The sequence below is a fragment of the Somniosus microcephalus genome, chromosome 8, assembly GCF_052327205.1.
Source record: "Somniosus microcephalus isolate GS21.2 chromosome 8, FLI_Smic_1.0, whole genome shotgun sequence".
In the NCBI taxonomy this organism is placed as follows: Eukaryota; Metazoa; Chordata; class Chondrichthyes; order Squaliformes; family Somniosidae; genus Somniosus; species Somniosus microcephalus.
In genome coordinates, this window is record NC_140994.1 from 158,556,292 (window position 1) to 158,700,470 (window position 144,179).

Genomic DNA, 144,179 nt, shown 5'->3' on the forward strand with positions numbered 1-144,179 from the left:
CCTATTGTGGTGGTAAACATCTTATTTCCAACTTTTTTTTAAAGTAAACAAAATATAAGATTAATTACTGACATGAACTTCAAATATGGGAGGATTGTAGACAATGTGCCAGGCTGTGGGAATTATCGAGGCACATTTCCATCAAGCTTCAGAGAAAGACATGGAAGTTGTTGGAAGAAAATTAAAGTAATGGGGGGTGAGGAGGAAAAGGCTTTGTGATGGGCAAAGGGATGATCTCATATAATGGCATTGATGTCATCACTTGGGCATTGATGTCATAAATCACTCTGACATATAGCGATGACCAGCTTTTGAAGTTATGCAAGTGGTTGTGTTGATGTCACAAAGCTTAGTGGTGGTGCAGCATATGGTGGACTAAAGTTTAAGGGAGGAAACCTTTTAAACATCAAAATGAAGTGAATGAAAAGACTGATTGGGCCTATCAATGTTCTGGGTACTAATATGCTTATTTTAGCATAGCCTGAAGATTAAACACTTAACAGAATTGTCCATATTCATGTAAATTTAAGCAGGGATTGATAATTGCAGATCCATCAATAGAAATTGAGTTGTACTTGTGTAATCTGTTAATGCAGGAGTCAAATGGTCCAAATGACAGTTATGCAGCAATAGCTCGAGCGGACCGCTTGAGCCAGGAACCTGAGAGCATTCGAAAGTGGAGAGAAGAGCAGATAACCCGTCTAGAAGATCTTGGTAAGATGAATTTTGTGTACAAAATTGTGCACTGACTTAGTCTTTTTGTAACCAATAGCATGAAATAAAAATGTGGTCTCCACCTGTAATTTCTACTTTAAGGCAGAGCATCTTGAAGTGTAAACATGTTTTGTGTAAAATGACCATGAAAGAGGTAAATTGTTAATTTGCTGTGAAAACATTAAAGCTTGTTGAATGAGGTGTAACTGAGGTTTTAATAGCATATTAAGTCATAATTACTGCTTAAATTAGTTTTTTGGGATTTTTTTTTAGAAGTGTGTGGATTGTCATTAACTAAAATTTGGATGATTTTTAAAATTTTATTATTTAGTTATAATCCCATGTATATGTTCAATCTTGCTTTCTGTAAGATTTTTAAAAAAATTAATTGTAATCTGTGCTTTTTACTTCCTGGTTTGCTGTCTGAGAATTATTCATTCAATCTGATTGGCCTGCTTGATGGTGTACTATATCTGGATGCCACAGATCACCTATAGATGGAGCCAGATTGAAAAGTCACATCAGAATAGGGGAAATCGACATTTTAGAGCCTGCTAAATATTTGTGGACAGCTTTTTTGGTCAGTGGCGAGCACTGTCCCTTCGCCGCTGACCACAAAATCTGGGCCATTGTGAATTGGCTTTGTCTAGTGTATTTGGCAACCTCCACTTTCCAAAATGATCATGTCCAACTTAATTTATCTACATTCTACAAAAATAAGTTCCTATAGGGAAAAACTAAAGAATTTGGGAGACTTGTGAATTCAGTTTTTTTTGCTTGACTTGGCTAAGTAGGACAATTGGCTTATTAGAACCAAGAAAAGGTGTTCATCTAGAATATAACTAATTTATGCCATGCCTTGGAAGCTTCTGCCAGTATCTGAATATGGCTGTAAAAATTACTTGAGTATTCAAGTAGAATTTGACATTTATTGTGATGGCCAGGTGTTTCATCTTACAGAAGCTTGTAGATGTGTAACTTGTAATGCAGATGCAAGTAGGTGGCTTATTTACAGTAAACCATTGTCCCATTATGCACTTGTGCCATCTTTATGGGTTTGTCATGAAAGTGGGCATAGTTGTTTGTGCTTTGTATTCCCTGGAACTTCGGCTTTGTATTCCCTGGGTGCAACTTGTGCAGGTCATTGTTCAGAGTGCACTCTCTATTGAAGACCACTGAGAATAAAGCCTATGCATTTATCAACTTGGGCCCAAGAAATGGGGAGAGAAACAATCTGGGAATCGAGTGGTAGGAAGTACAGTCATTGGTTGTCAAACTTGTCTAATGTTTCCAATGTCCATTTTTATAAGTAAAAATGGAGTACTTTTATTACTGCTCTTCAGCTATAGAATTGTTTCATCTCCTTAGATGCTGCTTCTCGAAAAGCAGAAATGGAATGGAAAGAGAAGGCAAGAAAGGAACTGGAAGAGTGGTATGTTCGACAGAATGAGCAGTTGGAGAAAATAAAGAAGAATAACAGGTATGGCTAAAAATATTTGCTTTTTTTTTTGTCAGTTTGGCTGTAGAAAATACATAATCTTAAACCTGGTGCTGCAATTGCAAAAGGCTGCAGAATACCTGATAACTTCAAAATTAGCAAGTTGTTGTCCGTGAAAAGTAGCTTGTAAAACATTGGCAACTTAGATGTGTTGCCCATTGAGTATACCAAACTTGTGAATAACTGCAGAATAAAATGATTTCATTCTTACCAAGCCAGTTATAGGTACAAGTTGAGTGAAGCTTAATTGAGTGGATTTGTTTTCAAATGTTAGTGATTTATTACAGCAATAATCTGAACTAACCAAAAAGAATGTTGGATATCTGATAAATACTTCAAGCTATACTGAATCTAGAGTATATGTGGAAGTTAATAATTACAGGCTGTATTAAAGTAAGTGGAAGTTTATAACTTAAAACAAAATTGCGTTCAGTTCCTCAACTTGAGCTTACAATCACATTATATGCATGTACATTTGTATTTTATGAAGCTGTGCAAAAATGAATGCAGAAATACACATTTATGAAGCCATTGTATAATTAAGGGTACATTGGCATATTGAGAATTATAAAATCATTTTGGATTTGGGTGTATATTCATGCATTTTATGATGGTGTTCATTTGCATACATATAATGACATGGTGTATGTTCAGGAGGAATACATTGATATGACTAGGCTTGGCACAACTGCACTTGGAGCGATTAAGCTTAGTGGGGGGGTAAAGCAGCTTGTATTATCTTGGGTTCTGATGGTTAGTTTGGTGGTTGGGGTGGGGATATTTGAGGGAAGTTGGTGCGAAAAATACTAATACTGCTTAGGTCATTCATCCTTCCTCTTCCCTCCATCTTGCCTGCTCCAGAGCATCTAACTATCATCGAGTCAGGAGAGAAGCACTTTATTTTTTTTAAAAACTCTTAATGACTAGCTTTTCCAGTTTCCATGTGTTTTGCTTTTAGTCAAACTTGGGTTTATTTTTAGTCAGACTGTTTGTTTTATTTTTAGCTGTTTTCATGGATTGAGTTTTTTAAACCCTTCAGCATAATGTGTTTCTCCTGTTTGCCATGTGCTGGTCAAGCATCTGCTCTAGTGGGAAGAGAATTCAATCCCAAAAATGCAGGTGTTGCTCTGAGTAACAGCTACACAATCCATGCAAGTTTTAAATTCTTGCTTTGTGCTGGTGATTGTTATTACATAACCCTTGCCAGTCTCTACACTGAATGTTCTTAATTGAATTATTCCTTTCTGCACAACAGTAGAATAAAACTAAGATTAAAAACTTGATACTTTGCAGGTATGATCTTTAAGCAACTAACAAATTACTTGGTAAGCAATGTAAGTACTTAAACATTGTTTATTCCTGTAGCCAATCAAATACTGACATTTAGCAATTGGATCCTTTCATAACAGTGGACCTTGTAGATGTGTTCTGAGCTCAGCAAACCAATTTTATACCCTTGCATACTAACTGAACATTTGAACTTTTTTTCCATTTATGGATATTTGCAGAACCAGATACACATCTTTGAAAGTGGCAAGACACATGCACAAATCTTTGAAGGTGGCAGGACAAGTTGATAAGGCTGTTAAAGCACATGGCGTCCTTCTCTTTATAGAGAGGCAAAGAAGTTATGCTGAACCTTTAATAAATCACTGGGTTAGGCTTCAGCTGGCGTGTTGTCCAATTCTGGGCACCACACTTTAGAAAGGATATCAAGACATTAGAGGATTCAAAGGTGATTTGCTTGAATAGTACCTGGGATAATGAACTTCAGTTATGTGGAGAAACTAGGGAAGCTGGGATTGTTCTCCCTTCGAGTGGAGAAGGTTAAAGGGAGATTTGATAGAGGTGTTAAATTATGAAGGGCTTTGATGGGGGAAACTCTTTCTATTGGAACTGGGGGTTGGTAACCAGAGGACGTAGATGACTTTAATTGTGGCAGAAGAACCAGAGGGGAGATTAGAAGTTCAACGCAATGAGTTGTGATCTGGACTGCACTGCCTGAGGGTGGAAGCAGATTCAATAGTAGCTTTCAAAAGGGAACAGGCTATGTACTTGAAAAGGAAGAATTGCAGGGCTATGGAGAAAGAGCAGGCAAGTAGGATTAATTGGATACATATGTCCAAAGCTGGCACTATAGTCCTCCTGTGCTGTGATTCTATAATTTGCAGAAATGCTTGTTTTTGAAATGGAGCTTTACTTGCAATATTGGAATATACTACAGTAGTAACATTTGGGTAAAATTTGTAATAGAATTCAGTTTTTTTTATTGGATGTCTTGACAATTTTGTTTATGTAAGCATGCTTATAAGACAGTGTTTTATAAATAACTAGGTGCAGTGTCATTTCTGAAACTATGCAATGACAGTGGATTCATTGAAAATGGAGTCAATAAATGCTACTTTAGTGACTTGTAAAATTGCTTTTGCTTAGAGCTACTAGCAGTATAGATATTGCTCTAATAATACTCTTGCTTATTTTCAACTGCAGATTTCCAATAGAGGTTTCTTTCAACTTCTAACTACTTTCCTAGTTTTATTCCAGGCAAAGGTGAAATACTTGCTACTGCAAACTTTTACTAAAAATATTAACACTGTCCTTCCTCTTTTTTCTTTATCCTTTCTCTACCCACCTGTTGCAACTACTGTGCTCCTTTCCCATTGGTCCGCCGGTTCACTCTTTCTGGACTAACATGCATGTGCACTAGGATCGCTGACGAAGCTTTCTACAAACAGTCCTTCGCTGATGTGATAGGCTACGTGTATGTTGGCTACTTATTTTTCTTCATTTTTAATTGTTAGTGCTATAACATTTTAGAATTTCTTCATTTTGCTGTTTGAGTTAAAGGTACTGCTTTAAAACATGTTTTACATAGTCTGCACTTAGATTTGCACACTGTTGGGCTGATCAATAATATTTGCACAACCAACTTTTTAATACAATTATTTTGGTAACTGCTAGGTTTTTCAATGTAGCAAGATTTTGGTTCCTTCCCTCTTGAAGGGGAAATCATTTAAGACATGGTTTCATGTCTTTACTGACTACTGCCCCCAGTGCACAAGTGGGCTGCTCTTCAGGTGAGACTAGATGTGCTGGAGCTAATTTACTGTCAAACCGCATCTGTTCTGAAAAGTATGTACATGTCTATTGAGAAGAAGTCATTGAATCATCAATAGCAGTTACTAGCTAACCTCCCCTTGGTATTGAGGCCAATTGCAACATCTGCTACTAGTCTGGTTAAAATCAGCTCGTTTAGTACGGACTAGGGATTGAATGTGGTGGTACTTGCATGCTTTTTCTAATTCCAATGTTCAAACTTCATAGTGATTATCGCATTTATTTGCAATCAAAAGTTCAATGATGTATTATCTTGTCCAAGTGCACATGTCCATTTAATAAAGTGCATGGATTAAATGCTGATATGGTGAATATGTAAATCCTGGGAAATAGTGTTCCTAGATGGAGAATTTTTCATAATTTTTAGTAACACTGCTCATCTAGTTGACTAACATTTTCCAGTTTTTAACTTTCACTGGCACCTGCACTCCTAGAAGTGCTGTACAAGCTGGAAGGTATAACTATAGTCATCGATTCTGCAAATATTCCTAGATTGGGGAAATGCTTACGCCCAAAAGTTGGCGGAGTACTTGGGTAGTTTTTTCCCCATGCAGCGCACATGCTATAAATGAACTTCTGTTGAGTTAATAGTGCACTTTCAGCTGTCTGTGCTTTTAGTATCATAGTTCCACCACCATTTCAAATTCACTGCATTTACAACCTTAATTCACTTTTTAATTTTTTTTTTAACAAACTGCTTTTTCTGCCACATTTAAATTAAGGAGAGATAACTATCTTATTCAGGTTTGCCATGCCCTTTGATCTGGTTTCCTCAACAGACTTTGTTCCTCTTGTGCTTATGTTTAAATCATTGTGTAAAGGTCTGTGTGGATCCCTGGGGCCTAACCAATCTGGAAACATCCCGTTACTTCTCTAACCATGCTGCTATAATTCCTTAATACCACATGTCTTAGTTTACACAGCAAGTCTCCATAAAGCCTCGGTAAAACCACTGTTTGAGCACTGCAGTTTTGGGGTCCCTGCTATAGGAAGGATGTTGAGGCAATGTAAAAGCTTGCAGTGCAGATTCACTGGCATGCATGTTATCATTCCCTCATGAGAAGAAAGGTGTGAAATTTGGGTTATTTTCATTGGAACAGAGATTAAAGGTCATTAAAAGAATGAGACAGGATAGATAGAAACAGTTTCCAGTGATTGAGGGATATAGAATAAGGAGACATGGATACAACACTAAGATTATACATTTGGGACAGAGCATGAGAAACACCTCTACACTGGGTTGTGAGGCTGTATCATACTACTGGAGTTAGTGATTGAAGCAGAAACCATGGCAACTTTTAAAGGTTAAAGGTGGTTGAGGGAGAAGGGAATGAAGGTATGAGCAGTGGCCACATGGGATTAGGACTACTGATCATGTACAGGATAAACACCACCGCTGGCTGTCCTATTTGTATTTTCTATTGTATCCTTTCCAGCAGTATTGTTGCCTATGGTTTGTTAACTTGACTGAATACAATAGACATTTAAGTCTTCATGTAAAGTGATAGTGTCCTTAGTTTGAATTTTACAGTGTATTTGTCCATCTTGGGTGAAGTAGAAATCAGCAAGACCAGTTATGCACACTGAAGTGGATAGTGTTGGTGTTTGAGCACACCACTCTTAACATCTAGACTGAAGGATAGAACGTGCTGTTGGCAACAATATAAAGCTGAAGAAATAATTTTAAAAGCCTGCTGCAAAAGGGCTGAAAGAATGCACAGAACTGAAAGCATTTACTTGGTGTTCCCAAAATACTGAGTCCAGATTGAAGTAATAACGAATGGCGATGGTGTTGCTTGGAACTGGCCTTTTGTATGCAGGAGTTTTCGAGCAGAGCCAAGTCATGTGATGAACCAAGAGCATACAGTGAGCTACATGAAATCTAACATCCAAATAAGTTCAGTTTGGCTTCAAGTTGCCAGTAACCACCAAGTCAAATTCTGGGACACTGGCTCTGATACTGTTCTAACTAATAGTTTTAAATGCTTTTGCGGTAAAGGTACTATAATTTCTTTTTTTTTAGATCTCGACGACTCGTGTCTGCATTTCATCTCTTAATTTCTTCATGATCCATATTGTAACTGGTCCAATGACTACAGTGTAAGTCAAGATGTACTTGACCTGTTTGAAGATATTTCGATCAAACTCCACCCACTCATTTGGTTCTCACGCTGTAGCCCCAAAATGTCTAACCTTTCAATAATCTGCTTTCAGACACATCTGTCCAAGTTGATCTTCACCCTCCTGGTAATGACACAAAGGATATTTAGCTTTGTTTTTAGTTCTGTGGAGTAACAAAACTAAATTAATTCCATACAGCATTTGTGTTTATACTCTTGGTTGTCTACAAACCAGAGCTATGGAGTTGCTATATTTTTTTTATAGCTTTTTATTTTTGAATCCTGATTGAATAATGTTTTGGCCAGTCCTTGTCCAAATCGGTAGGTATTGTGGCCTGAGTACTCCATCTAGGGAAACACAAATTCTGCCTTGCAAAGTCTTGCTCCCTTGGGTAAAGGAAAACTGTGAAAGTGGAATTTCTGACTGCAGAAAAAGTATTATGTATTCCTGAGTTGAAAGAATGGGTACAGATGTTAGTGGTTGATACTGGACTAGAAACTGAATCAGGAGTTTAAATCTCTCCATGACAAGCTGTGACATTGAATTCAATAAATGCTGCATGAAGTGTTGCGAAAAGTCACTTGCTTCAGCTGTAGCTCTGAAAATTATTCAAACTCCATGTAACCTCAAGAAGGAACAAACATGATTTTAATAATGCACTGTTTGCTTTTTCATTATGTTGCCAGGCTGTGAAAAGTGACCATGTCACTTCAGTTTTCCATCAAATTACATGATTGGCATGTTAGTTTGCATTTCTTCAACAATCCATCCTTTCATTCACTTTAACAAATTTGCATATTGACATGAGTTGCAGTTCAGTAGGGAAAGTGGTAGTTTTATATCAATGGAAAGCTTGATGTATGTATTGGTGACAAGACTTGTAGTTTGCACATGCAGAAAAACAAAAATGCTGCAGCAGAACTGTTCAGGCTGAGAGTTCTGTCCATGAACATGCTTGCTAACTTTCCTATTAGAACAACAATTGACTATGAATAGTTTATTTGGAAAATCAATGTGAAGCCTTGGACACTGATGCACACTTTGACCATTTTGATGCACACTTTGACCATTTTGATGCACACTTTGACCATTTGATGGTTTAAGGAAGAGCAAGCTGAATTTCTATCTCCAAAGTCTATGTGTAATGGCTGTGGCTAAATGTCATACATGGTTTGGTACTAAACCATAGACATGAAGGTTCTAGATTCAATCCCTGGTCTTTACTAATGTAACTAGTCTTGCTGGAGTAGTAATAGGGGTATGACAAATGGCCTCCATCCCTCAAGTTAAAGGGGTGGAATCAACCAGAGTTTCTGCTCCTGATTGCTATGGGCAAGCCTTGCTGGAACATACTATTGAGCATCAAGTGGAATGTTTTTTTTGGGGGGGTGGAAGAATGGTAGGCTCAGCTGTCATGCTCATGAGTAGCCTGTCTAACCTCATCTGTTGAATAGCTGCTTAAGTAAGGTACTGCAGAGCATAGTTGCTGCTGCCTGTGCAACTGTACCTAAGGAGGATTCATTGTCATCAGAAGGTGGGGCAAATGTTTGTAATCTTCAGCTGAGAAGTTGCCAGCAGTAGGGAGTAAACATATCCACATCAGCATGTAGCCAAGTCCTGTTTGAAAACATTGTCTGACATACATTGTGAACTATCTGTGATGCTTATTGACTATCTTGCTGCATCTGTGGCTTATCATTTCAGAGCTGCTGAAGAGGCCTTTGTCCAGGATTGTAATGAAGATACACCTGGAACAGAATGGGAGCGAGTAGCACGCCTTTGTGATTTCAATCCCAAAACCAGCAAGCAGTCGAAGGATGTATCACGTATGCGTTCTGTACTGATATCACTTAAGCAGTCACCTTTAGTCCGCTAGACATGCTACATAACACTGGGCTTTCTTACTAGCTCTAGTTGCATCCCACAAAATTGACGGCCATTAGAATAAAAGGATGAGTGTTAGTCATTTCTGTTTGGACCAAACCAGTGTAAATTACAAGATCTGATGTGTTTAAGTGATTTTTTTTTTCAACTGTGTGGTTTCTGCCAATTCCTTGGGTTATTGGGCAGGCTGGTAAAACAGTTGCCCTTGTACACTCCTGAATCTCATTAATGTTTAACTTTCTCAATTATTGATATCCCCACACTGTCCTTGTGCTGCATCACATGACTATTTATGCATGAATTATGAGTGCAATCTATTGGCCCTTGTTTAAAAATCATGTTGACTACACTTATGCATTAAAAGTTAAATATTAAAACCTTGTTTTGCTTATTCAATGTCTGTTTAAAACATTACAAATATTGAACTGCATGAAGTTGATTCATATGAATGTCCAAAAGACTTACCAAGACTGTTTCTGTGGCCAATTTTTGGTGGGTTGGGGATTTCTTGGAGATATTCTCCAACTCTTGGCCTAAGGCAATCTCCAGAAAACTTTGGCTATCCATTTCAGTACCAGTGTACTTAACTGACTTTCTTTTCCACCCTCCATATGTTCTAATGTCCTGTACTGTCCTTAGCAATACAAGACTGTACAAGATTAAAAGACCACATTCATCTATGGGGTCAGTTGCAATCAAAATTCTACACCACTTTCATACCTTTCTGCTGAGAAGAAATCTATTGCCCTTAGTGCAAACAGACAATGCTCTAAATTTCTATCATTCTAGCTATTTGGTATATTCATCACTATCTGGATAAAGTTGCATCTTAAATGTGTTTAGCACCTTTTTTCTAATCCATCCTGTTCTAGACTGTATGTTAACTTGATCCCAGAGTTCAAGGTTTAAAACCTTAAGTCTTAATACCTCCTAAGCTGCCTCCCCACTGCAAGTGTAGAAATCCCTAGTATTTATAGTCTTTCCCAACACAAGCGACCAATCCCACTTATCAACCTAGTTACACTTCCTTATGCTGCCTCTGAGGCCAGGATGTCCTTTCTTTCTCTCTCGACCTTCCTTCAATAGTATGATGCAGAATACTTGGTGGCAGGATGAACTAGTACTTTGTACAAACTCTGGGTTCTGAATGCACTTCCTGGGAATTTACATCCTGGAACCCAGTTTGCCTTTTCAAGTGTTGCACATTATGCAAATCTTCAGTGTTCTTGCTGTTTCCACTAATTATCATAGAATGATTGTATAATAGAATTATTACAGCATAGAAGGTGGCCATTTGGCCTGTCCAGCCCATGCTGGTTCTCTGCAAGAGCACATCAGCTAGTCTCACTCCCCTTTCCCCATAACCTTGCAATTTTTTCCCTTCAGGTACTTGTCCAACTCCCTTCTGAAAGCCACAATTTGAGTCTGCCTCAATTGCCCTTTCAGGCAGTGCATTCCAGATCCTAACCACTTGCTGAGTAAAGTTTTTCCTCATGTCACCTTTGGTTCTTCTGCCAATCACCTTAAATCTGTCCTCTGGTTCTCAACCCTTCTGCCAATGGGAACAGTTTCTATCCACTCTGTCCAGACCCCTCATGATTTTGAACACTTATCAAATCTCCTCTCAATCTTCTCTGCTCTAAGGAAAACTTCTCCAGTCTATCCATGTAACTGAAGTCCCTCATCCCTGGAATCATTCCTGTAAATCTTTTCTGCACCCTCCAAGGCCTTGACATCTTAGTGTGGTGCCCAGAATTGGACACTACCCCAGTTGAGGTCAAACCTGTGTTTTATACAGGTTCTTAATTTCCACACATTTGTACTTTACCTCTATTTATGAAGCCAAGGATCTTGTAAGCTTTTTTAACTGCTTTCTCAACCTGCCCCCCTTCAACAATTTGTGCATATACCCCTAGGTCTCTGTTCATGTACCACCTTTAGGATTGTACCATTTAGTTTATATTTCCTTTCTATCAAAATATTTACCTTCGCACTTGTGTTAAATTTCATCTGCCACTTGTCTGCCCATTCCACCAGCCTGTATGTCCTCTTGAAGTCTATCACTATCCTCCTCACTGTTCACTAATTCCAAGTTTTGTGTCCTCCACAAATTTTTGAAATCCACATCAGGTCATTATCAAGAAAAGCAGTGGTCCTCAAACCGACCCCTGGGGAACACCACTGTATACCTTTCTCCTGTATTCCTGTAATTTCCCTTCCTCCACTTCATGCATTTTAAATTACATCTGAGCTTGTCCAGATCCCTTTTCAACTGGCTAAATGGCTAGTAACAGTGCTTTAAGATAGCCCAAGATGTATTTACCCTTTTGACATTGAGTATTCACATTTTAGTGCCATAGTTGGCCCATGCAAAAATCCACTGTTGCTACGGTCTGACTCCTAGTTCAGGCCCACAGGTGTACTGAATTCAGTCAGTCATCAGCAGTGACTGACAAGTTTGCCCTTGCATTGTTTGGAGTCAACAGATGTTCAGGTAAAGCATATGAGGTAATATGCTGGCCTTATTGCTTGTTTTATACCCTCTATTCTATAGCTGACTTGGTGTGAAACAAGCTGGATGGCTATACTCCACAATTGGGCAGATGTGTAGATCAGTACAAAGAAGGTTCACTCGGTTAATCCCGGGGATGGACATATGAGGAGAGGTTGAGTAGATTGGGACTCTACTCATTGGAGTTCAGAAGAATGAGGCGATCTTATTGAAACATATGATTGTGAAGGGGTTGGATGCGGGGAGGATGTTCCCGATGGGTGAAACTAGAACTAGGGGGCTGCTCTTTCAAAACTGATGAGGAGGAACTACTTCACTCGGTGGTAGGTCCATGGAATATGCTGTCCCAAAAAGCTGTAGAAGCTACATCATTACATAAATTTAAAACAGAAATAGTTTCCTAGAAGTAAAGGGAATTAAGGGTTACGGGGAGCAGGCAGGAATTTGGACATGAGTCTAGGTTCGGATCGGTCATGGTCCTGTGGGTAGCGGAGCGGGCCCAGGGGCCGTGTAGCCTGATCCTGCTCCTATTTCGTGTCTAATTCTTAGATTCAGGAGATGGTTCTGTGATAGTAGATTGGCGGTTAGGATCAGATCAGCCATGATCTTATTAAATGGCGGAGCAGGCTCGAGGGGCCGATTGGCCTGCTCCTGCTCCTATTTCTTATGTTCTTATGTTGGCTTTGTACAGTCCAAGTAAAGTTCTGTTGTTGAATGCTCTTTCACAAAGGACTTACAATTTGCCCAGCCTGGCTGATGCCCTAGTGGTGCCATTGATGTGATGTGTCCAAACCATATTCCACTAAAGTTATGAACCTCTGCAACTGGCCTGTTTGTTCGCTATTTATAATTCTGGCAAATTTGGAGTGCTTTTAGTGCTCCTTCCTCCTAGATCCTCTTGATATAACCACCATGGTCTCAACCAATCCCTGCAGTGGCCAGCTGTTTCAATCCTCATGCTGCTTCATTAACTAGCCTTTGCGGCTTCTTACTCTACCAGATTGTTACACACTTCAGATTATTTTCTTCAATGATCCCACCCCATTCTATGCCTTTTTCTATCTTGTAATTTGTGGTACTGTCAAGCATTTTGCTCAAGTCTTGTTAATTGTCACATCAAAAGAACTCTAGTAAATTTTTCAAACAAGATCGATCTGTAAATCCATGTTTCTCCTGCTACACAGCTTCCTTCAGTGGGGAAGCTTGAATTCTCCATCAGACATGATCAACCCAGATACTGTAACTCAGGCTGTGCAAATCATTTAGTTTGTAGATGTACCTAGTCTTGTACTTGATTAGTTCAGTGTACATTACATAATCTTTCTGATGCAAGTGTAGACATTAATAGAGCTTTGAATCATAGGGCTTGAACATTTTTTTAATACCATAATTGTGCTACCATAAATTGAACTCTAGCCATCTGAATTAACTTCTACCTTTTTTTATTCTAGTAACTTGTGAAATGCTGACATTAGTTGCTTCACTTCAGATCTGATTATATCTGAATGTGCTATGAAGTAATTTAATGTGTAACATTCTAGTGATATGGGATAGGTTTGTTGGTGTTGGGGGAGAGGCATTAGTTTGATTGAAGAATACACTTTTTGGGAGTCAGGTGGTAGAACAGATTTTGTCCTTGGTACTGGCCTTTTTTTCCCCTCTGACATTGCAATTTGTTTTAATTTCAGACCTGCACTTTTTTTCCCCAAATGCCTCCATTTTCCTTTGTGTCCTTTGTTGGTGACCTGGCTAGGTTATACACTTTGTTCACCTGTTGTGTGCTTATTCCAGATAAATGAATTACTGGTCATAATCGTGGTTAAAAAGATTAAGATAATTCAACCTATTCCATTTCTATGCTTGAATTCTCTCTCCCTCATTCTATTGAAATGTGTGCCTATCTTTCAGTGCTGGCGAAGGATCCTTCCCAAAGTGCGAACCTGCCCATTCTCCACATGCTGGCTGATTTGCTATGTATTTCCAACAGTTCCTTGCATAAATCTAGTTTTAGATTGTCAAACCACTTATTAAAATAACAAGTTTACAACCCAGGTGGAATATTAAATCTCAGACTTCACTTGTCCACCACCTGTTTGGATAGACTCCAGCATTGTGTAGTTAATTGTACAATGGCTCTTCTGTCAAATTTCAACCAGTTGAAATTTGATATTCTTGGTGTGGAGGAGAATGCATGTGACTTATGCCAGGGAGTGTTCTGTATGCAAAGGCAGGTTAAATTCTTCCCCAGCCAGTTGTGAGTCACTTGGGCGCTCAAACTATTTACTGCTGAATATTCACAAAGGAATTTGGTGTAATAACTGGTTCATCTTGTGCTGCAATATTAACTGCACCACACCTTAACTAGCAGTTCATAGTTGTCTCAAATGCAGGGAAAGGCAAAACACCTATCGAGCCTGATCTTGATCTGGTGTCAATTGAGTCCCCAGTAAATACCAAACTTCAGTTGTAAGCTACCAATATTACTGTAGCCAGTGTTTCACCAGGCAAGTTGAAGCAAACTGGACTGTGATTGGGACACATACCCTTAAGATTTTCAGACATTGGTTTTCTTTATTGGGTGGGAATTTATCAATTTCAAGTTTTACTCATGCACTGTTGGACTGGGTTTCAAATTCTGTAAAGCTGATATTTAATGGCATTGCTTATTCAAAAGTTGCAAAAGTATCAGGTAGTATCCAAAGACTAAAGGAGGCCAAAACTGAATGTGACCTTTTTTTAATTCAATGCTGACTGTCATTACTTTTCAGGGGTAACCAGAGGTGGTGAAATAGCTCTCCCATCTATTTAATGCTTTTTTCCTAGATACTGCCTCAATAGGTGCAAGAAACTTGGAAAATCCAAATCAATGAGCCCAGCACTAACCTTATATTGGATATAAACAGATTGATTACTTTTTCCTGCTCTGAAATGAGCCAAGTACTGTACCACCCAGCCCATTTTAATAGATTTATTTATAAATACAGCAGTAAGTACAAAAAAAATCAGGTTAAAATATCTCTGTACACATTTCTTGTGTAGCTTGCCAATGGGTGTGACATTTACCTGAACCATTTTTGTAGAGCTTTTAGAGAGACATGTATTATGAATCCTAGGGAGCCTTGCTGTCCTATGAACATTTCAGTTAAGGCTTTTGCTGTATCCTAAAGTGGAGTCTTTTCTGGCAGCAGTTGAAGATCAAACATAGGGATGTTACTGGACTAGCAGTCCAGCAGCCTGGACTAATGATCTGGTGATGTCTTCAAATACCACCATGGCAGCTAGGGAGGTTTAAACTCAGTTAATTAAATAAAAATCTGGAAAAAGCTAGTATCATTAATGGTGACCATGACACTAGTGGATTGTTGTAAAAACCCATCTGGGTCACTAATGTCCTTTTTTTTTTTAGGGAAGGAAATCTGCCATCCTTGTCTGGCCTGTGATTCCAGACCCACAGCAATGTAGTTGATTCTTAAGTGCCTAGCAAGCCACTCTATATCAAACAGCAAGGAAGATAATAAAACTGGCCACCCACCAATGCCCTAAGTGGCAGATAGGGACTGGCCAGAAGCACACCCACCCTGTCAACCCTGCAAAGTTCTCCTCCCTAATATCTGGGGACTTGTGCCATTGGAAGAGCTGTCCCACAGACTAATCAAGCCTGACCTAGTCATACTCACAGAATCATACCCTTAGCCAACATTCCAGACTGTTCATTAACATCTCTGGGTATGTCTCACAGATTCAGGACAAGCTTAGGCAAGGAAACCTCCCTGCTGATTCATCAGCTGAGGAAGGGCCATAGGTGGTAATCAGTACTCCTCCATGTTGATCACCACTTGGAAGAAGCATTGAGGGCAGCAAGGGTATAAAATATACTCTGCATAGGGAATATCAATGTCCATCACCAGGAGTGGCTTGGTAGTACCACTGCTGGCAGAGTCCTGAAGGATATAATTGCCAGATTGGACCTATGCCAGGTGGTGAGAGAACCAACATGAGTGGGGAAAACCTACTTGACCTCATCCTCACCAATCTACATCTTGCAGGTACATCTGTCCATAATAGTATTAGTAGGAGTGACCACGGCCCAGTCCTTGTGGAGAGAATGTCTTGTCTTCACAGTGAAAACACTCCATTGTGTTGTGTGGCACTACCACTGTGCTAAATGGGATAGATTCAGAACAGATCTAGCAGCTCAAAACTAGGCATCCATTAGGCACTGTAGGCCTACAGCAGCAGAATTGTATTCCACCACAATGTGTAACCTCATGGCCTGGCATATTTATCACTGCCATTACCATCAAGCCACAGAACCAACCCTGCTTTAATGAGTATAGAAGAGCATACCAGATGTACCTAAAAATGATATGCCAATCTGGTGAAGCTGCAACACTGGACTACATGCATGCTAAACAACAAACAGCATGCTATAGACCAAGCTAAGCGATCCCACAACCAATGGATCAGATCAAAGCCCTGCAATCCTTCCACATCCGGTTGTGAATGGTGATGGACAATGAAACAACTAATGGGAGGAGGAGGCTCCATGAACATCCCCATGTTCAATGATGGTAGAGCCTTGTACATGAGTGCAAAAAACAAGGCTGAAGCATTTGCAACCATCTTCAGCCAGAAGTGCTGAGTGGATGACCCATCTCTTCCTCCTCCTGAGGTCTCCACCATCATAGAAGAATGTCTTCAGCCAATTAAATTCACTCCATGGGATATCAAGAACTGGTTGGATACAGCAAAGGCTATGGGCCCTGACCACATCCCAGCTTATGTTCCAGAACTAGCTGTGCCTCCCAGCCAGGCTGTTCCAGTACAGCTACAACACTAGCATCTACAACATAGTGGGAAATTGTCTAGGTATGTCCTGTCCACAAATAGCAGGACAAATACAATTACCGCCTCATCAATCTACTCTCAATCATCAGCAGCATGATGAAAGGTGTCGTCGACAGTGCTATCAAACGGCACTCACCAATAACCTGCACATCAATGCTCAGTTTGGGTTTCAGCAAGACCACTCGGCTCCAGACCTCATTACAGCCTTGGTCCAAACATGGACAAGAGATGAATTCCAGAAGTGAGGTGAGAGTGACTGCCTGTGGCATCAAGGAGCCCTAGTAAAACTAAGTCAAGGGGAATCGGGGGGGGGGGGGGGGGGGGGGGAAACTCTCCACGGGCTGGAGTCATGCCAAGCACAAAAAGATGGTTGTGGTGGTTGGAGGTCAATCATCTTGGCCCTTGGACATTGCTGCCGGAGTGTCCTCAGCCCAACCATCTTCAGCTGCTTCATCAATTACCTTCCTTCCATCATAAGGTCAGAAGTGGGGATAGTCCCTGATGATTGCAGTGTTCAATTACGTTTGCAACTCCTCAGATAATGAAGCAGTCCGTACCCGCATGCAGCAAGACCTGGACAACATTCAGGCTTGGGCTGATAAGTGGCAAGTAACATTCTCACCACACAAGTGACAGCAATGACTATCTCCGACAAGAGAAAGTCTAACCACCTCCCCATGACTTTCAATGGCATTACCATTGTTGAATCCCCCACCATTTACATCCTGGGACTGTTACCATTGACCAGAAACTTAATTGGACCAACCACAAATACTGTGGCAACAACAGCAGGTCAGAGGCTGGGTATTCTGTGGCGAGTGATTCACTTCCTATCTCCCCAAAGCTTTTCCACCATCTACAAGCCACAAGTCAGCAGTGTGATGGAATATTCTCCACTTGCCTGGATGAGTGCAGCTCCCACAACACAAGTTCAACACCATCCAGGACAAAGCAGCCTGCTTGTTTGGCACCCCATCCACCACCTTAAACATTCATTTCCTCCACCATCAGCGCAGCATGTCTGCAGTGTGTACCATCTACACGATACGCTGCAGCAACACTCCAAGGCTTCTTCAGCAGCACCTCCCACACCCACGACCTCGACCACCTAGAAGGACAAGGTGATCTGGCACATGGGAACACCACCACCTCCAAGTTCCCCTCCAGTCACACACCATCCTGACTTGGAAATATATCGCTGTTCTTTCATAGCCGCTGGGTCAAATTCCCAGAACTCCCTATCAAACAGTACTGTGTATCTTCACCACATGGACTGTAGCGGTTCAAGAAGGCAGCTCACCTTCTCGAGGGCAATTAGGGATGGGCAATAAATGCTGGTCTTGCCAGTGACGCCCACATCCCATGAATGAATTTTAAAGTTCCACAAATTCACCCCTCAAAGTTGTTAATGTTGAGACATTCCTGTCTTCTCAAACATTCCCCTTGATGGTTCAATCATCAGAAATAATAGATACATTTATTTCTCTAAATCTGTTCATCTGCATATGTTAGCATTTCAAGAGACGGCCTTTACTACTAAGTGGTCTTTGACCTAATTAATTTCTGAATATGGGCAATGGCCCCTACACAAAGCCAAGCAATTATCATTTTTTAATTCATTAATGGGATGTGGGTGTCGCTGGCAAGGCCAGTATTTATTACCCATCCCTAGTTGTCCTTGAGAAGGTGGTGGTGAGTCACCATCTTGAACCGCTGCAGTCTGTGTGGTGAAGGTACTCCCATAGTGTTAAGGAGGGAGATCCAGGATTTTGACCCAGTAACGACAAAGGAATGGTGATATGTTTTCAAGTCCGGATGGTGTGTGACTTGGAGGGGAACTTGGAGGCAGTAGTGTTCCCATGCGCCTGCTGCCCTTGTCTTTCTAGGTGGTAGAGGTGCTGCCGAAGAAGCCTTGATGAGTTGCTGCAGTGCATCTTGTAGATGGTACACACTGCAGCCACGGTACGCCGGTGATGGAGTGAATGTTTAAGGTGGTGGATAGGGTGCCAATCAAGCGGACTGCTTTGTCTTTGCTGGTGTCAAGCTTCTTGAGTGTTGTTGGAGCTGCACTCATCCAGGCAAGTGGAGAGTATTCCATCACACTCCTTGTGCCTTGTAGATGGTGGAAAGGCTTTGGGGAGTCAGGAGGTGAGACACTTGCTGCAGAATACCCAGCCTCTGACCTGCTCTTGATGCCACTATTTATGTGGCTGGTCCAGTTAAGTTTCTGGTCATATGCTGACCCCCAGGATATTGATGGGGAATTCAGCAATGGTAATGCCGTCGAATGTCAACGGGCAGGGGTTAGACACTCACTTGTTGGAGATAATCATTGTCACTTGTTTGGTGTGAATGTTACCTGTCACTTATCAGCCCAAGCCTGAATGGCGTCCAGGTCTTGCTGCATGCAGGCATGGACTGCTTCATTATCTGAGGAGTTGCGAATGGCACTGAACACTGCAGTCATCAGCGAACATCCCCACTTTTGACCTTATGATGGAGGGAAGGTCATTGATGAAGCAGTTCAAGATGGTTGGGACTAGGACACTTCCCTGAGGAACTCCTGCAGCAATGTCCTTGGCTGTGATGATTGACCTCGAACCACCACAACCATCTTCCTTTGTGCTAGGTATGACTCCAGCCAGTGGCGTGCTTTCTCCACCCCCCCCCCCCCCCCCCCGATTCCCCTTGACTTCAGTTTTACTAGGGTTTCTTGATGCCACACTCGGTCAAATGCTGCCTTGATGTCAAGGGTAATCACTCTCATTTCACCTCTGGAATTCATTTCTTTTGTCCATGTTTGGACCAAGGCTGTAATGAGGTCGGGAGTCGAGTGGTTCTGGCGGAACCCAAAGTGGACATCAGTGAGCAGGTTATTAGTAAGTGCTGCTTGATAGCATTGTTGACGACACCTTCCATCAGTTTGCTGATGGGGTGGTAATTGGCCGTGTTGGATTTGTCCTGCTTTTTGTGAACAGGACATACCTGGGCAGTTTTGCACATTGTTGGATAGATGCCTGTGTTATAGATATATATACTGGAACAGCTTGGCTAGAGGCATGACTAGTTCTGGAGCACAAGTCTTCAGCATAACAGCCGGGATGTTGTCAGGATCCACAGCCTTTGCTGTGTCCAGTGCGCTCAGCCATTTCTTGATATCACGGAGTGAATCGAATTGGCTTCTGTGGTGGTGGGGAGCTGAGGAGGAGACCGATATGGATCATCCACTCTGCCCTTCTGGTTGAAAATGGTTGCAAACGCTTCAGCTTTAACTTACACTCACCTGCTGGGCTCCATCATCATTGAGGATGGGGATATTCTTGGAGCCTCCTCCTCCCGTTAGTTGTTCAATGGTCCACCACCATTCATGACTGGATGTGGCAGGACTGCAGAGCTTTGATCTGATCCGTTGATTGTGGGATCGCTTAGCTCTCTACAGCATGCTGCTTCTGCTGTTTAGCATGCATGTAGTCCTGTGTTGCAGCTTCCCCAGGTTGGCACTGCATTTTTAGGTATGCCTGGTGCTGCCCCTGGCATGCTCTTCTACACTCCTTGTTGAACCAGGGTTGGTCCCCTGGCTTTATGGTAATGGTAGAGTGAGGGATATGCCAGGCCGTGAGGTTACAGATTGTGGTGGAATACAATTCTGCTGCTGGCCCACAGCGCCTAATGAATGCTGAGTTTTGAGCTGCTAGATCTGTTCTGAATCTATCCCATTTAGCATGGTGGTAGTGCCACAGAACACGATGGGGAGTGTCCTCAGTGTGAAGACGGGACTTTGTCTCCAAGGACTGGGCGGTGGTCACTGCTACCAATGCTGTCATGGACAGATGCATCTGCGACTGGTAGATTGGTGAGGATGAGGTCAAGTAGGTTTTTCCCCTCGTGTTGGTTCTCTCACTGCTTGTCGCAGGCCCAGACTGGCAGTTATATCCTTCAGGACTCAGCCAGCTTGGTCAGTGGTGGTGCTACCAGCCATTCTTGGCGATGGACATTGAAGTCCCACCCAGAGTACATGCTGTGCCCTTGCTACTCAGTGCTTCTTCCAAGTGGTGTTCAGCATGGAGGAGTACTGATTCATCAGCTGAGAGAAGGCAGTAGGTGGTAAGCAGCAGCAGGAGGTTTCCTTGCCAATGCTTGACCTGAAGACATGAGACTTCCTGGGGTCAACATTGAGGACTCCCAGGGTCACTCCCTCCCCACTATACCACTGTGCGGTCTGTCCTGCTACTCGGACAGGAGTTTAGGACATTGGCTGAAAGGTATGATTCTGTGAATATGACTGTGTCGGGCTGTTGTTTGACTAGTCTGTGGACAGCTCTCCCAATTTTGGCACAAGTCCCCAGATGTTGGTGAGGAGGACTTTGCAGGGTTGACTGGGCTGATTGTGCCGGTGCCAGGTGGTCCATCTGGTTTTATTCTTGTTGTTCGTAGCTTTTTTTTACAACTGAGTGGCTTGCTCAGCCATTTCAGAGGGCAGTTAAGAATCAACCACATTGCTGTGGGTCTGGAGTCACTTTTAGGTGACCAGGTTTCCTTCCGTACAGGACATTAGTGAACCAGATGGGTTTTTACAACAACCCGATAGTTTGATATTTATTCCAAATTTATTTATTTAATTTAAATTCCCCAGCTGCCGTGGTAGGATTTGAACTCGCGTCTCTGGATTATTAGTCCAGGCCTCTGGCTTACTAGTCCAGCAACATAAGCACTCTGCTACCTTTCCCACAATTGAATGTGTTGATTTGGTTTGTAATGTTCATTGGCCACCCCCTGTCTGAGACAAAGGTATTCTAAAATAGTTAATTTTAAATCTTTTAAAGGCTGGATTTATCCAATCTCTAAAATTGGGATAATAAAGAAATGTTATTGAGAACAAAAACTCCCATCACCCCTTTTAGTGAGAAAATGTCCATGCAATGAGTGTAAAAAGACTGCTTTGGTGGTATTGTGCAGGAGGTTGCAATTGTTTCAGTTGTGACTTTGAAGAGGTAGTTTTAGGGTGAGATGTTTGCTCTGGCTGTGCTGGGAGTGGGCATAGTCATGTGCTCCTGAGGATGATTGTGATGAATAAATCTCTAGGAAGTGGTCAAGATTGCCTGTTATTTGCAGAGTTCCAAGTGGAGGCTGTACATTTATTTACATTGATGATTGACAATGTATATCCAATTGGTATTTTGTCTGCACATGGGAGCAGTTGTGTTTCACCAGAGATGGCAATTATTCTTTCGTTATGCCTGATTATTCCCTCTGCTTTTGTTTTTGATTTTTCCCTTTCCTTGAGCCATATTTTTTTAATCCATCGTACACAATCTTGCCACTTGTGTCTATTATCCATCTACTTCTAATTTATGCAGATTTTGTTCATACTCAAACAATATAATTTGTTTTTTAAATTTATTTAGCAACTGCTCTTCAATTAAAAAAAATAATAATTTCTGCTGAAATTAGTATTACTCAATGCTGCAGCATATACAAGATCTAGTCGTGATATGACCACTGTCACTTGAGCTCTCTCCAGCCTCCACATTTTCCATGGTTTCAGTTTGCTACTAAATACTGCAGCGACTATCACTCCTTGCATCAACTGTTAATCCTTGTCTCAAAGCAGTCCAAGGAATTGAGCCCTTCCCCTAACCAATTTGAAAGATCCCACCCTCATGGTTAATTCCTGTTTTTTTTTTTTAAATCACCTGTCATGTTAATAAGTAAATCTTTAGTACAAAGCCAGTCCTGTGGCTGGGTATATGTAATGCCCTCCCTTTTTCTTTTCTCGTTACCTCTCCAAGTGTATATGGTCTAGTACAGTTACATTAGTCTTTTGTAAATAAAGGTTATGTTTCATATTGGTCTAAGTATCACTGTTCATACAAGCAAACAGCTCGTGCTTCTACTATCATACTTTGTGCCTATACCGCCCCTCCCATTTGGCTTATACTGCAAGCAGTACTCGATCACCAGAAATATTGATACGAGTGCTGAACAGTGAACACAAATGTCGTCTACGTGCATGATGGGGACAGCTACAGGTTGTGCAGATCCAATCACAAGCTCAATGAAATATAGGCAGTTACTAATTAAACAATAAGTCACAACTATCAAAAATTTCTACAATTAATTCAGGCCACTATTAGGCACTTGTATGTTGTAAAGTGCCAGTCTATATTGATGCATGTAAGATTGCTAAGCTAGGTACCAAACTAAGCCATTCCCTGTCACTAAATTGATTTAATAATTACCTCTCACTTGTAATTATGAATGATCCAGGTAGTGTGGTAATGAATGGGACTTTTTTTTAAATCATAAGGTTACCAACTTTTAAGATATTATATACTTTAATGCAAAATTGTAAATATGCTCAATTTAATTAAACTTTCATAAGGTAATGAAATGGAACAGATTGAAGGATAATAATGTTAATTTACACGTGGCATAATTTTGACTTTCAAGTCACCAGTTCACATTGCTTTTTTTTTAGGAAAAACGCACATGAAAACTGAAATACTAGACGTTTTTCCACTATAATCACTGCCTTGTATGTTGATTCTATTTGATAAAGTGTCACCTTAGTGCAGTTGGTAATATTCCTGCCTCTACAAAAGGTTATGGGTTTAAGCCCCACTGCAGGTCTTGAGCACCTAATCTAGACTGGCACTTTAGTGCAGTAGTGAAAGGCCATGTACTCTTGGTTAAATACCCCATTGCACTATTTTAAGTGAAAGAAGTTCTTGTGCACAAAAAACAAAATACTTCAGATGCTGGAAATCAAACAAAAACAAAAAACATTGGAGACACTTGGCAGGAAGGATTTATACCTAAAATGTCAACTTAAGTTTTTTCAAATGGATGCTGCCGAACCTGTGGAGTTCTAATGGTGTCCTGGCCAATATTTATCCCTCAACCAGCACTACCTAAAAAGATTAGCAGTTTGTAGTGCTTTGCGGTGTGCAAAATGACTGAATTTGTTTAGTTTAAAGCAGCAACTTCCCTTCAAAAAGTAATTTACTGGATGCAAATTGCTTTGGGATGTTGTGAATGACATTAAAAGGTGTAAAATATAACCTGGGAAAACCCAAGTTGTTTTGAGTCAATTTGCAGATGCAGTGTATGTGGTTCATAGAAGTGTAAACAAAGGAGCTATTAGGATGGGTGATTTAGAAGCTAAAAGAGGTTTTAAGGATGTCCTTAGAGGTGGAATGGCTTAAGGCACAGCCACAGATTGGCTAAAGGAGTGAGGGTAACTGACTTTTCTGAGGGTTATAGGGCTGGAGCAGGTTGGAGATGAGGAGAGATGAGGCCATGTAGGAGTTGAACACCAGGATTAGAATTTTAAATTAGAATTTTAAATTAGAATTGTTGGGGACTGGGTGCCAATATAGGTCAGCGAGCACGGAGTGATGGGCGAGCAGCTGTTGGTGGAGGTTAGGATATAGACAGCAGAGTTCTGGATGAGCTGACATTTATGGAGGATGGAAGGCCAGCCAGGAGAGTATTGGAATAATCGAGACTGGAGGTGACAAATCCTTGGATGAGTGTATCGGCAGCAAATGGGCTGAGGCAAGGGAGGAGATGGACAATGTTAGAGGTGGAAGTCTTTGTGATGGAGAGGCTAAGCGGTCAGAAACTCAACTCAGTGTCAAATAGGATGCTCAGGTTGCAGTTGGCTTGAACCTGAGACAGTACCCAGGGAGGGGATGGAGTTTGTGACGGGGCCAAAGATCTTCAGTCTTCCCAATATTTAACTAGAAGAAATTGCAACTCTTCCAGGACTGGATGTTGGACAAAGCAGTCTGCCAAAACTGGCAATGAAGGAGTTGAGAGAGAGTGGAGAGGTAAAACTGGTGTGAGTGGATATGTGGAACCTGATGCCAAGTCTTTGGATGATGTTGCAGAGGGGCAGCATGTAGTTGAGGAAGAATAGGGGACTCCAGAGGTAATGGTACAGGAGTGGAAAGAGAAGACATTCCTGGAGATGTTCTGCTATGATTGGATAGGTAAAAGTGGAACCAAGCGAGGGCAGTCCTTCACAGCTGGACAGCAGAGGAGAGACCTTAGAGGAGGATAATGTGGTTGACCATGTCGAAAGCTGCGGTGAGGTCAAGAATGAATCGCACACCAATAGTGGATGTTATGTGACTTTGATCAGCAATAAGTATAAAAGATGCCAACAGGCTTGAAACTGAGGTTAAGCACCCAATAGTTGATATTCTGAATGAATACTTCCTCCATGTATTCACAAGGGAAGATAAGCAACTTGTGCTCTCCAACCAGATATGCTGAACAAAAAAAAATTACTTTTGCTATAAAATGAGATGGAAGTCCTAGACAGGCTAAGCGAGAGCAAAACAAATTCCCAGGGATGGATGTTATTTGTCCTGGAGTGTTGAGAGATTTGTGAAGCACTGACAATCATGGAGACATTGGGCACTGAGGAGATGTCAGAAGATTGGAAATCGGCTAATGTGTTCATATTCAAAAAGGGTGACAAAATGGACACCGGCAACTACAAATGCTTTCGTACTAATTTCATTGCATGTAAAATATAGAATGATAAGGAGTTAACATGAGGACCAACTGTACATTAGCACTCTAGTAAACACCAGTTAACATTACTTCATAAAAGGAAGATCCTGCTTGACCAACCATTCGACGAAGTGAGAACCTAAATGGACTGTGATGAGCCCTATGACATGGTGCATCTTGAAATTCAAAAGGCTTTTGACAAAATTCCACACAGGCTATTAATTAAATTCAAAGTTGTGGGAATTCAGGGTAAACCTAGGAATGGAAAAGAAGCAGGATTAGAGAGGGGATTGGTTATGACATCAAATTTAATTGCCATTATAAATTGCCCTATCTAGAGTCATAAATCAACACGAAGAAAGGGATAGATCTCCTGGTAGTTGACTCCTGACCCAAATTCAAAGTCAGCTGTCTTTTTCCTCCCCCTCCGGCCAGCAGTATGCTGCATTGCTTGCTACCATGTTATATGTAAAAATAAAATGTAAGAAGTCACACAACACCAGGTTATAGTCCAACAGCTTTATTTGAAATCACAAGCTTTTGGAGCGCTGCTCCTTCGTCAGGTGAAGTGGTGAAAAACATCTTTTCTCCACTTCACCTGACGAAGGAGCAGCGCTCCGAAAGCTTGTGATTTCAAATAAAGCTGTTGGACTATAACCTGGTGTTGTGTGACTTCTTACATTTGTCCAACTCCGGCATCTCCACACCGTAAAAATAAAATCACATTTTCAAAATGTTTATACCTGCACATTACTTTTTAAATTTAAAAATATTTGGTGTTGATGCCTGCTAGTTATAAAATGAAAATGATACTAAATCCACCAATGAATAAAAATATTCAACATTACACATCAGGCCTCAATATAAACTAAGCTTTAGCGTGGGTGAAGGCTGGCCGCAAATATGCAATGATGCCATCTAGCGGTGATATACATGACAATCGAAGCCTCTTGGAAAAAGTGTAACATCCCCACCGACCTGGAAATCCCTAGCCCAAAACCTCACAAAGTGGAGGAGAAGCATCCGGGAAGGTGCCGAACACCTCAAGTCTATTCGCCGGGAGCCAAGCGCAAGAAGCACATGTCAACCCAAGCACCCCACCCACCCCTTCAACCACCATCTGCCCCACCTGTGACAAAGACTGTAGGTCCTGCATTGGACTCATCAGTCACCTGAGAACTCATTTTTAATGTGGAAGCAAGTCATCCTCGGTTCCGAGGGACTGCCTAAGAAGATAACATGACAATCATAATTGTAACAGCAAAATGGTACAACTACAGTCCCATGTGTTTGGCTTATTGCCCCTCTTTAAATTAGAGATCAGGGCAAGTAAAAAATCAAATTATGATAGATTGAAACACAATTTAATGACCATCCAACTGTAATCTGTGCAAGTCCAAGCTCTTCCTAATGGATAAAGCTATCACCTGATATAGCATTGACAGACAGACCTGGCTCATGACACACATATCCAGATCAACCCATTAGTGATGCTTTCCACAGAAAAAACATCTTCAGTTTATCTGACCTTGAGTTGTAGATTAGCCCCAGAAAGGTTGCCCTCATTCCGGTAACACTTCTATTCTAGTTGTCATGGATTGGCAAAGAAGATCTGGTCAACCAGCACCTCTTGGGGTAATTGAGGCATGTCCAAAATACAATAATGATGTTGGAGGTAATAGATCAACATTAATCTGCTGAATGACAGCTGGTGACATTTGAGCAATCAACATGTCTCACACTTATTGATGCACAGCATTAACACTGTATAGCAAAGGCTCATGGTCACTATAGTTGGGCCCTAACCAGAGTCCAATTTTCAGTGAAAGTCTTGATTGGTTCACACTGAACCAATCAAAGCAGTGTGTACAGATTACCAGTTCTACTCCATCACAGATGCTGAAGCCTGCATGTGACTTGCTGCATCCAGCAAGACCCATTCTTTGAATCATGGCACTTCTGAGGTAGATGAACTGTTGAGTATAGCCACAGCACGGTGGCATAGTGGTTAGCACTGTTGCCTCACAGCGCCAGGGACCCGGGTTCGAATCCGGCCTCGGGTGACTTGTCTGTGTGGAGTTTGCACATTCTCCCCGTGTTTGCGTGGGTTTCCTCCGGGTGCTCCGGTTTCCTCCCACAGTCCAAAGATGTGCGGGTTAGGTTGATTGGCTATGATAAAAATTGACCCTTAGTGTTAGGGGGATTAAATACGTGGGGTTACGGGGATCGGGTGGGATAAGTGTCGGTGCAGGCTTGATGGGCCGAAATGGCCTCTATCTGCACTGTGGGGTTTCTGTGAAACAGGGCTGCCCTGGTAGACCCATCGTTTCAGCCTGTTCTTGCCCCACGGAACTGATTTCTTCCTATCCTGACTCTTATTTTTTCTCCCCTTGTCCAGTCTCTTCCCACCTACATTCGCAACTCTTTCGATGCCCTCCGCCACTTCCTGGCCCCAACCGTCTCCTTTTCACTATGGACGTCCAATCCCTCTACACCGCCATCCCCCACCAGGATGGCCTGAGGGTGCTCCGCTTCTTCCTTGAACTGAGGCCCAACCAGTTCCCATCCACCACCACGCTCCTGAAATTGCTACTTTTAACTCCTACTTTTAACAATTACGTAACTAAACTATCTATTTTCTACCTAATGAATTTATTGTACCCATTTAGTCCCGCTCACAAAGAACCTCCAAAAATCTAGTATACCATCTGTACTCGCTGCCCGAGAACAGTTGTAATTCCTGACAGAGTGGATAGAACAAGGGTGACTGAAATCAGTATAGAACAAAGCAGTGCATTAAAGTCAAGACAGTAAACTCTCAACATTAGTCATTTTATTTCCACTGCAATATCTTAAATATCAATTTCTATAGAATTTCTGAAGCACCTATTCAACATATTGAAGATTAAATGAACACCTCACAGAATACATTTTTATGAGATCTACTACAATACACAGATTATGTCATCTTAAAAATGTACACAGGCATTCTGGTTGAGCACAAGCTGTTTCCAACAGTGCTAGATTAAAGCAGTTTTGTCAGGTTGCTACTCATAACAGATTTTTTTAAATTATAATAGCTTTTATACATAGTACTATTCATTTTTCTTTTAAATATAAAGTGGAACATGTTGGCAATAGGAAGCCTATAATTCTTGACAAAACAAAACCTCAGCTGTGCAAAGGTGAAAGAGTGGGGGACTAGGCACTTCTCCACAGCGTGAATCAGAAAACAGCAAGTCATCTAGGGCACTGATTAGCAATGGTGAGGTGCCAAAAGTTTACCTGCTCAACATCAAGGTCTGTGAATTGTGCATGGCAAGAGAAAGTGCAAAGGGGGGGGGTGAATGTGAAATAATAACTTGAATTCCCAGCCTTGTTTCAAATCCACCATTTTTGTTAGCAAGGGTTTCCTTTTCAACAGAAACTTCCAGTGATAATGGAGCCAACAATGCTCATAGAAGAAATAGGTTTGGTAATGGAAACTCACTAAATTTAAAAAGATACCACCAGAAAGTTGAATGCTGAAATTGTATTTCTAGTGTGAGTTTCAATCACTTTCATACTTCAGTTGTTAGAAAGGATGCATGAAGAAACTTTGTACATTTTGCATTTGCCAGTTTCAGATGTTCCTGCACAAACACCGCCAGAGTAGAAAAATCACTTATTCCTTTCGCTTCATTGCAGTAGCTACCACACCCACCAGGATAGCAGCAACAGTGAAACCTTGGGCAAAGATACGCGCTCGCATTAACAGCTGAGATTGCCGCGTCTTTCCATGTTTAAAAGCGATCAAACCATAGGTAAGAGCACCTGCTGTACCCAACATTCCTATAAGAGAAAACATTTAATTATTCATCTTAACACATTTAAAAATAACTATATACAGTAGTCTAGGGGCATTCAAGCTTGGTAATTACATACAAAGTTAAAATTGTGTTCCCATTAATTTGCAAAAAACAAGTTGTTATTAATAGAATGTTCCGATTTAGGCCTGGACACCAATGAGGCAGCAGTGCTAAAAGTCACCCTTTCTAAATCTCCAGGCCCAAACAGAAAGTTGTTTAACCAGCAAATCACAAATATAAGCACAAATAGGACAGAGTGGTCTGGACTTTGAAGTTCATATGTGGCCCTCGGTTTTGACACCTTGGTTTTAGACAATATTATTTCAGCAACTCAAAGCACTTTCACCATTTAAACCAATGGCCACTTAACTCAGAAACTGTTATTCAAGTTTGGAATATAACCTGACCAATTCAACTGCCTTCACTAGTTAAGTTTTGGCAGATTGGGCACCGTGTGGCAGTAGAACAATAAAAACGGACTTTCATCTCTACAAATTATGATGTGTTATAATTTTCCTTATTGCTCAACAGCATACAGAGGTATGCAAGTTTTAGAATGATTATTAAAAATCTGGTTATCTAAAGGCCATCACAAAACAAATTCTATAGCATCTAGATGTACAGCAACACTGAACATGACCATTCATCACTACAGTTAAGCTGACCAATGTAATGTACAAGATGGAGCCTTATATTTGGCCAAATTTTCCAGTCATATCTGTAGGATATTAGTTTTGATTCTCAGAGTAGCACAAGCCATATTTTTGACCCGCATAAACTTGTGGGTTTGGAGATAAATTTGCATTTGAACAGCATAAAGAAACATCTTACAGTAGTTTTCATTTGAGACTCGCCAATATATTTAAAAAGTTGCAACAGTTATGACTTTGTTCTTCTCATTCTATTTTTGTTTTACAATTGGAACAGCGAGTGGCAATGATCACTTAAAGAAAAGTTAATAAAACTCAACACCTAAAGATCAGTAGTCATCTTTGTACTTCAGATGAATACGTGGCTAGAGGAATGGTGCCAGGGGGAGGGATTCAAGTTCCTGGGACATTGGAACCGGTTCTGGGGGAGGTGGGACCAGTTCAAACCGGACGGTCTGCACCTGGGCAGGGCTGGAACCGATGTCCTAGGGGGAGTGTTTGCTAGTGCTGTGGGGGAGGGTTTAAACTAAAATGGAAGGGGGTTGGGAACCTGAGCAGGGAGACAGAGGAAAGGGAAACAAGGATAAAAGCAAAAGATAGGAAGGAGAAAAACAAAAGTGGCAGTCAGAGAAATCAACGGTTTAAATCAAACGTGGCCACAGTAAATAATAATTCTAATAGGTCTAAGAGCGTTAAAAAAAACCAAGCCTGAAGGCTTTGTGTCTTAATGCGAGGAGCATTTGTAATAAGGTGGATGAATTGGCTGCGCAAATGGAGGTAAATGAATATGATTTGGTTGGGATTACGGAAACGTGGCTCAAGGATGGCCAAGACGGGAAACTCAACATCCAGGGGTATTCGATAGTCAGGAAAGATAGGCAAAAAGGAAAGGGAGGAGGGGTAGCATTACTGTTTAAAGAAGGGATTAACACAATTGTAATGAAGGATATTAGCTCTGATGATGTGGAATCTGTATGGGTAGAATTGAGAAATACTAAGGGGAAAAAAACATTAGTGGGAGTGGTATATAGACCTCCAAACAGTAAGGCGGAGGTTGGGGATGGCATTAAAAAGGAAATTAAAGAAGCGTGCAATAAGGGCACAGCAGTCATCATGGGTGACTTTAATCTACAGACAGATTGGGCTAACAAATTAATAACAATACTGTTGTAAGATTCGAAATTTTCAGCAAAAATCACGCAAGAAAACCGGATAAAATAAGACTGTTTATTGACCAAAGTAAGCTTGCACAGAAAAACCTTTGATAAAAGGGCATACAAAATGGCCGCCGGGCCCCGTGATCAGTTTCTGAACCATTTTATTTCTGTTACTGCAAGCCAGACAGGCTTGTGGATTGAAGACAGTAAGCCCGCGAAAGCCAGTATCTGGGAACTGAAACTCAGAGAAACAGCATACATATTCAATGAATTCTAAGTACAGGATGGGGCCCATCAAGATATGGGCGGACAATGCAAAAACACTTATACCCATTTATTGTACAAAGGAGAAACCGTTTAGCAGCCATCAAGGAAAATCTCCGGACCGATCAATATGCGAACCGAGTCGCGGTGACAATGAAAAAGACATTAAAAGACATTATCGGCCAGGAAGGCCAGTTTAAGTTATCATCGGCTCCGTTACAAGACAAAGCGCCCCTGCAGAGATTTCTGCCCGCCAAAATTAATACAAAGACAGGACTATGATTTGGCGGGAGATAAGACTGTCCCAAAAGGGTATAACTATGGATTGAAAGTCCATCTAAGTTACTTGAACAACTTCGGACTTCTTCTTCGACTTCTGCTACGCTGGGCGACTTCAGACTTCTACTTCTTCAAGGACTTCTTCTACAAGGAACGAACGAAGGACGGACGGACGGTGCCAGGCTAGGCGCCTCTTCCACTTCGGCAGATGCGGAATCGATGAAGACGTTTTCGTCTTTTTAAAGACGGACGACTTCGGTGAAAAGACAACGTGGTCGGTGTTCAGCCGAACAAGGCTCGGCCACGACGAGAAGACGACGAGGGTGGCCCGGGTACTGGGGTCGGGAGATCATCGACGACCCAGGCCGACGGAGAAGAAACCCTCTGGAGAACCGGCGATCCAGGCCGGAAAGATTCTTACATGTACATGCACTTCTTCAACAGCCTGCATCTGAGGTCTGCTCCATGAACCCAAATCCACGATAGTGGATCTCAACCTTGACGAGCGCTCATCGAGGCTGTGTCTACCCCACCGCCTCGAGGGAGAGAGAATATCGACTGCGCCAGAAGCTTCCAAATCCACGTGACGACGGAAAGCGGTGCCAAAAGGCTGCGAACCCCCCCTTTTTCGCGATTACAAGAGTGGTGAGCATGATCCCAAGTTCCCCAGGTCGAAACTTAGTTTAGGTATAGGGGAGGGAGTTAAGGGTAATCGTAATGTGTTTCCCCTTTTACGATGTGCCGTGTGTTCCCCATTTCCATAGTTAAGTTCATAAATTTGTGTATGATTGTAGTAACTTTAATCTGTGCCTATGACATGTATTTTGTAATGCTTCAAACTGTTTAAAAATAAAAGCATCCATTTCGTACTATTCAACCTGGTCTACTGAGTTCTTTCTCTGCACTACTGTTCTCTGCATCTAAGTCCAAGGTCTAGAACCGTAGGGGGAGTGGGTCGAACCACTCAAGGGTAATTATTGCACGAAGCCTGGCAGGAGACCAGAACGAGCAAGAGAAACCCCCCTACACTGTGGAGGAGGAATTCCTGGAGTGTTTACAGGATGGTTTCCTGGACCAATATGTCGAGGAACCAACCAGAGATCAGGCCATCTTAGACTGGGTATTATGTAACGAGAAAGGATTAATTAGCAATCTTGTTGTACGAGGCCCCTTGGGTCGGAGCGATCATAATATGATCCAATTCTTCATTAAGATGGAGAATGAAGTAGTTGACTCAGAAACTAGGGTCCTCAATTTAAATAAAGGAAACTACGATGGTCTGAGGAGCGAGTTGGGTAGGATTGATTGGGGAATGGCACTCAAAGGGTTGACGGTGGATAGGCAATGGCAAACATTCAAAGACCGAATGAATGAACTACAGAAGTTGTTCATCCCAGTTTGGCATAAAAATAAAACAAAAAAGGTGACTCAACCGTGGCTAACAAGGGAAATTAGGGATAGCATAAGATCCAAGGAGAGGACATACAAATTGGCCAGAAAAAGCAATAATCCTGAGGATTGGGAGCAGTTTAGGATTCAACAAAGGAGGACAAAGGGATTAATTAAGAAAGGGAAAATAGAATATGAGAGTAAGCTTGCAGGGAACATAAAAACTGACTGTAAAAGCTTTTATAGATATGTAAAGAGAAAAAGATTGGTGAAGTCAAGCGTAGGTCCCTTGCAGTCAGAATCGGGGGAATTTATAATGGGGAGCAAAGAAATGGCAGACCAACTAAATACATATTTTGGTTCTGTCTTCACAAAGGAGGACACAAATAACCTCCCAGAGGTGCCAGGGAACATAGGGTCTGATGAAAGGGTGGAACTAAAAGAAATCAGTATTTGTAGGGAAATGGTGTTAGGAAAATTGATGGGACTGAAGGCCGATAAATCCCCAGGGCCTGATAATCTACATCCCAGGGTACTTAAGGAAGTGGCCCTAGAAATAGTAGATGCATTGCTGGTCATCTTCCAGAACTCGATAGACTCTGGAACGGTACACCCATGGATTGGAGGGTAGCTAATGTTACCCCACTATTCAAAAAAGGTGGCAAAGAAAAAGCGGGGAATTATAGACCGGTAAGCCTGACATCGGTAGTGGGGAAAATGCTGGAGTCCATTATTAAAGATGTAATAGCAGAACACTTGGAAAGCAGTGACAGGATCGGACAAAGTCAACATGGATTTACAAAAGGTAAATCATGCTTGACTAATCTACTGGAATTTCTTGAGGATGTAACTGGTAAAATAGATAAAGGAGAACCAGTGGATGTGGTGTATTTGGACTTTCAGAAGGCTTTCGATAAGGTCCCGCATAAGAGGTTAGCGTGCAAAATTAAGGCACATGGGATTGGGGGCAAGGTATTGACTTGGATAGAGAACTGGTTGGCGGACAGAAAGCAAAGAGTTGGAATAAACGGGTCGTTTTCCGAGTGGCAGGCAGTGACTAGTGGGGTACCGCAAGGATCGGTCCTAGGACCCCAGCTGTTCACAATATATATTAATGATCTGGACGAGGGAATTGGATGGAATATCTCCAAATTTGCAGACGACACAAAGCTGGGTGGGAGGGTATGCTGTGAGGAGGATGTCGTGAAACTCCAGTACGATTTGGACAGGTTGGGTGATTGGGCAGAAACATGGCAAATGCACTATAATGTGGATAAATGTGAGGTTATCCACTTTGGTGGCAAAAACAGGAAGGCAGATTATTATTTGAAGGGCAATAGATTGGGAGAAGGGGACGTGCAAAGAGACCTGGGTGTTCTTGTGCACCAGTCGCTGAAGGTAAGCATGCAGGTGCAGCAGGCGGTTAAGGAGGCAAAATGGTATGTTGGCCTTCGTAGCAAGAGGGTTCAAGTACAAGAACAAGGATGTCTTGCTGCAGTTGTACAGGGCCTTGGTGAGACCGCACCTTGAGTATTGTGTGCAGTTTTGGTCACCTTACCTGAGGAAGGACGTTCTTGCCATGGAGGGAGTGCAGCGAAGATTCACCAGGCTGATACCTGGGATGGCAGGAATGACGTACGAGGAGAGATTGTGTCCATTGGGCTTATACTCACTGGAGTTTAGAAGATTGAGAGGGGATCTCATCGAAACCTATAAAATTCTGTCAGGTCTGGACAGACTAGATGCAGAAAGGATGTTCCTGATGGCCAGGGAGTCCAGTACCAGGGGTCATAGTCTAAGGATAAGGGGTAAGCCATTTAGGACTGAAATGAGGAGGAATTTCTTCACCCAGAGAGTGGTGAACCTGTGGAATTCTCTGCCACAGAGGGCGGTGGAGGCCAGTTCATTAAATATATTCAAGAAAGAGTTGGATATATTTCTTGAGGCTAAAGGGATCAAGGGATATGGGGAGAAGGCAGGGACAGGGTACTGAATTTGGATGATCAGCCATGATCACATTGAATGGCGAAGCAGGCTCGAAGGGCCGAATGGCCTACTCCTGCTCCTATCTTCTATGTAACAACCAATTTCAGCTGTGTCAATTGTACGCAATGGGTGGTAGAAGTTTGGAACTCTCCTGCAAATTGATGCAAGGTCAATTGCTAATTCTAAATCTGAGATTGATAGATGTTTATTAACCAAACGTTTTAAGGGATATGGAGTTAGGTCACAGATCAGCCATGATCTCATTGAATGGTGGAACAGGCTTGAGGGACTAAATAGCCTACTCCTGTTATTATAATTAATTCAACTGCAAACCATGGTTCAATTTAAAAATGCAGAATCGATATTGACAAACTGAATTCTAACCCCTTGGATTATTGGAGTCCTTCCTTTTGCTCTAAGATTAATTATAGTTTAATAGGCCCTTTTTCCAAAGTCATGACCCGATTACTTTCACTTAGTCCCTGTAATCTAAACTCTTTCACTGCATGTAAATAGGTGCTTCCTATTTCTCATCAACACGCTGTCCCTTGGCGACATCATCCGAAAACACACCAGTTTCCACATGTACGCCGACAACACCCAGCTCTACTTCACCACCACTTCTCTCGATCCCTCCACTGTCTCTAAATTGTCACACTGCTTGTCAGACATTCAGTACTGGATGAGCAGAGATTTCTTCCAACTACATATTGGGAAGACCGAAGCCATTGTCTTCGATCGCAGCCACAAACTCCGTTCCCTAGCCACCGACTGCATTCCTCTCCCTGGCAACTGCTTGAGGCCCAATCAGACTGTTTGCAACCTTGGGGTCATATTTGACTGATGAGATTCTGACCACATATCTGTGCCATCACTAAGGACCCTATTTCCACCTCTAACATCACCTGTCTCCACCCCTGCCTCAGCTCATCTGCTGCTGAAACCCTCATCCATGCCTTTGTTACCTTTAGACTTGACTATTCCAATGCACTCCTGGCCGGCCTCCCACGTTCTACCCTCCATAAACCTGAGGTCATCCAAATCTCTGCTGCCCATGTCGTACTCGCACCAAGTTCTGTTCACCCATCACCCCTGTGCTCGCTGACCTTCACTGGTTCCCAGTTAAGCAACGCCTCAATCTTAAAATTCTCATCCTTGTTTTCAAATCCCTCAATGGCTTCGGCCCTCCCTATCTCTATAACCTCCCCCAGTCCTACAACCCCCACCCCCAGATATCAATGCTCGGACACTCTGCTAATTCTGACCTGTTGAGCATCCCTGATTTTAATCGCTCAACCATTGGTGGCCGTACCTTCAGCTGCCAAGGCCCGAAGCTCTGGAATGCCCTCCCTAAACCTCTCCACCAAGACGCTCCTTAAAACCTACCTCTTTGACCAAGCTTTTGGCCATCTGCCCTAATTTCTGCTTATGTGGCTCGGTGTCAAATTTTGCTTGATAACGCTCCTGCGAAGCGCCTTGAGACATTTTACTTAAGGGGACGTTATAAATAAAAGTTGTTGTTGGGCAGCACGGTGGCATAGTGGTTAGCACTGTTGCCTCACAGCGCCAGGGACCCGGGTTCAAATCCGGCCTCGGGTGACTGTGTGGAGTTTGCACATTCTCCCCGTGTTTGCGTGGGTTTCCTCCGGGTGCTCCGGTTTCCTCCCACAGTCCAAAGATGTGCGGGTTAGGTTGATTGGCCATGATAAAAATTGGCCCTTAGTGTTAGGGGGGATTAAATACGTAGGGTTACGGGGATAGGGCTTGGGTGGGATGGCTGTCGGTGTAGGGACCGGGTGCTAGGGTTTGGATGATCAGCCATGATCTCATTGAATGGCGGAGCAGGCTCGAAGGGCCGAATGGCCTACTCCTGCTCCTATCTTCCATGTTTCTATGTTAAACCTCCAGCCGCTGACCCTGCAAGGACCCGGTCACTATGACGCACTCACCGATTGGCACGAATGGATTCTCCTTCACTTTCCTGATGAACTTATCCTGAAAGCCTTCCTCCCTGGGTTTGGGCACGGGGGTAAAACCCTCGATGATTGGAGGCTTCGTTAAATCGAGCACCGAAGCTGCAGCCGCCGGCTTCGCCATCTTCTTCCGCTAACCCAGGAAACGAGGAGCCAGGGCACGTGACACGAATCACAATGGGGCGGGGCCTCGGCCTGTGATTGACAGCCACCAACAGGCAGTCTTCAACTACCGATAATAACGAAGGGCGGGGCTTATGTTAACATTGTATTCTATCATAACTGAATTATTTAAGTAATCAAAAAAAAGTATTCGGAAGATTGCTCGTTATATATTATCCTATTGGTAGCATAAATCTGATTTATTTTGGTAATAATGTGCAATTGTGGACCTGACCCGCCGTGAAGGTCAGAGGTTAGAGTTGAGGGGTGAGACACGCTGCTGAGCTCGAGCAGCGCGGGCTTGGAACTTGCTGGAAGATGCCGAAAGCCAAAGGAAAAACCAGGAGGAAGAAGTTTGATTACAAGTCTGATCGGAAAAAGCTGAAGCGGAAGATGTTGAAGAAAGCGGCCCCGCGGATCGAGTGGTGAGTGGAAGCGGGGGGCGGTGAAGGCCCTCAAGTGCCGCCGCCTCCATTTGTTTCAACACGAGCTTCTCCTCCGCAGGAATATTCACTGCCCCAACCCTTGATGGAAAATGGAAACCATAATCAGGCATTGCTCCAGCGGAAAATGACGATGGCAGCGGTTTATTTATTTAAAGTAATCCCCGGGTAGCAGTTTCCCTTTGACTCTTTCCTCCTCCTCCCTTCGTGCTGTTTTTTTTTGGGGGGGGAAAGCCTGTAATCCATCTCTTTGGGCTCCGAAGAGTTTCTGTTTCCTTCTCGGGCTTTGTCAGTCGGCAGCACCTTCGCCTCTGAGTCAGAAGAGTGAGTTCAAGAACCCTAACCCACAGTTCAAGCCCCAGTGCAGACTTTTTTGGGGGGGGGGGGGTGCTCTCGGTGCACTATTGAGGGAGTGCTGCGTTGTCGGAGGTGCCCTATTTGAATCAGATGTTAAAGTAAAGCAGGATGTTCTGACCTACCCAACATTCATTTTACAGCAAACACTACCAAAACATTTAAGGAGAAACTACATATATAATGAGGGAGAAAGAAATAGAAGGATATGTTGATCAAGTGAGATAAGTAAACAGAGTGGGAGGGGGCTCATGTGGAGCATAAACGAATGGTCTATTACTATGATGTAAATTGTATGTAAAACAGATTAATTGGCCATTAATGTCATTGCTGTTTTTGGGCAGAGTGTCTATTGACACCACTGTGTCAGCCAATGAGTTGGAGGCAGGACGGGACTTATGGCAGGACTCACGGCAGTCCATTTTACAGCAAACAAAATATTCTCAGCAAATAGTCTATTTAAACAGCACACTACAGCAAACAGTCTACAGAGTCTATTTAAAAAGAATCTCTACAAACTACAGCAAACAACTCATGACCGGAGCAGGGTGATTTCTTCAGCAAAATGCAGTGAGGGGAGGATAGTTGCATAGAAGTTATGTGTGTAAAATCAATCCCAGTCACTTACAGCAGTGATTGATGGGGGAATGATCCAATCATCTGCATTCTGGCCAGGAATAGTGGTGTTACTATATGCAACCATGCTCTATGCAAATTGGCTATTGTATTGCCTACAAAACAACAGTGACTATGCTTTAAAAAGTAATTGTTTATGGAGTAGTTTGGAACCCCCTGAGGGCATGAAAGGTACTGTATAAATGCCAATCTATTTCTTTTTCTTTCCATTTGTCCACAAGATAGGAAGGCATGAAATAAGAGATAGACTTCTGAGGGGTTTTGAAAATTAGTTAAACCAAAGAAAGAAGAGGGCAGTTGTGAAAGCACTTCTTTGACATGGCAAGTGACCAAGAGTAGTGTGCCACATGGATAATTTCTAAGGCCATTGCTGTTTTACAGTATATATGAATGGTTAAAGGCTGGGGACAGAAACAAAGCTGCCTTAACTTTGCAGATGACATCAGTAGGTAAACCAAATATAGAGGGTTCTAGATAGGTTAGGAAGGTGCACTGATGATTGGCAAATAGCATTTAATGTGGATAAGGCAATGACTCTAGAGAAGGGAAATAAATGATGGTAAGATAAGATAAATGGTTCTAGGCTAGAGGACAAGAGAGGGTCCAGGGATATTGATAGATTGCCTACCAGAACCTACAACACAGTATGAGGTACTAGTAAGGACAGCTAAATGGATTGTGGTTTGTATAGCCAGAGGGAGAGTGCAAATGCCAAGAGGTAATATAAGACACTGGTGTGTTTGCACTTGGGGTAAAGAAGGAAAGAACTTGTATTTATATAGCTCCTTTCACAACCTCCGAGACCCAAAGTGCTTTACAGCCAATTAAATATTTTTGAAGTGTAATCACTGTTGTACTGTAGGAAACAGCAAGGTCATACAAACAGCAATGAGATAATGACCAGATAATCTGTTTAAGTGATGTTGGATGAGCGATAAATATTGGCCAGGACACCAGGGATAACTTCCCCTGCTCGTCTTCGAAATAGTGCCATGGGATCTTTTACATCCACCTGAGAGGGAAGACAGGACCTCGGTTTAATGTGTCATCTGAAAAAAGCACCTCCGACAGTGCAACACTCCCTCAAAAGTGCAGTGGCGTGTCGGCCTAGATTTTGTGCTCAAGTCTCTGGAGTGGGACTTGTGCGATCTTGTCACCGTTTTACAGCAAGGATATCGAGGCACTTGAGGCAGTGCAGAATTGGGCAACTAAACTGATATAATTTGATACATTTGAGCGATGAGGGGAGGTTGAAGAGCTCGGGGTTGCTTACTTTGGAGAAAAGGCTTAGGTGAGGTTTTATTCAAGATTCCTAAGGGAACAGAAAAATTGTATAACGATGTGTTCAATATTGCCACAAATTCCAGGGGACACAGACTAAAGCTTAAAAGAGGGAAGATGCACAAACAGTTTAGATTTAACTACCTAATGCAGAAGGTGGTAAATGTGTGGAATCGACTAACAAGGGAAGTTGTGTAGGCAAAATTTAAGGAAGAATTGATTTGATATTTGAGGGAGTGGTCAATTTGTTTTTGGAAGTGTCCAGATGGACTGCAGAGTACTTTCTGGTCCTGTACTTTCCTAGTAGGGTTGGGAAATATTTTGTTTTAAATAAAAACATTTTGTTCCCTCTTGGATAAGCTATCCTGTTGTAATGTTTATTTGCAGTAGTCACAAAATTATTCTTCTAGGATGTTCCAGATAATATTTTTTGTGACAAGTTATACAAATATTGACTTTGAAAAGAGTTTAATAACTGAGCAAAGTGTTTAATTTTTTTTCTTTTAGTGCACATATAAGAAAAGCATGGAACATCAAGAAATCAGCTGCTCAGAATCTAGCTGATATGGGTTTGGCATCTGACCCAAACTCTACAGTTCCCATTATGAAGAGCAAGGTATGTTCTACTGTGATTATGTATTCATGCGAAAAGAACTTGTCTGTTCACTGACAAAGTCCTGAAACCCGCGTAGTGTGTGTGACATACAACCATAGAATATGGACAGTATTCCATGATGACTTGACTGCATAACCTATATTTTGATTTATTGCTTGTGCCTAAAATTAAGAGAATTATCTCGCCCACTGCTTATAAGAACATTAGAAATAGGAGCAGGAATAGGCCACTTGGCCCCTCAAGCCATTCAATAAGATCATGGCTGATCTAGGGCTCAAAGCCACTTCCCAGCCCGCTCCCCATAACCCTTCACACCCTTATCTTGCAAAAATTTGCCTATCTCCACTTTAAATGTATTTAATGACCCAGCCTCCACAGCTCTCTGGGGTAGAGAATTCCACAAATTTACAACCCTCTGAGAGAAGAGGTTCCTCCTCATCTCAGTTCTAAAAGGGCAACCCTTTATTCTGAGACTGTGCCCCTGAGTTCTAGATTTCCCCACGAGGGGAAACATCCTCTCTGCATCTACCCTGTTGAGCCCCCTCAGTATCTTATGTTTCAATAAGATCACCTCTCATTCTTCTAAATTCCAATGAGTATAGGCCCAGCCTGCTCAACCTTTCCTCGTAAGTCAAACTCCTCATCTCTGGAATTAACCTAGTGAATCGTCTCTGAACTGCCTCCAATGCAAGTATATCCTTCCTCAAAACTGTACGCAGTACTCAAGGTGTGATCTCACCAATACCTTGTACAGTTGTAGCAGGACTTCCCTGCTTTTATACTCCAACCCCCTTGAAATAAAGGCCAACATTCCATTTGCCTTTTTGATTACTTGCTGTACCTGTATTCTAACTTTTTGTGTTTCATGCACAAGGACCCCCAGGTCCCTCTGAACTGTAGCATTTTGTAATCTCTCTCCATTTAAATAATAGTTTGCTTTTTTATTTTTTATGCCAAAGTGGATAACCTCGCATTTTCCCACAGTATACTCCATCTGCCAAATGTTTGCCCACTCACCTAGCCTGTCTATATCCCTTTGCAGATTCTTTGAGTCCTCTGCACAACTTGCTTTCCCTCTCATCTTTGTATCATCCGGTAACTTGGCTACATTACACTCGATCCCTTCATCCAAGTCATTAATGTAGATTGTAAATAGTTGGGGCCCCAGCACCGATCCTTGTGGCACCCCACTAGTTACTGTTTGCCAACCAGAAAATGACCCATTTATCCCGACTCTCTGCTTTCTGTTAGTTAGCCAATTCTCTATCCATGCTAATATATTATGTTGTTAATTTGCAAAATAATGGAATTGATTGTTAGAACAAACTTGAAGATCACCTACATGAAAATGACTGGTAAATGACAGTCAGCATAGCTTCATGCTGCTTGACTTTTTTGATGAAATGACATCTCAAGTGGACATTGGAAAACCCTATCATAGTTTTGTACTTGTTCCGGGATGTGGAAGACACTGCCAAAGCTGTATTTATTACCCATGGCTAGTTGTCCTGAGAAACTGGTGGTTGGTCGTCTCCTTGAGCAGCTGCATTCTTGTGGCAATGTTATTATGTGGGGAATCCTAGGACTTTCACACAGTGAAGATGGAGGAACGGTATATGTCTAAGTCAAGTTAGTGTATGACTTGGAGGTGCTGTTCCCATTATCTTGCTGGTCTTGTCCTTCTCGGTGGCAGAGGTTGTGTGGGGGGGGGGGGGGGGAAGCGCGGTGCTGTGCTGTTAAGGTAAGTTTGGTGAGTTGTTGCAGTGAATCCAGAAAATATGACACGCTCAAGTCACAGTGCGTTGGTGGTAGAGGGGATAGATTTTGAGTTCAGTAGCAAAGGCACCAATCAGGCAGGCTGCTTTGTCCTGGATTGTGTTGATTGTGTTGTGGCTGCACCTATACAGGAAATTGGTGAGAATTCCATCAAATTCCTGACTTGAACTGTGCACATGGTGGAGAGGCTTTGAGAGTCAGGAGGTAAGCCACCTTTCACAGAGTACTTGGCCTCTGTCCTGCACTTCTAGCCAAAAGTGTTAATGTGGCTGATCCAGGTGACCCCAGGAATATTGATGGTGTGGAACTTGGCAATGGTAGTACCGTTGAAAGTAAGGGGGAAGTGGTTTGGCCTTTTTATTTGTTCTTCGGATTTGGGTGACACTGCCAAGGCAGCATTTATTGCCTATCCCTAGTTAACCTGAAGGCATTGAGTCAACCATGTAATATGGGCCTGGAGTCACATGTAGGTCAGACCAAGTAGGGATGGCAGTTCCCTTCCCTGAATGACATTAATGAACCAATTGGGTTTTTAACGACGATCCAGTAGCTATTGTGGCCATTTTTTCTGGTACTCGCCTAATAATTACCAGATTTATTGAATTCATTATCACAGCTTGCATGATAAGATTTGAACTCGTGACCTCTGGGCTGGTAGTCCAGTACTATAATTACTAGAGCGAGCCTTTGGTTTAGCGGTAGTATTCCCACCTGAGTCAGAAGATGCAGGGTTTGAACCCCGCTCCAGACAGTCAGCATGGATTTGTGACGGGTAGAATGATGTTTAACTAGTAGTCTAGATGAATTTGTTGAGGAGGTCAATTAGCATGGTGGTTAGGGGAGTGTCTATGGATGTTATCTTAATGGACTTCCAGAAGACATTTGATAAGATTATGGACATTGGCCTTGGAGGGGTTACAAGGCAGATTGACCAAAATGGTACCTGGGCTTAAAGAGTTAAACTATGAGGCCAGGTTGCATAAATCTAGTTTGTATTCCCTTTAGTTTAGACGAGGGGTAATCTAATCGGGGGTCTTTAAAATGATAAAAGGGAACTAATAGGGTAGATACAGGAAAACGATTTCTTCTAGTGGAGAATCCAGAATAGGAAAGCATACTCTTAAACTTAGAGCCATGCCATTTAGGAGTGAAATCTCTCTTTCACACAAAGGGTAGTGGGAATCTGGAACTCTTCCCCCAAAAGACTCTGGATTCTGGGTCAACTGAAATTTTCAAGGTTAAGATCGCTAGATGTTTGTTAGATAATGTATCAAGGGATATGGAACAATGGTGGATAAATGGAGTTGATGTACAGATCAGCCATAATTTACTTGAATGGTGTAACAGGCTTGAGGGGCTGGCTGGCCTAAGTAAGTTCTTGCATTCCTTAATTAGAATACAAGTCTGAGGCCATTATGCTGAAGCTGTATAGTGTTCTGGTCAGTCCACACCTTGATACTGTGTTCAGTTCTGTTCATCGAAGCACAGGAAACCTCAAAGCAGTGCAGAGAAGGTTCACAAGGTTGGTCCCTTGTGTCAGAGGACTGAGTTATGAGGAAAGGTTTGAAAAAATGATTCTTCAGCTTTGAAAGATGAGAGAGGGGACATTGTAGAAGTGTACAAAATACTACGTGCAATAGAAAAAATTCATCTAGAGTATAATTACAAATTAAACCACTACTGTAGGTACAAGGTAGTAAACTGCAAATTCAGGACTGTTGTCAGAAAACACTTAATACCAGGAATGGTCTTCATGGTAGGATGATGGAGTTAAAAGCTCTGGTTCTGTATTTCCTCAATGTCTGTAGTGCCAGTCTCTTGGGTGTGCCGGGCAACAAGTCAGCCTTGCCATCTGGAGTGAGGTGGCCCAGTCACGATGCCAACTCCCTCACAGCGGGGACTGCACAGCAATAAGAACATAAGAAATAGGAGCAGGAGTAGTCCATTTGGCCCTTTTGAGCATGCTCACTCATTCAGTAAGATCATGGCCTGATTGTGGCTGATCTTCTACCTCAACTCCACCTTCCTGCACAATCCCCATATCCCTTGATTCCCTTAATATCTAAAAATCTATCAATCTCTGTCTTGAATATACTCAACGACTGAGCATCCACAACCCTCTGGGTTAGAGAATTCCAAAGATTCACAACCCTTTGGGTGAAGAAATTTCTCCTCATCTCAGTCCTAAGTGGCCAACCCCTTATTCTGAGACTGTGACCCCTGGTCCTAGACTCCCCAGCCAGGGGAAACATCGTCCCAGCATCTACGCTGTCAAGCCCTGTAAGAACTTTATATGTTCAAATGCGATCACCTCTTATTCTTCTAAACTCTAGGGAATATAGGCCTAGTCTACTCAATCTCTTCTCCTAGGACAATCCCCCCATCCCAGGAATCAGTCTGGTGAATCTTTGTTGCACTCCCGCTAAGGCAAGTATATCATTCTTTAGGTCTGGAGACCAAAACTGTACACAATACTCACCAAGTCCCAATATAATTGCAGTAAGACGTCTTTACTCTTATACTCTTATACTCCAATCCTTTTGTAATAAAGGCTAACATACCATTTGCTTTCCTAATTGCTTGCTGCACCTGCATGTTAACTTTCAATGATTCGTATACAAGTACACCCAAGTCCTTCTGAATACCAACATTTCCCAATCTCTCGCCATTTAAAAAATACTCTGCTTTTCTATTTTTCCTACCAAAGTGGATAACTTCACATTATATTCCATCTGCCATGTTCCCACTCACTTAACCCGTCTATATCCCTTTGCTGCATCCTCACAATTTACTTTCCCACCTAGCTTTGTATCGTCAGCAAACTTGGATACATTACACTCGGTCCCCTCATCTAAGTAATTGAAATAGATTGTAAATAGCTGAAGCCCAAGCACTGATCCTTGCGGTACCCCACTAGTTATAGCCTGCCCATCTGAAAATGACCCGTTTATTCCTACTCTCTGTTTTCTGTCTGTTAACCAATCCTCTATCCATGCTAACATATTACCCCCAATCCCATGAGCCCTAATTTTGTGTAATAACCTCTTGTGTAGCACTCTTTATCGAATGCTTTTTTGAACTCCAAATACATAACGCGGCTGCAACCTGAGATGGGCTGACAAGAGACCGGACTGGCTGTCCCACTGAAGGCCTCAGCCAGGACCAGGGCCTTCAGCAGGTAAGTGTTGAAGGTGGAATGGAGGGAAAGGAGGCCTCCATGAGGCACTTCGGAGCAGTTACTGCTGTTTCCAGGGCCTACTGCCATCTTCCCATAAAGTGGCTGTAAGACAGGTGGACAGGGGGTAAGTTCACTGGGGACCTGGGCCCTTTCCCCTACCACAATTTATATAGGAGAGGCCAATGGTGGTGTCGATAGGAACGGTGGGTATGGAATACAGGTCAGGCATTGAGCGGTGGTAGGCCTCACTGTTGGCATTTTTCTTCTTTGATGCTATCCTGCTCTAAAATTGTAGAGGAGAATCCTGGTCTAGGTTTTTATAGAAAGATGAGGTGGATGACCCAAATGGTTTCCCTCATCTGTACTCTTTATGATTTGCCACGCCATTGAAAATGTTGCAAAACAAGAACACTTTTTACTAGCTTCTCCTTTTCATGGAGGTAGAGTTATGCCAGCTACGCTGAAAAGTAATAGAATAATACCACATTCCATGGACTTCAGTGGATGTTGGTTGGTTCATGGGCCACTTTAAATTTAAAAAGAAATCTATTTTTAATGGCTGCTTCCAACACAATCCCCTTCCAAGTGGAAAGGCAGATGAGTGGATAATCAGTCTTTTCATGACCTCTGCTTCACAGCCAAGTCACATAGATGCAGGTGGAAGGTTTCGACTTTTCAGTTGTGACCCATCTTAAAACTGGTGCAGAATATTGGTTGACTGAAGCTGGACTTAGGCCTCAACTGTAGAGTTGTGTATGTTAGATCAGGACTTAAAATTCTAAATTTATTAAAACATCTCTATAAAGTCTTGGCTTTAGTGTAGTTCTATTGCAGTTGTATTCAAAATGCTGCTTCACTGACATTCTCCTTGATTGCAAACTGTGAACCACTATTCGTGTTGTCTTGGTTCATTGGTAGCACTCCTGCCTCTGGATGTAAGTCTTACTTCAGGGACTGAGCAATAAATCTAGGCTTACCCTTCATTCTGGTGTTGAGAGAGTACAGCATTGTTAGAAGTGCTGCCCTTTGGGTGAGACCTTAAATCAAGCCCCTGCCTGCCTGTTCAGGTGGATGTTCAAAGACCCATGGCACAATTCAAAGAACAGCAGGGAATTCTATTCTGTAGAAGGGTTTCGACCCGAAACGTTGACTCTGTTTCTCTCTCCACGGATGTTGCCTGGCCTGCTGAGTTTTTCCAGCATTTTCTGTTGTTGTTAGGGAATTCTATTGACCTGGCCAAAATTTTTCCTTTAGCAAACATCACCCAAAACAAATGAACTGGTAATTTATCTCATTACTGTTTGTTGGACATTGTTGCGTGCAAAATAGCTGTGACATTCACCAATATTACATAGGATATACGGCACAGAAACAGGCCACTTGGCCCAACCAGTCCATGCCATTAGAGGTGTCCAACTTGCACCCCCTAGCACCTTGTGACTCCAAACTTTGTTCATGCTTACGTTTCTTACTTGCTGGTTTGCCCGGTTTGAATTTTGAGAGACTGGATGTTTGGAAAGGGCTGTTTGTGGCTCATGTCGTATTGATGGATAAATCCTAATTCAACGGCAAGATTTATTTTGGTATCTGCAGATTGATGTATGCACATTAATGGGAACATGGATTTGTGGTAAACCACTGTTATCGTTCACAACCGTTCACTATTGTTACACTGTTGTTATCACTGTTTACACTGTTGTTATCACTACACAAGGTTACCTCTTGCCACGCACGCTGTTATACCTAGGCATACCTCAGCTGACTCCGCCCATGGCTCCGCCTGCTTGCCCAGGTATAAAGGTGACTGATTGGCTAGTATTCTTCCTTGTTGGAACCGATCACCCACGAGGGTGGGCTCTGTTATTTAGCCAATAAAAACCTATAGTTACTATCTTAACTCGTCGCTTTTCATGGAATGAATTGATAGGTATATCAATTTTATTGGCTAAATTTTGAAATGAATGGACTGGAGCAGCCAAACGACCAGCCAAACGGCCAGCTACAACAGCCCCAGCAGCCGACTTGGCTGCGAGCCCTCCGACCGCCGTACCTGGATCTAAATCCACAGGCAGCGAATTCAGCCCTCGACTTCGATCACTGGCTGAGCTGCTTTGAATCCTACCTGGTAGCCTCCGGCGTGCCATCGGAAGCCGACAAACTAAGAGTTCTGACCGCCCAGGTGAGCCCTAAAGTATTTGCACTCATCCGGGACCTTGCTACATACGAGGAGGCATGTACTGCTAAAAGAGCAGTACCGGAGCCCAGTAAATTCAATGTATGCCAGACATCTCCTAAGATCCCGCTCGCAACAGCCAGGAGCGTCTGTAGATGAATTTTTACGGGCGCTACAAACACTCGGCAGGGACTGTGACTTTAAAGCTGTATCGGCTGCACAACATGCTGAAGGAAATATCCGTGATGCCTTCGTGAAAGGCCTTCGGTCCGACTACTCACGGCAAAGACTGCTCGAATCAAAGGACCTCGGCTTGAAAGCAGCTGCAGCCCTCGCTCGCTCCCTGGAAGTGGCCCATCGGGACCTCGAGGCGTACTCCGGGTACAGTGCTGCGCGACCCTGGGACTCTGGCCCGACTTCGGCCGCAATACTCCTCGCACCGCCGCCCCGGGACCTACTACGGCGCCGGTGTCCCGGAATCGATCGGGACCGCCACCCTCGGGACCTGCTGCGGCAGCGGAGCCCCGCGATCGGGCCGCCAGCTGCTATTTCTGTGGCCAGGCGAGACATCAAAGGGCGCGCTGCCCTGCAAGGAACGCGACCTGCTCCGGATGCGGAAAAAAAGGCCACTTCGCAAACGCCTGCAGGGGGAAAGCCACAGACGCCAGCAGTGCCTCATGTGAGTCGTGGGGGCGGCCATCTTTGATCAAGGCCACAGACGCCAGCAGTGCCTCATGTGAGTCGTGGGGGCGGCCATCTTCTCCGCCATTTTGTCCAACTTCGACCTCGTGGGGATCCGCGTCATGGGCGCCGCCATTTTGTTCGCTGCGCTCGGCCGCCATTTTGTCTCCAGACCCGGCCACCGGCCGACTACAGCAGCTCACTCAGCCATACACTGGCCTCCGTCACGCTTGACCAAGCTCTCCCGCATCATCTGTCCAGGTCCATGATGGACATCGAAGTAAACGGCCACGCCACGACCTGCCTGTTCGACAGCGGGAGCACGGAGAGTTTTATTCACCCAGACACGGTGCGCTGCTACTCCCTCACTGTCCAGCCAACGCACCATCGGATCTCGATGGCGTCGAAGTCCCATTCAACAGACGTCAGCGGCTACTGTGTGGTGACCCTGTCGGTTAGGGGCACGGAATATAAAAACTTTAAACTTCTTGTCCTGCCCCAGCTCTGCGCTGCCGTCCTACTAGGGCTGGATTTCCAATGCCACCTTCAAAGTGTCACTTTGGCATACGGTGGATCCCTCCCCCCCACTCAGTCTACAACCAGCAGTTTTTAAACCGCCCGCCGCGTACCACCTGTGGCCTCTCCACTCTCAAAGTCCCGCCCCCCTCCTTGTTCGCTAACCTCACCCGCGACTGTAAACCCGTCGCTACCAAGAGCAGGCGGTACAGCGCCGGGGACAGAGCTTTTATTAGCTCTGAGGTGCAGCGACTCCTGAAGGAGGGCATCATCGAGGGGAGCACCAGCCCCTGGCGTGCCCAGGTCGTAGTCGTTAAGACCGGCAATAAACACCGCCTGGTCATCGACTACAGCCAAACCATAAACCGGTACACCCAGCTGGACGCATACCCCCTTCCCCGCATATCTGATATGGTCAACCAGATTGCACAGTACCGGGTATTCTCCACCATCGACCTTAAGTCGGCCTATCACCAACTCCCTATCCGCCCTGAGGACTGCCAGTATACCGCCTTCGAGGCGAATGGCCGCCTCTACCACTTCCTTAGGGTTCCCTTCGGCGTCACCAACGGGGTTTCGGTCTTCCAAAGGGAGATGGACCGGATGGTTGACCAGAACACGCTGCAGGCCACATTTCCTTATCTAGATAACGTCACCATCTGCGGCCACGACCAGCAGGACCATGATGTTAATCTGGAGAAATTCCTCCGTACGGCCCAACGGCTGAATCTCACTTACAATAAGGAGAAATGTATGTTTTAACACCTCGCGCCATGCCATCCTCGGCTGCGTAGTAGAGAACGGAGTCATCGGCACCGACCCCGAAAGAATGCGCCCCCTCATGGAGCTTCCCCTTCCCCACTGTCAAAAGGCACTGAAGAGAACCCTGGGGCTCTTCGCTTACTATGCCCAATGGGTGCCCAATTATGCGGACAAAGCCAGACCCCTCATGAAGTCCACCTCCTTCCCCCTGACAGCAGAAGCATGCGCAGCCTTCTCCCTCATAAGGAGACATTGCGAAGGCCACAATGCACGCAGTGGATGAGTCCATCCCTTTCCAAGTGGAGAGCGATGCATCCGACTTCGCCCTAGCTGCAACCCTTAACCAGGCGGGGAGACCTGTGGCCGCCTTCTCAAGGACCCTCCAGGGCCCTGAGATCCGACACACTTCTGTCGAGAAGGAGGCCCAGGCGATTGTGGAAGCGGTACGACGCTGGAGGCATTACCTGGCAGGCAAACGATTTACCCTCCTCACCGACCAGCGTTCGGTTGCTTTTATGTTTAATAACGAGCTGAGGGGCAAAATCAAGAACGACAAGATCTTGAGGTGGAGAATTGAGCTCTCCACCTACGATTACGATATCTTGCACCGGCCTGGTAAACTCAACGAGCCCCCAGATGCTCTATCACGAGGTACATGCGCCAACGCGCAAGTTGATAGACTGCGGACCCTCCACAACGACCTCTGCCACCCCGGGGTCACTAGACTTTACCACTTCATTAAGGCCCGCAACCTGCCCTACTCCATCGAGGAGGTCAGGACCATGACCAGGAACTGCCAAGCCTGTGCCGAATGCAAACTGCATTTCTATAGGCCGGACAGAGCAAGCCTGATCAAGGCCACCCGCCCCTTCGAGCGCTTGAGCATCGATTTTAAGGGGCCCCTCCCGTCCTCTGACCGTAATGTGTACTTCCTCAACATTATTGACGAGTACTCCCGTTTCCCCTTTGCCATCCCCTGCCCAGACATGACCAGTACCACGGTCATCAAATGCCTGAACGACCTCTTCGCCTTGTTCGGGTTCCCGAACTATATACATAGCGACCGGGGCTCATCCTTCATGAACGAGGAACTTCGCCAGTTCCTGCTCGCGAGAGGTATTGCTGCGAGCAGGACCACCAGCTACAACCCCCGGGGGAACGGCCAGGTGGAAAGAGAGAACGCGACAGTTTGGAAGGCCGTCATCTTAGCCCTAAAGTCTAAGGGCCTCCCAACCTCTCGCTGGCAGGAAGTCCTCCCGGCAGCGCTCCATTCCATCCGGTCACTGCTTTGTACTGCCATTAACGCCACCCCTCATGAGCAAATGTTTGCTTTCCCCAGGAAGTCGACTACGGGAACCTCGCTACCAACATGGCTGACTTCTCCGGGGCCCGTCCTGCTGCGGAAGCACGTGAGGACCCATAAAATGGACCCCCTGGTCGAGAGGGTGAACCTCCTGCACGCCAACCCCCAGTATGCCTATGTGGCATACCCAGACGGGCGGGAGGACACAGTCTCCTTATGAGACCTCGCACCCTCGGGCACCCCTGAGATACCACCGTTATCCCCCACCACTCTCCCAAATCCAGCTCCTGTAGGCGGCATGCCGGAACCCCAGGAGCCTTCGTCGACCACGCAGACACCAGCACTAACATCGGATACTGCACCACAGCCGCCGCTGCTGCGCCGATCAGAAAGGCTTACGAGGCCACCTGATAGACTGACATACACGAACTGGTAGTACACTTCACCCTGCCGGACTCAATTTTAAACAAGGGGTGAATGTGGTAAACCACTGTTATCATTCACAACCGTTCACTATTGTTACACTGTTGTTATCACTGTTTACACTGTTGTTATCACTACACAAGGTTACCTCTTGCCACGCACACTGTTATACCTAGGCATACCTCAGCTGACTCCGCCCATGGCTCCGCCTGCTTGCCCAGGTATAAAGGTGACTGGCTAGTATTCTTCCTTGTTGGAACCGATCACCCACGAGGGTGGGCTCTGTTATTTAGCCAATAAAAACCTATAGTTACTATCTTAACTCGTCGCTTTTCATGGAATGAATTGATAGGTATATCAGGATTTAAACTTTATATGTGACCCCTGAGGCTCCATGATACCTATGTGACCTACAATTGCACCGCAGTTCATTGTATGTGAAGTGCATGTGATTTTTCAGAGAGATGTGATAAGGAAGTTTATAAACCAGGTTATTTGCTATGAAACGTGTGCAAAATAATTTCTACAAATTATTTGAACTTCAAGTAACTCTAATAGCTGCAATAGAGTTTGCACTCTAAACCTTTGGTTTTGGGTGATGGACCTTTAGCAATCGTGATGACGTAGACTACTGACATATAACCTTTATTAGTGGCATTCCTTTCCTTTCACTTGGACAGACCTTGAGACACTTCATTGGCCTTGGGTCTGTTATACTGCACCACATATTTCCCTTCTCAGCATACAGTACACACTGCAAAAAGTGGAGTATCATGGGTACCAATCCATACAGCAGCAATGTAAAACATAGACTTGGTTTTGTACTGAAACCTTTTGTACTGTTTCTATGCACTAGGGGAAAAAGAGTTTTAGAACAAATTCGACCAACATTTCTTTTGCAAAGCCAGTGTTTTGATGAAATTACACTTTGCTTACAAATGTTGTGTTGTAGACCAATAACGGCAGATTGTTTAAGTTATTCTTATGGTTACCTCTCTGTTTAATTTGTTTTACAGAAAATGAAAATGAAAACAGCCTCAAAAGATGGAAGACAAGTCGTTATTAAGCCGTACGTCATTAATGGTTTGTATCCAGTTGTCAGATTTTTTCATTTTTAGATACCCTTATGTCAGCATTACCATATCTTGTAGATTTTTCTTCTGTCTTTTGCAGCTATTGAAGATTCCATCAGGGAGGCTGTGACTTATTTATGTGTTTTTTTGTGTAGGACAAGACTAATAGGTCTGAGGAAATGTGATTATATTTGAGTGTTGGAATGCTTAATTCATAGTAATGATTTTGGAACATATAATACTGAATAAATAACAAAAGTGGTGTTCAAACTGACATAATATATGGGAACCTATTTATGGACGAATGATCTTGCTTAGTTGTATGAACGAGAAATTTTATGAAGTGAAAGATCAACCAGTCCCACTTTACAGACTATCTTTCCCCATTACAGAGCTAGAGGCACAGGCTAGCCTCCCAGAAGTAAAAAAATCTACCCTCTCCAGAGAATTCATTGACTATGTGCGGCATATGATTGAGAACTACAAGGACAATTACAAGGTATGAAATATCTAAAAGTAAATTTCATGCAACATTGTTCAGCTTTCAGTAGAGTTGCCAGGATACAAAGCTGAGCAACAAAATATTAAGCAATTGCTCCTTAGATAGTCTGACAGAAGCAAGAGACCATCGTCTAAGTGGTGAGCAGTGTTTAATATGTGGAGGAGTATAGTTGCTGTATTTAACCAACTAAGTTAAAATTGGAACTAAACTTTTTAATGAAATAAACAAAATTGAAATTAAAGATAAGACTAAAACTAAAGTCATTTCTAGGACTAGTACATTGAACAATTGTCCACAACTTAGTCATAACTGCACAGAAGAAGGCCATTCGGCCTATCGAATCCGTGCCGGCTCTCTGGATTGTTCTAGTCAGTCCCATTCCCCTGCTCTATCCCCGTAGCCCTGCAAGTTTATTTCCCTCAAGTGCCTATCCAGTCTCCCCTTGAAAACATTGAGTGTCTCCGCTTCCACCACCTCTGTCGGCAGCAAACTCCAAGTGTGAGGCATTCGAGTTTTACAGTGCTTTATTTTTGTTGAGTTGTACGATGTTAGATTGTGATATTTGGCAATAATCAATAGCCAGATAGTTGCCTGGAATTCAGTAAAACATACTAGCGTGTATGGCCAACCTGGGTGGGCACCGCCTGACAGTGGACGTCACGCCTGCTATTACAGGTGAGTCTTTTTAGAATTAGAAACATTTTAACTAAATTGCGTTGTAAAAACGAGCATTTAACTGAAATTTAGTTTTGTCACCTGGCAAAAGCATTCTGCAATTATTTTAATAACAATTGCTCTGCAAATATAACCACTTTATAAAAAATTAAAAAAATACAGAAAAACATTGAGGTTGTTAACATCAGCTCCATTCTGGGTGCCTAGTTACAATGGTTGCCATATTTTCCCCAGCACTTATTACATTATTTGATTGTTATTCCCTCTACTCTGCACCATTGCTATTAACTTCCTTCAACTTTGAAATATTTAAGAAAAATATTGTGTGTAATAGCTCTGATCTTCTCCAGTGATTGCAGGTTCTGCAGCTAGGATAGGGTTCTTTAACTGTTACCTGTTAACCTCACTCCATCCTCATTAAACACCTAGGGCTGGATTTTCATTGAGGAGGCGGATAGGAGTCGGGACTACAACTTTCGGGCTTGTAGTCCCGCCTCCATCGAGTTCTAGCCAACCCACGCGATTTTGACTTGACTGACCTTGTTGAGCCTGCCCAGCAGGCTCAGCAGGCCAATTAAGGGCCACCCGGCAACAGGTGACGTCACAGATTGATATTTCATCTGTCAAGACCTTTTGACAGATGAACTATCAGCGTTTCATAGCTGTTTGAAGCTGCTAAACACTGACAATCTGTACTCCAGGTTAATTCCTTCCCCTCAGGATGATTTAGAGATCTCCCCGGAACAGAAAGCTGAATGCTGCAATTTTTGACAGATCGCGGCCATTCTGCTTTCTGTGCCGGTGAGATGAGCGACTCCCAAGACCTGAAGGAAGGAAGGCTGTAAAGGTAAGTAAAACTTCTTTAAACACACCAAACCTCTGCACTCAATCACCCATCACTCATCTGAACACCGGACATCTCGACCCCTCCAAGCCCTTCATCCCGACGGCCCGCCTCACTAACTTGTCGTGGTTTGGAGCCGTCGGGAATCCCACATTTCACCAATGAAAATAGGGATTAGGCTAAAAACTTCCTGTTAACAGGCAGTTAATTGGCACTAATCCCCTTCCCACCTCGGGTGGCGGGTCCCAGTGCGGGTCGGGTACCCACCTCCTTTGAAACTGGCATGGAGGCAGGTTGGGGGCAGGATGGGTTCGTTCCCCCCCCCCCCCCCCCCCCGGATTTCGGGATTTTAACCTCCCACACGCCTCCAATCCCGCCTCCACGGCCCAATGAAAATCCTGCCCCTAGTGTTTTTCTTGTAATAGTCACTAACAGTTGAAAGTTCAAGTATATTGGGCAGAAAATGTAGTCAACCAGAAAATGTATTAATCATTCTAAAGCTCATTAACCAACCCTATTTAAGTACTATTCCCACACAATAAGTAATGAGATAAAAATGTGCAAAATTAATACATCCTTGAGGTTTATTTAGCACTATAGTATCATTTACACAACAGCAAAATGAAAGTACAATGTGGTGAAATTTACATGCCTTGTAATCCTAAATGCTGTAAAGGGAGATATTGGCACTGTTACTCATACTTCTCTCTTCCATGTTAGGGTTTTACTTAAGAGCAGGAACATCTAGGGAGAGTAGTCATTATTCAAAGTAATCCCCCTTTTTTATTAGAAGGAAATTCTAAACTCGCCTTGAAATGTATATTTTTCTTCATTGAATGTCATTTTCCTGCAGACATAAGTATGGTTTCCTTCCCTGTTAGGCCACTCCGGTGATATCGATGAGGGGAACCAAGCCAAACATTGTTGTTACAAACAGTAGTGAGGTGTGACTTCAAACCAGCCTGCAGTGGCACTTGGTTCAGTTTGAAGTTACGCTCCCATGCCCCTGCTGAGAGAAACCCTGTGTAGGAGCCCATGGAATTGTCCTATTCGAGCATAAGGTGGGGAAATGATAAAAGGAGAATGTTAAAATGTGCATTGGAGGGAAGAGCTTTGGAGTAATCAGTCAGGCAGGGTAGTAAAGAAACACATTAGGGGCATTTAAATTCAGTTGGTTGGCAGGCATGGGGAATTAATTGAGTTTTGATGAGCTAATTTTTCCTCATCCCTAAATGCTCTTAATTCAACAGACAATTCATCCCACTGGGGGTGGGCAAGGATCATTACTGCTAAATCTAATCCCATCCTCATAGATACACTTTTAGTAGGAATTGGGAGCATGAACCTTGGTCGATTTACTGTACTCCTCGCAGCTGTTGCACCTTACTGAAGCTGGAGCGCAGATCACTTTACTCAGTACAGATCAGGGATTGAATGCTTGAACTTTCTTGATCTATGTTGTTCAGTACAATGCCATACTATTTATGCACTGATTCATAATCACAATTTAATAAGTTATTTTAAAATACAGAGCCATTGAACATGTGCTTTACATTTTTCCATTTAGGCAATGGCGAGAGATGAGCTGAACTATTACCAGGACACACCACATCAGATCAAGAAAAAAGTTGAATCTTACAAATGTTTTTATCCAAGTGAATACAATGTTTTGGTTGCTTCTTTGCAGGAAAAAAAGATGGATGTATCTTGAGACTGGCTGCAGTATTCAACAATTACACCGTCAGCCTTCAGAACGGGATTTCTTCTATAGTTCAGTTCTTGCATACTATTCCATTTTGCAAAGGGACTATTATGTATGTTGCCCTAATGGACTATTCTTTGAGGGACAACAGCTATTTGTGAATTTCTACTCTAGAAATGAGTGGTATGGCCTGCTAGTTATCATTGAAATTGTGGAATAAAGCTCTGCTTTTTGCTGAAGCTTGAATGCTGTGTTCAAAAATAAATATAGCAGTTTGATGTGATGATTCTGAGGTTTATAAATGCATTTTGATAACTCTTTGCCTGTAGTATCTGAAACTATAATAAAATATACATTTTATATAGCAATATTTGGGTACATTTGATTAGCATACAGCTTTACCTCCATTTGTGGCCTGTGCTATACCTGACCTGGTGCATAATAATGACAATAGCTACCAAAAATGGTGGGGGGCAGGGAAAGAAAGTGTTCCCATTTCCCAGCTCATCTATCATTAAATCTTACATGACTTGAACTGTAGTTTGAAGTTAACAATTTTTGTCAATTTCATGGCTCCAAGGGATGATCTGCAGCTGATTTTACAAAACAAAAGTAATAAACCTGCTTAAATCAGTATCATAAATCCTGTACTAGATTTGAATATCAGGATCAGTTTATAGCCATCAGGAAAGATTGAACAGGCTGGGGCTCTTTTCTCGAGAAAAGAGATCGAGGGGTGACCTGATAGAGGTCTTTAAGATTATGAAAGGGTTTGATAGGATAGACTTGGAGAAGATGTTTTCATTTGCAGGAGAGACCAGAACTAGGGGCCATAAATAGAAGATAGTCACTAAAATCCAATAAGGAATTCAGGAGAAATGTCTTTACCCCTCAATGTGGAACTCGCTACCACAAGGAGTAGTTGAGGCGAGGAGCATAGATGCATTTAAGGGGAAGCTAGATAAACACATGAGGGAGACAGGAATTGAAGGATATGTTGGGAGTTAGATGAAGGAGGGTGGGAGGAGGCTCGTGTGGAGCAGAAGCACTAGCGTGGACTGGTTGGGCCAAATGGCCGGTTTCTGTGCTGTAAATACTATGTGGTAAAAAGAATAAGTACAATTTAGAAAGCCTGAGGTGCAGTGTCTTTTGGAAGCATGTTGAAATTGAGAATGTCCACTCGTATATTTAAATAGAATGGGTAGTTATTTTTATTTTGATCCAGCTACGTAACATATTCCATTTATATACACATAATAATAATATATCTCAAAAGGTCAAAAAAAATTAGTACAAAACCCAACTTCTATTTTAAGTCATTAATTACAAATAATTGTTTTACAAGCAAATACTTTTTCATGCACGGTTTCCTCAATTTGCGGCACTTCCATAATTGAAATACTTCATTACCTTAATTGCTTTAAAAATAAATCTTCCTCCAAGATATATTCTGCTATAATAGTAAACAATGTCAACTTTTGATAAATGATGGCACCAGAATGTTTCATCAAACAGATAACCTACTCCATTGTTTGCTCTTGCCTCTTGTCTTTTTATTAACACCACTGTATAAGCTAGATTTCAGAAATTTAGCAAAAGCTCAAACCACATTATCAAGCTTGCAAAAACAAAATACTGCAGGTGCTGGAAAGCTGAAATGAGAAATTTCCAGTATTTTCTCTTTCTTTAGTATCAGGCCTAATCATTTACCCTTCTTATTTACAGTTTTCTTCTAGCAACGAACTTCATTGATTCTCCCAAACAATGACCTTAAACAACTCCACTGCATTCCCCCTTGAATTTTGGATACCAGCTATGATAAATAAGAAACTGTCTCTTTCTCTTACTTTTTCCCTCCCTCTCTTTTGATTCTCCGCCTCTCCCGGAAGAGCTGTACGATCTCGGCACCTAAGCTGAAATAAGGACAACTGCAGTAAGTTTGAGTATTATATGAAATTAATTTTGATTCATTAGTTTGAAAATGAGATGGCTTTCTTGTAAAGTAAATGGCTTCTGCAGTATTTTCAATTTCTGCAATCTGGAAAATTAATAGCAATTTTGATTTGAATTTGAAAGTAATGAGACAATTCTATTCAATTTGCCTGCTAGATCCAAAATTATATTAATCTTTCAGTGATCTGTGCATAAACATTGAAAATCTACAATGTTTGAACTAATGTGTGTATGAATAACAGTAATTTAGAAATTTGAATATTGATATAGAACCACTAGAATGACATAATAGTCCCAATTTCAAATTCTCATCCCACTATCTTTAGAATTGTGGAAAATTTGTAAGGAGCTTAATAAAATGAAGTACAAGATTTTCCATTTAATCATGCCCATTAAGGAAATAAAATATAGCTGTCATTAAATGCCTTGTTAAATTTTTACATTTTTGTGGAGTAGATGAGTGGAAATCTTTAAAGCATTTGAAGTTAATAAAAAAAAATCTGCTATTATCAACTGGTTGTATAGTGTCAGCAACTTACACAAATTAGTGACAAATAAAATTATGAAAAGGGGGGGGTGTTTAGAGTAAAGAAGCAAACAATCATCTTTTTATTCGTTTGTGGTGCTGGCGAGGTCAGCATTTATTGCCCATTTCTAACTGCCCTTGAGAAGGTGGTGGTAAGCCACCTTCTTGAGCCACTGCAGTCCATATGGTGAAGGTACTCCCACAGTGCTGCTAGGGAGGGAGTTCCAGGATTTTGACCCAGTGACTATAAAGGAACGGCAATATATTTCCAAGTCAGGATGATATGTGACTTGGAAGGGGCACCTGGAGGTGATGGTGTTCCCTTGTGCCTGCTGCCCTTGTCCTTCTAGGTGGTAGAGGTTGTGGGTTTGGGAGGTGCTGTCAAAGAAGTCTTGGCGAGTTGCTGCAGTGCATTTTGTAGATGGTACACACTGCAGCCACAGTGCGCCGGTGGTGAAGGGAGTGAATGTTTAAGGTAGTGGATGAGGTGCCAATCAAGCGGGCTGCTTTGTCCTGGATGGTTGAGATTCTAGTGTTGTTGGAGCTGCACTCATCCAGGCAAGTGGAGAGTATTCTATTGTACGATAGCAAAATACTGCAGATGCTGGAAATCCGAAATAACAGCAGAAAATGCTGGAAAAATTTAGCAGGTCAGGCAACATCCGTGGAGAGAAATTAGACTCAACGTTTCGGGTTGAAACCCTTTTTCAAAACTGGAAAGGAAATAATAGATCGAAGACAGGGCTGCGATAGAACAAAAGAAGTACTCTTTACTTTAAAATGAGCTCAAAAACATCCCTTCCGTTCTTTGCCTAGGTGAATGTATCCCATGTAGTGTTTACAATTATTTACATCAATTTGATTTTTTCCCCTCCAATTTAAGAAAAGCCTGTTAGATTTTCACCACCGCCACCCTGACTACCACAAGAATCTGCTATTGTCTATACACATTTGATCAGCAGACATGCATGGTCTGCTGTTGCAAGGTACTTTTGTTTAGCAGCTTGGCAAAAAAAGTAGTGAAACTCCTAAATGATTACAAATACATTCAAGAAGGAAAGTTGGAATTATGTCCCCAAATTAGAAACAGTGGAAATTAATGGGAAGATTGTTAAAACCTGGATTAAGACTGATTTGAAAAAAAAATACACAAAGTCCAAAAAAGCACATTTGAAAAGAACAAACTTTCCTTTGTTATAGTGCCTTTCATGCCCTCAGGTTGTCCCAAAGCACTTTACAGCCAAAGATTTTGGTTTGAAGTGTAGTCACTGTTAACAGGTATACAAGGCAGCCAATTTGCCATAGAAAGCTTTTTCTTTCATCAAAGAAAAAGATACACCAAAGAATGTAGGTTGAAAAAGTAGGGTAAATTCCACTAGCTACAGAAATCTTGTCTGACATTAGGATTGTCAAAAATGTAACATCATATTCAAGGATCCTGTAACACTCTTGCTATGGAAGGTAGTCCTTGCATTCAAAGACTCTTTTTTAAACATGATTTTGTTAGTATGCATAGTAGTATGTAATTTCTTGCAAAGATAAATCCATTGCTTCCCCCCCCCCCTGATCTGGCTGAATAAATTATGAAACAGCTGAATTACAGGTAAACATTACAGTATTATCCAGTAAATAAATTTCTAAATCCTCCAGAAACATGAATTGATGTCTGCTCAGATTTTCTGTGAGATTAATTGAGTGATAAGTTCCTTAACATCGTGGATACTTTTAGGGATCTCTGTTCCATCCTCGGTGACATTAGTAGCCATGAGGAAAAGCTTTCTTTCATAATTCACTTCATGGAGTAGGAGCTTTCTATGAAGATCAGAAATATTAAGAGCCCCATCAAGGTCCTATAGGAGCAAAATTAATGCAGCTATTGAAATAAAGGTTACAGATAACTTACTTTTTACTAAATTACAGTTAATGAATACAGAAGGAACTACACATCCTACAAACATTCATATTATGCTCCCCAGGGTGGTGGTATATCCTTGCCACTGTTTCTAGGTTCAAATTCTGTCAATGATACCATAATTAAATGAACATGTGTAACTTAGCTTGCTCAATAAAAAGTCAACATTTTGTAATATAATATATTGTATAAAGCAAACAGACTTAAATAGTTTTTATTAATTTAACTTGGTCAAAAATATTACTTAATGAAATATTTTATTGTATCCCATTGTTTAATAATTCCTTTTTTGCTTATTTTAGATCCATTTCATTTTCTCCAATAGGCTGTGTGTAAGTTCTAGGCTTGGCCCCAATATTTTCATGAGCTGACCAATAGGTGTGCTGGAACACCTTAAGTTAACTTCCCATTCCTACTTTCCCTCCCTATGGGGAAGCATACAAGCATAGAAATTGCTTTCAGCTATGATATATGTTCCTTTAATGCACTCAATTCAATTCAAATCGCTTTATTGGCATGACAAGTTACATCTTATGTTGCCAAAGCATCGAAAAACATTCATGTTTGTACACAAAAATACCGAACTATCCATACAGTGTATAAACAGATATATCCCTGAGTGTATAAATATACATTCTTATAATTTATATATACTCTTTTCTTATATTTAGTGGTTGTCCCTCTGTTTATGGCAAGCTGTAACATAGTGTGCCGCTAGTGTTACACAATTTCTCTCTTCCCCTAGTAGGTATGGGAGTTTTTGGTCATCCAAATTTCTGAATTCCAGGCATATTTTTGTGAATTTTGGGTAGAAATTCTCCCTTATGCCCTGATATTTTCTACAAGCTGTGAGGAAGTGCATCTCTGTCTCCACCACTCCCTGACTGCAGTGAGAGCATATCCTGTCCTCTCTTGGTAGCCGGGTCTGCCTCTGTCGATCCAAGATTACTCTCTCCGCTAACAGAGCCGTTACTGATATACTCTCTTTCTGTTCAGTCACGATACGCTGTAATCAGAACGGCAACAACTTGCATTTATATCTTGCTTTTGATGCAGTAAAACATCCCACTGCACTTCATAGAGGAGTAAGATTAAAAGTGGATTTTAAAGAGGGCCTTAAAGGAGGAAGGGGAGATGGCGAGAGTTGGTGGGGGGTGGTGCAGGAAGGGGGAAGAAACTTCAGAGCATTGAGCCTAGGTGGCTGAATGATGGGGTGAAAGAATGAGGGATGTACATGAAGCCAGTGCCAGAGGAACCAAGGTGGGAAGAAGCAAGGCCAAGGTTTAAACACAATTTTTAATTTGTGGTGTTGACGGACAGGGCATAATATAGGTCAGTAAGGACAGGGGTGATGGGTGAGTGATGCAAGATAGAATTCGGGCAGCTGTTTTTGGATGAGCTGTAGTTTATGGAGGATGGGAGGCTAGCCAGGGAAGCATTGGAATTATTGAGTCTGGAATTAGCACAGCCATAAATGAGGGTTTCAATGGAAGATGGGCAGATGCAAGCAATAGCACAGAGGTAGAAGTCTTTGTGATGGAGAAGATTTGAGGTGGGAAGCTAATTTTGGGGGTCGAATTGAATGCCAAGGTTGTGAACAGTCTGGCTCAGTCCGAGACAGTGGCTGGGCAGGGGATGTGTCCATAGCGATGGTACTGAATTTGCAGCAAGAGATGACGCTGTAGACTTTGGTCTTCCTAATGATTAGATGGAGGAAACTGGCTCATCCAAGACTGGATGTCAGACAGTCTGATAGCACTGAGGCAGTGGAGGGTTTAAGAGCCATGGTGGAGTTGGGTATCCTCAGCTTACACGTTGAAGCTGATCTTGTGTCTGTGGATGATGTTGCAAGGGGCAGCATGTAGATGAGGAAGAGGATGAAATCTTGGGGTAACTCCCAAGGAGATGGTGTAGGGGTGGGGTAGAAACCATTGCTAGAGATGCTCTGGCTGCAATCAGATAAGTAAAAGAAACTAAGCAAGGGTAGGCTGTGGAAGAGAGCGCTTGCTGTTCAGAGAATGACTGAAAAAACTCAGGTCCTACCATAAATTGCAGCACAAACTACACCATTGCTGCAGTATATGTATTAAATTCACCACAAAGTCCAATAGCTCAAAATATTTCCACCATCTAAACATGATATGTGGACATTACCCAGACAATTTAATTAAAAGTTGGGTTTTTTAAGTCCAGGATCATAGTAGTTAAGATGTTCCTTTCATGAACCTGTGATTGTGGATATGAGTCTCATGGCTGTCTGTCATTAGAATATACCAGCCACAAATTTAGTAAGTTTAATAAATTCTCATCTGGAATGCCACATGAATAATCCACGGAATGAAAATTTGAGACAGAGCATACTCCCTTGAGTTGCATGATTATTAGTGAGTGAGACAAAGAAGCCTGCAGCTCAACAGTCCATTCTCTCTTCCTTTCCCTTCCACCCACCCAACAGAGGACCTCCATCAAACACTCATGGAGGGTGCACTTACCTGTTTATTTGCCAATAGCACCAGTGGCAGCAATGGATCTTCTTTGAGCAGCTGATGCAGCTCCTGCCCAGCCAGAGGCAAACGTTCCTGGTCTGTGGAATCCACCACATAAATCAACACTTGGGCTTTATTTAGGTATAGATTCCAGTATGAGCGCAAGTTGCAGCTACCGCCAACTGTAAGAAAAAGATAATGTATCTTCAAGAACTAAATAGGATATTTTGTGCATTTTCAGGTTAAAGGAATGTACTATTCAGATTGCAAGAACAACTTGCATTTCTATAGCATTCCTCAAATGCGGCAAGATGTCTCAAAATACTTTGTTAAATGGATGGCGAGCTGGAGGGGAAAATGGAGAGGGTTAGGGCAAGGGACTGAAGTCACAGTTATAAAGAAAAGCTTTGGAGGAGTTTTTTTTAAAATAGGGAGGAAGGTGGTAAGGTAGAAATAACTCAGCAGGTATTTTCAGAGGATAGGCACATCACAATTAAGTAAGCGGCCACCAATGATGGGGCAGAGAAGGATTATCACGGTGTTCAAGCAGAGTGTGTGTGCAGGAACATGAAGCTGGAGGTGATCAGCATCGCCATGGAGGGGTTTGAAAGCAGGGCCAAAAGTGTGGAAGAATGTGCTTGGCACTTGGAGCCAGCGGAGCTTGGAGAGGATGGAGTGGGGCTAGGTGATGATGAAACCGAGTGAGGATACAGACTGCCACATCGTGAATGAGTTGTAACTTGTAGAGAATTGAAGCAGCAAGCCAACTCAGTTCATTGGAATTAAGGTATGGACTTGGATTTCATCAGTAGTGGGGAGGGGGGTGATGCTGTGGAGGTGGAAGAAAGTACAGGAACTTTCGTTTATCCAGAGGTTAAATGTCCGGAAAGCTCCATCTACCAGCAAAATTCAGGAGTCGGTTCAGATAATTTTTTTTCTTTTCATTGCTTCTTTTCTCCAGTCCTGGCTCTGCAAGCGTCTCTGTAGCTAAGCAACAGCTTCAGCTAGACGCTTGCAAGCTGCGCCGACTGTTTTGAAGCTGTTGCTAAGCAACAGGGTTTGTTGCTTCACACGGAGCTCTGAATGTTTTAACATTAGCGCTGGTTTCTACGGCAGTTTTGATCCAACGGCACCAGTTCGGTCCCGTCGGTGCCGGATACCAGAAAGTTTCCTGTAGTTGGTAACAGAGTGGATGTGGTGAAGGAAGCGGAGATAAGGTCATGCAGTATTGTAAGGTTCTGTATCTCCCGATTCAGTCTGAGGTAGTAGTTGGAAAGATCAATTGAGTTTTGGCCGCAGGATGTAGGTGCTGGCCCCGATCAAAGGAGCCTTCAATTTTGTCAATATTAAGTTGGAGGAAATTTTGGCTCATCTTGGTGTTGACGTCCTAAGCAATCCACATTATTATAAATCATGATCATGCTCAAAAAATGATTTTGTGCCTGTAATACTATAATAATCCATCTTAATATGCTACAGTTCATTGCTGGTCTACAGCACAGTGAAATGGGGTGGAGCTTCCAACTTTGGCAGGGGTATAAAACAGGTGATACAGGATCGGCCGACGTCATACACCCCGCCCAATTTCACTTTGGTTTTTAGATCTGGCAGCTTTCATGGTCATTTTCCTGGTGCCAGTCCACAAATGACCAGATTTATGGAGTTCAATTTCACAACTTGCCATGGTGGGATTAGAACTCCTGACCTCTTGATACCACAGCCACTAGGCTACCATAACCTTACTGGGGTTTCTGTTTCTGTGTGTCTTTCTGGGGTTAGGGTTAGGGTTTATTTTTAATCATTTTTATGTGTACCAAATTCAGTGCTTTCATTTTTGCATTAAGGAAAAAGTACCACAAGAGGCTACATTCAGAGGTGTTGGGAGACTGCAAGCCACGGTAAATCAGTGTGGGCCAAGATACAGGCAGCAGAGTTTTGGATGAGCTGAAGTTTATGGAGGATGCAGGATGGGAGGCTGGCTAGGAAAGCATTAGAATAACTGAGCTAAGATAACAAAGGCATGAATCTGAAACTCAGCTCAGGATTAAGCAGGATGCAGAAGTTGCAAACAGTTCAGTTCAACCAGAGACAGTGGCCAGGGAGGGGCTTGGAATTGGTGGCGAGAAAGAAACATTTAGCTGAGAAAGCGCATCCAAAGTGGTCACCTGACAAGCAGTCTCAGCACAGATGCAGTGGAGGAGTTGACTTGAGATAAAGCTGGATGTCATTGGCATATATGTAGAAGCTGACTCCAGGTCTGGATGATGTCGCTAAGGGGAAATATGCAAGTGAGGCAGGAGCCAAGGATGGATCCTTGGCAGACTCCAGAAATGATGTTGTGGAGTGGGAAGAGAAGCCACTGCTAGAGATACTTTGGCTATGAACGGATAGATAAGAGTGGAACCAAGCAAGAGAGGTCCCACAGAGCTGAACAATGGAGGAAAGGTGCTGGAGGAGGATTGTGTATTAAGGAGAGGTTGAAGAGGACAAGGACAGATAATGGACCATGATCATAGTCATAGAAAATGTTGTTCATTGTTTTTCTTAGGGTCTTTTCCATGCTGTGGGAGGGGTAGAAACATGATTGGATGGATCCAAACAGTTTGCTGCATGAGAGGTGGGCACGGATCTGGGAGGGAACAACATCTCAAGGACCTTTGAGAGGAAAGAAAGATTGAAGATGAAATAGCAGTTAGCGAGGACAGAAGAATTGAGGGTTGGTTTTCTTAAGGAAGGGGTGACGACAGCAGTTTTGAAAGGGAGAAAGACAATGCCTGAGGAGAGTGGACCATTTACATTATTGACTAGTATGGTGCCAGGAAGAGAAGTTGGGTGATCAGCAATATGGTGGAAATGGGGTTGAAAAAGCAAGATACAAGTCTTGTGGATGAGATGAGAGGGGAGGAACTAGAGAGGTGGCTCAGGGCTAGAGTGGGGATGGGACTGGGTGAAAGTTTGGCTTGGTGGGCAAAGAGGAAGGGGCAAGCAGCAGAGACAGCTGAATATATGGTCCCTGTCTTCATGACTAAGAAATCCATAAACTCTTAGCACTTGTTAGAGGTGGGGGTGGAGGGGCAAGAGAAAGGGGTTTAAAGAGGTGGTTGGTAGTGGAGAAAAGGAGCCAGAGTTTGCCTTCCAGGATGATCCTAGAGTAATGACCAGTTTTGAAAGAGGACAGCGAGGCCTCAAGTGAGAGCTTGATGTCAAATCAAAGCTGGCAATGGATGGCTAAGCCAGTTGTTTGTCAATATGCTCAAGTATAAAGCTTAATATGCAACAGGACTCTTGGATAAGACAATCTTTCAAAGACCTTCAACAATGTAAAGTTGTATGTGCTTGATGCGAATGACCATTCCAAGAATACAAATCTCTACATAGAAATGAAATGGAGTAACCAGAGTTTTGATTTATTGCATTAGAAATTTTTCATGTCACAGCTGCTCATTGAAGAGCAAGCAGCAAATCACAGGACCCACACCTTGTAAGGCAAGGTGTTAACTGCCTTCCCCTCAAATGTTTCCCATAATGGTTCACCCAGAGAAACTGAATTGGTCTACTCCCCAGGTCTATCGACCCACATATGGTAACATTTCACAGAGATTGCCCTAGTGACCTTTGACTTAGTTCATTTCTGAACACAAGCAAAGTAATCAATAAAGAAAATTATTTCAGAATAAATGCTTCTTACTGAATATGCTGATAGGTTGGCTCCGTTAATTGTAATGGCAACACCTGTCAAAGAGACAATGGTTGTTTGCCCAAAGATACAGCTGGCTGAAGCTCATTTTTAAATAAAACTGATCCTGTCTATCTAAATTCATTGGAAATATAATTCAGAAATTCCTATTTTGTCACAATAGTAAGTGCAATTTAATTGAAAGGAAACAGCTATATTCCCATTCCTCCCCCTTCTTTAAGCCATGTCAAAGCTGCCTTGTAACTTCCTCTCTATCCTTCTTTGATCCTGACTGCACAATTTATCCTAAAGAAAAAGCTGACCCTCAATTCTTGACCTACTGCCAATGTTAGATTGTCACACCAACAACATCCCCCCATATAGCCCTAGTGCTGCACGAAAGAAACATGCACTAACCCACCTTTAATTTTTATTCATTCATGGGATGTGGGTGTCATTGGCAAGGCCAGCATTTATTGCCGATCCCTAGCTACCCTTGAGAAGGTGGTGGTGAGCTGCCTTCTTGAAACGCTGCAGTCCGTGTGGTGAAGGTGCTCCCACAGTGCTGATAGGGAGGGAGTTCCAGGATTTTGACCAAGCTGCAATGAAGGATCAGCGATATACTTCTAAGTCAGGGTGGTGTGTGACTTGGAGGTGGTGGTGTTCCCATATGCCTGCTGCCCTTGTCGGTGGTAGAGGTTGCAGGTTTGGGAGGTGCTGCTGAAGAAGCCTTGGCGAGATGCTGCAGTGCATCTTGTAGATGGTACATGTAATGATCAATAACATGTCATTCTATAGTGGACACTAGGTGGAGCCGTAGAGCTGTATATAGCTGTATGTATAAGGCTACACTACCCAGCTGTATATATATTAAGACTACATTACCCATGAGGCACTAGGCTACCCACAAGGCAGCAGTCAAAATGGAAGCCTCTACAGATACTGTACCTAGTCCATATGTGCTCAATAAAAGGTCTAGCAAAAGGTAGCTGTGTTCATAATAAGAATGTCTATTTATTAATGAACATAACATGCTACCAGGATGGTGAAGATCTGCTGAAAATTGTGAAAAACGAAATGGAGAATTTGAAGGCACCAGAGCATTTGAAACTCACAGGAAACATCGACTACAATTGGCAGACTCAAACAACAATTCGAACTCTACATTGCAGCCATCGGATTCGGTATGAAGCCAGACGCAAGGACGATAGCGTTGCTGCTTATGGTTGCAGGCCCACAGGCGATAGAGGTATTTAATACATTTGTATTTAATCCAGAGGAGAACAGAGAAAAATTAGAAGATGTGCTAAAAAAATTTGATGCACATTGCTCTCCCAAAAAGAATGAGACCTATGAAAGATACATGTTCTGTTCTCGGACACAGCAGCAAAATGAGACTTTTGATAGCTTTATAACTGATCTGAAACTGAAAGCACAGACATGTAATTTCTCTGAGCTCAAAGAATCCATGATTCGTGACCAGATTGTGTTTGGTATTCATGATAAAAAAGTCAGGGAACGTCTGTTGAGAGAAACCGAACTAAATTTGGAAAATGCGGTGAAAATATGCCAAGCCAGCGAGCTAGCTCGAAAGCACGCGAAGACTTTCAGTGAAATTAATAATGATGCAATTGTAATGAGTGATAATGCTGCTGTCAGTGCTGTGTCCTACAAGGGGAAGAAACTTGGGCAGAACAGAAATGAAAAGCAATCGGAGGATGAAATTTTTAATTGTAAACGCTGTGGTTACAAACACCAGTTAAGACAATGCCCAGCGTTTGGAAAAATGTGCACAAAGTGTAATGGAAAGAATCACTTTGCCAAACAATGCTTTTCAAAAGTAAAAACTAAGAATGGGCAACGAGTTAATGTAATTGAGGACACTGATTTAAGTGAGACATTTTTTGTACGAATGGTGTCATGTGACAATATCAAAAAGGATACAGAAAATGTGCAGCCCTCAGAAATGGACAATGCTGAACATAAAGTTAATGCAGTAAAAGAGGACAAATGGATGATCCCACTGCAGGTAAATGGAGCATTAGTTACCTTGTGTGGTAAACCACTGTTTGTATTCCACTATGTACATGCCTGGACATGCCTCGGCTGACTCCTCCCACAAGTCCTAGTATAAAGATGACTGCTCCCCAGCCCTTTGTATTTCTGGACCGGTCGACCACTCGAGGCAGACCTTCATTCTTTTGTTAATAAAAGCCTTTAGTTACTCTCTTAACTCTCAGTCTTTTATGAGTAATTGATAGCGCATCACCTTGAAACTAGACACTGGGGCAAAAGCAAACTTAATCAGTATGAGTGACATTAACAATATGAAAGAAAAGCCCAAAATACAGAAAAAGTCAGTACTACTGAAGGACTATAATGGACAGAAAATAGATAGCTTAGGTGTATGCAGACTTAAAGTGACAGTCAAAGACAAAGTGCATAGTGGTTAGCACTGTTGCCTCACAGCGCCAGGGACCCGGGTTCGAATCCAACCTCGGGCGACTGTCTGTGTGGAGTTTGCACATTCTCCCCGTGTTTGCGTGGGTTTACTCCGGGTGCTCCGGTTTCCTCCCACAGTCCAAAGATGTGCGGGTTAGGTTGATTGGCTATGATAAATTGACACTTAGTGTTAGGGGGATTAAATACGTGGGGTTACGGGGATAGGGTGGGATATGTGTTGGTGTAGGGGTTACGGGGATCGGGTGGGATATGTGTCGGTGCAGGCTCGATGGGCCGAAATGGCCTCTATCTGCACTGTGTGATTTCTGTGTCTGTGTTTATCTCATGTTTTCTGTTGTGGCTGAAAGACTTGATTCTCTACTAGGTGACAAAGCTTTGAGGACTTAGAACTGGTCGAGAGAGTCTACTGTATAAACTGTGCCATAAGCAGACCAGATGACTCGGTGGATTCTGTAGTGAATAATTTCCAGGATGTGTTCAAAGGATTTGGAGTTCTACCATTCACTTACAAGATCCAGTTAAAGCAGGATGCTCAGCCAGTGGTACATACTCCACGAAGAGTTCCAGCACCCGTGTGTGACCGGCTCAAGAATGAACTGGACAGAATGACCACACTAGGAGTCATCAGGAAAGTCAAAGAGCCAACAGACTGGGTTAACTCCATGGTATGTGTAAAGAAAAAGAACAATGATCTAAGAATATGCATGGATCCAAAGGACTTAAATGCAAACATAAAACGTGAACACTACCAGATTCCCAAGCAAGAAGAAATCACCAGTGAAATGTCAGGTGCCAGATACTTTACAAAGCTCGATGCCTCAAGGATTTTGGCAACTAAAACTGGATGAAGAGAGCACCAAATACTGTACCTTCAACACACCATTTGGCAGGTATTGTTTCCTCAGAATGCCTTTCGGGATAATATCTGCATCTGAAATCTTTCATAGAGCGATGGAACACATAATTGAAGGTCTGGAAGGAGTTTGGGTCTATGTTGATGACATCATCATCTGGGGCTCCACACTGAAAGAACACAATGAGAGACTGACTAAAGTGCTACAGAGCATACGCCGGAATGGACTGAAGCTCAACAAAGCCAAGTGTCAGTTTGGCGTCCAGGAAGTCACTTTCCTAGGAGACAATCTATCTGGTAAAGGAATAGAGCCAGATATGGAAAAAGTAAACACCATACTCAAAATGCCCCGACCCACTGACAAAAAAGGAGTGCTACGCATCATGGGGATGATAAACTTCATTGGAAAGTTCATTCCTAACTTGTCAGCCAAGACAGCCTGTCTGCGAGACCTGCTACATAAAACAAATGAGTTCGCATGGACAGAAAGACATGAACAAGAGTGGATAAACCTCAAAACAGTGCTGACAACCACACCTGTACTCACCTTCTTTGACCCAACCAAAAGAATCAAAGTGTCAATGGATGCATCAAAAGATGGCCTAGGTGCGGTCTTGCTACAAGCAGAGGGTGAAGATTGGAAGCCTGTTGCCTATGCCTCCAGGTCTATGACTGATACTGAGTGTCGATACGCCCAGATTGAAAAGGAATGTCTAGGCTTGGTAGTTGGACTAGAAAAGTTTCATGGCTACATATATGGACTTCCCACCTTCACAGTTGAGACAGACCACTGCCCACTGGTTGCCATCATAAAAAAAACCTGAATGAGATGTCTCCAAGGATTCAACGACTCATGATGAAGCTGCAAAGATATGACTTTGAACTGACCTACACACCAGGCAAACACATAGTGTTAGCTGATGCACTATCCCGAGCACCCACAATGAGTCATGTGAGCTCTACTGAAGAAGACATGGATGTTCATGTGAGTATGGTCACTGCTGCGCTGCCCGTGTCAGACACAAAATCAAAGCAAATAGCAGAAGAAACAGTAAAAGATACAGTATTACAAACAGTAATAGAGAACATTCATCATGGTTGGCCAAAAGGTTCCTGTCCAAAATATTTTCACATAAGGTCAGAATTGAGTGTCGCAAGTGGACTATTACTAAAACAGAACAGAATAGTCATTCCACAGGCTCTATGTCAAGACATGCTCAAAAGGATTCATGAGGGACAACTCGGAATTGAAAAATGCAAAAGGAGAGCAAGAGACACTGTTTATTGGCCTGGCATAAATAAGGACATTGAGAACATGATAGGCAAATGTGAGACATGTCAGAAACACCAAAACAAACAAGCAAAGGAACCAATGATAGTAGCTGACATACCAACAGCACCATGGCAAAAGGTTGGTATGGACCTTTTTCATTTAAATGGTAAAGACTATCTAATAGTGATCGACTACTATTCTAACTATCCTGAGATGGCGCTGCTCTCAAGCACCACAGCAAGCAGTGTCATAATGCATGTGAAATCCATCTTCGCCAGACATGGAATTCCCAGGATTGCCGTTAGCGACAATGGTCCGTGCTTCAACTGTAAGGAGTGGCAACAGTTTGCAGCACAGTATGACTTTCAGCACATCACATCCAGTCCTTTGTATGCTCAGTCAAATGGTAAGGCAGAGAAAGGTGTTCAAGTTCTCAAGCAGCTACTGAAGAAAGCGACAGAAAGCAAGTCTGATCCTTATCTCGCCCTGCTGAGCTACCGAGCCTCACCTTTAGACTGTGGTTCTTCACCTGCTGAACTACTAATGGGTCGCAAGTTGCACACCACGCTACCCTGCTGTGCAAAAGAACAGCAAAGTGAGGAACTGAGACAGAGACTTCAACTGTTAAAGCTGAAACAGAAATCATACTATGACAAGTCATCCAAATCTCTAAAACCATTGACAAGGGATGATGTTGTCAGGATTGAGGATCCAGATGCATGGAACAGGAAAGCTACAGTTCTTGAGGAAGTAGGACCAAGGTCATACACTGTTAGAACTGAGGAAGGACAGATTCTCAGGAGGAACCGCCGTTCCCTCCTAAAAACACAAGAGACTATTCAAGACCAGATTGATGACAATGCCACAACTGCATCTTGTCATTCACCGCCAGAACAATCTCATGAAGACACATCAGACTTACTAGTGTTGAGAAGATCCACTCGTGAAGTAAAAAAGCCTGATAGACTTAATCTTTGAGTACAATGTAAAGCTTTGAAAATGTGTTGACTGTTTTGAAAATGTTTGTTTATAGAGCACTAACAAAAGTGTTACTGATATTATCTTTATTGTTTTCTTGAAAGTTGATTGATATTGATTTTGTTAAACCTCAAAGAAAGGGGGATGTAATGATCAATAACATGTCATTCTATAGTGGACACTAGGTGGAGCCGTAGAGCTGTATATAGCTGTATGCATAAGACTACACTACCCAGCTGTATGTATATTAAGACTACATTACCCATGAGGCACTAGGCTACCCACAAGGCAGCAGTCAAGATGGAAGCCTCTACAGATACTGTACCTAGTCCACATGTGCTCAATAAAAGTGTCTAGCAAAAGCTAGCTGTGTTCATAATAAGAATGTCTATTTATTAATGAACATAACAGTACACACTGCAGCCATGGTACGCCGGTGGTGGAGGGAGTGAATGTTTAAGGTGCCAGTCAAGCAGGCTGCTTTGTCCTGGATGGTGTCGAGCTTCTTGAGTGTTGTTGGAGCTGCACTCACCCAGGCAAGTGGAGTGTATTCCATCACACTCCTTACTTGTGCCTTGTAGATGGTGGAAAGACTTTGGGGAGTCAGGTGGCGAGACACTCGCCACAGAATATCTTACTCTGATCTGCCCTTGTTGCCACAGCATTTATGTGGCTGGTCCAGTTAAGTTTCTGGTCAATGGTGATCCCCCAGGATGTTGATGGTGGGGGATTCGGCAATGGTAATGCCGTTGAATGTCAAGGGGAGGTGGTTAGACTCGCGCTTGTTGGAGATAGTCATTGCCTGGCACTTGTGTGGCGCAAATGTTACCTGCCACTTATCAGCCCAAGTCTGAATGTCGTTCAGGTCTTGCTGCATACAGGCACGGACTGCTTCATTACCTGAGGAGTTGCGAATGGCACTGAACACTGTGCAGTCATCGGCGAACATCCCCATTTCTGACCTTATGTTGGAGGGAAGGTCATTGATGAAGCAGCTGAAGATGGTTGGGCCTAAGACACTGCCCTGAAGAACTCCTGCAGCAATGTCCTGGGGCTGTGATGATTGTCTTCCAACCACCACAACCATCTTCCTTTGTACTAGGTATGACTCCAGCCAGTGGAGATTTCCCCCCCCCCCCCCCCGCCGATTCCCATTGACTTCAGTTTTACTAGGGCTCCTTGATGCCACACCCGGTTAAATGCTGCCTTGATGTCAAGGGCAGTCACCTGCCTATGGAAATTACTAAAGTTACAGCTATGCCACCAGAAAGACCAATACTACTTACCAGAATCAGCCCTGTACTATCTGTAAACCTCCACTGATGGGGTACACCCACTGTACTTCTGTATACTACAGTAAAATATAATTGCTTGGCTGTTATGTTGTACAGCTAGAACACCTGCATTTACTGGAAGAAGGCTGACCTCTTTAATTTACTCTTTCAGTACTAATCTCTATCATCAGAAAGAATCTTCATCCATTGCTCCATCCTGTTCTAGCAACAGGGCTAACATCAACTTTTATTTCTGCCAGATCTGTTGGATCCTCCACTCTCTAAACTTCAATAGGAGCTCTGCTGCTCCACTGCCTGACAAAGATCATTTGCACGGTTCTTGAAATTAACTTAATTTATCCATCACCTTGAAAGTTCTACGCTAATGATTACCAGTATGCTTTTTAGCATGCTTGTTTGCTGGTGATCTTGTTACCTAAGTTACACACCTCACAAACATTCTGGTGAATCAGTGGTTACTGCTTTAGACACCTCCAAAGCCTCTGACCATGTTTGCAAAGTGCAATTTACCATCAGATATGGTCTCCAACAAAGCTCTGTTTATTGCAATCTAAATTCCTCCCAAATGCACTGTAGTAAATGTCTCTTTCTTATCATTTTTCATTAACTCATTCATTCCCAATGCCTCTTTCCTTTTTCATGATCAATGGCCTCCCCAATTCATCATCTAATCATACCCACTGTTTTGCCGAGAATTCCATTTTACATTCAGCAACTTCCTTCATATGACACACCCTCAATGCACAAAATCTCCATTTCTCTTTCAATGCGGTAGCTGAATCACTACATCTTGATCTCTATTCTGCTTGATGTGTCTATTTAAAAAAAAAACCTTCCAGTTCCTCAGAAATATAGTTTCTTATATCTCTCACTAGTCTAACAGCCTTACCTTTGGAGTTCTGCCTTTACCCCTTCATTTGTGGGATTCTTGGCCTCACTATCTGCACTGACCTCGTCCCACATCTTCCACAGCTAGCTCCAAGAAGCTTGTTTTCTCTTTCATGCTAAATACTTCTTTTCTGTCCAAGACTTGAATACTGTTCCTATATCTGGGAAAGCTCCTCCATTCTCCTACTTCGACAGGATTACAGAAAAAGCTGGTTATCCGAAGAGTAATCTTTCTCTTGCCTCTAACCTTGCCTTTCCTCCATCACAAGTTTATTTGGCTGTCTCTAATTTATGAAAACTGCTATGGTCAGTGCTCCCCTCTTGTTCCTCCTAAGCTGAAAATATTCCATTCTACACAACCTCACTGTTGAAATTAACTAACTCATTCTTTCCCAGGATGTCAAAACTGTGTACTCTTTACCTCCCTCCCTCCTACAATCTTCAGGCTTTTAAAAACACATTTTTGCTTCTCCTTATCATTACCATTTCATCTCTGCTTACTCCTTTCAACTCTGCACGATGTGCCTTGGCCTTTCACCTTAGTTTCTCAATAAGATCTTGCATTTTATTAGCAATTTCAAGGAGTAGGATTGTCAAAATTCAAACCCATTTTGATGCCATAGCTTTTCCTGTGGATAGACTCAAACTTGGATCCCATAATGAAGCCCAGTGACAGACTTGTGTCTGAGCCAATTAGGCCACCGTACCTCATAATATTAAGATTTTTTTTTACAACTCTTTTGCATCGTGCAGCCTGTCACAATGCTGTATTCAGAAATATTATACTCACTTTCGAGAAAGTCCAATTTGCAGCCTCCCGTATGTATGCAGACTGCATTAAAGCCTTGGGTAGGTGATCTGTTACGTTTCACTGTGCGGGTGGTCAAACAGTTGAGAATGCTGGTTTTTCCAGCACCATCTAAACCAAGAACCAGAATCTGCTTTTCCCTAGGTTGCGTCTGTTTGAAAAAAATTCCAACAATTTAGTAAAGAAGCACGCTATGTAACATAAATCAAAGTGAAGCAAAGAAATGAATCCACAGTACCTGGTGCATAAGAGGTAACATTGGTGCATAAGAGGTAACATTGGTGTAACATGTGGCTAGGAGACAAAACCCATCTAATATGCTAGACAAATACTGGCTCTTCCATCATCAAACGCAACTTCTCCAGTCTCAAACACTAACATAACTGGAAGGCTTTCAATTTATCCCTCTTCAGCATACATACATTGCCTCTATGGGAATGGACAATGAGGTAAACACTAACCATGTAGTCCCAGATGCTAAGAATTATTATGGATTATTTTGTATACTGGGATGTAGCGATTGCGCAAAAGGTTCCACTTAGCAACAACTTATTTGCCATATGCCAGTTTTATTGCCACTCAAATTATATTCACAAGCCTTTCTCCCCCCCCCCCCCATGTATAAAAGCAAAACAATGAAGAAAATAAAATCAGAACAAGGGGCAATAAAAGAAAATATATATATAATAGTTGATTCGCTTTTAATAGAAAGCATCCCTAGGTAGCAGAGTGTTAAAAGAAAAATTAATCGGTTTAAAAATATAAATTGATAGATGACAGGTCATAGAGGCTTTCAACTTTTCTCATCTGCTTCCCTAATTAATTCACTGCTGAGGGATACTTTCCACCTGCAGATGAACAGAACAAAAAGGGAGAAAAAGAGAAGGAAGTGAAATAGCAAAGGAAATAAGACTCAAGAGGGAAAAACATCAACAAGTTAAAGTTGAAAGTGAAAATCAGATGAGCAGAAATAAAAAGTGCATGTATTAAAAGCAACATTCTGCCACAATTCAGAACTATATACCAAATATTTTACCATGAAAGGAAGCTAATGTGTTGGCGGGAAAAGACATGAATATTTAAAACATAACGAAAGACGTATGACCGAGTTTGTGCTTTGAGAACGGCTCTGGTGGCCCAGTTGGTAAATGTGTTCTCTCGTATTGAACTAAATCATACAGACTTTGAAGTTTCCCGGTCCAATCCCTGGTTTGTTCCGAGTTAGGAAATCTCTGGCCATAGGAGTTCTACAATTAGCCTCAATCGCCCTAGGTTAGAGGAGAGAAAAATCTGGCACCGGCTATCATAGAAACATAGAAGATAGGAGCAGGAGTAGGCCATTCGGCCCCTCGAGCCTGCTCTGCCATTCAATGCAATCATGGCTGATCATCCAATTTCAGTACCCAGTCCCTGCTTTCTCCCCATACCCCTTGATCCCTTTAGCCTTAAGAAATATATCCAACTCCTTCTTGAAAATATTTAATGAATTGGCCTCTACTGCCTTCTGTGGTAGAGAATTCCACAGGTTCACCACTCTCTGGGTGAAGAAATTCCTCCTCATTTCTGTCCTAAATGGCCTACCCCTTATCCTTAGACTGTGACCCCTGGTTCTGGACTCCCCGACCATCAGGAACATCCTTCCTGCATCTAATTTGTCCAGTCCTGTCAGAATTTTAAAAGTTTCAATAAGATCCCCTCTCATTCTTCTAAACTCCAGCGAGTACAAGCCCAATCATCCCAATCTCTCCTCATACGTCATTCCTGCCATCCCAGGTATCAGCCTGGTGAATCTTCACTGAACTCCTTCCATGGCAAGAACATCCTTCCTCAGATAAGGTGACCAAAACTGCACACAATACTCAAGATGTGGTCTCACCAAGGCACTGTACAACTGCAGCAAGACATCCTTGCTCCTGTACTCAAACCCTCTCGCTACGAAGGCCAGCATACCATTTGCCTTCTTAACCGCCTGCTGCACCTGCATACTTACCTTCAGCGACTGGTGCACAAGGATATGCAGGTCTCGTTGCACTTCCCCTTTTCCCAATCTATTGCCATTCAAATAATAATCTGCCTTCCTGTTTTTGCCACCAAAGTGGATAACCTCACATTTATCCACATTATACTGCATCTGCCATATCGCCCAACTTGTCCAAATCGTACTGGAGTTTCTCTGCATCCTCCTCACAGCACACACGCCCACCCAGCTTTGTGTCATCTGCACACTTGGAGATATTACATCTAGTTCCCTCGTCTAGATCATTAATATATATTGTGAATAACTGGGGTCCTAGCACCGATCCCTGCGGTACCCCACTAGTCACTGCCCTCCACTTGGAAAAAGTGATCCCTTTAAAAAATACATGTTTGTGGATGTTTGGTGATTATCCCCACCAGGTGACTAACCGGCCAACACTCACTGTCTTGACTCACACCTGGAAAATGGCCATTTGGGTGAGTGAGTGGATGGCAGTAAGCACCTGTACAGGAGTTAACATCTGGAATGAGAGAAAGAACATTTGGGAGAGGGCAAAACAAAGTTTGTGCTTTGGGATTGTTTGTTGATTTTTCATAACTCCGTGTCACTTCTCTCCGAACCAAGAAACATCTAATTTACTACAGCCATTACTTCACAATCTTTAGAAATACATAAATATAGCCAAGCAATAGTTAGGAACATAGGAACAGAAGTAGGCCATTCAGCCCCTTGAGCCTGTTCTGCCATTCACTGAGATCACAGCTGATCTGTATCAACTCCGTCCACCTGCCTTGTACCATAAACCAATGTTCTCTCATATATATTAGCGAGCCAACATGGATTTGCGTGAAGTGTTTCCTAATTTCTCTCCTGAATGGCCTGCCTCTGATTTGAAGGTCCTAGACTCCCCTACCAGCAAAAAAAGTTTCTCTCTACCTTATCAATTCCTTTCAAAATCCTAAAAACCTCAATCAAATCACCATTAACCTTCTATATTCCAGGGAATACAAGCCTAGTTTATGTAATCTCTCCTCATAATCTAACCCTTGGAACCTTGGCAACAGTCTGGTGAATATACCCTGCAGTCCTTCCAAGGCCAATATATCCTTTTGAAAAAGCGGCACCCAGAACTGTACACAGTACTCCAGATGTAGTCTAACCAGGCCTTTGTATAGCTGTAGCAGAACTTCCTCCCCTTTATATTCTAGCCCTCTAGTTATAAAGGCTAACATTCCATTATAGCCTTTTTGCTTATTGAATGCCTTCTGAAAGTTCATATAAACTAGATCCATAGACATTCCCTGTCTACTATTTTAGTTACTTCCTCAAAAGATTCAATTAGATTCATTAGACATGATTTACCCTTTACAAATCCATGTTGGTTCTTTCCAATCAGCTCAAATTTCTCTTAAATGCTCAGTCACTGTCCTTGATTATAAATTCCAATAACTTCCCCAGTTCTACCACAATCAACTGTGACTGCGTTACCATAGCATTTTGTTTCTATTTATTCTTTTTAAGACAACGATATATACAGCATTTTTAACCATAATTACCATTTACATTCTCAATAATTTTACTTTAGCACTTTTGTCTTCATCTATTGTAGATAAACGATATTACCAGAAGAATGTTTACTGCTAATTCCAAACTTAATCTGTGCTTTAATTAAATAGTATAAACCACAGGAAGAATTAACAGATGTGACTATGTAAGCTGGATGAAGTCTGTAGCCACCAATTAAAAACTAAAACGAATTTGTAAATATTGTTTTGTTAATTTACCATAATTTATTACTTACAGAATAATTTCAAATTCGCTAAAACAAGTTTATTTTTGAACATTTGTAAACCAAAAAATGGTAATTACTGTAGCCTACTTTTCCTAAAATGTTCATTTCTCAGTAAAGTATAGCATGACATTTGGTGCAGTTCCCAGCGCATTGAGCCTGCTTATATCATTGATGTTTATGGCCGAGAAGCAGATCATTCGGCAAATCAGATTTGTGCCAACTCTTTGCTCGGGCAATCCAAAACGAATCCTGCTCTCTCCATAGCCCTGTATCTCCCCGTTTCAAATTTTTAGCCAATTTTTCTTAGAAAAGGTATAATGATCTCTGCCTCCGTTACTTTTTGCGGCAAAGCATTCAATGTTCTAATTCTGTGTAAAGAAAAAACATGTCACAAACCACATAATCTTAATAGTATTTGATATCGACATCTGCCAGTTCCCGTTTCCTCCTTATGGAGGAATGCGCCCACTGAAGTGGTTCTTTCCTTTTACCTCTTTGATGATGTCGTACTCTTCTTCGGAATAACGCCTTTTTCTGTTAAAGTATTTCCACGAGACGAACACAACGCTGCCCAGGATTGCAGCCACAGCTCCTATTACCGCTCCAATTTTCCGCAGCGGAGCCATCGTTGCACTTCGAGCCCCGACCAACCGGTACAATAGACGACGCCGCCACCTCTCTCTGCACACCGTCTTCCTCCCAACACGTCACGCCGCAGACTCACACCCAGCAGACTGTTTCCTTCCAATTTATAAACAAGCAACGTATAATACGGGCCAAAGAAAGTTTGAGACAGGTTTAGGATTTTCTGTGCGTGCATTGTGGGAATCCGCTTATGTTTTGTTTGGCTGCGAATAGATGAAACTGTTTTAACATCCTCAGATTATTGCCAGGAGGGAAGGAATCTCAAACTCTGTCACAGAGAAGCAAAGCAACCGGACGTGCTTATTATCTTCCATTGAATTTCCTGCTGGACTGTCTAAATACAGTTCTTCTTCAGTGACAAAATGTCTGTTGTAACTGCGACAGCCTATCTTATTGTCTGCGAAGGAAAGACTGAAAAAACACAACATATTGGGCCAGAATTGGTGGTCTCCGTGACTTTCTGAGTCCCTTCAATAACTGCAGGATTATACATTTCACCTGCGCCTCTGCGATATCGACATGAGAACTTAATTATTCACAGGTAAGTGAATTGAAAAAGCAAGTGCGACAGTTACCTTTAACACAGACAATGGTGTACGGTGACTGGAAACAGTAATTTCAAACATTTGGCCAGTCTACCATATATTAAAAACATTTTGACACTGAGGAGTAGAAGAAGAAAGAGCAATAATAGGCCATAAAAATCTGATGCAGCAAGAAAATAAAGAAACAAACAATGATGGATTGGAGCTGGAGAACTACACTCACCAACTTTCACAAATGGTCTGGTTTCTTTTATCTTTCAGCTTCCTAAAGATGAAATATAATCAAACCTTAATGTGTTGGAATGTGGAGTTTTCCAACACAGAATTGCTCTTGCTCTTTGCACGTGAAATTCAAACCTAAATGTTCGTGGACCACATTCTACCTGATGACCTAGACTTTAAGAACATAGAATAAGTTTAACACAACAATCTAAGGTTCTTGCCTTGTATTTGATCTCCAGATGTGTCCAACACTGGTCTATCCCTAGTTTCCCAGCAGCGAGGCCGAGGCCCAGGAGTGGCGCGGTGTGGACCAGCAGCAGGGTCGGGAGGACCACACTGCAGCCTATGAAACCCAGACAGAGGAGACCTGCGGGAAGGAGGGAGGAGGACAGTAGGAGTATGTTTGTGTGCGTGTGCTAGGCCGATGTAGCAGAGCCTGGTCTCCAATCGTCTTGGATCCCCTCACCATTGGACCAAGACCTTGCTCTGTCAAGCCCATGTGATAGCTGGTGTGCAACGGCCACCCCACGTTAAAATAATTCACACACAGGCATCTTTCACCCTTTAAAATGAAGTTCGGGACCTGGAAAATCAGGACCCTCATGGACAGTCTCTTAGGCAGTCCCTCGGAGCCGAGGATGACTTGCTTCCACATTAAAAATGAGTTTGCAGGTGACTGATGAGTCTAATGTGGGACCTACAGTCTCTGTCACAGGTGGGGCAGATGGTGGTTTAAGGGGCGGGTGGGTGGGGTGCTTGGGTTGACGTGCGCTGCCTGCGCTTGGCTTCCGCTTGCTCCCGGTGAAGAGACTCGGTGTTCGGCATCTTCCCGGATGCTTCTCCTCCACTTTGTGCGGTCTTGGACCAGGAATTCCCAGGTGTTGATGGGAATGTTACACTTTTTCAAGGAGGCTTTGAGGGTGTCCTTGAAGCATTTCCTCTGCCCACCTGGGGCTCTCTTGCCATGTCGGAGCTCCGAGTAGAGCGCTTGTTTTGGGAGTCTCGTATCCCGCATGCGGACAATGTGACCCGTCCATCGGAGCTGATTGAGCGTGATCAAAGATTCGATGCTGGGGATGTTGGCCTGAGCAAGAACACTAACGTTGGTGCGCCTATCCTGCCAATGGATTTGCAGGATCTTGCGGAGGCAGCGTTGGTGGTACCTCTCCAGTGCTTTGAGGTGCCTGCTGTACATGATCCACGTCTCTGAGGGATACTGCAGGGCGGGTATCACTGCTGCCCTGTAGACCATGAGCTTAGTGCCAGGTTTGAGGTCCTGGTCTTCAAACACTCTCTTCCTCAGGCGACCGAAGGCTGCACTGGCACACTGAAGGCGGTGTTGGACTTCGTCGTCGACATCTGCCCTTGTTGAAAGTAGGCTCCCGAGGTATGGAAAGTGGCCCAAGGATTTCCAAGGCCTTGACGTGGATTTTGATAATCGGGGGGCAGTACTGTGTGGCGGGGGCAGATTGGTAGAGGACCTTTGTCTTACGGATGTTTAGTGTAAGGCCCATGCTCTCGTACGCTTCGGTGAAGGTGTTGACGATGGCTTGGAGTTCGACCTCCGAGTGAGCGCAGACGTAAGCGTCGTCTGCATACTGTAATTCAACGACAGAGGATGGGATGATTTTGGATCTGGACTAGAGGCGACGGAAGTTGAACAGTTTCCCGTTTATTCTGTAAATTAGCTCCACTCCAGTTTGTTCTGTAAATTAGCTCCACTCCACTCCAATTTACACTCCTCATGGACAACCCCAACAGCGACAGACTGTTCAGCCATACTGTTCAGCCACCGTCTGCCCCACCTGTGACAGAGACAGTAGGTCCCGCATTGAACTCATCAGTCACCTGAGAACTCATTTTTAGTGTGGAAGCAAGTCATCCTCGGTTCCGAGGAACTGCCTAAGAAGAAGACTACGACTTTCTGAGTACACCGTTGTAATCCATTTGAAAGGCCCCGCAACTTCCATGCGCAAAATCTGGAACTTGCGATCTGTCGCCTTGACAGATCATCTGAAGCGCATGGAAGATCAGTATCACTGGCGCTGAGTTGGGCTTTTGGCCCAACAACTGCCCAGCAATTGCCCATAAAACTCTTACGGCTGGTAAAAGCAGGCGTAGGGCTTGCTTTAATTAGCATGAGAGTATATCAGCGGCGAGAGCGGCGGCGGGAATCTCGGAGGAGCGGTGATATAAAGAGGCGCCAGAGACCAGGTAGGCCTCACAGCGCACTAATCTCCAATCTCCGAACTCCGAGGGAGGGAGAGAAGTAAAAAGTAATCGAAGTGTGATGTCATCAGAAAGCAGGTAAGTGATTGGTTGGTGAGTATTTCTCTCTTTTTTAAACCTTAACTCTGGTTTATAGTTTCTAAAGTCTCTGTGGCGTAGCGGGGACTGTTGGTAAACCAGGGCCCTTAAATATACCATTTAACTGTAGTGTAATTGGTGGGATTGATTTGATTTAATTTAATTTCAATTAATTAAAGGGTAAGTCATGACAGGAGAGCCCGGCCCCGTGGCATGCTCCTCCTGCGCTATGTGGGAACTCAGGGACACTTCCTGTGTCCCTGACAACTGTGTGCAGGAAGTGTGTCCAGTTGCAGCTACTGGCAGACCGCATTGCGGCGCTGGAGCTGCGATTGGATACATACTGGACCATTCGCGATGCTGAAGAAGTTGTGGATAACACATTTAAGCAGTTGGTCACACCGCAGGCAAAGGTTGGACAGGCAGAAAGGGAAGGGGCGACCAACAGACAGAGTACAAGGCGCAGGCAGGTAGTGCAGGGGTCCCCTGTGGACATCCCCCTCTCAAACAGATACACCACTTTGAGTACTGTTGGGGGGGATGGCTTATCAGAGGAAGGCAGCAGCAGCCAACTTCCTGGCACCAGGGGTGGCTCTGTTGCACATGACGGGAGGGAAAAGAGGGGTAGAGCTATAGTAATAGGGGATTCTATTGTAAGGGGAATAGATAGACGTTTCTGTGGCCGCAAACGAGACTCCAGGATGGTGTGTTGCCTCCCTGGTGCAAGGGTCAAGGATGTCTCAGAGCGGCTGCAGAACATCTTGGAAGGGGAGGGTGAACAGCCAGTTGTTATGGTGCATATAGGCACCAACGATATAGGTAAAAAACAGGATGAGGTCCTAAAAGCTGAATATAGGGAGTTAGGAGGTAAATTAAAAAATAGGACCTCAAAGGTAATAATCTCAGGATTGCTACCAGTGCCACGTGCTAGTCAGAGTAGAAATAGAAGGATATTTCAGATGAATATGTGGCTAGAGGAATGGTGCGAGGGGGAGGGATTCAAATTCCTGGGATATTGGAACCGGTTCTGGGGGAGGTGGGACCAGTTCAAACCGGACGGTTTGCACCTGGGCAGGGCCGGGACTGATGTCCTAGGAGGAGTATTTGCTAGTGCTCTGGGGGAGGGTTTAAACTAAAATGGCAGGGGGTTGGGAACCTGAGAAGGGGGACAGAGGAAAGGGAAACAAGGATAAAAGCAAAAGATAGGAAGGAGAAAAACAAAAGTGGCAGTCACAGAAATCAACAGTTTAAATCAAACATGGCCACAGTAAATAATAATTCTAATAGGTCTAAGAGCGTGAAAAAAACAAGCCTGAAGGCCTTGTGTCTTAATGGGAGGAGCATTCATAATAAGGTGGATGAATTCGCTGCGCAAATAGAGGTAAACAAATATGATTTGATTGGGATTACAGAAACATGGCTCCAGGGTGGCCAAGGCTGGGAACTCAACATCCAGGGGTATTCAATATTCAGGCAAAAAGGAAAGGGAGGTTGGGTAGCATTGCTGGTTAAAGAAGGGATTAACACAATTGTAAGGAAGGATATTAGCTCTGATGATGTGGAATCTGTATGGGTAGAACTGAGAAATACCAGAAGCGTGCAATAAGGGCACAGCGGTCATCATGGGTGACTTTAATCTACATATAGATTGGGCTAACCAAATTAGTAACAATACTGTGGAGGAGGAATTCCTGGAGTGTTTACGGGATGGTTTCCTGGACTAATATGTCGAGGAACCAACCAGAGATCAGGCCATCTTAGACTGGGTATTATGTAACGAGAAAGGATTAATTAGCAATCTTGTTGTATGAGGCCCCTTGGGTCAGAGCGATCATAATATGATCGAATTCTTCATTAAGATGGAGAATGAAGTAGTTGACTCAGAAACTAGGGTCCTGAATTTAAATAAAGGAAACTACGATGGACTGAGGCACGAGTTGGGTAGGATTGATTGATGAATGTCACTCAAAGGGTTGACGGTGGATAGGCAATGGCAAACATTCAAAGACCGCATGGATGAATGACAGAATTTGTTCATCCCAGTTTGGCATAAAAATAATACAAAAAAGGTGACTCAACCGTGGCTAACAAGGGAAATTAGGGATAACATAAGATCCAAGGAGAGGACATATAAATTGGCCAGAAAAAGCAGTAAACCTGAGAATTGGGAGCAGTTTAGGATTCAAGAAAGGAGGACAAAGGGATTAATTAAGAAGGGGAAAATTGAGTATGAGAGTAAGCTTGCAGGGAACATAAAAACTGACTGTAAAAGCTTTTATAGATATGTCAAGAGAAAAAGATTGGTGAAGTCAAGCGTAGGTCCCTTGCAGTCAGAATCAGGGGAATTTATAATGGGGAACAAAGAAATGGCTGACCAATTAAATACATATTTTGGTTCTGTCTTCACAAAGGAGGACACAAATAACCTCCCAGAGATGTCGGGAAACAGAGGGTCTGATGAAAGGGAGGAACTGAAAGAAATCAGTATTTGTAGGGAAATTGATGGGATTGAAGGCCGATAAATCCCCAGGGCCTGATAATCTACATCCTAGGGTACTTAAGGAAGTGGCCCTAGAAATAGTAGATGCATTGCTGATCATCTTCCAACATTCGATGGAATCTGGAACAGTACCCATGGATTGGAGGATAGCTAATGTTACCCCACTATTCAAAAAAGGTGGTAGAGAGAAAACGGGGAATTACAGACCGGTAAGCCTGACATCGGTAGTGGGGAAAATGCTAGAGTCCATTATAAAAGATGTAATAGCAGAGCACTTGGAAAACAGTGACAGGATCGGACAAAGTCAACATGGATTTACAAAAGGTAAATCGTGCTTGACTAATCTACTGGAATTTTTTGAGGATGTAACTGGTAAAATAGATAAGGGAGAACCAGTGGATGTGGTGTATTTGGACTTTCAGAAGGCTTTTGATAAGGTCCCGCATAAGAGATTAGCGTGTAAAGTTAAGGCACATGGGATTGGGGGCAAGGTATTGACTTGGATGGAGAACTGGTTGGCAGACAGGAAGCAAAGAGTTGGAATAAACGGGTCTTTTTCCGAGTGGCAGGCAGTGACTAGTGGGGTACCGCAGGGATCGGTCCTTGGACCCCAGCTATTCACAATATATATTAATGATCTAGACAAGGGAACTAGATGTAATATCTCCAAATTTGCAGACGATACAAAGTTGGGTGGGCGTGTATGCTGTGAGGAGGATGCCGAGAAACTCCAGGATGATTTGGATAGGTTGGGTGATTGGGCAAAAGCATTGCAGATGCAATATAACGTGGATAAATGTGAGGTTATCCACTTTGGTGGCAAAAACAGGAAGGCAGATTATTCTCTGAATGGCAATAGATTGGGAGAAGGGGAAGTGCAATGAGACCTGGGTGTCCTTGTGCACCAGTCGCTGAAGGTAAGCATGCAGGTGCAGCAGGCGGTTAAGAAGGCAAAATGGTATGTTGGCCTTCGTAGTGAGAGGGTTTGAGTACAGGAACAAGGATGTCTTGCTGCAGTTGTACAGGGCCTTGGTGAGACCACATCTTGAGTATTGTGTGCAGTTTTGGTCGCCTTATCTGAGGAAGAATGTTCTTGCCATGGAAGGAGTTCAGCGAAGATTCACCAGGCTGATACCTGGGATGGCAGGAATGACGTATGAGGAGAGATTCGGACGATTGGGCTTGTACTCGCTGGAGTTTAGAAGAATGAGAGGGGATCTTATTGAAACTTATAAAATTCTGACAGGACTGGACAGATTAGATGCAGGAAGGATGTTCCTGATGGTTGGGGAGTCCAGAACCAGGGGTCACAGTCTAAGGATAAGGGGTAGGCCATTTAGGACAGAAATGAGGAGGAATTTCTTCACCCAGAGAGTGGTGAACCTGTGGAATTCTCTACCACAGAAGGCAGTAGAGGCCAATTCATTAAATATTTTCAAGAAGGAGTTGGATATATTTCTTAAGGCTAAAGGGATCAAGGGGTATGGGGAGAAAGCAGGGGCCGGGTACTGAAATTGGATGATCAGCCATGATTGCATTGAATGGCGGAGCAGGCTCGAGGGGCCGAATGGCCTACTCCTACTCCTATCTTCTATGTTTCTATATATATATATCTATAAGCCTTAAATTAAACAAATCAAAAATGATGCAGGTAACACTTTAAATTTGTTTATTGAAATATTGGCCCAGACTGAGATGTTTAAAATTATTTATCACAGAATTAATTTTTTATTGATGTTGGTGCAATGAAGGAACGTATGAATAAAATTGAAATTCAGCACATTTATATGTATTAGAATTGTGTAAATTGTTTAATTATTTGGGGATTCCATTGCATATCATTAGGGAATTCCCTTCATAAATGACTGCAATGGAATCCTCCTTTGTGATTGGAGGACCGGGCCCACGTGATCCCAGGGATGCTTCTGAACCTCCCGCGTCCCTGGGATCTGTGGGCCATTCCGCTGTCGTACGCCTGAAGGCCCGAGACTGGAACTCTCCGCAGCCTGGAGGTAGGTTCGGATTTGTTTCGCAATTCAGAGGTGTAGTCCAGAGGTACGACTCCGACCGCAAATTCTAACTCATTATGTAAAATAACAACACTAGCTCAGACATTCTATCTCATCAAGTAAAAATACATTTGTCATCATGTTTAAATAAAACTAAAAAACTTTATTTCCATCCTAAGGATCTACTTATCCAAAAAAACTTTGAAACAAAAGAAAATATTTCCCACAATCTAAAATATTTTAAGCAAAATGTCCTATGTTTTGTCTAAGTTATTAAGTGGATGATGTATGTAAAGAATAAATTATAAGATAGCCCCAGTTAATATCTTGTATCCCTAGAATCAAGGAGGATCTTCTAACAAAATGCTCTTAACAAGAGTTTACATTTTATCAGCTGCTGTTTAGTAAGCTAAATTGATTACAGAAAGCTGCAAGAACTACAGGGTAGTGATAATGCGGTGCTTCAATTATCCTAATATAGACTGGGATAGTAACCGTGTAAAGGACAAAGCAGAGGAGGAATTCCTGAAATGTGTACAAGAACATTTTGTTGATCAGTCTGTTTCCAGCCCAATATTTCAGCGGGAGAGCATTTGGGGAACAGTGATCATAATACCATCAGGTTTAGAATAGTTATAGAAAAGGACAAGGTACAATCAAGAGTAAAAATACTTAACTGGAGGAGGGTTAACTTCACTGAGTTGAAAAGGGATCTGGCCCAGGTGGATTGGAATCAAAAATTGGTAGGCAAAACAGCAATTGAACAATGGGAGGCCTTCAAAGAGGAGATGGTTCGGGTACAGAGTAGACACATTACAATAAGGGGTAAAGGAATGGCATCCAAAGCTAGATTTCACTGGATGACTAAAGATATTGAGGTTGAAATGAGACAGAAAAGGAGGTTTATGACAATTGTATTGTTCATAATACAGTAGAGAACCAAGCTGAATATAGAAAGTACAGAGGAGATCTAAAAAAGGGAATAAGAGGGGCAAATAGAGAGTATGAGAATAGTTTAGTGTCTAACATAAAAGGCAGCCCAAAAGTCTTTTATAATAAACACAAATAATAAAAGGGCAGTCATAGGAAGGGTGGGGTCAATTAGGGATCAAAAAGGAGATCTTGTGGAGTCATAGGGCATGGCTGAGATACTAAATAAGTACTTTCCTTTGATAGAGAAGAGGATGCTGCCAATGTAGCAGTAAAGGAGGAGGCAGTAGCGCTCTTGGACAGGACAAAAATAGATAAAGAGGATGTACTTAAAAGATTGGCAGTCCTCAAAGTTGAAAAGATGGGATGCATCCTAGGTTACTGAGGGAAGTAAGGGTAGAAATTGCAGAAGCTCTGGCCACAATCTTCCAATCCTCCTTTTGATATGGGAGTGGTGCCAGAGGACTGGAGGATTGCAAATGTTACACCCCTGTTTAAAAAAGGGGAGAGGGATAAACCCGACAACTACAGGCCAGTCAGCCTAACGTTAGTGGTGGGGAAACTTTTAGAGACAATAATCCGGGACAAAATTAATTGGCATTATGGAGAAGTATGGGCTAATAAATGAAAGTCAGCATGGATTTGTTAAAGGCAAATTGTGTGTAACTAACTTGATTTGAGTTCTTTGATGAAGTAATGGAGAAAGTTGATGAGGGTAGTGTGGTTGATGTGTATATGGACTTTCAAAAGGCTTTTGACAAATACCACATAATAGACTTGTTAGTAAAGTTATAGCCCATGGGATTAAAGGGATAGTGGCAGCATGGATACAAAATTGGCTAAGGGGTTAAAATCAGAGAGTACTGGTGAATGATTAGTTTTCAGACTGGAGGGAAGTATACAGTGGTGTTCCCCAGGGGTCGGTATTAGGACCGCTGCTCTTTTTGATATATATTAATGGCATGGACTTGGGTATACAGGGCATAATTTCAAAGTTTGCAGATGATACAAAACTCGGAAATATAGTAAATAATGAGGAAGATAGTAACAGACTTCAGCGGGACATAGACAGACTGGTAAAATGGGTAGATACATGGCAAATGAAATTTAATGCAGAGAAGTGTGAAGTGATATATTTTGGTAGGAAGAATGAGGAGAGGCAACATGAACTAAATGGTACAATTTTAAAGGGGGTGCAGGAAAAAGCATATGGGATCCTTGGCTTTATTAATAGAGGAATGAAATACAAAAGCAAGGAAGTTATGCTAAACCTTTATAAAATACTGGTTAGGCCTCAGCTGGAGTATTGTGTACAATTCTAGGCACCACACTTTAAGAAGGATGTCAAGGCCTTGGAGAGGGTGCAGAAGAGATTTACTAGAATGGTATTAGGGATGAGCGACTTCAGTTATGTGGAGAGACTGAAGAAGCTGAGATTGTTCTTAGAGCAGAGAAGGTTAGAGGAGATTTGATAGAGGTGTTCAAAACCATGAATGGTTTTGATAGATTAAATAAGGAGAAACTGTTTCCAGTGGCAGAAGGGTTGGTAACCAGAGGACACAGATTTAAGGTGATTGGCAAAACAACCAGAGGTGACATGAGGAAACGTTTTTTTACACAGCAAGTTGTTGTGATCTGGAATGCACTGCCTGAAAGGTGGTGGAAGCAGATTCAATAGTAACATTTAAACAGAGCTGGATAAATACTTGAAAGGAAAAGGAATTCCAGGGCTACGGGGAAAGAGCAGGGGAGTGGGATTAATGGGATAGCTCTACCACAGCCACGATGGGCTAAATGGCCTCCTTCTGTGCTGTATGATTCTGTGATTCTATTGCTTTGTTTTAATGCAATACAGCATTCTTTTTAACTCATCTACCAATCTATATTTTTAAAATAGATTCACATTTGATTTTTATCAGGATATCTCTCCAAGTGTAAATGAAAGCAGGTCCAACAATTTTCCATTTTCTTTATTTCTTTTCTAGGTTTATTTTGAATTGGATTTTCCAGAAACTACAAGCAATTTCCCCCAGCTAATTTTTAAAGAAATGCATGCTAAGTAAATCTGCAATCACGACAGTTCACTATTTTATTGATGTGGAGATGCCGGTGTTGGACTGGGGTGGACAAATGTAAGAAGTCACACAACACCAGGTTATAGTCCAACAGCTTTATTTGAAATCACAAGCTTTCGGAGCGCTGCTCCTTCGTTAGGTGAAGTGGAGAGATGCACAACAATCGCCAGGCAGGAGTGTTCCCTCCCAGTCGGGGAACACTTCAGCAGTCAATGACATTCAGCCTCCGATCTTCAGGTAAGCATTCTCCAAGGCGGCCTTCGAGACACACGACAACGCAAAATCGTCGAGCAGAAACTGATAGCCAAGTTCCGCACTCATGAAGACGACCTCAACCAGGATCTTGGGTTCATGTCACGCTACATGTAACCCCACCTGACGTAGAGTCATCCAGACTCGAGTCGTCGTTGGCTTGTTCTCTCGACACAGATGCGGCTGGACCTGCTGTGATTTCCAGCAAAAATTTTTTTATTTTATTGTTTTTTGTTTGTCTTTTTGATTTTTGTTTTTCATACAGATCCCAGCATCTGCAACATTTGACCCCTTGTGACCCCACCTCATTGTTCTTTGATGTAATGTTTTCCTGACTGTCCTGTTTGGACACCATTCACACCTTTGATTGCTGTGATTATCTCTCTGCCGAGGTGTGATAAAGGGCAGTTAGAAAGATTACCTGTAATCATCTGGCAGTGCTCTCTGACTATATATGCTGTGCCTATATGCATCTCTTCACTTCACCTGATGAAGGAGCAGCGCTCCGAAAGCTTGTGATTTCAAATAAAGCTGTTGGACTATAACCTGGTGTTGTGTGACTTCTCACACTATTTTATTAAAACGATTGCAAACTTGTCTGCCGGAGAAATTGCCTTTATCTAATGTTTGCGATCAAAGCACATTGACACTCATAGTAATGTTGAAGGAGGGTCATCTCCCCGATAGTAATAGATGCTGTGATATTGGCTTATTGTTTTGCACAGACTGGAGATCACCAGAACATCTACAAACAACCCCCTCGCATAGGGAAGATACTACTAAACAAAAATGGGCATTCTGCCCCAAGTAAAATCATTAATAAATAATTAAAACAGCAATAGTCAAATCTGAATTGATAAGGCAGTCAATTCTGTGTGGTGCCTGCCAATTGTGGAAAGCTTCTAGCAAACTGATGGGTGCAAAATAGTCACTGAGGCATGTCCTAAAAGTCTAACCATGGGCAAGTGATCAGTTGGTTACCTTTATAAATAGAAACATAGAAGATAGGAGCAGGAGTAGGCCATTCGGCCCCTCGAGCCTGCTCCACCATTCAATGAGATCATGGCTGATCATCCAAATTCAGTACCCTGTCCCTGCCTTCTCCCCATATCCCTTGATCCCTTTAGCCTTAAGAAATATATCCAACTCCTTCTTGTCTTGAATATATTTAATGAACTGGCCTCCACCGCCCTCTGTGGCAGAGAATTCCACAGGTTCACCACTCTCTGGGTGAAGAAATTCCTCCTCATCTCAGTCCTAAATGGCTTACCCCTTATCCTTAGACTATGACCCCTGATTCTGGACTCCCCTGCCATCGGAAACATTTCTTCCTGCATCTAGTCTGTCCAGGCCTGACAGAATTTTATAGGTTTTGATGAGATCTCCTCTCAATCTTCTAAACTCCAGTGAGTATAAGCCCAATCGACACAATCTCTCCTCATACGTCATTCCTGCCATCCCAGGTATCAGTCTGGTGAATCTTCGCTGCAGTCCTTCCATGGCAAGAACGTCCTTCCTCAGATAAGGTGATCAAAACTGCACACAATACCTGTATACAATAACTGTACAATAACTATACAATAACTGTAACTAGCTGCCAACCAGGGAAAAAATTGGTCACCACCCATTACTGCTTTCCATCCTCCCCCAGTAACTTAGTTAAGATTGGAAAAGTGCTAAATAGGGAACTCACATGAACATACCTGTGCCATGCCATGATGCACCAAATTAGTACGGTAACCCTCTGGGCTACTGGCCAGTCCTCAAGACGTCTATTTTTAAAGTTCTTTCTGGTGCATTTTGTTTTGAAGATATTTTGTAGCAGAATTTCAGTGCTAGGAATGTGTAATTTGTTTCCACACTACTGCCCTTTGCTCTTTCCCTTTGGGCTTCTGGCAATAAAACCCACACAGGATACATAAGAACATAAGAAATAGCAGGAGTAGGCCATTTGGCCCTTCGAGCCTGCTCCACCATTCAATAAGATCATGGCTGATCTTTTACCTCATCTCCACTTTTCTGCACTATTCCCATATCCCTTGATTCCCTTAGTATCCAAAAATCTATCGATCTCTATCTTGTATATACTCAATGACTGAGCCTCCACAGCTCAGTGGAGTTTAGTGCTGAATACTTCATAAATAATGTTTCATAAAAGAAATGACATCAATATATAATTTGTGTTATTTTAAAGTTACTTTCCCTTTTAGGCCCTCCATGTTTGTACATTATTTCCCCAGCCAAGCACTTAGGCTTCTAACAATAAGGTTGGGTTCTACAAGCAAATTATGAGTTTTTCTCGGCCATCCACAGATTCAATGAGAGTCTGAAAGACTATTGCCTATAAAATACTATGTGCAGTTTATGAAATCATCTACATATGTGAAAAACACGTGTTAAAGATTAGACTTCACACGTATACATGGTTTTTGGAAGTGTTTTTGATGCATTTTTGTCTTGGAATAGTGCTATTCCTACATTATTGCATATACAGCTTTTATTTTCCTGTTGTTTCATGCTAATTTTTTGCCATACAGGGTTCCTGGTGTACAGACCTCCAGCCATAGCATTGCTGCTGCCACCAGCTGCAAGCATATCTCCAACAACCTTGCTCAGAATGGACATTTCATTGGGCCCTCCAAGGACTGTCACAGATTTGGAGGAGTTCATGCAAAGGGGAGAAAGGCATTGGTGGTGGGTGCTTCACCAGGTGCTGCTTCCTGATTCTCTTTATCTGATTCCCCCAAAGTGGAAGTTTTTGTGCTGGTGCTGATGTTGAGGAGTGCTTGATGGGTGTCATTTATGAATAGCCAGCTTCTTGTTCATCCCTGATGCCATCTGCCACATATATATTTTGAAGAAAACGCATCTCTTTGGGCTGTCATGAAGCCACCAAGCTCTTCTTTGCTACTCCCTCTATGTCCTCCACCCCAATGATTTGGAGGGCAAGTGCCTCAGGACAAATGCAGGCTGACTGAACCACTGCTAGTGCCAATTTTCTCTTGATGGATGCGGGTATCTTCTCCTTTAAAAAGATACGAAAAATGACAGGAAAAGGCCAGCTGGTCCACTGAGCCTGTCCCATCCTGGTATGGTGTCATTTCCAGTCACCATCAAGCCTCCCCCCCCACCCCATACAATCATGCAATCTCCTGGGAAAGGCAAAAACAGGGAAAAAGACTTCAGGAAAAAGTTCTGAACAATTCCTCTCCAACCCCTGAAGATGACCAAGCAAGCTCCAAGAGACCTCAGTGACTGGGTGATAAAGCCCGCAATAATCAACCTATCTTCTATGTGGAGATACTTTAGCTACTCTCAGGAACTTATCCAGCTTCCTTTGAATGTTTGCAGCGAATCTGCACCTGCCCACAACTTATTCCAGAGGTCGACAACACTTTGCAAAATAAGTATCTCCTAGCATCCAAACTAATCCTGTGCTTTTGTAACTTATACTTATTTTTCCCTAGTCGTCCCTAACCTATCTGGTTTAAATAGCCTATCCACTTAGACTGAGTCTCATACTTTCATTATTTTAAAGAACTCATTTATATCTCTTCAAACTTTATGGGGGAAAAATTGAGTCACTAACTTCGCCGGGGCGCTACTTTTAGCACCCCGAAAAAATTAGCGTCCCTGCGGCTGAAATTTATCGGTAGCACCCCAAGAGGGAAGCGGGGTGCTACTGGAAACAAATTTTTCCCCCTATGCTTTTTCAAAGTAAAACGCCCCAGCTTCCTAAGCCAGTCCCAGTAACTAGGGACCCTTAAACTAGATATCAGTTTAGTGACTCTCCTCTAAATCTTTTCCAGGTCCTTAATATCCCCCAATATGTGAGAGAACTAAAACTGGACACAAGGCCTTATATAAAGAATCAGGTAGCGCTTCTTGTTGTATACTTAATTTTCCTGGTAATACATCCTAATACCCTATTCACTTTTACAATACTCTCACATAACTGATCAGGAATCATCAATGAATCATGCAAACAAAAATAGATGCTTTCAGCGTGAGGATGTAACATGAGGTGCACCCCCAATGATCAGTCCACATTCTACATGACCTTAAAAGATGACTCAGAGCATGCAAGTAGTTTGAGGAGCCATAGCGACCTGGTGACAGAACATGCAGCAGTTATGTGAGGCAAGTAAGCCTGTCCCTTTGGCAGTTGATATACCTTAAATAGCTACAGAGACTGGTAGTTATAACTCAAACAGTTGGCTTTTAATAGCTTAGAACTGGACAGAACAGAACACACATGTTAGCCTTCTGACCAGCTTCTCAGAAGTGAACTAGGAGGCGGAGCCAGGGGCGAAGTAACAGATCAGGACAATAAATGGCACAGCAGAGTGGTATACAGTACATCAGCATTCCTGGCCAACCAAGAAAACAGCAGGGTTACAATAGATTACAATAGGAAACTATACACAGGTAGAATAAGGTATATACTTATAAGACTTATTTCACCACATTCACCCCTCCTATAAGTTAAGTCTGACCGGGGGTTTTACAGTTCGTAGTGAGCGACGTAGCGTCGGCCGAGGAACCTCTTGGGGGACTTGCTCAGGTTCCTCCGCCGTCCCGGCGTCTGCTGGGTTTTCCAAAACAACGTTTTGTACGTCTTGTACCTCCGGGCATCCCACCCCCACAGGCGGCGCATCATGGTGCTCCACACCCGCATCTTCGCTAGCAGCATCGCTCTCTCTTCTCCTGCCGGAGCCAGGTCCTTTATTGAAACAGTATCCTCACGTCCATCAGGGTATTGAATATATGCGTACTGAGGATTGGCGTGGAGGAGCTGTACTTCCTCCACTAGGGGATCAGTCTTATGACCTCTCACATGTTTTCGTAGCAGTACAGTGCCCGGGGACATCAACCACCCGGGTAGTGAAATACCTGAGGAAGATTTCCTGGGGAAACCGAACATCCTCTCATGAGGAGTAGCATTTGTTGCGGTGCACAGCAGAGACCTTATGGAATGCAGTACATCGGGAAGAACTTCCTGCCGGCGAGAGGTCGGTAGGCCTTTCGATTTTAAAGACAGAACGACTGCCTTCCACACTGTCTCATTCTCCCTCTCAACCTGCCCATTGCCCCGGGGGTTGTAGCTAGTGGTTCTACTAGTAGCAATCCCTTTTGATAGTAAGAACCGGCGTAACTCATCACTCATAAACGACGTCCCTCTGTCGCTATGGATATAGTTGGGCATACCGAACAGACAGAATAAGTTGCAGAGGCTTTTGATTACCGTAGCACTGGTCATGCCCGGGCAGGGAATGGCAAAGGGGAAACGAGAGTATTCGTCTATAACGTTGAGGAAATAGACATTACGATCAACCGATGGGAGAGGACCTTTGAAATCAAGGCTTAGGCGCTCGAATGGCCGAGTTGCCTTGATGAGGTGAGCTTGTTCGGGCCTGTAGAAGCGGGGTTTGCATTCCGCAGAAACGCGGCAGGCTCTGGTCATCATTCGGACCTCCTCAATGGAGTAGGGTAAGTTGCGAGACTTGATGAAGTGATTCAATCGGGTGATTCCTGGGTGGCAGAGTGCGTCGTGGAGACTTTGGAGCTTGTCAGTACTAAGGCTGGCATATACCCCTCGAGATAGGGCATCGGGTGGCTCGTTGAGTGCTCCTGGCCTGTACATAATATCGTAGTCGTAAGTGGACAGTTCTATCCGCCATCTTAGGATCTTGTCATTTTTTATCTTGCCTCTCTGCTTCGTGTTAAACATGAAGGCCACAGACCGCTGGTCAGTGAGGAGTGTGAAACGTTTGCCGGCGAGATAATGTCTCCAATGTCTGACCGCCTCGATAATTGCTTGTGCTTCCTTCTCAACGGAAGAATGCCTGACTTCAGGACCCTGTAGTGTACGGGAAAAGAAGGCTACCGGTCTCCCGGCCTGGTTGAGGGTTGCAGCCAATGCGAAATCAGAAGCATCGCTCTCTACCTGGAAGGGTATCCTCTCATCTACAGCACATACCACGGCCTTTTCAATGTCCCATTTGATGTTGGTGAATGCCTCCTGCGCTTCTACTGATAGAGGGAAGGACGTCGACTTGATAAGGGCTCGGGCTTTGTCTGAATAGTTGGCCACCCACTGAGCATAATAAGAGAAGAATCCCAGACACCTTCTTAAGGCCTTAGGGTTATGTGGCAGTGGTGGTTCTTTAAGCGGGCATAATCGTTCAGGGTCTGGCCCGATTACCCCATTCTCTACCACACAGCCGAGAATACACAGACGAGTAGTGTTGAAAGTACATTTGTGCTCGTTATAGGTCAGGTTTAGCTTTTGGGCAGTCTCTAGAAATTTAGCGAGATTCCGGTCATGCTCCTGTTGGTCGCGTCCACAGATAGTAACATTGTCCAGGTACGGAAATGTTGCCTCCAACGCATTCTCATCTACCATACGGTCCATTTCCCGTTGGAAAACGGAAACTCCATTCGTGACCCCGAAGGGTACCCTAAGGAATTGGTACAGGCGCCCATTTGCTTCAAAAGCCGTATAAGGACGGTCGTCTCCTTTTATGGGGAGCTGGTGATAGGCAGACTTTAAGTCAATAGTGGAAAACACACGATACTGGGCAATCTGGTTCACCATCTCGGAGATGCGAGGCAAGGGATAAGCGTCTAGTTGCGTATATATGTTGATGGTCTGGCTGTAGTCGACCACGAGCCGTTTCTTTTTGTTAGTTTTAACCACCACTACCTGAGCACGCCACGGGCTATAACTATTTTCGATGATACCCTCCAGCTGTAGCCTTCCTACATCTTCTTTTATAAATTTTTTATCTTCCGAACAGTACCGTCGACTTTTGGTCGCGATAGGTCTACAGTTTGGGGCGAGGTTCGCAAACAGGGATGACGGGTTTATCTTTAAAGTGGAGAGGCCGCAAACTGTGAGCGGGGGCTGGGATCCGCCATATGCAAGTGTGATGCTCTCGTGGTGGCACTGGAAATCTAGGCCTAGAATTAGTTTCACGCAGAGCTGCGGCAACACAAGGAGTTTAAAATCTTTATACTCTGTGCCCTTAACAGTCAGTGTTACTTTACAGAAACCGATTACCTCCGAAGTGAGGGACTTAGATGCCATCGCGATTTTGCTCCAGGTAGGGTACACCTTTAGTGAGTACGGTTTGATGAGGCTAGGGTGAATAAAACTCTCAGTACTCCCGCAATCGATTAAACACTTCGTCGGGTGTCCGTTTACCTTAACGTCCATCATAGACTTTGATAGTGGATGCAGTCTGGACTGGTCAACCGTGACTGAGGCTATCGTAGATCCGTAGGCGGCCGCTGAGACGGTATCAAATTCTGGGACCACGTGTAGGGCCGCGGAGACTGTATCAGGTACGGGATTCCCCTTACATACCTTGCTGAAATGTCCCCATTTCTTGCACTTGAAACATGAGGCGTCTCTCGCAGGACATCGGTGTCTGGGGTGCTTGAGCTGGCCGCAGAAGTAGCATCTTGGTCCGTGGGACATCGCTGCAGTGGTGGGGCTGGGTGGAGACTCCCGTGGTGTTGGGCTGGTCCGAGGCCCAGGCGGAGAGGATGGCGCCTCCTCGCTCGGCACGCACGAGGCTGAGAGGGCCACATGGCCTGACGCATAGGTCTCGGAGTTCTTCTGCGCCACATCCAGCGATCGAGCTGTAGCCACGGCCGTCTTTCGATCCAGAGTGTCCCTTTCAAGCAACCTCTGCCTAATGTAATTCGATCGAAGGCCCGATATAAACGAATCGCGAACCGCTTCTTCCTGGTACAAAATGGCCATCACGGCCTTGTAGTTGCAGTCCTTCGCCAGGACCTTTAGATTCTGTAGAAAATCATCCAGCGATTCCTCTGGTAGTTGCCTGCGGGTAGCCAAGAGATGCCTGGCATACACCTCGTTAACAGGCTTCAGGTATTGGGCCTTGAGAGTCGCGAGTGCATCCTCGTATGTAGAAGCGTCCTCGATTAGCGAGTAAGTCCGATGACTTACTAGGTTAGTCAGTAGGCCCAGTTTGTTGGCCCCATCATCAAGCGATGCAATGAAATGTTCGAAACACCGGAGCCAATGTGCGAATTTCTTCGATGCGTCCGCCGAATGTGGATCACTGTCTAGACACTCCGGCTTCAGGAGTCTGTCCATCCCTGGAAGTAATAAGCTATTAAAATTGATATACCTTAAATAGCTACAGAGACTGGTAGTTATAACTCAAACAGTTGGCTTTTAATAGCTTAGAACTGGACAGAACAGAACACACATGTTAGCCTTCTGACCAACTTCTCAGAAGTGAACTAGGAGGCGGAGCCAGGGGCGAAGTAACAGATCAGGACAATCAATGGCACAGCAGAGTGGTATACAGTACATCAGCATTCCTGGCCAACCAAGAAAACAGCAGGGTTACAATAGATTACAATAGGAAACTATACACAGGTAGAATAAGGTATATACTTATAAGACTTATTTCACCACAGCGGTCAAGTAGCTGCAGCTGTAGCTTAACAGACATGGTAATAAGGAATGAGGTCCCTGCTTTGAAGGCTAGATTGCTGATGTGGCACCACATTGTACCCTCAGTGCTCGGTACATACATATGAACTGCATTCTTTTCCTTTGAGTGGGAACATTTTAACCAACCCTACCTTAGCAATTCCCCTCAGTCCCCAAAATAGCCATGTCCCTCTGCTCTACCTATTCTAGCAGCACATCAGACTTACTTCGTCGAAGGGGGCAATTCTATTATTTGCTCCAGGCATCTTCTTTATGACAGTCCACCAGAACACTTGGGTTCAATGAAAATTGAAGAGCACCTGTTTAACAGCAACAGCAGCCCTTTAAGAGCTGCCACAGTCCTCAGTCTCCTGACCCCACCTGCTGCCATAGCGCTTCCTGCACAATGGAAAACATGCAGGAAGCATGTTTAAAGATTTAAATTTAGATGACTTTGCCAAATCTGGTGAGCTCCGCAGACCACTCTATCAGCGTGGGAGGGTAGATCAACACTTTGCCCTAATTGGGAATAGACCCTCATATCTCTTTGCCCTGGGTACTCTACAGCCCTCTTGTCTGAATATTGACTTTAGCAACTTTAGACCTTTCCTGTCTCCCCAATATCTGTTGCTTTCATCCCAGTTCCATAACTTTGTCCTACATTCTGGGTTTTTTCACCCATGTTCCTTTCTTGTCTTTTCCGCACCGTATTTAAAGAAAGAAAGACTTGGGTTTCTATAGCGCCTTTCACGACCACAGAACGTCCCAAAGTGCTTTACAGCCAATGAAGTACTTTTGAAATGTAGTCACTGTTGTAATGTAGGAAATACTGCAGCCAATTTGCACACAGTAAGATCCCACAAACAGCAATGTGATAATGACCAAATAATCAGTTTTATGTCCCTTTGTTCTTTTAATATATTGCACTGCCTCACTATAATGATATTTATATATCACCTGCCAGTTTTTAACTTCTTTCCATCTTTTCTAAAAGCAGCTCATAGCTATTAAATCCATTAACTGCCTTTTTGTGAAAGGAGTAAACATGTCTGACTCATCGCCACCACATAGCCCTACCACAAACTGTGTTCCCTAGCTACCGAGTACTGACTCCATCCCTCACCCTCGTTACTGTCTGAGGCTGAACCAGACCATTCACAATCTTGGTGTCCTACTTAACCCAGAGATGAGCTAACGACCCAATATCCACTCCATCACCACCTCTGTAATGACGCCCGTCTCCGCCCTTACCTCCGCTCATCTGCTGCGGGAAACCTCATCTATGCCTTTGTTACTTCTAGACTCAACTATTCCAATGCTCTCCTGGCCAGCCATTCTTCATAAAGTTAAGTTCATCCAAAACGCTGCCGCCTGTATCCTAACTTGCACCAAGTCCTGTTCACCCATCACCCCTGTGCTTGCTGTTCTACATTGGCTCCCGGTCTGGCAACACCTCAATTTTAAAAGTCACATCCTTGTTTTCAAATCCCTCCATGGCCTCGCCCCTCCCTACCTCTGTAACCTCCTCCAGCACTACAACCCTCTGAGATCTCTGTGCTCCTCCAATTCTGGCCTTTTGCGCATCTCCTATTTTAATTGCTCCACCATTGGCGGAAGTGCTTTCAGCTGCCTAGGCCTTAAACATCTGGAATTCCCTTCCTGAACCTCTCCGCCTCTTTACCTCTCTCTCCTCCTTTTAAGATGCTGCTTAAAACCTTAAAAGCTTTTGGCCATCTGTCCTAATATTTCTTTATGTGGCTTGGTGTCAAATTTTGTTTGATAATGCTCCTGTGAAGAACCTTGGGACGTTTTTACTATATTAAAGGTGCTGTATAAATACAAGTTGTTGTTGTTGTTGACTCCTGACTTTTACTCATTGTTCACACCCCTCTCCATTTGTTCAATTTTATAAAATGGTTTGATTAACTTCCGGTTACTAATTCTAACGAACGATCTATATGCAAATTGTTAAGCTATCTCTTCTTTCAGTTGTTGGTAGACTTAATGGCCCGGAATTTGCGGTGGTTAATAACAGTGAACGAACAGCGTTTGTGATTATTAGCCCTTTGAAACTGACCGCAACATCAGGATTTTGTGCATGCGCATCCTAACGCAGAAATCCTGAAGTCGCGGTCAGGCATTCACTGCTCCGACAATGGCTGTGCTGTGGCCACCCCCCTCCCATAGCCGGCAGTCAGTGTAATCAGGGAAATCCGTGAAACTGACAAAAACTTCAGCTCTTCTGCGGAAATACCCCATTAAAAGTCAGACCTTGTTGGATTTGGTGTAACTAGGGTTTTAACAGTACAGGAGACTTTGGTTTATCCAGAGGTTGTATGTCCGGAAATCTCGATCTACCGGCAGAAATCAGGAGCCGTTCTGTTAGGTTGTTTTTCTTCTCGTGGCTTTTTTTCCCAACAGTCAGGCTTTGGAAAGTCTCTCTGAAGCTGTTGCTAAGCTACAGAGACGCTTCCAAGGTACGGGCCGACTGTTTGAAGCTGTTGCTAAGCAACAGTGTTTGTTGTCAGATACGGAGATGAAAATCAACGTATGCTTCAACATTAACTTTGTATGTCTGGCAGTTTTGATAGATCGGCAACAGCTCGGTCCCGACGGTGCCGGATATAACAAAGTTTCCTGTATATTGATGCTAAACAAATGTTATGGCCCTGAAAAACGAATTTGAATTTTGTCGAGTGTCAAATTTCTCTATTACAGGAAACTCTTTGGTGTCCGGCACCGACAGGACCGGGATGGTGCCGGTTGATTAAAAATTCCGGATGATGGAGAGGGTTATCTACCGAGGCTATTTTTAACAAACAAAAATAAAAAAATCAAGAAATGTGCCGTATACAGTAATTGGCGGATCGGACGAGACTACCGGCAGCGCGAGAGAGTCAGACTCCTGTTATTGAGGTGTTCGGACTTCCGACAGTGCCAAGAAGCCGAGTAGTGGCAGTTTGGACAATTACCTCCACTGTCTAACTCGGCCACTGCGGGAGACTCGGACTCGGCAACATTTCCGGTTATTGAGGTGTTGTTTTCGGAGTATGAACTTTGCCGGTTAATAGGGAATTCCGGATATTTAGGTGCCGTTTAAACGAGAGTTTCCAAAAATTAGTGTTTAAAAAAAATAATATTTTTTAAAAGTTTGTTCATATTTATTTCTGGTTTACCTTTTCCCTATGTGAGAGCCCCAATCTTTGTTTTGCTCCCTATAACATTTTTAAAGTCAGAATAAAAGGAGCTTATTCACTTCCTGGTTCTCTGTCTGTGAGAATTCTGCATTGTGATTGGCTGCTTAGACAGCTTGTTGACGTCATAGCTGCTCGCACTATGGGATTCCCACTACACTGCACTGATCTCAAATCAACTGGTCCAGGCAGCGGGCAGTCGAGGGGGTAGTTCAGCCCGATTGCCTGCCTCTCTTCCGTGGCCATGTTCGCGCCCGGGTGGTCCTGGAGATGGAGCACGCGGTGTCCGCCGGCACGCTCGAGTATTTCCGCGACCGGTGGGCGCCGCGGGGACTGGAGTGCATCATCAACCCGGCCAACACAATTTTAATTTGATTTGTTAAGGTTCATTTAAAATTTGATTAATTTACAGACAATTTGTTTTTGGTCCAATCAGAAGAGTACACTGATCTCAATTGCACGTCGAAAAAGGCAAACTTCTCACCACAGAGATCGCAAGATCTTTTTGGGCACTTTCTTCAGGGCCAGCGGCGAACACCTTTGCTTTGTGACTGACCGCAAATTACGGTCCAATGTGTATTTCTAAATATTGTCTGCTTTTGTTTGTTTTCCAGCATTTGCAGTCTTTCCTTTCAATTCTTGCTCCTGATCAAGATCCAATAATTGCTATGGGAAGGGAGATGGCAGTATTCTATTTGTGTTTTGAGTAAGAGGTGGTGACCCATGTCAAAAAGTGCAGGAACTTCGGGTGAGAACAGAATTGAGCTCAGTTGTGCTGCCCTCCATGATCAAATATCCTGCCAACATCTCCCTGTGTGGGATGACTGTTGGTGCCAACTGAACAATTCTGCAGTGTGAGTTAGAAAAGACTTGCATTTATATAGCGCCTTTCACGACCACCAGACGTCTCGAAGTGCTTTACAGCCAATGAAGTAATTTTTGAAGTGTTGTAATGTAGGAAACGCAGCAGCCAATTTGCGCACAGCAAGGTCCCACAAATAGCAATGTGATAATGACCAGATAATCTGTTTTTGTTATGTTGGTTGAGGGATAAATATTGGCCAGGACACCGGGATAACTCCCCTGTTCTTCAAAATAGTGCCATAGATCTTTTATGTCCACCTAAGAGCAGGGGCCTCGGTTTAATTGCAAGACAAACAGGGCGGTAGGAGTAGGTTGGGATGAGTGAGAGCCAATCACCCTTATCCCAGCTGATGATGGCACTGCCCCGCCCATTGTAAACAGGGCCGGTGCGCATGCGTCGCCTGGAAAACAAGTCCTAATTGCGGTGACGTCACAAGCTCGCGCGAGGAAGGGGGCGGGGTTGGGGATTAGGGCGACAGTTGTGGCGCGTTGTCCTTTCCGTCCACTGACCCTCACTTTTACTACTACCGTACACAGTTCGAAGCAAAAGAATAAAGAAAGCGCTGCCGCGTTTCACTAATTAAATGTTTTTTTTAAATACAACAGATAATGGAAGAGCCGAACTTTTTAAATTGAGCTTCTCGAGCAGGGTTCCAAGTCGGAAGACGCGTGATCTAAATGACGTGTTAAGACGTCTGCCGTTTCCATAGAGATCAGGGTTCGGAGTCGGCCCAGCCAGTTGATTGGATGGTTTGGGGGCTCGAGGCTCCGAGCGTGCGGCTGCGTCACTGCCTGGGCGGCCGTTAAACTGTCAGGGGCGGAGCGGCGCCGGGCGGTCGGCACGTACGCGCACACAGTCAGACAGAGCGGCTTGGGCCTCGGCTGTGATCTCAGCACCTCCCGGGTCTGCCGGCGGGGAGGGCGACCCTCTTGGACCACTGCTGGGTGAGCCTGGCCTCGACACCAGCAACACTAACTGCCACCCGCCCACCCCACTCATCAACTTGCGGCGGGTTTTGTGATGGCGGAATCCGGTCGGACCTGAGAGCCGGCTCCGAGTTGCAGCCCGCCGCCTCCCTCCCTCCCGATAGCCGCGACATGCCTCAGTGTAACCCGCTCCACGCCGGGGGCGCCCCGCACCGCGGGCTGCTGCTGCGGCGGTAGGACTGCGCTTCAGCCGCTCACCCACGCCACACCAGACCAAGACCGTAAGTGCATCTTCGTTACTCCGGGCCGTGTCTCCCGTTACCAACCGGTGCCGAGGGACGCAGTGCAGCCACTGCTGCTCCATGCAGCCCTTACTTTACCAGGCCTACAGAGAGAGAGAGAGAGAGAGAGAGAGGGGGGTGTGCTGTTTGTTTCTTTCTTCTGGAAGGAAGGAGGGATTTAGTGTCTCTTGTATGTTTTTTCTTAACAGGTGGAGGAATCTTAAAGCCTGTTCTGTGTTTCCATCTGGAGAAACTGTAGCAGTAAAACAGCTATTATGGCTTCAAATGAACATAACGTTCCTGGTAATTTGGGCTCGTTTCTGTTCTGCTTTGTTCCCACCCTCTTTATTTGTAGTGCTTTTAACGGCAAAAGAAACCCGGTTTTCATGTAGTCGCTATCGCGAATTGTTCGTGTTTTAAGGCTGTGTTTCTAATATGCATTCATTTTAATTGTCCAAATTGTTTTCGGCAGTACAACTTCAAATTTGATTTAATTGCAATTGAGCATGGTTTTATTTATCGATGATTTAACGTAACTGATGAATATCTTGATGCTACAATTAATGCAAATTATATAACCCAATAGATCACTGCCATTGACGCTTGTACACAAGTAAAATTAAATGTACTGTCCATGTATGTTTCAGCCATCGAACATTCTTCGAGTCTACTAGAAAAGATGTCCCTACCAATAGGGATACACCGTCGGGCATTCAGTTATGATGACGCCTTGGAAGATTTAACGCCAATGACACCTCCACCTTCTGATATGGGGAGCAATATATTGTGGAAACCCGTTATCCCAGAGCGGAAATACCAACAATTGTCTATGGTATACTTCTATTTATTAGCAATGTGAGAATTGCAGTAACATTTGTATGTCCCCACTTAAATAAAATATTAAATTTGCAGTTGAATAGTGTGCTTTGGATGCTGGAACCTGCTGTGCATATTTGTTCTCCGTCTTTTTATTATTGAAGTTTTTCCAATTTTCATCGTGTTATGTTGATTATGGGCAGCAGATAGGCACTCATGAAAATTATTTTTCTGCAAATTACACTTTTTCAGTCGCTTTTGTTCCAAGAGTTTAATATGTGTTACGAGTTTCTTTGTGTATTCTGCTAGGGAGTTCGGACTTGCAGTATTTACTCAGCAAAGTAAATAAAGTGTGTTTAAAAATAATTTATACCAACTGCAGCAGCAAATAAATCTGCAACTTCTCCGTATAAAAGCAGGGTGATTTCTCCAGCAGAATGCTGAGTGGAGGATGGTTGCATCCCAGTCACTTGCAGCAGTGCAAGGCGTGATTGACGTGGGAATTCCCCCAATCATCTCCATTCTGGCCGGGAATAGTGGTGTGTCACTATATGCAGCCAATTGTCAGCCGATTATACATGAATTCTGCTTGGTAGGCAACATTGCAATCAAAGATCATTCTGGAGCCATATTTCAGACTGCTATTAAAGAAACCAGCCTGAATTTGGACGCGCGGCTTCTGCCATTTCCATGTTATACCAGTAGGTGGTTTCTTTAATAGTCGTCTGAAAAATGGCTCCAGAAAGATCTTTTAATGCAGCGCTGCCTACCAAGCAGAATTATGTATACTGGCTGATAATTTGATCATGATCAACATACTCTGTTACCTTTTTGAAGGTGAAAATTTCTAGTGCCTGGTATGGCATGCATCCATTACAAGTAGAAACTTCCAGTTTATGCTGCTTGTTGTCTTTATCACAAATGTAAATTCCTGGAACCCATAGTTACTAGAATGTGGTCTGGTGGACTTATTAACTCCCAAGTTAATTGTAGAACATCATGCACTGTTACTAACTTGAGGTTACTGCCATGGCAGTATAGCACTTTGGGAGGTCCTGAGATTGTGACAGGTGATATATAAATGCAAATCTTTTCTTTTAGGTTGACCATTTTTATAAATAGTATGCTCATTTCATAGGATTGTCACTTCAGTGATGTTCAGAACAAGTGATCTGAAGGGTTGTAAAAGCTTCGAGGTTTGGGTGATGTGGGGCATATAATTCTACTTCAGATGCTAACTGATGCATCAGTCCGCGTTTGCCAATGACAGGTTATTGGACCAGTCTTTTAGAACTATTTTTCATATTGAACTCTGCATTATTATCTATCCTTGTAGTACAATTTTCTTTACAGATTAGGCCTTTAATTAACCCATGTGAAGGAGGCCTATGATATTGCTTGAGTTGTTGAACCTGTTTGTAACAGCTTACATATAACTGAAGGTACATCAACATGGATGGTAGTTAACACCTGTATTTGAAATAGGAACAGATAACAGTTGAGGCAATTATGTTTTTTAATCAGTGACATAACTCATAACTGGATATTTAAACAGTAAAAATGCATAGATTTGTACAGTAAATTGTATAAAATTGTGATGCGATAGCAATTCATGCAAAATCATACCAACCATATATAGTTTTAGAATTGAGCTATACCTACCATTTACATAACAAGTGCTGATTGGTTTTTAAAAAAAAATGCACAAGTACCTATGATACAGACTTTCAGACTTGCAAAGCAAAATAATTACATTGTGTGTATTCTGCAAGGAAATGTTTCACCTCGTGGTCTTTTACTCTAGGTGGAAGATGGAGAAAATGGTGCTTCGTCTTCGATCATAGCTCCATTAACAGAGAGCCTGAGCAAAGCCCATGTGGTGAAAGCCAAAGCAACTTCTGTCATCATGAACTCACTTATGACAAGTAAGAAAGCCCTTTTAAACCACTGCATTAAGATTTGCTGACTGAATAGTGATAAATCTTAATTGTTGTAGTAAAGATCTTAAAGGACACTGTCTCAAGACTCTACTTAGACTATTCCACTGGTGTAGATGTTTTAAGTTTTTGCTTCACTAGTGCACCTAAATTCCCTCCTTCCAATCACCCCTGACCTCTAACATATCTGACCTCTAACAATTGTGCAGCTTCAGACCATTACCCTTTGGGGTCAGCAATCTGAACCCAATATCAGATTTGGATTGCCATTGTACCAACCAGGCTTGGATTATGTTTCTGACATCTCCTCTGCTGCTTGGACTCTGGAGTAGCATTATATTCTCCAGAGTTGACTTCCTGGAGATTTTCTCTCTTCCCCTCCCCCAAGAACACTTCATCATTTATCATCCTGCCCACCTCTCTCAAAACTCCATCTATTGATTTTTAAGTTCCTAGGTGCTTTCCTCACTGAATTTTTTCCTTTAGTTTACCCTCTGTCCCTACACTAAGCATCCTCTTGTTCTTGATGATTTCAACCTCCATCCTAACTTGCCTTTCCCTACCACTAATTTCCTTGCACACTTGCTTCCATCAACCGCACCCTCTATTGATTTTCTCCACCCATGTACATGGCTACCTTCTCAACATTGTTATTACAAAGGCTTCGAGACTTCTGTCACTGGGGTGCTCTGAGATCACTTATTTCACTCGACAGCCCAAACCCCCTCCAGTTTCATTCACTGTCTGTGGTGAGGGTGAGTTGGAACCCCTCTCCCCAGCTCTTTTTTAGGGCCTTCTCAAACTCTATCCTTCATCTTCTCTGACCTGCCATCTGCAATGGCATTAATGCCCTTCATAACTGCCTCACCATTACCTTTTTAATGGCCTTGGCCCTGTCACCTGTCACTCCACCAGTACAACAGCTACCTCCAAGATCTCAATTCCAGACCTCATAAGCTCAAATGTACCTGGCTTTTAACCAGCCTGTTGGTTCACTGCCAGATCTGGCTTGATTTATTATTGCTGGCTTTTCCTGGCTAAATCCAACATTAACAACTTGCATTTATATAGGGCCTTTTATGCAGTAAAATGAGCAAATGTGCTTCGCAGGAACACTATCAAACACCGAGCCACATGAGCTATTGGGACAGGTGACCAAAAGTTTGGTCAGAGCTAGATTTTAAGGAACATTTTAAAGGGGCGAAGTAGAGAGGTTTAGGGAGGGAATTCAAGAGCTTGGGCCTTGGGTATTTGGAAAATAAGGATGTGAATTTTAAAATTGAAGTGTTGCTGGACCGGGAGCCAATGTCGGTCAGTGATCACGGGGGTGATGGGTGAATGGGACTTGGTGCAAGTTAGGATACAGGCAGCAGAGTTTTACAGAAGGAGCAAGATGGGAGGCCAGCCAGGAGCGCATTGGAATAATCGAGTCTAGAGTAAGAAAGGCATGGATGTGGGTTTCAGCAGATGAGCTGAGGCCGGGCGATGTTACGGAGGTCGAAGGTGGTGGTCTTGGTGATGGAGGGCTATTGAGATGTCAGCTCATCTCGGTGTCAAAAAGGACACCAAGGTTGTGAATAGTCAGGTTCAGCCTCAAACAGTGACGAGGGAGAGGGATGGAGTCTGCGTCTAGGTAACAGTTTGTGGCAGGGACCAAAGACAATGGCTTCAGTCTTACCAATATTTAGTTGAAGGAAATTTCTGCTTGTCCAGTACTGGATGTTGGACAAAGAGCCTTACAAATCAGGTAGTGGAGGGGTTGAGAAAGGTGGTGGTGAGGTAGAGCTGTGTGTTGTTGGTGTACACGTGGTACCTGACATGATGTTTTCATATAATGTTGCCAGGGGCCAGCATGTAGTTGAGAAATAGGAGGGGGCCAAGGATAGATCCGGGGAACTCGAGGTAACTGGGCAGGAAGAGAAACCACTGCAGGTGATTCTCTGGCTACGCCTGGATAGATAGGATAGGAACCAAGCAAGGACATTACTTTACCTAGCTGGATGATGGAGGGGAGGCATTGGAGTAGGATGGTATGGTCAACCGTGGAGAGTAGAAGAAACTCCAAACTCTTATTCTGCATTACTAACTGTCTCTCTTGCCCTGCTTCCCCACCTACTTCTTTCATCCTGTTTTCAAAGAAAATGCAAAGAACTTATGGATTTCTTGAGGTATCCAGAGCAGCATCTCTACCATTGCCTCCTACCTATGCCATGACTCATCTGTGAAGCTCACCACCTGCTCCCTTGAGTCCTTCCTGCCCCCCCCCCGCTTCTGACCACTCAACTTTTGCTTCTCAGCCTATTGCTTGCTGACACAAAACTACCTCCTTCAAAACCGCCATCATCACCACTTCCTCAAAAAAAAAAAAAAAAAAAAAAAAAAAAAAAAAAAAAAAAAAAAAAAAAAAAATTGTTCCACTCTTTCCAGTTAATCACTCATATCTTACCTTTGTCTTCAAAGTTCTAGAATACTTCTGTCTTGCAACTACAGGCCCACCTTTCACACCACTCCCTGTTTGGGACCCTCCAATCTGGCCCACCTACATGAGATTGCACTGATCAAAGTTACCAATTACATCTTTTGTGACTGATAGAGGTCACTGTCACAGAATCACAGAAGACAGTCCTTATGCTTCTAACACCTCTGCTTCCATTGACAATGTTGATCATTATCCTTCTCCAGTGTGACTGCGTGGCAATCTCTCTTGTGGCACTCTTCTCTACTGGTTACATTTTGACTTGTCTAACAACAACACTACATATGTCTTAATGGTTTCTCTTCCCATGAGCATATGATCACCACTGATGTACCCAGGACTCCATCCATAATCATCACCCCTTCACTGTTTGTATACTGCCCCTTGGTGACCTCACCTAAAAGCGCAGGATCCGATTCAATATGTATGCTGACAACTCCCAGCTTTGCATTTCTGCCTCGTTCCTTGAGTCTGCTGCTTGACTTCCCAACTGCCTGTCTTCGATTAAGTCTTTGATAAATCAAAATTTCTTCCAGCTTAACTTAAGCAAATCTTTTTATTTGTATTCCATCAGCCTCCTCAACTGTTTAAGTCTGTTGGTGCGGTACTTGATCCTGAGCTAAGTTTCATTCCCAATGAAAGCTTTCGCCTTGAACAATATTGTTGCCTGCTTCCACCTGACCGCTTGTTCACTGATGTCAAGACTTTAATATACCTTTCTCACCTCAAGACTGGGTTTTCTCATGTTTTCCTAGTTGGCATTTCCTGTTCCCCATTTCCATCCTGCACTTCATTCTGAATTCTACTTACTGTATCCACTCAAAGCCCTGCTTTTCATTGGCTCACTGTACCCCTATGTAGCAACTCCAAGATTTGTATCTTTGGCTTCAAATCTTTTACTTCCTTGCTCCTCTTGTAACCTAAAATCACTGTTTGAACCTTGTGCCTCTCTGAAACAGGTCTATTCTATTGTTCCCTATAGCCTCCACTCACTATCTTTCAACTACTGTGCTGTTCCCTTCTGGAACTCCCCCCTGAAATCCTTCTGCCTTGCCTCTGCAGGGACAGGGTTCAGAATTTGGATGATCAGCCATGATCTCATTGAATGGCGGAGCAGGCTCGAGGGGCCTATGTTTCTATGTATGTTTCTTCAGGAAGCTTTTGAAAGCAGAACAGAAGATTTTTGATTCTCGACCACTGTTTTAACCCTGCCCCAACTCCATTCTACATGTTTTACCCCTCTGCTCTGTCCATTTTTTTTTCACCTTTCCGTAAAGTGCTCTTGAGATGTCATTCCAACGGAGTGCTTTTATAAATGAAAATTGTTGTTGGAAATATTCTGGTTAAATAGTTTGTATATTGAAAGAGAAATTTGTATTAAATATATCCACTCTAGTTTTAATTGCTGGTCTATAATGCACACTGACCATTACCATTTCCTTTTGTACGTAGTAAAAGTAATAATGTTTCCTCTGGCTTTTAAATTGTTTTGTTTTATATTTTAATTACCAGAGCAGACGCAGGAAAGCATACAGCGGTTTGAGAAGCAGGCTGGTCTGACAGATGCTGGTTACCAACCACACAAGGGCCTAGTTGCAGAAGAGGCCAGTTATCACCGTGTGGGGGAAGCATTACAGGTGAGAATGGAGCACTTTTCCATTTATGCATCAAATGTTGGTGTGCACCACCAGCTCAAGTATGATAATGGCCCGGAATTTGTGGTTGTACTGATAGCGAAACTGTCAGCGTTTGCCGTCATTACCCTGTTTAACTGACAGCAATTTCTGGCATCCACACGTGCGCAGTTAAACGTGGAAATCTAGAAGTTGCTCTGTGATTCCCCGTTCCTCTACGGTGCGTTGAAGTCCTTGTAGATGGAAATCTTAGAAATCACTTGAATTGACGTGAACTTACACTTTTTATGCTGTAACTCTCTTTCCACCCCCCCCCACTCCCAATAAAAAGTTGAGCCTTGTTGAATGAGATGTAACTGGGTTTTTAGCGGTGTACTAGGTCATAATTACTGCTGAACAACCTCTCTGGCCCTGAAAAATGAATTTTATATTTGAGGGAAGTCAAATTTGCTTCATTTATGATACAAATTCCCATAGATTTTTAATATAATAAAAAATAATTTTAAGTTTGATATTTCATGTTCTACCTTAATCCCATGTGTATGTCCTAATCTTTATTTTGCTCTCTGTAAAATGATTAAAAATTGATAATCAATGCTTTTTACTTCTTGGTTTGCTCTCTGAGAATTCTTCATTGTGATTGAATGCTTAGACTGCTTGATGACATCACTGTTGCGGGATGCCGGAGATCCCCTAGTCCTGGCGCCAGAATGAAATTAACGTCAAGAAAGGTGAAAACCACACCACAGATTGCTAGATCTTTGCGGGTAGCTTTCTTTGAGGTCAGTGGCGAATGCTGTTTCTTCGCCGCTGACTGCAAAATCCAGGCCATTATATCATGCAGAGTAAATCCCACATGTTATGGACCATAGTAGCCACCCTAATGGATGAATTGGTGATTTGTGCTGTAGTACTTTTGCTCCGAAGAGCTATGTTGAGACCACCAATCTCATTTTATTGTAGGACCATACATAGGTAGCAAAAGAGAAGACTTTCATCCCAATAGTGTGGGCTGAATTTAGGTTTCAAAGGTAAAAGTACAATGCTTTGGGATACTGAGTCTTTATATTAAAAAAGCTTCCTCCTTGTGAAGGAGAGGAAATCATGGACACAAACCAGTCCTGGTCTGTGGTGTAACTGGTGTGTTACCAGCAGTTGTTTTCTATTGCCATTCTTCATGTATGAGCCTAGATAATAAGTGATGGGCTATTCAACTATGAGGGAATCCCTGATCCTGGCCATGTTCATTGTTCAATTTTGTGCTTTCCAGCAGGGTCACCAGATAATTACCTTCCAGCAGGGTCACCAGATAATTACCTAAAGTAGTAACCCTAGCTATTTTTATCTTTCCCCCACTACTCCAGCTCAAGATCAGCTCCCTTGCTACAATCTGTTTACCAGGAATGGACCATAAGATGTTCTGGGCTGAGTCAGTTGCACACTGGCTTTACTAGCTGAGCTTTGTGACTAAATAAATAGTCTTTAAGATTACATCTGCCTATTGGCTGCCGCTTTAGTATTTATGTTTGCAATTTATTTGTTTTTTTAAAAAAAAACAGAAATTCAAAGTACAGAGTGTGGATCTAAATAAAGATAAGCAGCTATCCTCATCAACCCACTCAACTCCCTGCGGGACTCCACAGGCCTCACCAATGCCAAATCGCAGGTATAGAAAAAGTTGTAAACTGGCACAAAATATTTGTTCAGTTAACTTAAATTGCTACAGCTATTATCAACTCATTTCATTTTTTAATCCAAAATAATGGAAATCATTCTATTGTTTCCACCTTGGATGACTCCAGGGTGGTGACTAAATGTGTACAAGATATTAAATACTGTAGCCCCCCCCCAACTTTTGGAACAAGCTAACTTGAGCAGTTTCACCTATACTAAAGATGGGTAAGAACTACCGCCACTGAGTGGCAAAGAAAACCGATCAAGGCATGAAAGGTACACCGATGGATAGAGATGCATGAAAGGAGGGCAACAATCTAAAATTGTTGGAGGATGGTTTTTTAAAATTTTGCTAAGGCGATCCTGGGACTGGGGCTGTTGTCCAACACGAGCGATGAACAGTAATCAATTGGAAAAGAAATGAGCACGGTCTAATCCAAGTAGGATCAGTAGCTACATTTTCCCAAACGGATAGCAACTAATTATCTTGCCATAAGCTAGTCTGTACGCCTGGCAGAATCTGATCCCATCTGCTGGTTGTTGCCCTTGTTCGATGCGTCCCCAGCAATCTGCCTATCTTTTCATTCCTTGGTTGGCTTTCTTGGTCACTCAGTGGCAGTAGTTCGTGCCCATCTTTAGTACAGGTGAAACAAGTTGGTATCAGTTGCAAAAGGGGGGTGGTGGGGGCTGCGGCATTTAATGTTGTATAACAATTAGTCGTACAACCATCTTACAGAAGGGTGAGTGTTCTTGTTGATGCCATAGCAAAATCACAATTAGTATTTTTAATAAAAACAGAAAATGCTGGAGATACTCAGCAGGTCAGGCAGCATCTGTGAAGAGGAAGAGAAACAGTTAACGTTTCAGGTTGAGACCTTTCGTCAGAACTTTCAGATTTCCAGCATCTGCAGTATTTTTTTTGTATTCGTATTTTTAATGTTTAGTTTACTAACTACCCAATGGTTGTGGGTGAAAAATCTATTGTAAATGAGCTGGATCTTATTTTGTGCTTAAGTCAGTTCCTCGACGAGATGCACAAAAACTTTTTAACATTAAATTTGTAAATTTTTGTGATTTAATTTATCTGAATATTTCACTATATATAGATATTTAATGTACCTGGATATGATTACTAAACATTTGATTTTAATATATATATATAATAATTGAGTTAATGCTGTCTTGTGATAGAGGGGAAGAAATATTTTTATTGCTTTTCTGGTGCTGGTTTCAGATCTTTGTTTGGCCAGGGAGCATCTTCTGATTTGAACAGTAAAAGTCCAGAAGGAGATTCCACTACATTTGTTAGTGAAGCAACTGCAGCTGAAAAATGGAGGCCTTTCATGCGTACACAGAATTACAGAGCAACTGAACCAGGTAGGAAGATTAACAATGAGATAACAACAAAGTGCTGGAAACACTCAGCAGGTCAGGCAGCATCAAAGAGAGTAGAAACAGAATCAACGTTTCGGGTCAAACCCTTTGTCAGAACTGGAAAAGATCAGGGAAGAGAGATTTTTAAGCGGGCAAGGAGGAGGGTTGGAAAAAACAAAGGGAAGGTCTGTGAATGGATGGAAGGCAGGAGAGATTGAATGACAAAAGGATGATCGTGGAAGGCAAAAGGTAATGGGACAAGTTAAGAAACAAAAGATGGCTCTAGACGATATGATGATGATGTGAGGTACCAAAGTGACAGCTACCGGTTGCCTGTCACTAATTCTCCCCTCCACTCCCACTCTGATCTCTCCGTCCTCAGCCTCTTGCATTGTTCCAACGAAGCTTAACGTAAGCTCGAGGAACAGCACCTCATCTTTCTATTGGGCACTTTATAGCCTTCTGGACTTAACATAGAGTTCAACAATTTCAATATAAATTGGCCGCTGTAGTTTTTTTTTTTGCTCTTGTTTCCTCACATGGTAGCTGTTAATGTTGCTGCCACCATGCATCATCTAGAGCCATCTTTTCTTAACTTGTCCCATTACCTTTTGCCTTACACTATCATCCCTTTTGTTGTTCAATCTCTCCTGCCTTCTATCCCATCACAGACCTTCCCTTTGTTCTTTCCTCCTCTGCTTAAAAATCTCTCCTCCCTAACCTTTTCCAGCTCTGATGAAGGGTTCGCCCTGAAACGTTGACTATTTCTCCTCTTCGATGCTGCCTGACCTGCTAAATGTTTCCAGCACTTTCTGTTTCAGGTTTCCAGCATCTACAGTATTTTGCTATTGTAGGAAGATTAACAAAATCTATTTGAATTTGCTCAGCACCAACTAAATCCTAATCTCCCAATTCTTGTCTTGGAAAAAAACAACAAATATGAAATTACTGTTGCCTTAATTTAACCAACAAGCCTATTATGCAGCACTCTCGGGTGCCTTTTGTACCCAAACCATTTCCTTTATCGGTACACTTCATTATTTTCTCAAATTTATTACTTTCCATTAAATTTGTCAAACATGACTTGTACAAGTCTATGCTGGCTGTCCTTGTCTTTCTAGATGAGTATTAGTTTTACCCTGTAAGGTGAATGTTTCTGTAATATGACCTTTTGGAAGCTTACTTATTACTGATTAGTTGACTGGTCTATAGTTACCAGGTTTAGCCCCCTTTTTAAGCTTTTGAATAGAGGTATTACATTGGCAACCATTCAGGCCTCTAGCACAACTTCCATATCCGAGGACCTATGAAAGATTTTTGGTCAGAGCCTCTATTTCCCCTCCATTACTTCAGCATTCTGTGATGTGTTTGGTCAGGTCTTGGTTCCTTTTTATCTTTGAGTTACACCAATTTCTTAAGTACTGTTTCCTTATCTAGTTATCCTATCTAATTGCTCCACCACCTGTTCTTGTACCTTTTTAACTCCCAGAACTGCATTCTCCTGTGAAAGTACTCATATCATCTCTACTTTAGTCCTTCATCCTCCACAAGAAGATTTCCTTATTCAACTCCAATTGGCCCTACCCTTTCTTGATTCTCTTACTTTGTGTTTATACTAGCTTCCCCATTTCACTTTGCTACCCTCTTCTAACCCTCTGTCATTTTAATTGTATCTTGTTACATGGCAAAAAGAGTATAAGAACATAAGAAATAGGAGCTGGAGTAGGCCATTTGGCCCTTCAGGCCTGCTCCGCCATTCAACAAGATTATGGCTGATCATCTACCTCCACTCTACCTTCCCGCACTATCCCCATATCCCTTAATTCCCTTCGTTCCCAAAAAATTATCGACCTCTGTCTTGAATATACTCGATGACTGAGCAGCCACAGCTCTCTGAGGTAGAGAATTCCAAAGATTCACAACCCTGAGTGAAGAAATTTCTCCTCCTCCTCTCCACCTAAATGGCCTACCCCTTATTCTGTGATTGTGACCCCATGTTCTAGATTCCCCAACCAGGGGAAACATTTTTCCAGCATTAACCTTATCAAGCCCCTCAAGAATTTTGTTTCAGCACGGTGGCATAGTGGTTAGCACTGTTGCCTCACAGCGCCAGGGACCCGGGTTCAAATCCGGCCTCTGGTGACTGTCTGTGTGGAGTTTGCACATTCTCCCCGTGTTTGCGTGGGTTTTCTCCGGGTGCTCCGGTTTCCTCCCACAGTCCAAAGATGTGCGGGTTAGGTTGATTTGGCCATGACAAAAAAAAAAAATTGGCCCTTCGTGTTAGGGGGGGATTAAATACGTGGGGTTACGGGGATGGGGCTTGTGTGGGATGGCTGTCGGTGTAGGGACCGGGTGCTAGGGTTTAGATGATCAGCCATGATCTCGTTGAATGGCGGAGCAGGCTCGAAGGGCCGAATGGCCTACTCCTGCTCCTATCTTCTATGTATGTAATTAGATCGCCTCTCATTCTTCTAAACTCTCAAGAAATATAGGCTTAGTCTACTCAATCTCTCCTCGTAGAGCAATCTCCTCATCCCAGGAACCAGTCTAGTGAACCTTCACTGCACTCCCTCTAAGGCAAGTATGTTGGGTAAGGAGACCAGAACTGTACACAGTACTCCAGGTGTGGCCTCACCAATGCCCTGTATAATTGTAGTAAGACTTCTTTACTCTTATACTCCAATCCCTTTTGTAACAAAAGCTAACATACCATTTGCTTTCCTAATTGCTTGCTGTACTTGCATGTTAACTTTCTGTGATTCATGTACAAGGACACCCAGGTCCCTCTGAGTGCAAACCTTTCCCAGTCTCTCTCTCCATTCAAAAAAAAATTCTGCTTTTTTGTTTTTCCTACCAAAGTGCATAACTTCACAATTCCCCACAATGTATTCCATTTGCCATGTTCTTGCCCACTCAGTCAACCTGTCATATCTCTCTGCAGCCTCTTTGCGTCCTCCTCACTGCTTACTTTCCCACCTAACTTTTTGTATCATCAGCAAACTGGGATACGTTACTCAGTCCCTTCATCTAAATCATTAATATAGTATGAAAGCTGCACAAATGGCATTCAACCAATATAAATCTTTTTTTTCTAGTTTTATGCAAAAATGCTTTCATATTGAACGCATTAAATGAAGAACTATCTGGGCAGCATTTCTGACTCCTCAGTGGAGCAGACCCTCATCAGGAACAGTTCTACACAAGTTCTTGGGGTACCTTTTTTTAAAACCTGGTGCTTGTGCATTATTGTAGAGGTACAGATTTTTGTTCTCCATCATCGCTGTGTCATCCACTGAGGAAATCCAACCCAGAATACTACTGTGCAGTTGCTGTTGGCTCGTGATAGAGCAACATTGGTAGAGAAGTGAAAACTGTTCACTTATCCATCCCTTTGTTAGGGAATGGCAAATAGTGCTGTGGAAAACAGAACCAGTTCAATCAAAAATTCTTTTTTTTTTTCAATTTTTCTCTGCATATATTAGCACCTCACACCTCCCAACAAAGTGACTGAGTTGAGGAATGCATTTTTTATACCAAGTTTTTGCCATTTTAATGTCTCTATGTAAATTTTAATTACTGGCTATTTGACGTTTCTTTTAAATCCATTTCTTTAAGAATACATTTCTGGCATTTGGTGCTAACATGAATTATTTTTCTGCAGGTGGTTTTGCTATTCAGAATTACAAAGGCATGCAAAAACCCTCTCCTATGGACATCATGCGTACTCAGGGCACTGCTGCTAAGATGGCAGAAGATCGTGCAAACTTGAAACCACCCAAAATGGAGCTAACTTTGCGAGAAAAACAAAAAAAGTCTCGTGTTCGGACTCACCATGTAGAGCCCAGAGATCTAAACGTTTTTGCTCCTACAGGATTTTAATATAATTATACCATACTTCATGTCGGCTGTGTGCACCCTCTGCTTGAGTAAATTGCAACATTAACTCACTCCTATGAGATCTTCATTTGGTTGTATCTGACTACACATTACACTTGTAGAGATTTTATTTTTAAATTAGCAGGGGGGAATAGAAGATAAATTAGAATTCTGCTGTAGAATCAGAACCAGTGTGAAGAACTTGAAACCCACATAATGCTTATTTACACCAAAAAGGATATGTTGATATATTTCTGCAGTCTTTATCATCTTCTCCCCTGCCCCGGGCCACAAAAAGCCTGCAGCTAAATTGGAATATTAGAGCCTCGGTGTTGACGTACAATGCATGCTGAGGTTTCTGGTTGTAATCCTAACTAACCAACAAGTTGGTTTCACATAGCCTTGTTGTAAAATGTGAATGATAACAAGGTGTTGCAGAATAATATACTTTAGCTTGTGTGAGGTTAAAGAGAAAGGCTGATGGGATAACCGCATAGTACTAGTGAACCACCTGTACTCGTCTATTTGTGGTATTGTGTCTAATATGTTAAATAAACTCTTGCACATAATTTTGTGACTTATTTCAGGCTACTCTCTCTCTTTTTGGAAACTGCAATTTGTTATATATTCTGTTAACCATATTTATAATGGCTGGCTAAATTGAGGTTGCTGACCAAAGATGGTCAAACCTGGTTAAAGCCTTTTTTTTTTTTTAAATTGAACTAGAATTGTACAAATTAGTACAGGTACTGTTGATTGCAAATGGATTTTTTTTTAAATAACCATTTTGAGATGTAAAAGTTTGTGGTAGAAACTGAGAACTTTTTTGTGTCCAGATGTTTGAGGGTTTCCTGTGACTTATGCAATCTAACCATATTTCTCATGAGCCTGCTGATGTGCTCCTTTCAGCGGTTGATCAGATTGACATTTGAACTCTCGACGACAGCAACACTTGGTACCAAGAACACTTTGTAACTAAGTACAGGAAACTCTTGTTTAAACGGCACCTAAAATATCCGGAATTCTCTTAACCGGCAAAATTCTCACTCCGAAAACAACACCTCAATAACCGGCAATGTTGCAGAGTCTGAGTCTCCTGCGGTGGCCGAGTTAGTCAGTGGGGGTAGTTCTCCAAACAGCCACTTCTTGGCGCTGTCAGAACTCGGAACACCTCAATACCCCTGTAGCAGGAGTCTGACTCTCCCGCGCTGCCGGTAGTCTCTTCTGATCTGCCATTTTACAGGGGTACTTTGTCTCCCACACTGCTGGTAGTCATTGCATTGCATTACCCTCAACTGGCAGTATTGTACTTAATCAAACATCTTCCACCATCCCTTTAACACAACATTCTGTAGGTGAGTACCCAATTACTGTATACTGCACATTTCTTGATTTTTTAAAATTTTTCTTTGTTAAAAATAGCCTCGGTAGATAACCCTCTCCATTATCCGGAATTTTTGATCAACCGGCAACAGGGCGGTCCCCTCGGCGCCGGATACCAAAGAGTTTCCTGTAATTGGAATTTCTAAAACTGCCATACGAGAATTTTGTATTTAACAGTATTTCCACCAGGTATTAACTAATTTCTGGCTGTCTTAAAACTACATAAAGGTAATGTGATATTCATTTAAAAAAAAAGTAAAACTGCCCACAAGGGGCTGTTAACATTTTGTAGCCTGGATTTTCTAGTCCCTTGAAAGAAGTGGACTACTGTCAGTATTAAAATGCCAATTGAATAATTTATGCTTATTGTATGATACTTGTTTCTTTGTTGATGCACCTCTCGTCAAGAGGTGTTTGTTTTCACAACTGGATCTGCAGTCTTTGGAATGAATCGCATCCTCCAACTATGACAGCTATATTTAACACAAGGAAGCCTTTGGCAATGAAAGCAAATGGGTTTCAATAGCCCTAATCCTCTTCATTCCAACGTTCACAAAGATGAGCACTGAGGGGCATGACCATTTTGGTCGATCTACTTCATTCTTCCATAGAATGGTATGATTTCTCCCTTTTCGGCCACACCCAACATGATGCCACCAACAAACCTCTCTCTCTCTCTCTCTCTCTCTCTCTTCCCCTTCCCATCCAAGTGCAGGAGATGCAACACTTGTCCTTTCATCTCCCTTCCCGCTGTGCATGGTCCCAAACATTCCTTTTTGATTAAAAATGTAACAGTATGTAACTGAACCGACCAGGGGGCAAGCAACCTTAGATCTGGTCCTGTGTAACGAGACAGGATTAATTAAAAATGTCCTAGTAAAGGATCCCCTTGGAATGAGTGACTATAACATGGTTGAATTCCATATTCAATTAGAGGGTGAGAAGGTTGGATCTCAAACAAGCGTGCTAAGCTTGAATAAAGGAGACTGAAGGTATGAGAACGGAATTGAGTAGAGTGGATTGGGAAAATAGATTAAAGGGTAAGACGGTACATGATCAGTGGTGTACATTTAAGGAGTTACTTTACAACTTCCAAAAAAAATATATTCCACAGAAGAAAAGGGTGTAAAAGAAAAGACAGCCATCTGTGTCTAAGTAAAGAAATTAAGGATAGTATTTGACTAAAAACAAGGGCATATAAGGTAGCCAAATCTAGTGGGAGGATAGAGGATTGGGAAAACTTTAAAAGACAGCAAAAAATAACAAAGATTGATTAAGAAAGGGAAGATAGATTATGAAAGTAAATTAGCAAAAAATATAAAAACAGATAGTAAGAGTTTTTATAGTTATATAAAAAGAAAAAGGGTGGCTAAAGTAAATGTTGGTCCCTTAGAGGATGAGACCGGGAAATTAATGGTGGGAAATATGGAGATGGCAAAAGCACTGAATATTTTATATCAGTCTTTACAGTAGAAGACACTAAGAATATCCCAACACTGGACAAACAGGGGGCTATGGGGGGGGAGGAGCTAAACACGATCAAAATCACTAAGGAAGTGGTACTCGGTAAAATAATGGGACTCAAGGCGGATAAATCACCTGGATCTGATGGCTTACATCCTAGGGTCTTGAGGGAAGTGGTGGTAGGGATTGTGGATGCATTGGTAATAATTTTCCAAAACTCCCTGGACTCAGCAAAGGTCCCGGCAGACTGGAAAACTGCTAATGTAACACCCTTATTTAAAAAGGGCAGTAGACAGAAGGCTGGAAACTATAGACTGGTTAGCCTAACATCTGTGGTAGGTAAAATTTTGGAGTCCATTATTAAGGAGACAGTAACAGGACATTTGGATAATCATAATTTAATAGGACAAAGTCAGCATGGTTTTATGAAGGGGAAGTCATGTTTGACAAATTTGCTGGAGTTCTTTGAGGAAGTAACATATAGAGTGGATAAAGGGGAACCAGTGGATGTAGTGTATTTAGACTTCCAAAAGGCATTTGACAAGGTGCCACACAAAAGATTATTGCTTAAGATAAAAAATCACAGGATTGGGGGTAATATTCTGGCATGGATAGAGGATTGGCTTTCTAACAGAAGGCAGAGAGTTGGGATAAATGGTTCATTCTCAGACTGGCAATCAGTAACTAGTGGTGTTCCGCAGGGGTCAGTGCTGGGCCCCCAACTCTTTACAATCTATATTAACGATTTGGAGGAGGGGACCGAGTGTAACATATCAAAGTTTGCAGATGATACTAAGATGGGAGGGAAAGTAGTGAGTGAGGAGGACATAAAAAACCTGCAAAGGGACATAGGCTAAGTAAGTGGGCAGAGATTTGGCAGATGGAATACAATACTGGAAAGTGTGAGGTTATGCACTTTGGCAGGAAAAATCATAGAGCAAGTTATTATCTTAATGGCAAGAAACTGGAAAGTACTGAAGTACAAAGGGATCTGGGGGTCCTGGTGCATGAAACTCAAAAGGTTAGTATGCAGGTGCAGCAAGTGATTAAGAAGGCCAATGGAATGTTGGCTTTCATTGCTAGGGGGATAGAATATAAAAATAGGGAGGTGTTGCTTCAGTTGTACAAGGTATTGGTGAGACCGCACCTGGAATACTGCATACAGTTTTGGTGTCCATACTTAAGAAAAGACATACTTGCTCTCGAGTCAGTACAAAGAAGGTTCACTCGATTAATCCCAGGGATGAGGAGATGGACATATGAGGAGAGGTTGAGTAGATTGGGACTCTACTCATTGGAGTTCAGAAGAATGAGAGGCGATCTTATTGAAACATATAAGATTGTGAAGGGGTTGGATCGGGTGGATGCGGGGAGGATGTTCCCGATGATGGGTGAAACTAGAACTAGGGGGCATAGTCTTAGAATAAGGGGCTGCTCTTTCAAAACTGAGATGAGGAGGAACTACTTCACTCAGAGGGTGGTAGGTCCATGGAATATGCTGCCCCAAAAAGCTGTAGAAGCTACATCATTACATAAATTTAAAACAGAAATAGACAGTTTCCTAGAAGTAAAGGGAATTAAGGGTTACGGGGAGCGGGCAGGAATTTGGACATGAGTCTAGGTTCGGATCGGTCATGGCCCTGTGGGTAGCGGAGCGGGCCCAGGGGCTGTGTAGCCTGCTCCTGCTCCTATTTCGTGTGTCTAATTCTGTTCGATTCAGGAGATGGTTCTGTGATCGTAGATTGGCGGTTAGGATCAGATCAGCCATGACCTTATTGAATGGCGGAGCAGGCTCGAGGGGCCGATTGGCCTACTCCTGCTCCTATTTCTTATGTTATTTGTACTACTTCCAATTTGCCCCTTTAATTCTCCATCCCATTCTGACCTCTCTGTCCTTGGCCTCCCACACTGTTCCAATGATGCTCAGCTCAACACAAGCTTGAGGCACAGCACCTCATCTTTCTATTAGGCACTTTATAGCGTTCTGGCCTGAACATCGAGTTTAATAACTAGATTTTAACTACTGCTCCCATTTTCTCAGACAGCAAATGCTGGTAATGAAGTATTACCGCTCCCTTCCCAGAGCCACGGAGTGGAGGTGGTGTGGGTGCTTGGGGTGGGGATCCCCTATCGATACACGGCTGGCAGAGTGGTGTGCACACCTGGGGTTTACTCTCCTTTCTCTGCCATGGGAGCCTTCTCTTTGCCAGATTTTCTATGCTTCCCTCCCCCTCTGCTATTCTACTGTAACCATTTACACCTCCTCTAGACCCATTTTTTGTTTCTTGTCCTATTACCGCTCCCTTGTCATTTAATCACTCCTGCCCTCCACCCCATCACAGCCTGCCCCTATATTCTTTCCTCTACTTTCACCCTCCCCCTTCTTCCCCACCAACCCCCCCCCAGCTCTGTACTGCTTAAAAACTGTTAATCTCCAACATCCATTTCTGATGAAAGGTCCTCGACATGAAACATTAACTTTCTTTCTCCAGAGATGTTGTCTGACCTGCTGAGTGTTTACCAGTATTTTCTGTTTATTTTGGATTTCCAGCATCCACAGTATTTTGCTTTGTTTTGGTATAATAGAATGCTCTGTCCAACCATTTAAAATGTGAATGGTGGCCCAGTGGGTGACAATTTATTTTAAGTTTAAAAGTTGACCTTTCTTGATGGGACTTTGTCCCAGCTGATACCCATCCTTAAGATCACCTTTTTTAGGTAGTTTCTCTAACTGCATTTGCTCCTTTTATAATGACCCTTTGGGATTTTGTCTGTGTTCAAGCAGGCACCATATCTTCACCAAAATCACAATGTAAAAACAGCTTAATAGGTGTAATACAGGAATCTGATCCCCTGCAGCAGATTTAAGATGGGACTACTGTTATAGGACTGTACACATTGCGGCCCATGTAATCCCAGGGACGCTTGTGAACCGCATGCGCCCCTGGAATATGTGGGCCTTTATGCAGGCATGCACCTGCAGGCCCCGGACTGCAAGAGTCCAAAAAGGGGATTCCCATTATGCTTATGGGGATTCTATTTATGTACGGACTCCCTGAAGCATATTGGGAATGATACACACAATACATTTTCACGCAACCAGGATCCAGTTGATAGAAGCAGGCAAAAATAAATGCTCCTGATTTTGGTTATTTGTTCTTTATTTTTGTGTGCTGGTTCTCCGGTTGATTCCGAGTTTAAAGGAGGGTAGAAGGAAAAGACAGGGCAGAGAGAAAGGAGAAAAATAGGGTAGAGCTCCAACAATATATACATATGTGGTTTCTACTAAACAGAAGAACTTGTTAATGTAAAAATAAGGCCTTATGGTTTGATGTAAATTGCAATAAACACGTCAACTATCTGTTCATGTGGACAGTCACCATTCTAAATATCCTGTCATTACCTATGGTCCCCCCCCCCCCCCGCGCAAGAATAGTACGCACCTACTCGGTGCCTCCGTATCTTCGGACTCTTGCAATCCTGGGCCTGCAGGTGTACGCCTGCGTAAAGGTCCATGTATGCCAGGGGCCCATGTAGGTCACAAGCGTCCCTGGGATCATATGGGCTGGCCCAACCAATCAAAAAGGGGGATTCCCATTATGCTTATGGGGATTCCATTTACGTACAGAATCCCTATAAGTATATTAGGAATGACATAAAAAATACATTTTCACACAACCTAAATAAAAATAGATCATGTTTAAAATTAATAAAAGTACAATTTAAATATTTAAAACAAAAATTAAATTTTTTGAAAAATAAATGCAAACATTTTTAAAGGGGGCCAAAAATAACCTAAACTAATTTTAAAGATTTTTAAATGTTTAAATGATTAAAAAAAAAATTTCAATATTCATTTGCACCTTTTCGCTGGTACAAGAAGGCCCTACGCCGCCTTTTACCAGGCGTAAGGGTTTTGTGGGCAGTAGATGGGCAAATAGTCCAACTCTCCGCCAGCGAATGTCCATTTCCTGCGCATGTGGACAATCTGTCCAGCTGAAACTGGACAGATCGTAAGTTCCGGGTTTTCACACAGGCGCAGCGCATGCGGAAACCTGGAACTTGCGGGCACTTACGCCCGCGTACACCGTGCATACGTGGCCATAGGCCCTGTAAAATCCAGGCCAATGTTAAGACACTATCAGGAGCTATATTTTCAAACCAAATAGGTTTGATGGCTTTGGAAGCCCCCTGCTCACACATGAACAGCTAGATGTTCACCTTAAGGCTATAACTGTGACTGACAGATTGGTCCATTGATAAACCAGTAGCTCAGAGGCAACGCATCGATTAAAAAATTCTCATCCTTGTTTTCAAATCCATCTGTGGCCTCACCGCATCCTATCTCTGTAACCTCCTCCAGCCCTAAAGCCCTCCGAGCTATCTGCGCTCCTCCAGTTCTCGCCTCTTGCGCATCCCTGGTTTTCATCATTCCACAATTGGCGGTTGTGCGTTCAGCTGCCTAGCCCTAAACTCTGGAAATCCCTCCCTAAACCTCTCCGCCTCTTTTTTTCCCCCTCTCCTTTCAAGACTCTCCTTAAAACCTACCACTTTGACCAAGCTTTCGGTTGCCTGTCCTACTATCCTTGTTGGGCTAGGTGTCAAATTCTATTTGATAACACTGAAGCACCTTGAGACTTTTTACTACATTAAAGGCGCTATATAAATGCATGTTGTTATTGGTTTAAGTTGTGCCTCATCTGGATATGCGTTATTTCAGTAATTGGTATATAGAGCAAAGGTTCTCTGTTACAATACACAGGACATGCTACAAATTAACTCTATTGGGCAATAAAAGGTCCGCTGTGGATTGTAAGGGATGCAAGGTCAGCTTGTGGGAATGACTGGTGATGTTGAATCTGAATATCGAGCACAAGAAAGTTCAAATTATGACACTTATCTGGAATTGGAGCCCAAGAAATATACTTGAGTTAGGACTTGTCCATGAAAATGATCTAAGCTAAATGGTCTGATATATGAATGTATGAAAATAACAGGCAGGAAAAGACCATCTGGTCTAGAAGAATTAAAAGCAGGAGTAGGCCATACGGCCCCTCGAGCCTGCAATAAGATCATGGCTGATCTTTGACCTCAACTCCACTTTCCTGCCCGATCCCCATATCCCTTGATTTCCCGAGAGTCCAAAAATCTATCTATCTCAGCCTTGAATATACTCAACGACTGAGCACCCACAGCACTTTGGGACAGAAAGTTCCAAAGATTTACAAACCTCTGTGTGAAGAAATTCCTCCTCATTTCAATTTTAAAAGGCCGACCCCTTATCCTGAGACTATGACCCCTAGTTCTAGACTCTCCAGCCAGGGTAATCAATCTCTCGGCATCTATCCTGTCAATCTCCCTCACAATCTTATGTTTCAATGAGATCACCTCTCATTCTTCGAAACTCCAGAGAGTATAGGTCCAATCTACTCAATTCTCCTCATAGGACAACCCTCTCATCCCAGGAATCAATCTAGTGAACCTTCGTTACACCGTCTCTAAGGCAAGTATATATTTCTTTAGATAAGGAGACCAAAACTGTGCATGGTACTCCAGGTGTGGTCTCACCAAGGCCCTGTACAATTGTAGCAAGACTTCCTTACTCTTGTACTCCAACCCCCTTGCAATAAAGGCCAACGTGCCATTTGCCTTCCTAATTGCTTGCTGTATGCTAGCTCTGTGTTTCTTGTACTAGGACACCTAAATCTCTCTGAACACAAACATTTAATAGTTTCTCACCATTTAAAATAAAATTTGCTTTTCTATTCTTCCTACCAAAGTGAATAACCTCACATTCACCACATTATACTCCATCTGCCACCTTATTGCCCACTCATTTAACCTGTCTATATCCCTTTGCAGGCTTTTTGCATCCTCCTCACTGTTAGATCTGTGATTCTTTAAATAGGATGTTTCCCCAAGAACTACACGGAGGCTGTAACTTAACAATCAACAGGTGTTTACTAGAGTAGAGTAGTCTCACGACTGAAGTACAGAAGCCTGCTCCGGCTTTATATACAGGTGTGGTCACTGCCGGTACTACAGCATACAGGAGCTGTAAAACAGTTCTCTCTTAAAGGTACATACACAACAATTCCTCCCCTTTTAGATTAACAGTACCATAACATTCATTTAACAATTAACATTTTTAACATGCAACATTAACTGAAAATAGTCAATTTATAAATTCAGTCTTTGGGGCGGCTTCCTGATCCTTTCGGGATAGCGCCTTCCCTGAGGTTCTTGTTCTTGGTGCGGAGGCGATTCTGGCCCCCTTTCGTCAGTTAGTTCATCAGTTTCCACTGCTACTGTTTCTGAGGTAGATGCTACCGGTATGTCGGGTTCATCCCCAGGTACGCGAGTCATGGGGTTGACTCGTTCCTGTGACGCCAAGATCTGGTCGACGTGGCGTCTCACAATGTTCTCCCCGACATCCACTGTGTACATTAATGGCCCCTGCCGTGTGCATATCGTTCCGGGTTGCCATTTCTCTGTTCGGTAGTCACGGGCCAAGACTGGTTGTCCTACATTGAAGCTCCTTGTCGGCTTCTCATTGATGTGCTGGAATTGTTTATCCTCAATATTTCTTCGCACATTTGGTCTGAGCAAATCCAGACGAGATCTCAACCTTCGGTTAAAGAACATCATGGCCGGGGTCTGGTTGGTAACTGCATGTGTCGCATTTCTGTAGGCTAACAGGAAATTGTCCACCTTATGCTGCAGTGGAATTTCATCATCGCACATGGCCTTTATCGCCTTTTTAAAGGTTTGTACGAACCTCTCAGCCAATCCATTTGTGGCTGGATGATACGGGGCGGATGTGTAATGCCTTACCCCATTCCTTCTCATAAATTTCCGAAACTCTTCGGACACAAACTGTGGTCCATTATCAGAGCAAATCTGCTCTGGCAAGCCGTTCCTCGCAAATATGGTCCGTAGGACTGCAATCGTTTTCTCTGTAGTGGTTGAGGACATTTTTATCACCTCAGGCCATTTCGAGTGCGCATCCATTGCTATTAAGAACATTGAGTCCATGAATGGACCAGCAAAATCAATATGCACCCGTTGCCATGGAGAGGAGGGCCACTCCCATGGGTGTAGAGGGGCATGTGGTGGTGCATTTTGGACCTTCTGGCATCCTGAGCAGCTCTTGGTTAGGTCCTCGATTTGTTGATCAATCCCCGGCCACCACACATAAGCCCTAGCAAGGCTTTTCATTTTTACCCCTCCCAGATGACCTTCGTGAAGCTCATTGAGCACTTTCTCCCTTAACTTGGGTGGAATTACCACTCAGGATCCACACATCACTGTCCCCTGGCATACTGACAGCTGTTCTCTTCTGGATGAGAATGCTGGCAACAGTGAGTCGCCATGTGTTGGCCATCCCCTCACCGTCAAATCATATACCCGAGACAGTGTCGGATCATTACGGGTCTCCTTCTCTATATCCGCGTTAGTTACTGGCAATCGTTCAATTATTGACGAATAAAATATCTCGATAGGGTCCACTGCTGGTGCTTCCTCCACAGTAGGCAATGGCAAGCGTGATAGCCCATCAGCGTTTCCATGCTGTTTCGTGCCTTTATATTCTATTTCATATTGGTTCGCCCCTAGAAAAAGCGACCATCTTTGTAACCGTTGCGCAGTCATCACCGGAATGCCCTTCTTTGGATTAAAGATGGAGACAAGTGGTTGGTGGTCAGTCAGCAAGGTGAACTTCTGCCCATGCAGATAGTGGTTGAATTTTTTTACTCCCCATACTAGGCTGAGGGCCTCCCTGTCGATCTGGGCGTAGTTGCGCTCGGCTGAGGTTAGTGACCGAGACGCAAAGGCTACTGGCCTCTCCAACCCGTCTGGGAATTTGTGCGACAGCACTGCTCCAATACCATAGGGTGATGCATCATATGCCAACCGAATTGGTAGTGCTGGGTTGAAATGGGCCAACACCTCTTTTGATGTGATCAATTCTTTGCACTTCTGGAAAGCTCGTTTACATTCATCATTCCACTTCCATGGTACCCCCGTTTGCAGTAGGGTATTCAGTGGGTGTACTACTGTAGACAAATTTGGTAAGAACTTATGGTAGTAGTTTACCAGCCCAAGGAACGACCTCAGTTGTGACACATTTTCCGGTGCTGGAGCCTTGACTACTGCCTCAATCTTTTCAGGAGACTTATGTAACCCTTCTTCATCAATAATGTGGCCACAATACGAGATTTGCTTCTGGAAAACCTCGCACTTGTGGCGATTAGCTCGTAGCCCATATTCCTTTAATCTAGTGAGCACCTTCTCCAGGTTGGCGAGGTGATCAATCATTTTCACCCGTGACCAGGATGTCGTCCAAATAACACTGGGTCCCTGGAATCCCTTGCAGGACTTGATCCATTGCCCTTTGCCAAATAGCCGGAGCCGATGCTACCCCGAACACCAGTCGGTTGTATTGATAGAGACCTTTATGAGTGTTGATCGTGAGGTATTGTTTCGAGGCTTCTTCTACCTCCATTTGCAAGTACGCCTGGGCCAGATCAATTTTGGTGAAGCGTTTACCTTCAGATAGCGAGGCGAAAATATCCTCAATCCGTGGAAGCGGATATTGTACCGTGTGAAGGACTGGGTTCACTGTCACCTTAAAATCCCTACAGATGCGGACCTTCTTTGGTTCCCCAGTGGTATTACTCAACGACCTCTTCCTTACAGGGACGATGGGTGTAGCCCACTCGCTCCAGTCTACTTTGGACAGTACTCCTGAACGTTCCAACCCTTCCAGCTCTGCTTCAACGGCTGGTCGGATCGCATAAGGCCTTAAAAAACTTTGGGCTTGCATTTTCCTCTATTTTAATCGTTGCTGTTATGCCTTTTAGTGTTCTGAGTCCCTCCTGGAACACTTCTTGTGCGTCAGTTAGCATTTTTGACAGTCGTCCAGGTGTGGCGTCATCATCCTTTTTGGCCTCAACCTTCAGTGCCTGTATGGAATGCCAATCTAATTGTATCTTCTGGATCCATTCACGTCCTAGTAGTGGTGGTCCTCCATCTGGCAATACATATAGGTCCATTTTAGATATTTCCTGGCCTTTGTATATCACTTTCACCCTTATTTTTCCTTTGGGGTAGACTTTTTGCCCCGTGTACGTCTTCAAGACAATCTCTGTAGCTTTCAAGGGTATATGTGGAAATAGCCGCTTGTAGTCCCTTTGGTTTATGACTGTTAGGGCTGATCCAGTGTCCAATTCCATTTTCACTTGGACTCCGTCTATCTTGAGTGTGACCCAGATAGTCTGATGATCCTCCATTTTGGTTACCTTATGTAGTTTCAGACAACCCAGCTCCTTGCTTCCGGAGTCTGTATCATTTCCCTATTCGTCTGAACCACTGTCCATCACCTTATGTACCTTTTTGTACTTCTCCTGTGGAGATTTCTTGCTGTTGGTTTTCTTCCCTGACCTGCAGAATCTTGCTATGTGTTCTGTTTTTCCACACTGTCTGCACACTTGGTCCTTGAACAAACAATCCTTCTGATCGTGTGTTGTTCTGCTGCAGCGATAACACTTCCCTGCTCCATATGACATTTCATTGGTGCCGTATTCTTGCGGTCTCCGTTGTATCTCTGCAGCGCCCCGTGCGGCTGCTTCGTGTGATACTGCCATGCTGAAAGCCTTGTCCAGCGTAAGATCCTTTTCTGATAAAAGCCGTTTCTGGGTTCCTTCACTTTGAAGCCCACACACAAACTTGTCCCTTAACGTATCTGATAGTCCCGCTCCAAACTGGCAGTGTTTTGATAACTTGCGCAGTTCCGTTAAGTACTCAGCATTACTTTCGTCTTTATGTTGGTTCCTTTTGTGGAACTTAAATCTTTCTGCTATCAGCAGCGGTGTGGGGCTTAAGTGGTCCTGTAGGATTTCTACTATACTTTCGAAATTCTTCTCCACGGGCTTCTCTGGGGTTATCAGGTTTCGCAGTAAGACATAAGTTTTTGCACCCATGGAATTTAACAAAACCAGTGCTTTCCTAGCATCTGGCACTTCATTCGCCCTGCAGTACACCTCAATGCATTCCACATATGTCGCCCAATCTTCGACTTCATTGTCGAACGCCGTGATACTGCCATTCTTCACCATCCCTGGGTGTAATTTAACTGTCTAAATGGCGTCTCCCGCGCTCTCCCTTCTTCTCCGCTGGAACAAAATGGCATCTCCCGCGCTTTCCTTCCTTCCCGCGCTCTCCCTTCTTCTCCGCTGAAACAAAATGGCGTCTCCCGTGCTCTCCCTTCTTCTCCCCGCGGACGCGGTTCAGCCCTTGAGCCCTGGCTGTGCTCTGCGTGTTCTCCTGTACGCCTTTCCCGTTGCCGTCGCTCGGTCCTGAACCCGGCTGCTGCTTTAACCTCTCTCTCTCTCTGCTTGTTTTTCCTCGACGCCGCTCGGTTCTTTAACCCCCGGCCGCGCCCTGTGCGCTTCACCCTCTCTCTTACCCCGTCGATGCTGCTCGGCTTTTCTACGCCGTCGGTCGGCTCCCGCCGCCGCTATCCGGGACGGGTGTGCGCTGCACCTGTTGCCAGTCTGTTGCTGGATCGTCGTGGCTCTCAACAGCCACTCCTGCGATGTTCACTTGCTGCCGGATGACTGGGTGGTTGCTCATGGTCGACGCCAATGCTTCTGGCCTCGACTTTCTTCCACCGTCCTCCCGGAGCGACTCCTTGATGGGAAATGCAGAGTTGCAGGCAGATTCGAATCAACCTCGTCGCCACTGTTAGATCCGTGATTCTTTAAGTAGGATGTTTCCCCAAGAACCACACGGAGGCTGTAACTTAACAATCAACAGGTGTTTACTAGAGTAGAGTAGTCTCACGACTGAAGTACAGAAGCCTGCTCCAGCTTTATATACAGGTGTGGTCACTGCCGGTACTACAGTATACAGGGGCTGTAAAACAGTTCTCTTAAAGGTACATACACAACACTCACAGCTTACTTTCCCACCTAGCTTTGTATCGTCAGCAAACTTGGATACATTGCACTCAGTCCCTTCATCTAAGTCATTAATATAGATTGTAAACAGCTGAGGCCCAAGCACTGATCCTTGCGGCACCCCACTAGTTACAGCCTGCCAATCTGAAAATAACCTGTTTATCCCCACTCTCTGTTTTCTGTCCATTAACCAATCCTCTATTCATGCTAATACATTACATAGAAACATAGAAAAAACATAGAAGATAGGAGCAGGAGTAGGCCATTCGGCCCCTCGAGCCTGCTCCGCCATTCAATGAGATCATGGTTGATCATCCAAATTCAGTACCCTGTTCCTGCCTTCTCTCCATATCCCTTGATCCCTTTAGCCTTAAGAAATATATCCAACTCCTTCTTGGATATATTTAATGAATTGGCCTCGACTGCCTTCTTTGGCAGAGAATTCCACAGGTTCACCACTCTCTGGGTGAAGAAATTCCTCCTCATCTCTGCCCTAAATGGCTTACCCCTTATCCTTAGACTATGACCCCTGGTTCTGGACTCCCCCACCATCGGGAACATCCTTCCTGCATCTAGTCTGTCTAGTCCTGTTAGAATTTTATAAGTTTCAATGAGATCCCCCTCTCATTCTTCTAAACTCTAGTGAATATAAGCCTAATCGACCCAATCTCTCCTCATACGTCATTCCTGCCATCCCAGGTATCAGTCTAGTGGATCTTTGCTGCACTCCCTCCATGGCAAGAACATCCTTCCTCAGATAAGGCGACCAAAACTGCACACAATACTCAAGATGTGGCCTCACCAAGGCCCTGTACAACTGCAGCAAGACATCCTTGTTCCTGTACTCAAACCCTCTCGCTACGAAGGCCAACATACCATTTGCCTTCTTAACTGCCTGCTGCACCTGCATGCTTACTTTCAGCGACTGGTGCACAAGGACGCCCAGGTCTCGTTGCACTTCCCCTTCTCCCAATCTATTGCCATTTAGATAATAATCTGCCTTCCTGTTTTTGACACCAAAGTGGATAACCTCGCATTTATCCACGTTATATTGCATCTGCCATGCTTCTGCCCAATCACCCAACCTGTCAAAATCATCCTGGAGTTTCTCAGCATTCTCCTCACAGCACACACACCCACCCAGCTTTGTGTCGTCTGCAAACTTGGAGATATTACATCTAGTTCCCTCATCCAGATCATTAATATATATTGTGAATAGCTGGGGTCCAAGGACCGATCCCTGCGGTACCCCACTAGTCACTGCCTGCCACTTGGAAAAAGACCCGTTTATTCCAACTCTTTGCTTTCTGTCTGCCGACCAGTTTTCTATCCAAGTCAATACCTTGCCCCCAATCCCATGTGCCTTAATTTTATATGCTAATCCCTTATGCGGGACCTTATCGAAAGCCTTTTGAAAATCCAAATACACCACATCCACTGGTTCTCCCTTATCTATTTTACCAGTTTCATCCTCAAAAAATTACCCCCAACCTCATGTGCCTTTTGGAAATCCAAATATATTACATCTACTGGTTCCCCTTTATCTACCCTGCTAGTTATATCCTCAAAAAACTCTAATAAATTTGTCAAACATGATTTCCCTTTCATAAAACCATGTCGACTCTGCCTAATCATATTATGGTTTTCTAAGTGCCCTGTTACCACTTCCTTAATAATAGATTCCAGCATTTTCCCGACGACCGATGTCAGGTTAACTAGCCTGTAGTTCCTTGTTTTCTGTCTCCCTCCTTTCTTGAATAGTGGGGTTACATTTGCTACCTTCCAATCCACTGGGATCATTCATGATCCTAGGGAATTTTGGAAGATGACAACCAATGCATCCACTATCTCTGCAGCCACCTCTTTTAGAACCCTAGGATGTAGGCCATCAGGTCCAGGGGATTTGTCAGCTTTTAGTCCTACAGGTAGACTATCCTTTATCCGCACTTCTGAAAACCGAAAACCTCTGAAAACCGAAAGTTTTTTCGTGGAGCGTAAGTCGTGCGCACGACATGAAGTTTTTTCGTGGAACGTAAGTCGTGCGCACGACATGACCCGAGTGTCGCCAAACATGACGCTACCTCTTTTCTGACCTGATTTGCGGGCCAGCTTAGCGTAGGAGTCAGCCGATATCCGGCTTTCCCACAACTGGCGGCGGCAGTCGAGCCCCAGACCCCCGCTAAGTCAAGGAATTCAGATACGGAGCAGGGGGAGCTGTAAACAGACTGTGAGCGGCAGCACAGAGGAGCAGGAAGGGGAATGAGACACGGAGCAGGGGGAGCTGTAAACAGACTGGGAGTGGCAGCACAGAGAAGCAGGAAGGGGAATGAGACACGGAACAGTCGCAAGAGGTAGCCTGAACTTTTAAAATTTATATTAAATACAAATACTAATTACCAAATTAATTTAATGTTCAGAGTTTCCCAGTCTCATAATACCTTCTGAAATCTGAAAAATTCCGAATTCCGAAACACAGCTGGGCCCAAGGTTTTCGGATAAGGGATAGTCTACCTGTACTAGTTTCTTAAGTACTTTTTCTCTACTGATATTAATTACTTTAAGTTCCTCACTCTCATTAGCCCCTTGGTTCCCCACTATTTTTGGTATACTTTTTGTGTCTTCCACTGTGAAGACAGATACAAAATACTTCTTTAAATTCTTTGCCATTTCCTTGTTCCCCAATATAATTTCGCCTGTCTCAGCCTCTAAGGGACCAACACTTGCTTTTGCTACTCACTTCCTTTTCACATACTTGTAGAAGCTCGTACAGTCTGTTTTTATATTTCTTGCTAATTTACTCTCATTCTATTTTCTCCCTTTTTATCAGTTTTTTAGTCATCCTTTGCTCCTTTCTAAAGCTCTCCCAATTGTCAGGCTTAGCACTATTCTTTGCAACATTATAAGCCTCTTCTTTTAATCTAATACTATCCTTAACTTCTTTAGTTAGCCACGGATGGATTACTTTCCCGTGAAGTTTTTATTTCTCAAAGTAATGTATATTTGTTGAGAATTTGGGAATATTTCTTTAAATGTTCGCCACTGCTTATCTACTGTCAAACCTTTTAATCTGGTTTACCAATCTACCTTATCCAACCTGGCCCTCCTACCTATGTAATTGGCTTTGTATAAGTTTAAGGGCTAGATTTTCAGTTGCTTGCGCCAGCAGTTAGCGCCTTAAGAGAAGTGATTTTCGGGCGCTATGCGTGTAGCGCCCGGGCGCAGCGCAGTTTGCGCCCCGCCCCAAATTAAGTTGCCCGTTAGCGCCGGCGCAAAGTTTAGCGGCCGCCCGGATGCGCGCGCAGAAAATGACGTCACATCCTCGTGCAACGCCCTTTGGCCGCCCCGAATCCAAACTTCGGACCGCCCGATTGTGCGGCTGGCGTCCAGAGCGTTTGTAAAATGGAACGCAACACACCCTGGGGAGCGCAAATTAAAGGGCACTCCTCCTGCACTATAAAAGGCAGTCTGCATGTGTTGTGTGGAAGGATCCAGTGTGTTGTTGTGAACGGTTTATTTATGTTTCCGACCACCACCACCACCTCCTCCTCCTCCTCCCACAGAAGGAGGCCATTCGGCCCATCGAGTCCGTGCCAGCTCTCTGTAGAGCAATCCAGTCAGTCCCATTGCCTCACTCTATCCCTGTAGCCCTGCAAGTTTATTTCCCTCAAGTGCCTATCCTGTCTCCCCTTGAAAACATTGAGGGCTAGATTTTCAGTATAGACAGTTTTGGGGCGCTAACCTTAGCGCCCGCCCGAAGTTAGCGCCCGCCCCAAAGTAGCGCCCCGTTGCCGGAAATTCAGTGGCTTCGCCCTAAGAGGTTGGTGGAGCGCTAAAAGAGGCGTTCCACTACTATCTTTAGGCGCTAAGCCGGCGGTGCAGAGCGCAACACCCGCGCTCGGGCGCAGCGCACGGCAGACACTCTGGTGCCAGTGAGCTCTTAAAGGGGAAGGGTGCATGTGTTTTTTTCAAAGGCAGAGTCTGGGGGGAAAACAGGAGGAGGAGGAGGAGGAGGAGGAGGTGGAGGCGGAGGCGGAGGAGGAGGAGGAGGAGGAGGAGGAGGAGGAGGAGGAGGAGGAGGTGGTGGTGGTGGTGGTGGCCGGAAACATAAATAAACCGTTCACAACAACACACTGGATCCTTCCACACAACACATGCAGACTGCCTTTTATAGTGCAGGAGGAGTGCCCTTTAATTTGCGCTCCCCAGGGTGTGTTGCGTTCCATTTTACAAACGCTCTGGACGCCAGCCGCACAATCGGGCGGTCCGACTGAAGTTTGGATTCGGGGCGGCCAAAGGGCGTTGCACGAGGCTGTGACGTCATTTTTTGCGCGCGCATCCGGGCGGCCGCTAAACTTTGCGCCGGCGCTAACGGGCAACTTAATTTGGGGCGGGGCGCAAACTGCGCTGCGCCCGGGCGCTACACGCATAGCGCCCGAAAATCACTTCTCTTAAGGCGCTAACTGCTGGCGCAAGCAACTGAAAATCTAGCCCTGAGTGTCTCCGCTTCCACCACTTCCGTCGGCAACGAGTTCCAGGTCCTCACCACTCACTGCGTAAAAAGGTTTTCCTCACATCTCCCCTATATCTCTTGCCCAAAACTTTAAATCTGTGTCCCCTAGTCCTTGTACCATCAACTAGTGGGAACTAACAGTACAGATTCTACATTGTACAAGTATTTCTTAGCTTGTTCTGAGAAAAGTAAACTCATCCACTTGGGAGAGATGGCTTTTATATGGCTCAAGAAGATCATACACGTGGTTAAGAAATCTGATTTTCCCTATTGGTAACCAGGCTGGTGTGTATGTGCTACAACTTGTGGTTGTATTGTCTATTTGCTGACAGCTCTGCAAACAACATGTCGTCTTCAAGGGTTTCTGCCAGTGTTACCTGGGAGTCTTGCTGCCAACAAATTTGTTTTTAATTTCCTTTGACAGAAGTAGTTTAGATGACTTACATTGGTTGATATCTTTTTAAAAACTGGTCTTGTGTCTCTTGCCTCTCAAAGTTCTCTTCCTGGGTTCTGGAAAATATAATTATGGTTGGAATCTTCTTCTGTGGAGCAGCTTTTCAACAATGTACAGTGAATTCATTTTTAAAAATAAAAAATGCTAATATATTCCTTATTCTTAATACATGGATAGCATTACTACTGGTTTCGACTTGTGTGTTCTAAAGAAGATGGCAAATGCCATTTGCATTGTTGATCCTACTCGATGAAGGCAAGATTTGTTTCTTGGGATCATTGTAATTTTCTCAATAAATGATTCCGTTCCTGGTGGAAAAGTCACATCTATGCCTTTTGCTACAAAGATATTTCTTCATTCAGCGATAAGGAAGGCAGTGACTCCCTCCTCTTGTATACCACTGACACTGTTAACAATTTGTATTTAGCTCAGCATCTGTAATGACTTACCTGGAGTTGTGTGAATAATGCAAAGTTGTTTAATGCAAATGTATGGAGAAAAGTATCCGTCTCTTGGATATGGTATATCATCTGTTTTTATTTTGTATTGATATTAAGGCCAAGAGTTTCTGCTTTGGGCGCAATCTGCAATCCAGGCACAAATTGCACTCAAACTTGCGCTAGTTTTCTGATTTTTTTTTTGCTCAATTTTCTGCTCAAACTCATTTGCATATTGCCAAACACACAGGCCCAGAAATTCGGGTCCCCACGCGTGAGTACGCACTGGGTACTCACGCATAGGCCCAACGAAAGTGCCGGTTTCGTGCATGCACTGCGCATGAGCGGGAAACCGGAACTTCCGTTCCCTTGAAAGAAGGGGTTGACAGGTGGAATGCGTGCGCCGGAGAGGCAGCACGTGCGCATCGAACTTACGTTTTTTTAGCAGGTTTCTGCGGGAGGGTAAGTCTCCAGCAGTTACACTTTTAAAAAGCAGGCGCAAGGCCTGCTTTTAACAAGGTAAGTGGTGAATTATTTAAAATTAAAACATTTTTTCTACAGGTTTATTATTTTTAAATACTTTAAAGAAAGGTAAGTTTATTTTTAGCCCCGTTAGAAAAGGTAATTATTTCTTTCAAAAATTTAAATTATTGTTTAAAATAGTTATTTCATGTAATTTATAGTTATTTTAAAAATGTGATGTTTTTTAAAAAAATTATTTGAAGTTTTAGTTATGTTTTGGGGCTTATAGTATTTATAGGTTTGACAGCTCTTCCTGTCAAATTTATGAATGAAGCATTCCCTGCTACCATTGGCTCTCCATGGCCCACGTGATCCCAGGGGATGCTTCGAACTAACTGCGCCCCTGGGATACACAAGCACTGCGCGCCAGCAGTTGGAGGAGGCCCAGGATCAGAATACCATGCGGGCCCACAGCTCAACGGCCGGCGCGCAAAGTAAGTGCAGGTCGGAGGCTTGCACCTGCGGGAAGCCTCTGACCCGAATTTCTGGGCCAAAATCTTCCATGAACCAATGCAATCGGGCAGCGATTTAGCATTGATGTTTTAAGAGTGGTAACCTGGTGCAGTTTGATAAATACAGCTGAAAATGGGTTTATCACAAAAAATAAGCATTTTTAATCAGTGTCTGTCCACCACCTGTGAGTAACCTGATTTTAAATAACTGAAAATGATTTAAAAAAATTATACAGAACCATTTACCAATTATATTGGTATAATACACTAGTCAGTTTCTTAGTAAATTTAACAAAAAATTAAAAGTTTTTAAAAGGTGACTTCGTGCCCTTGCACCAAAAATAAAGCTTAATTTTAAGAACCTCTTCGAATGCCCGCAGAACGGGTGCAATTAGCGGAAACTCGCCATGGTGATTAATTCGATGGGGGGGCATGGCCAGTTTTGTGGGCAGGGCCAGCGATGGTACCGTCCAAGTCTTCTTGTTTTAAAGGGAGTATAAGCTAATTACTATGAATTCAGAATAGCTCAATGATCAGATGCTTCAGGAGGCTTTCTGCTTAGGTTGAGACTATCTGTGGTAAAATTTATGGTAAGGTTTATGCTTGAAATTCTTCCTCCTTTTTATTTAGTTACCCCTCCAGCCCCCCGTGCTTTCTATGAAATTTGCTTCTCTTTAAATATTGAACAATGATATATGGGGTTGGCTGTATTCAATTATTGAAAAATGTTGTCACTTATTGGCATATTGAGAACACCTTTGATAATGGTGAAGTAAAAATGTTAGTTTTATAATAATGACACTTTGAGTAGAGGGATGAATAGACTTTAATTTCGATTATATTTGATGAAATGAAATTGAGTCAGATTGAAAGTAACCTGCAGGTTTAAACACTGCTGTGATTAGTAACTGGATCTATTGGCTTCAAATTAGTGGGTTTGAGCAAGTTTGTGAAATGAATGAATCACTGGAAGGCCGAAAAACCACTGCTGAAGGACCTCACTCGTCCCGGCTGGAGCACAGGAGCAGCACTTTTACCTATACTTTACATAATGTGTCCTTTTGACATTAATTCCATTGTGGATTTTATTGCACTCACTTAAAAAAAAACTCTTGCGTCAACTGTGAATGACAACAACACACCCTGAAGAGCTTGTTGTTGCTTTTGTTTTGTTCATGCCTCATCGAAAAGGAGCAGTTGGACGACTTATCGTAGGATTTTTGTTTTCTGTAGCAGTTACAGAGCAGGCCTGAGAGCAGGAGTGATGCAGTGAAAGCCGTCAAAAATGAAAATAATAAACACAAATATAAATTTGTTAAAAGATAAAAAGCAAATTTGTAAAGTATTGTGAGGCCTGCTTGGATACACAAACCAGACTGAGTAAAAAGTAATCCAAAACCTGAAAAATCCAGAACCAATATGAAACGTTCATGTTGATTTTAATTATTTTTTAATTGAAAGTACCATTGGAAGGTTTGTTTTTATTGTTCCTAGTGATTAAAGCTACTTGAGTAAAGTCATACTTTTTCTGAGGAATTTGGTGTAAGAATGTGAATGAGATTCATTTAAATTCTTACCAATATGGCTTCCTCTCCTGTGGTGATCCAGTATCATGTTCACTTGGCTATACAGTAAATGCATAAATTTGATACTGTATCCAGGGGGTCAATCTTAACCTCAGGCGGGCAGGGGGTGAGACGAGTGAGAAACGCACTCACAGCGGAAAATTTCATGCCCAGGATATTTTAACTAACTTTTCAGGGGAAAGGAATGAGTATGTCACCGAAAGCACTGTTCTATCAATTGATCTCTGGCCTCTCTAGCTGCAGTGTGTTGTGCTGCATCTCCTTCATTTCTCCCTTGCCTTCATCCAATTCTTCCTCATCAGAGGATGCCCCTTCCTGTTGCTCAGCCTCCTTCAACTGCAATCCTCCTTGCATTGCCAGGTTGTGCAAAATACAACACTCTACAATGATGCGGCACACTTTCTCTGGGACATATTGTAGGGAGCCCGCAGACTATACAATCACCTGAACCTTTGCTTCAATATGCCCAAGGTGTGGGGGTATGATGTTTCTGGTGGTCCCAAGGTTATGATTGTACCTGAGCTGATCAGGCATAATGGGGTTGCAAACAGATGTCATCAGCCATGTGGGGGGTGGGGGGAGGGTAGTAGCCCTTGTTCACAAACAGTCTGTGAGGGGATAGATGAGTGTCACAGGATGAAGGCGTCTTGGCAGCTGCCAGTGAAACTAGCACACACTTGCAGGATCCTTCTGTGGTGATCGCACCCTAGTTGCATATCAATGGAATGAAAGCCCTTCCTGTTCACAAAAATTCCTGGCTCATCCTCTGATGCCCTGATAGCTACATGAGTGCTGTCTATTGTGACCTGGACACAAAGGAATCCAGACACTGCTGAAAATCCCAGAGCCCTCTTATTCTAGCTGTTGGCATCCATGGGGAAGGTAATATATTGATTGGCTCTGGCAAAGGATGCATTGGGAGCTGCTTAATGCAGCTGTACTCTGCAGACTGGGAGATGCAGGTAATGTTCCCTGTAGCTGCTTGGAAAGAGCCTGAGGTGAAAAAGTTAGGGGTGGTGGTGAATTTGACAGCCACTGGCAAAGGATGGTCACTTGGGCCAGTAGGCAGCAAGTCGTGCTGCAGGAGGCTGCATAGCTCAGCGATAGCCTGCCTGGCCGTAGACGTGACTCCAGGATGGTTTGTTGCCTCCCTGGTGCCAGGGTCAAGGATGTCACTGAACGGCTGCAGGGCATTCTGAAGGGGGAGGGTGAACAGGCAGAGGTCGTGGTTCACATTGGGACCAATGACATAGGTAGGAAGAGGGATGAGGTCCTGCAACAAGAATTTAGGGAGCTAGGTAGCAGATTAAAGAGCAGGACCTCAAAGGTTGTAATCTCTGGATTACTCCCGGTGCCACGTGCTAGTGAGTATAGGAATAGGAGGATAGAGCAGATGAATGCGTGGCTAAAGAGTTGGTGCAGGAGGGAGGGCTTTAGTTTCCTGGATCACTGGGCCTGCTTCTGGGAAAGGTGAGACTTGTACAAGTCGGACGGGTTGCACCTGAACCAGAGTGGGACAAATATCCTTGCGGGGAGGTTTGCTAGCACTGTTCGGGGGGGTTTAAACTAAAATGGCAGGGGGTTGGGAACCTGAGCAGGGAGACAGAGGAAAGGAAAACAGGGATAAAAGCAAAAGATAGGAAGGAGAAAAACAAAAGTGGCAGTCAGAGAAATCAACGGTTTAAATCAAACGTGGTCACAGTAAATAATAATTCTAATAGGTCTAAGAGCGTTAAAAAAACAAGCCTGAAGGCTTTGTGTCTTAATGCGAGGAGCATTTGTAATAAGGTGGATGAATTGGCTGCGCAAATAGAGGTAAACGAATACGATTTGGTTGGGATTACAGAAACGTGGCTCAAGGATGGCCAAGACTGGGAACTCAACATCCAGGGGTATTCGATATTCAGGAAAGATAGGCAAAAAGGAAAGAGAGGTGGGGTAGCATTACTGGTTAAAGAAGGGATTAATACAATTGTAATGAAGGATATTAGCTCTGATAATGTGGAATCTGTATGGGTAGAATTGAGAAATGCTAAGGGGAAAGAAACATTAGTGGGAGTGGTATATAGACCTCCAAACAGTAAGGTGGAGGTTGGGGATGGCATTAAAAGGGAAATTAAAGAAGCGTGCAATAAGGGCACAGCAGTCATCATGGGTGACTTTAACCTACATATAGATTGGGCCAACCAAATTAGTAACAATACTGTGGAGGAGGAATTCCTGGAGTGTTTACGGGATGGTTTCCTGGACCAATATGTCGAGGAACCAACCAGAGATCAGGCCATCTTAGACTGGGTATTATGCAACGAGAAAGGATTAATTAGCAATCTTGTTGTACGAGGCCCCTTGGGTCGGAGCGATCATAATATGATCGAATTCTTCATTAAGATGGAGAATGAAGTAGTTGACTCAGAGACAAGGGTCCTCAATTTAAATAAAGGAAACTACGATGGTCTGAGGAGCGAGTTGGGTAGGATTGAGTGGGGAATGGCGCTCAAAGGGGTGACGGTGGATAGGCAATGGCAAACATTCAAAGGCCGAATGGATGAGCTACAGAATTTGTTCATCCCAGTTTGGCGTAAAAATAAAACAAAAAAGGTGACTCAACCGTGGCTAACAAGGGAAATTAGGGATAGCATAAGATCCAAGGACAGGACATATAAATTGGCTAGAAAAAGCAATAATCCTGAGGATTGGGAGCAGTTTAGGAGTCAACAAAGGAGGTCAAAAGGATTAATTAAGAAAGGGAAAATAGAATATGAGAATAAGCTATCAGGGAACATAAAAACTGACTGTAAAAGCTTTTATAGCTATGTGAAGAGAAAAAGATTAGTGAAGTCAAGTGTAGGTCCCTTACAGTCAGAATCAGGGGAATTTATAATGGGAAACAAGGAAATGGCAGACCAACTAAATGCATACTTTGCTTCTGTCTTCACAAAGGAGGACACAAATAACCTCCCAGAGATGCCGGGGAACATAGGGTCTGATGAAAGCGAGGAACTGAAAGAAATCAGTATTTGTAGGAAAATGGTGTTAGGAAAATTGATGGGACTAAAGGCCGATAAATCCCCAGGGCCGGATGGTCTACATCCCAGGGTACTTAAGGAAGTGGCCCTAGAGATAGTAGATGCATTACTGATCATCTTCCAGAACTCGATAGACTCTGGAACGGTACCCATGGATTGGAGGGTAGCTAATGTTACCCCACTATTCAAAAAAGGTGGTAGAGAAAAAGCAGGGAATTATAAGCCTGACATCGGTAGTGGGGAAAATGCTAGAGTCTATTATAAAAGATGTAATAGCAGAGCACTTGGAAAGCAGTGACAGGATCGGACAAAGTCAACATGGATTTACAAAAGGTAGATCATGCTTGACTAACCTACTGGAATTTTTTGAGGACGTAGCTGGTAAAATAGATAAGGGAGAACCAGTGGATGTGGTGTATTTGGATTTTCAGAAGGCTTTCGATAAGGTCCCACATAAGAGATTAGCGTGCAAAATTAAGGCACATGGGATTGGGGGCAAGGTATTGACTTGGATAGAGAACTGGTTGGCGGACAGAAAGCAAAGAGTTGGAATAAACGGGTCGTTTTCCGAGTGGCAGGCAGTGACTAGTGGGGTACCGCAAGGATCGGTCCTAGGACCCCAGCTGTTCACAATATATATTAATGATCTGGACGAGGGAATTGGATGTAATATCTCCAAATTTGCAGATGACACAAAGCTGGGCGGGAGGGTAAGCTGCGAGGAGGATGTCGGGAAACTCCAGTACGATTTGGACAGGTTGGGTGATTGGGCAGAAACATGGCAAATGCACTATAATGTGGGTAAATGTGAGGTTATCCACTTTGGTGGCAAAAACAGGAAGGCAGGTTATTATTTGAATGGCAATAGATTGGGAGAAGGGGAAGTGCAAAGAGACCTGGGTGTCCTTGTGCACCAGTCGCTGAAGGTAAGCATGCAGGTGCAGCAGGCGGTTAACAAGGCAAATGGTATGTTGGCCTTCGTAGCAAGAGGGTTCGAGTACAGGAACAAGGATGTCTTGCTACAGTTGTACAGGGCCTTGGTGAGACCGCACCTTGAGTATTGTGTGCAGTTTTGGTCACCATACCTGAGGAAGGACGTTCTTGCCATGGAGGGAGTGCAGCGAAGATTCACCAGGCTGATACCTGGGATGGCAGGAATGAGGTATGAGGAGAGATTGTGTCGATTGGGCTTATACTCACTGGAGTTTAGAAGATTGAGAGGGGATCTCATCGAAACCTATAAAATTCTGTCAGGTCTGGACAGACTAGATGCAGGAAGGATGTTTCTGATGGCCGGGGAGTCCAGAACCAGGGGTCATAGTCTAAGGATAAGGGGTAAGCCATTTAGGACTGAAACGAGGAGGAATTTCTTCACCCAGAGAGTGGTGAACCTGTAGAATTCTCTGCCACAGAGGGCGGTGGAGGCCAGTTCATTAAATATATTCAAGAAAGAGTTGGATATGTTTCTTGAGGCTGAAGGGATCAAGGGATATGGGGAGAAGGCAGGGACAGGGTACTGAATTTGGATGATCAGCCATGATCACATTGAATGGCGGAGCAGGCTCGAAGGGCCGAATGGCCTACTCCTGCTCCTATCTTCTATGTTTCTATGGTGAAGTGCAGCCTTCAGAT

General features: G+C 43.3%; 5 protein-coding genes and 1 long non-coding RNA gene across 10 annotated transcripts in view; 3 read left to right on the forward strand and 3 right to left on the reverse strand.

Annotated features, from left to right (window-relative positions):
• Window positions 1-9,711, forward strand: part of LOC147113888 (clathrin light chain A-like) — a 23,456-nt gene extending 13,745 nt beyond the window's left edge. The window contains exons 3-7 of one of the 3 annotated variants that reach the window (XM_085995280.1): window positions 597-714; window positions 2,083-2,194; window positions 4,920-4,973; window positions 7,353-7,429; window positions 9,155-9,266. In XM_085995280.1, the coding sequence (XP_085851406.1) occupies window positions 597-714; window positions 2,083-2,194; window positions 4,920-4,973; window positions 7,353-7,398 (330 nt within the window). In that variant the 3' untranslated portion in view covers window positions 7,399-7,429; window positions 9,155-9,266. Of the gene's footprint in view, window positions 1-596; window positions 715-2,082; window positions 2,195-4,919; window positions 4,974-7,352; window positions 7,430-9,154 lie in introns of all 3 variants that reach the window. The other 2 variants (XM_085995278.1, XM_085995279.1) reach the window with 2 other exon arrangements.
• An 18,319-nt stretch (window positions 9,712-28,030) lies between these two features.
• Window positions 28,031-36,958, reverse strand: higd2a (HIG1 hypoxia inducible domain family, member 2A). Its single transcript, XM_085995284.1, has 2 exons — window positions 36,740-36,958; window positions 28,031-29,048 (listed from the first exon to the last, which is right to left on the reverse strand). Exons 1-2 carry the CDS (start codon window positions 36,885-36,887, stop codon window positions 28,882-28,884), a joined length of 315 nt encoding a protein of 104 aa, XP_085851410.1. The 5' UTR covers window positions 36,888-36,958; the 3' UTR covers window positions 28,031-28,881.
• Window positions 36,959-37,162: 204 nt separating this feature from the next.
• nop16 (NOP16 nucleolar protein homolog (yeast)) lies at window positions 37,163-56,231 on the forward strand. Its single transcript, XM_085995282.1, has 5 exons — window positions 37,163-37,350; window positions 40,147-40,255; window positions 52,084-52,150; window positions 52,533-52,639; window positions 55,729-56,231. The coding sequence occupies exons 1-5, from the start codon at window positions 37,244-37,246 to the stop codon at window positions 55,870-55,872; spliced, it is 534 nt and encodes a 177-aa protein (XP_085851408.1). The 5' UTR covers window positions 37,163-37,243; the 3' UTR covers window positions 55,873-56,231.
• Window positions 56,232-57,050: 819 nt separating this feature from the next.
• LOC147113891 (ADP-ribosylation factor-like protein 9) lies at window positions 57,051-79,461 on the reverse strand. The gene is made up of 4 exons (XM_085995281.1): window positions 79,236-79,461; window positions 74,957-75,125; window positions 62,747-62,922; window positions 57,051-60,192 (listed from the first exon to the last, which is right to left on the reverse strand). Exons 1-4 carry the CDS (start codon window positions 79,368-79,370, stop codon window positions 60,013-60,015), a joined length of 660 nt encoding a protein of 219 aa, XP_085851407.1. The 5' UTR covers window positions 79,371-79,461; the 3' UTR covers window positions 57,051-60,012.
• Window positions 79,462-103,537: 24,076 nt separating this feature from the next.
• kiaa1191 (KIAA1191 ortholog) lies at window positions 103,538-118,336 on the forward strand. Of its 3 annotated transcripts, XM_085995287.1 has the most exons (9): window positions 103,538-103,968; window positions 104,178-104,271; window positions 104,616-104,800; window positions 106,589-106,709; window positions 110,710-110,834; window positions 112,391-112,497; window positions 113,740-113,882; window positions 116,400-116,456; window positions 117,541-117,600. In XM_085995287.1, exons 2-8 carry the CDS (start codon window positions 104,244-104,246, stop codon window positions 116,453-116,455), a joined length of 765 nt encoding a protein of 254 aa, XP_085851413.1. In that variant the 5' UTR covers window positions 103,538-103,968; window positions 104,178-104,243; the 3' UTR covers window position 116,456; window positions 117,541-117,600. The 3 variants fall into 3 exon arrangements, with proteins under 3 accessions (XP_085851413.1, XP_085851411.1, XP_085851412.1); XM_085995285.1 differs by lacking the exon at window positions 116,400-116,456 and having other exon boundaries at window positions 103,549-103,968; window positions 117,541-118,336; XM_085995286.1 differs by lacking the exons at window positions 104,178-104,271; window positions 116,400-116,456 and having other exon boundaries at window positions 103,552-103,968; window positions 117,541-118,336.
• LOC147113893 (uncharacterized) lies at window positions 112,496-136,674 on the reverse strand. The gene is made up of 3 exons (XR_015079301.1): window positions 136,515-136,674; window positions 117,096-117,293; window positions 112,496-113,338 (listed from the first exon to the last, which is right to left on the reverse strand). It is a non-coding gene; the product is annotated as an uncharacterized LOC147113893 (long non-coding RNA).
• Between the last annotated feature and the right edge of the window lie 7,505 nt (window positions 136,675-144,179).

Coding starts and splice junctions, on each gene's coding strand:
- higd2a (XM_085995284.1), bottom strand. CDS start 36,887: ATGGCGAAGCCGGCGGCTGCAGCTTCGGTGCTCGATTTAACGAAGCCT. Junction 29,049..36,739: donor GAATCCATTCGTGCCAATCG/GTGAGTGCGTCA, acceptor TTTCTCTTATAG/GAATGTTGGGTACAGCAGGT.
- nop16 (XM_085995282.1), top strand. CDS start 37,244: ATGCCGAAAGCCAAAGGAAAAACCAGGAGGAAGAAGTTTGATTACAAG. Junction 40,256..52,083: donor TTCCCATTATGAAGAGCAAG/GTATGTTCTACT, acceptor TTTGTTTTACAG/AAAATGAAAATGAAAACAGC. Junction 52,151..52,532: donor TAAGCCGTACGTCATTAATG/GTTTGTATCCAG, acceptor TCCCCATTACAG/AGCTAGAGGCACAGGCTAGC.
- LOC147113891 (XM_085995281.1), bottom strand. CDS start 79,370: ATGGCTCCGCTGCGGAAAATTGGAGCGGTAATAGGAGCTGTGGCTGCA. Junction 75,126..79,235: donor AGTACGACATCATCAAAGAG/GTAAAAGGAAAG, acceptor TTTTTCAAACAG/ACGCAACCTAGGGAAAAGCA. Junction 62,923..74,956: donor CAAATTGGACTTTCTCGAAA/GTGAGTATAATA, acceptor TTTTTCTTACAG/TTGGCGGTAGCTGCAACTTG.
- kiaa1191 (XM_085995285.1), top strand. CDS start 104,244: ATGGCTTCAAATGAACATAACGTTCCTG. Junction 104,272..104,615: donor AAATGAACATAACGTTCCTG/GTAATTTGGGCT, acceptor TGTATGTTTCAG/CCATCGAACATTCTTCGAGT. Junction 113,883..117,540: donor TTACAGAGCAACTGAACCAG/GTAGGAAGATTA, acceptor ATTTTTCTGCAG/GTGGTTTTGCTATTCAGAAT.